The sequence below is a fragment of the Aedes aegypti genome, chromosome 3, assembly GCF_002204515.2.
Source record: "Aedes aegypti strain LVP_AGWG chromosome 3, AaegL5.0 Primary Assembly, whole genome shotgun sequence".
In the NCBI taxonomy this organism is placed as follows: Eukaryota; Metazoa; Arthropoda; class Insecta; order Diptera; family Culicidae; genus Aedes; species Aedes aegypti.
Window position 1 is genome coordinate 106,628,353 of NC_035109.1, and position 114,546 is coordinate 106,742,898.

The 114,546-nt window shown below is 37.4% G+C and overlaps 1 protein-coding gene across 3 annotated transcripts; it reads right to left on the reverse strand.

Moving 5' to 3' along the window:
- Positions 1-3,654: 3,654 nt before the first annotated feature.
- LOC5575011 (choline-phosphate cytidylyltransferase B) lies at positions 3,655-109,666 on the reverse strand. Of its 3 annotated transcripts, none has more exons than XM_021852569.1 (6): positions 109,251-109,666; positions 65,804-66,330; positions 65,555-65,658; positions 12,960-13,145; positions 12,751-12,888; positions 3,655-5,888 (listed from the first exon to the last, which is right to left on the reverse strand). In XM_021852569.1, exons 2-6 carry the CDS (start codon positions 66,132-66,134, stop codon positions 5,154-5,156), a joined length of 1,494 nt encoding a protein of 497 aa, XP_021708261.1. In that variant the 5' UTR covers positions 66,135-66,330; positions 109,251-109,666; the 3' UTR covers positions 3,655-5,153. The 3 variants fall into 3 exon arrangements, with proteins under 3 accessions (XP_021708261.1, XP_021708260.1, XP_011493173.2); XM_021852568.1 differs by lacking the exon at positions 109,251-109,666 and adding an exon at positions 75,003-75,281; XM_011494871.2 differs by lacking the exons at positions 65,555-65,658; positions 65,804-66,330; positions 109,251-109,666 and adding an exon at positions 31,500-32,115.
- Positions 109,667-114,546: the final 4,880 nt, after the last annotated feature.

A 114,546-nucleotide genomic window follows, 5' to 3' on the forward strand; every position in this document is an offset into this window, starting at 1 on the left:
CTTTTCAAAAAGTTTACTGATGGAGGAAAGCAAACTGATTGGACGATAGCTAGAAGCTTCTGCAGGATTTTTGTCTGGTTTTAAAATTGGAACAACCTTAGCATTTTTCCATTTGTCAGGAAAATATGCTAATTGAAAACATTTGTAAAATATATCAACTAAAAATGGTAAGCTACTTTCTGGAAGTTTCTTGATGAGGATGTAGAAAATCCCGTCATCGCCAGGAGCTTTCATGTTTTTGAATTTTTTAATAATAGTTCTCACTTCTTCCAAATCAGTCTCCCAGGCAATTTCGAAAACGTTCTCTTGATTGAGAATATTTTCGAACTCCTGAGTAACTTGATTTTCAATTGGACTAGTAAGTCCTAAATTAAAATTGTGCGCACTTTCAAACTGCATAGCAAGTTTTTGAGCTTTTTCGCAATTAGTTAGTAATAATTTGTTTTCCTCTTTCAATGCCGGTATTGGCTTCTGAGGTTTTTTCAAGATTTTAGATAATTTCCAAAAGGGCTTAGAGCCAGAGTCTAATTGAGAAATTTTATTTTCAAAATTTTTGTTTCTTAATTGAGCAAAACGTTTCTTGATTTATTTCTGAGAATCCCGCCATATAATTTCCATAGCAGGATCGCGGGTGCGTTGAAATTGCCTTCTGCTCACGTTTTTAAGACGGATCAAGAGTTTAAGATCATCGTCTATAATCACGGATTCAAATTTTACTTCACATTTTGGAATTGCAATGCTCTTGGCTTCAACAATGGAATTTGTTAAAGTTTCAAGAGCATTGTCAATATCAAGTTTTGTTGGTAAACAAATGCTAACATCAAGATTAGAGTCAATAAATGTTTCATATATATTCAGGTCGGCTCAAAAATAATTGAAAGCTCCATAGGATTGAGAATCGCTTCTTGGGATATTTGAAATGTAACAGGGACATGATCAGAATCAAAATCAGCATGAGTAATCAGTTGGCTACAAAGATGACTAGAGTCGGTTAAGACCAAATCAATCGTAGATGGATTACTAGAAGAGGAAAAACATGTAGAGCTATCAGAGTATTGAATTGAGAAATATCCTGAAGAGCACTCATCAAATACCGGTAGAGGGATTAATTTGCACATTCTTTCGTTGATCGACCACCACTCGATTACGCGCCTTTGCATATCGCGCACCACTATAAAAGCTTTTCCCAGGTCACGTGTGCTGCCGCAGGCTTGGTAGATGGTATGGTTACCTCTGAACGTTCGCACCATTGCTCCTGTTCAACACACCTCCTGCAGCGCTACGATTCCGGAACCGCGGGCCTCCAGTACATATGAGTATGCGTATACTTACGATGAAGTTCAGACATTTGCAGTTCCACGTATCGAGTTTCCAATAGCTAGTCCAATTTCATCGCTGTGGTCTTTGCCGATTGTACTGGTCCACAGGCAAACATTCCAATAACGATACTTCTCTTAATTTCTCTGCTAGTATCGTAATCAGCGGTCATCAGTGAGTCCAAGTACTCGAATTTTTCGATCACATCAACTATATCACCGTCGATATGATTTAGAGGTGTGTGGCGTATCATGTCCTCTCTTGAGACGCGATCTACTTGCCTATTGCAGATATTTCCGGAAGCATTCATGGCCTGACAAAAACTGGGTCAGGAAGAAGCTAATTTTTCCATTTTTCCTGGTTGACAATACCGATACGTCAGGAATGAGTCTGTAGTTATTCCACTCCTGCTGCCACTTGGCCATTGTATCCAATCTTATGGTATTCCTCACATTCCTTGTGTCCCTTTGCTGGTAGCAAGGTATGTCTTCAACCAGAGGGATGCAGATGGGGATCATTCCGGCGATAACATAAACTGCGGTAGGCACTCACCAACCGTACAGCCATGAGCCGTACCTGCCAGGTTCTCTCGATTGCGTTTGGTTTTCAACGCGGCAGCTCAAGCCAAAACTCCGTATCTCAATATGGACGATTATACGTTCGCCAGAAGACGCCTCGTACTGCTTCTTGGTCCTCCAATGTTGGACATAATCCTAGCTACAGTGTTTGCTGCTTTCACTGCCTTTTCGCAGGCATAGTCTACGTAACTGATGAAGTATAGCCAGTCATCGACCATTACCCCAAAGTGCTTCAGAGAACGCTTCGAACAGATTGCGTGTCCTCCGAAGTTAATCTCGAAATTCTGAACCGCCTTGCAGTTTATGACTAGCATCACCTTCGATGTTGGCTCATCAACAGCAACTTGACTCCAGTCATTCACGATTCAATGATGTTTAGAGATTCTGCCATCAGCATCTCCACCTCTTCCAGTTATAACAACAACGACATCATCTGCGAACCCGACGATCTCGACTCGATTCGGCAATGTCCATGTTAGCACTCCATCGTACATCATATTCCACAGTGTTGGACCACGTATGGATTCCTGTGGAACTCCAGCCGAAGTAAACATCTGCCCTGGTTTGTTTCGTAATCCAGTACCCGGTTCTGAAAGTAGCTTTGCACAACTTTACACAGATATTCAAGGATCTCCCAACGGATAGCTTCTCAACTGGTACTGTTGAACGCGTTCTTAACATCTATCGTTACCACTGCACAGTATCGATTCATTCTCGCCCATGTAACCTTCATCTCTTATTTCAACTGCTCTCTCATTCGCCGAGATCAATTGCGTCTTTGATTTGAAGCTGCTGAACCTAGCACTGCTGCTACGATGTTACCTATGGTACCGTTTTGATTCATATTACGAACAGCCTCAAATTCCGGACACTCTTCTTTGTATGGGAAACATTTCAATCGAAATGTTTCAATTTATGCTCTACAAAAGTTCTCATTCTCGAGGCTTAATTTAGTAAGCATTTTCTGTACATATGTATGAAAGTTTATCATGCCTAACTGCCTTAGACGTCTCTTTAGTGGGTTGACCATTTCAATTGATGAGTTGAGTTTTCTATTTATGATTTCCATGAGCTGTCCGGAATTTGAATCAAAGTGTCCGGAATATGAGGCACAAGTGAGGAAGCGTCCGGAAAAAGAATCATAAAATGTCCACACATTTTTATTTATTTAAAATTATTCGTGTTATGGAATCAAAATCTTCACCTACCATTCGAAAATTAAGTGTTTTGAAGACTTGATAGCGTGGAGGAATCATACAGAATGATTTATTTTATATGCTTTTTGATGAGTTATACTTCGTTGAGGCCTTAAGTGTCCGTAATATGAATCAAAACGGTAGATCGGTTGCCCCTCTTTTTACAGGGAGGAAATCTGCCAACAGACCCCCTGAGAAGGTAACTCAGGGAGTGTCTGGATGCCGCACCAACGACGACCCACTAAAACCAGCTCATGCACTGTTAATACATCTGCTTATCTGCTTATCCTACGAGTCGTGTGAGTCGAGACAAGTCGCTGTTACCTCAAGAGAAATGAGATGACTAATGATCATTGGGTTGGGCTCTTGATACATAAATTGCTCTCTAATGAATATCAGCTCCTGAATAATTTATGAGTGAATCGTCCTCATCGAGTATTGTAAGACATAAGCCAATACGAAGATGATCTACCACCAACAAGCGCATTCTTACGCCACAACGTGCTCCAATCAACGTAGGAATTCTTCAAAACCACAATCCCAGTTCAAAAATCTCCGCCAGCTGTGTATAACATGATTATTTTACTTTCAATGTATTTATTCCAAGATTTTCTTTGCATTTTTCGTTTTGTTGTAATTTGGTGAATAAGTTATTAAATGTTTCCAATGTAAACAACCTACTACTGCCTACTGGTAGCTTCTAAAAACTGGCAAATCATTTTGCGCCAATACAATATATAGGTAGTTTGCATTTCGGTAATCTGTCTCTCGTCGGTCGGTACATTCAACAAACATGACGCTTACATACTATCTAGATAATATGGTTGTATATTACGAATCATATCCTCAGCTAGCCGACAAGCTTCCACCAACTACCAAAAAGTATTGACCATTCCAATAAATAGCACTAAGTGCGCGTTAACTATAGTGGGTATGCGATGTATTGCGTTCTCTGTGCTCAAACTACGCGTCCCTTTCGTGAGAATCTACTTCATTCTTTCTTTGGAAATCCGGTTGGTTGCTAGAAGCGGCATAGACCACGTGCTGTATACTAGATCTTAGGTAAATGGTACTGTTTCTCAATAGTCAAAGGCAACTCTCACAAGAATCTATCAACCGGAAAAAACGGGGAAGTGTAATGGACAACAGTTTACGTAAAAGACGTCTTCGCGAAGCCTTAGAAGGGAAAAGCGCTAATTGTTAAACATTATTTTTTTTAGATTTCTTATTAACATTAGATTGCTTATGAGAAGGAAGTTGAATTTGAATGTCATTTTGATTTAGGATAATAGATTCATGTTAGAAATTTCACTGGAATGTACTGCTCAAAATCGTCGTGGAAAATATTCCGTTGCCATCAGATCGCGCCATCAGCCGCCATTCCGAAAAACTTTGGTTCAAATTCCTGCTAAAAACCTCGCTTCAAAAAAGTCTGCCGATCAGCACCTGGATACCTCGCAAATACCATTCCTTAATTCAGCAAACAATGTCTTGTTCTTTAAAATTATAAAATGAAACAGCCTTTTCAACGAATCCAATTCGGTAAAAGTAACATCCCTGAGCTACCTAACGTAGAAAAGGAGTTATTTAGACCATTCTTTTAGCTTTTTGTTGGAAATAAAATCAAATAATTTTGAATGAGAAAACCAATATGATGTACTTTAAGGTAACGCTAAACACTAAAGCCTAGATATTTTTTGAGTGAAATGAAGAGCTAATCATAACGATAAATGTTTGCAACACAAAAGAAATCTACACATTGCTATCGAAAGGAAGAAACAAAACCTTCTCTAGATTTGCGATTATAATTAAATAAATATGTAATAATATGCAGGAAAATTTAGCTACGCATCCTTACTCAAAACTCAAGCATTCTCAGTCTCAGTCGTTCCTGCTTTCGCTTTTAAATCTACATTCTTTGCCATGTCGGTTAAAGATCCAGTCTGTTCCTTCTTGCAAAAAAGCGGGGCGCAATCAACTCGATTTGCGCGGAGACCAAAAACGAACGCCCAAACAACACAAAATCTCATCTCAATCTCATACACACGTGCAATTGTGCACCTTAGTGCTGACCGTTGGCTATCGCTGCCAGACTGTAGTTGGAAGCAGGTCGCGAACGTGAATCGACAAATTCTTCCTCCTCTTCCTCTTCCTCGTCGTCTTCGGTTTCCGAGAGGTGATTCCTCCCAGAGATGAGTCCAGATCTGATCAGATTCGAGCGCTTCATCGGTGGCGAATCTAGCACCGAATCGGGACTGTCCGCATCGTCCTCATCGCCGTATTCGTGCAAACTGCTGTTGCTGCCCCCGTTGGGACTTCCGGGCGGGCTCAAGGCCGATGTGATCCTTTTCTTCGAATCGGACCAGAAGTTTGAGATTCGACTGTCCTTGCCGAACATGAGCAGGAACGTCCGGATGAAGTCGCTGGACTTCTCCTCCCACTTGCTGATGATGTCTCCCTTGCCCTTTTTTACCTTGTCCTTCAGTTCGTCCATTTTGTTCTGGAAGCGGAACTTCTTCTCCGACAGGAACGACACGTTCAGCTCTTTGGCCGTGTAGCCGCGGGCCAGATTTCGCCGCACGTAAATGTCGTAGTCCTTGACGATCCGGGCCACGATGTCCGATGTGCTGACGCCCTCGGTTCGCTCGGTCGCCACGAACATGCCGCGCGCCTTGATGTTGGCGTAAATGTCGTTGCAGTCGTCCGAGCTGTACGGGATCTCGTCGTGGGCCACGAAGTCGATCTTGTGCTTCTCGAGGAACTCGTCGTCCAGCTCCCAGGGCGCATCGCGAACGATCTGCAGAAGAAATAGGGAGAGGTTTGATTATTTGTGTTCAATACATTCGATGATTCATTCAATTCAAATCGGTTAATGGATTGGGTGACGTTAGTTGGTTGAACTTTGGAGACTATAATTTGCTTACGGAACATAAAACCAAATATTTTAGCCTGAAAAACAGTGCAATTCTACCAAATGAATAAAAGCGTCGCAGTCTGCTCACGAGAATTTACGCTAGCCCCCGTAACCTATAATGCTGTTCTGAAGAATAGCAGCATATGTCGATTTTCGTACGAAGTGTTCTACTTTGGCATGCTCTAGTGTGGTTCCCTGTCAAGCAAAATACATACTTTTTCTAGATTTCCCATGAAGGAAATTGCATGGAAAATTGGTAATAAACCCCCTCTTGGGGCATCCGCCCGTACTCTTGTCGCAATGTCGGAAAGAGATGTCGATTTACGAGCAATCGATGAACCTAATTAGCAATCATTGTGTGTAATCCATGATTTCGTCTAGCTCCCAATATGGGCGTCGGAAGACGCGTTCTGATTCCACCTGGAATTCCTTCAGGGTTTTTTTTTTTGCCGAAATGTCTTATAAGGATTTCACCACCGGAATCACTCGAGAGATTCCTTCCGAAATTTTTCAAGGGGTTCTTCGCGAAATTCATCCTCCCGAAATTGCTTAAGGAATTAATCCTGGAATTCCTCAAGGAACTCCTCCCGGAATTTCTCGCGGAATATCTCCAAGAAGTCTTGGGAGTTAGCAGGAATTCCTTCAGGGATTTAGGATTTTCTCTAAGAATTCCAACTAAAAATCTTCTTCATGATTTCACCAGAGGTTCCTCCATGGATTTCATCCGGAACTCTCCCAGGTAATTCTCTAAGATTTCCATCGGGAAAGCTTCCAATAATTTCAGCTGAAATTCCCATAAGGATTCCATTAGGAATTCTTCCAAAAACTCCACCAATATTTTACCGGTGATTTAACCGGGACCTTAAAAAATCCTCCAGATATTTCCAAAACATTCTGAAAAGCTCTCCAAGGATTCCGCTGGAGATGTTCTCCAAGGATCCCATAACGATTTTTTTAAGGGATTCGACCACAATTCCACCAGATTCCATCAGTAATTCCTTCAGGGACACACCAGTTTCTCTAATTATTCCACCAGTATTTTTTTAAGAAAGGAGTTCTTCAAGGAATTTCCTTAGGAGTTCTTCCAGGAATTCCATCGGAAAGTTTCTACAAAATTCCAAAAGATGATTCATTCAGTGATCCAACTGATATTTACTCAGAGGATTAAACAAAGCATTTCTCTGAATGCCTCCAGGTTGATTCCCCGAAGGAACCAGGAAGAATTTTCCAGAAAATTGCTTGAAAAATCTATGGAGCACTTTCCTGATAAATCCTTGAAGAGATCACTAAAGAAATTCCCAAAGAATTCCCCGGAGAAGTTTCTCATTTTCATTTTCATTTTGCAGCGTTTGGTGGGGCAATGAGAGCGCAAGTCAGTCCAAAGCCGGGGTAAGGGATAGGTAATGGCCGTAATAGTCTATGCGGACCACTTGAACACCATCGGAAAGGATAAGAAGGGTTGGGGTAGGGTATAGGGAATGGAGAAGACTTGACACAATAATGCTATTAATGCTGCAAAATGTAAATGTGCTGAAAGCAATTTAATTTGAGTTTTGAAGTTTGATTTGACTTATTAAAATTCCAAATAGATCGGCCATTGTACAAGTAAGAAAGAATATGCTGATCGCTTTCTAGAAATTTTATAAACAACAAAATAATAACAATATGAGAGTGATGCTAAGGGCTGCTGATGGCACAATGCGACGCTTTAGGAGATTTTGATACTGAATGAACATTACTATACAAAGCGCAATTTAATCGATGGTGATAACTTTACAAACTTTATCTGTTTTTACACTGATTGACGATGCTGATTTATATAAAAATATTTAAAAAATATTTGATATTAGTTCATTTGTTTGTGTGATCTAGGTGTTAATAATGGAAAAATTTTACATACCCTTGATGAAATACTTCCCTGACCAGAAATATTATATTTTGAGCGCCCTTTTCGAAGCTATTCTATCCAGGTATCCATGTACTGCTTTCAATCCTGAAATTATTCTTATTGTGCATGCTCATGCATTATATTAGTGATGCTCATAATCATGCAACAGATAAGAAGGAGAGAAAAAGAGAATATAGGAACAGTGATTAGTAATGAGTTAATTATGTAGTTTTGTTAGAATTATAAACAATTAAACAGCAGTAATGAAAATAAAAAATAACTTATAAAATTACTTTGCAGCATAGCTGAGCCTTTCGGAACGTAAGACCGATGTATAAAAATAATTTGTTTCGAAATTGTCCGCGTGGTCTTCTAGTGCCCCTATTAGATCAGAATCAGTCATAGACATACATATCGAATGCTCGCCATGACCCTATGACCAACATTTGTATATGTATAGACTTAGCTGATGTGGCTTTTCTAATAGGTAGTTCTTTCACTCATTGATTGTCTTCAAAACCTTGTCAAGTATAGAAAATTGATTTTATTTCATTTATTACTACATTAAAGCTACATTGTACTTATTAAGTATTAGGTATTATTTTATGTTTTTATCACTATTGATATTATCAAGGCCAGAATTCCCAGTGAGTGAAGAATTTTATAGTACTAGAACACCATAGAAGATCGCTTAACATTACCTAATCATGGAACGGCTTTTTGCTCTATTATTTTAGGTAGATGCTGTTGATCTCCCTTTGCTCCTATCCGCAACCCGGTGCACGCGCCCTGTTGGTTTTCGAAAACCTCGTAGAAGATTACAAACCGTCAATGGCATTCCCAATTACTACCCCACATTGCACATTCAAGGGTCTGATTGTGCTCCTAACCCACCCTCAGTCTGTAATCTTCTCGCCAGTTTGAAATTATATTTTCCCGAAGTGAAAGTAATTTTGATGAGTGATAGCGTAGCAGCCCAACTGCATAGTACAGTAGTTTAACCAGAATCTTTAGGTCAGAAGATAAAATCTAAATTTTGTAATAAAAAGGTTGCCATTGCTTTGAAATTTACCCAACATCTAATCAAAACTACTAACAACAGCGATCAATTATCAAAATTCATCGCTCCCTGGAAAATATAATCCCAAGCCCAGGGAAGAATTCCCCGGAGAAGTTTCTAAATATATTTCAGGAAGAACTTCAAAAGTAATCCATGAAGGAGTTTCTAATGGATTCTCTAAGGTAATTCTTGATGGGTTCCTTAGAAAAATTCCTGCATGAAATACTGGAAGGAATTCATTAGAGATGTACCGAATAGCACTATTCGGCCTTTGGCCGAATAGCGAATAGTTGTAATATTATTATTCGGCCAAACGAATATTCGGCCGAACATTCGGCCGAATAATGACTTAATATTCGGTCAAATAAAACCTAAATATTCGGCCGAATAACACCCGTATGTGCAGTTTTTTAAGTAGGGAAAGCTGAACAATTAAACGAAGTATAAATGGAAATGAATGATCGTCTTCTTGAGGTTTTGAAATCGTTTGCAGAAATCATAAGTTCTGAAGATTTGTGTATTTCTGAAGCTAGGAAGCTGTATCCTATTGTTGATTTTAGTTTAAGAAATTTGATTTACTATTCAACCGACTTTTGGAAGTGTTTCATAAAAATTGAGGCAAATTGACGGCAGACCCCTGACTATCATAATAATAGAAGAACGTAATCAGTAGGTTTTGCAAAGAATATAGAACGTAGAGAAAGTCCTGATAATTGACGGACTTTAAGGTGAAGATGCATCGAAGCCAAACCTGCATCGAAGAGCATAAATCTAGAGAATCTGACAGCCGTTCGCGCTGAATATTGGAATGATTGGTCAACACCAGCGATTGACCAGAAAGTTAAATTTTCAGCACAAACGGTTGTCTGGTTCTCTAGATTTGTGCTCTTGAAAATGCCGGGTTTAGCTTCGATGCATCTATACCTTGAAAACAATTTTTCAAACGCTTCTAACTAGCCAAGCGGTACGTTACAGCTCCTGCAAGATGAGATACAATTTGTTTTGCACAAAATGGTAACGCCATAGAACAGAGAAATTCTCACTCTCACTTTTTCAATATTTGACATCGAAGTCTATTCAAGGTATCCATAAAAAGAAAAATACGGTCATCATTTGAATAAATTATCGATTTTTAAATTTTCCTTACATAAACATAATATTTTTTTTTACAGTTTAGTTTATTTTGTTATTATTCGGCCACTATTCGGCCTATTCGGCCGAATAACGGATTTTATTATTCGGCAGAACGAATATTCGGCAAAATTAAAAAAATCGAGATATTCGGCCCGAATATTCGGCCGGCCGAATATTCGGTACATCTCTAGAATTCATTGATAAATTTGGTAGATTATTGAATTAATTCCTGAAAAATCCCAGCCCGAATGCCTCGTAGGGACCAGAAAGAATCTTCGAAGGATGGTACTGGAATTCCGTGGACACTGGAATTTGTGGTGATTTTTTTTTTTTTTTGCAGTAATTCTTGTGGAATCCTTGGAGAAATTCTGGGTAGAATCACTGCAAGAATTCCTGGAATAAATCTCTGCATGTATTTCTGTTGGATTTTCTAGAACAAATCGTGTAGGAATCCTTGAAGCAATTCCTGGAAAAATGTTTGGATTAATCGCCGAAAAATTTTCTTAAGAAATCAGCAGGAACTCCTAATTCCTAGAAGAATCACTGGAAGTTTTTGTTAGGACGAATTCCTGGTAGAATTTTCAATGGAATCCCTGTAGTAATTTCTTGGGAGGGATTCCTTGAGCAATCTCTTCAAGAATTTCTAGAGGAATTCCTGGTGGAATTGCAGGAAAACAATGCTGAAAGCATCTGATTAGGAATTTCTGTTTCGTTAGAGGAATTCTTGAATATATCTTTGGAGGATTTTATGATGGAATTCTTGAAAGAAGCACTAGAAGAATCTCTGAAAAAAATCCTTTGAGAAGTTTTTGGATAAATCCCCGGAGGAATCTGTAGAAAAATTACTAGAAAGAATCGCTGAAGAAATTCCTGGTGGAACTGCTGATGAAACTTCTGGTGGATTTTAAGGAGGAATCCTAGGAGGAAGCCCTGACAAAAGTCCTGGTGAAATCCTTGGACAAGTTTTCGAAGAATTCCTTATGTGATTTCTGGGTAATGCGTGATGGAATCCTAGTAACTAACTTCTATAGGATTTCCTGAAGGAATCTCTAAACAAGTTGCATTAGCAATCTCTGGAGGAATTCTTGGAGTAAGTCCTGAAGAATTAGTGAAAAAATCACTTGAGGTTTTTTTTTTTGGATTGATCGTTAGAAGGAATCAGTAGAGGAAATCCAGAATAATTTGTAGAAGATCTTTGAAATAATCTCTGGAAGAATGCCAGGATGAATTCCTGAAGGTATGCCTGAAGGATTTTTCCCGGATGAATTTCTGGTTGAATCTGTGGATAAATTTCTAGAGAAATTATTGATTAAATCCCAGGTAGAATCTCAGGAAGATATTTTGGTAGAATCCCAAGTACAACCCATGGATTAGCGGAAAACTCCAAAGTAGAATAACTAGAGGAAACCACTAAAATTTCTGAAGTTCTGCTTTGAGGAATCTGTGAAAAAAAATCCAACAGAACGGATAGAAGAACAACGTATGAATCTTTGAACCCTTTTTGATTTACACCAGTAGTCTTGTGGCAGACATTCCATTTTGATTATTTGAGCTATTTTTTCCATCATTTTTCATTTTTTTTTTTTCTTTGAGGAATTTCTTTAGGAGGTCTTAAATATTTATTTGCCGCAAAACTCGAATTGTTCGAAAAACTCAAGCAGGAATGTTTAGGCCCTGGAGAAAATTTGAAAATTCCTGATAATTTATATTTTAGGTGTTATCTATCGATTCGGCAGCCTTATTTCAATCGAGAGATTTCTTGTTCAAATCAACAACTAAGTGTCCAAAATATAGTAACTTTAGAGGACTCCTGCTTATAAAAAGGATTCTTAAAAGAATCAAACCACGTATCTCTTAGCTTAGAGGGTATTTTTAAGATTTGTTTCGGGATTTCTACGTAATATTACGCAAAGTATTTGACGATTTTATCCAGAAAAAAACTAATTAAGATATTTGCTCAAAGATGTCCAGGGAAATTTTTCGAGGTCAAGGATCTGGTCAGGGTTTTTTTTTTTTTTTTTTTTTGAAGGAAAAACACTGATGAAGCTCCTGGAGAAATATATACTAAAATCCCGCAACGTTCTTCGAAAGAACTCGGAATCATTCGAGCAATCTTCGGTAGGAAGTGCAGGAGTAATACATAGCATAATGAAATGCTGGAGAAATTCCTAGAGAAATCTGTGGAGGATGTTCTCGGTCAAACTTCATGAATAATCCCTGGACGATTTTTAAAGGAATTCATGGACTAAATTCCTAAGAGAGTCATTAGAGGAATTGTTGAATGAATCTGTATGAAATTGGTTTTGAGCGTTTCGAATCTTTCTCGATTAGAACACCTGGACTCGTTCCACGTTGTATTGTTCACTGTACAAGAAAGAGCACAGTGGATGTCCAAAATAAGGATGATCAAGGACGCAAATCCTGGCTACGCCTTTGCTACCAGATGATTCATAAAATGTCATTCGATGAACCCGGTTGAGTGACTACGGCGAATGAAACTGAAAGCTTTTCAAATTAATCCATGACCTTGTTCTACTAATCCTCACGTTCAACCAACTATTTCCCAACTAGCCCTAATGACTGCGACCTGTTCGAAATAACCGAACAACAGAATTAAACCAACTGTGCATCGACTACCACCAACCCACGATGCGGAAACTCACCTCGTCCACGTAGCGACAGTGCCGGACCGCCTCGTAGCGTTCGTCGTCGTTCATGACGGTGCGGCCCTTCCTGCTGTGCGTTAGCTCATCGCTGCACACGCCAACAATCAGATACACATTACGAAACACATTCTTGGCCTGAAACGGAAAAAAAATAGAGAATCAATAAGCAGTCGGTCATTAGTATACGGTTTGTTCGGAGGTCAGACCTGCATCAGCTGCCGGGCGTGGCCCTGGTGGAACAGATCGTAGATTCCGTCGGCGTAGACGCGAATCCTTCGCGGGGCCGTACCGGATCTGGCCATTTGGTAGGTGATTTTCTCTGTGTAGTCGCATCGGTCCCGCTCGGCAACGGCATCCAGCTCGTCGGAGAACGGTGCAGGTTTGCAGATTGTCTGAAATGGGAGAGGGGAGGGGGAAACGGGAACAAGCTGTTAGAAATGATGTGTACAACAAGTGCGGAGAAATCTGTCACACAGTAATTTATCTCAATTAAGGCGAATGTTTGTAGGTGCGCTACTGCAATCGCAGCTCTAGGCCAAGTTGCCGGTTGATTTATGGCGGAACGTTCCAGATGATGATTGTTGCACTGACAAAGGATGAACATGTGTTCAAACAATCTGTTTGCAACCTGATAAATGAAGTTGAAGATCATTTATTGCTACTAAGTAACGTTTGAAAGAATATTTCGAACATTTCTATTTAGTTTGCTCATTATTTTCAGCGCCAGGAATAAGCTAATCTTTTCTGAGACTTGCATTACGAAGCATGAGTTCAACAACGTGAGTTATAAAATAAACATAGATAAGAAGACGAGCAATGAATCCAATTATAAATCCACCATTTCAAACCAAACACAGAATGATTCAGAAAGAATGGTGTAAATCTCAACAGATATAAAACTTGTTTAGTAACAGTGATGACTGTGTGCTCGGTATTACTCACAAACTTGTCTTACCATAGTGCCCATTTCGACTTCAACAATTAGTCCTAAATGATCACTTTCACTAAATCAGATGTTTAATTTCTACAAACCATCGCCCATTAACGCCTAGCAAGTACGCCCTCTAGTTTCGTATTAACCGATCGGAAGGTGTGGGAATCCCAGTTATCATTACCGATCTTCAAGCAAGCGTCAAGCGCAACCGTCGAAATATCTGGTGATCAGAGAGAGAGACAGATAGAGAACGCGATCGAATCTATCACGTCCGATGCGATCTGCTGATTTTAGGTATCTGCTGAGACAATCGTAATTGGTGACGGGTAAAAATATCACTCGGGTTGCCATTTGAAATCTACCCTAGCAAACAGAAAGATCAACTGTGACTAACCTTTTCCAATTTGCGACGAGCATTTGTTATTCGTTAAATTCAATCGGTTGAACATCCTAGTTCTGTTGTTATTAGAATGCGTGTCTAATTGCATTTCATATGTCTAACCATGCAAAACATGAGTAATGCAATTAAAAATAAAGAAGCAATCGACAAACCTGATGCGAGTGGTCATGGACGTAGCCCGAATTTCCATCAGGGGGAAACGTCCATAAAGATCCATAACTATATGTATAATCATATGGCAAATAAAACTTCACTGTGTACATTTGTGCTCTAGCTAATCCTCTTTCAAATAAACATAGATAGTTTCAGCTTAGTGAAGATAACAGCACAAAGCGTCGTCTGAATGTATTAATTTGAGTGTATTGATAGAAAGATACTGTGAATTTACCGCTTCAATTTTGGTTGCCAATAATAATCGAATGATGCCAAAGCCATAATAAGTTTTATCCACTTTTTTGACTTTATTAGCGGGAATTTAACCCTCTAATACCCAAATTTTTATTTTCGATCTAAATATCATTTTTAGTTATCTAAAATCGTTCTAAACAAGTTTTGGGCAATAATTTCTTTTATTCGCAAATCTATGAATTTTGGTTTTTGATTTTTATAAATTTTATTTTTGAACATCCCTATCCTTTTTTATTTATTATTGAAGCCTCTTTTAGTTACTAATTTTTGACAATAATGAAAATTCAAGTGTTGACAATACTTTTAAAAATATTAAATTTTGATTTTTTTTCTGGATTTTCTTTATTTTCCGTGTAACTAACGGAAAAACAGGTTTGAAATTATTTTAATACCACCAAGCTTTTCTTCTGTTCTAGGTTCATCGTAGAAAAATATAAAAGATACGATTTTTTATATTACACGTTAAATGAACCTCAGGCATTTGTAGGTTATATGAGAATACAATTTTTCAAACAATTTTTAAAAATACAAACAAGTTTCAAAAATAATAAAAAACTTTTCTTATATGCGTGATATGAGTCAAGGGTTAAGCCAAAAATAAAATCATTTTGATTTCCTAGCTACGAAAAAATACACAAAATTTCGAAGTGTGCCCCGTCTAAAGGCGGGGTTGGGTATTAGAGGGTTAAGCACATTCGATTAATACTTCACTCAAATGTTATCCACGATATCTGTAAGGAATTGGTTCAGTTTTTCTTCCTGCAACTTGTCTAGAAAATAAAACTACCTTGGATACCGACATTAACTCTTAAATTACCAGAACGATAACCCTAGTACCTATATAAAAAGGACGATGCTAGGATTCGGTTCGGCAGAACTTATTTCGTAACGCACCTCTCAATGGTGATCTACTTGCGTTACGGGGCAAGATGCGTTACGAAGCAAGATTTGCCGGATCAATGCCGATATCCAAGGTACAGGCGAGAATCCTTTTCACTGAACGAAGTGTCTGGAACTTTGCAGTAAGAATCACTTCAATGCTATGTATATCGTGGACACATATTAGCCCAGTTAATAAAAAAAAAACCTTGCCCAAGTGAAACAACAACGCCTAGATTAGGATCCTACTCCCTGCATAGCGTAGGACTATTTTGATAATTTATCTCTAAGGTACTATAGGTTTTTTTTTTCTTTTCCAAAGCACTGAAAAACATGTCAGTAATTTACCGGGAATTCCATAGAATATTCATTAACAATTCCGAGGAATTTTTCAGGAGTTTAACAAAGATTGTACCTAGATATTCTTCAAGAAAATCTCATGTTATTTCGTATTCAATTCATTCTGAGGTGACACCCAGAATTCTTTTAGAGATTCTTCTCTTTCATAGATTTTTTTTCTAGAAATCATTAAAACAACTATTGTTTCCCAGAATTTATCGAGTTTTGTTACATAGAACATTTCTTCATAAATAACTCCTAAATTCTGTTATGAACTCATTTGAAAACTTTTATTTTGCGTTGAGTATTATAGTAATCGATTTCTCTTTATCAAATTTATTTTTAAATTGTTACACAAAATGCAATCGATTTTCGACTAATTTCAAAATGCAGTTCAAAAAAGGTCGACCGGAACTTCCTTCTGAAACAATGATAACAAACGAAAGCATTGGGCCAATTATTAGTCATAAAGAGAAATAGATAGCTGCAGACACGCCGTTATGAGATGGTTTTTGGGAAACTCCAGATCATCACTAAGAAATCTATCAGTGAATTTCTGGAGAAATTCCCGTGGATGTTGTAATTGAGAAAAGATCCTTGAAGTTATTTTGAAGAAACAGAGTAAACCAAAAAAAAATGAATGAACTAATAATATTAAGAGATTTTTCGATTTACTGATAAAAAACCTGGTTCAAATTTTGAAGTAATCCGCAGAAATATCAAAGCAGGAAATAACGTAGGCCTTTAGTAAGAGTTTCTTAATAAATGTTTGAAAAAAAAAACATATACAGTGACCCCACGCAGTTGAATCACCCACAATTTATGAATCAGCTGACTTCAAAAGACAAAATTATTATCAAACTTGTCACAAAACATCACAGAATTATTTTCACTGATAAGAAACTATGTGTAAAAATAATTCTGTTATGTTTTGTGACAAGTTTGATAATAATTTTGTCTTTTGAAGTCAGCTGATTCATAAATTGTGGGTGATTCAACTGCGTGGGATCACTGTACAGTCAGTGACATAAGTTAGTAACCAAATGCTGTTTTTCCATACAAAATGCCCAAGTTTGGAGAGCTGTATATCTGCTTCTGGTAGTCCGAATTGGCTGAAATTTGGATGACGAACTACAAATAACTTGAAATTTTGCCTGTAAGAGAATTATTACATTGCAGTCATTGTGCATAGAGTTTCAGAGGGTTGTTCAAAGACAAAAGTAAGTAACCGAGAGACTTTTTAATTTAATTCTAAAACGGTAAGTCGTGGAAGGATGGTGTGTTCTGCAAACTTGTGTGACTTCTGAAATTGAACAACTTTGTGGAACAGACCATCTTTCCACGACTTACCGTTTTCGAATTAAATTAAAAAGTCTCTCGGTCACTTACTTTTGTCTTTGAACAACCCTCTGAAACTCTATGTAATAAGACTGCAATGTCATAATTCCCTTACAGGCAAAATTTCAAGTTATTTGTAGTTCGTCATTCAAATTTCAGCCAATTCGGACTACTGGAAGCTAAGATACAGCTCCCCAAACTTGGGCATTTTGTATGGAAAAACAGCATTTGGTTACTAACTTATGTCAGTGACTGTATAGGAATTCTAAGGGTAATAAAGTTCTAGTTTCCTAGCATAAAAGTATCTGAAAATAATCCGTGCAGAAATCACTTGGAAATGCCCTCAGAATAATTACTGCGTGAAAACTGAGAGCAATCCTTACTCAATTTTTTTATCGATTCTGGAAAATCAAATACATGCAATATTTTTTTTAAGAACTCTTAATCGAGCCCTTCTATTGATTCCTGGGGTGAGTTCTGCTGGAATCTGATAAGATTATCTGGAGGAATTGGTTTATGAGTTTCCATATGATTTGTTTTTACGCATACTTGGAGGAATTGTTGGAAAAAATTCATGTAAATACTCCTATAACTGGAATAGGATTTCCAAACCCGGGAAATGATTTTTTGTTTACCGGGATTCCCGAGAAGTTTTGTTTTCCTGAATAGTCAACCATATATATTCAAACAAAAGCCATCGTAAAAATTACTTATAACAGTTGTTCACAACCTACTAGAAGCATTTGAAGTTCCTTTAACTGCCCACAGACCCCAATAAATAAATGTTCTTGAAATAAAAGTTTAGGATAATCTAACAAAGAGTTAAGAATGAAACAACAGATAAAACAGATAATTTTAGTAGGCACTTTTATACTACCACATATAATTCAAGAATTATGCTATGGCCTTCTCTGAGAGGGAGAGCTAGCTTAGATTGCGAGCTCCCAAAAGTCAAGGGAACCTGTCACCAACTGTCACTTTAAAACCCGCACATTCGAAGGGCAGAGCGTGCAAAACCGTCAAAATTCAAGTAAAAGTAATTAAAATTTCTAGGTATTTTTCGATAATTTCACATTTTAAAAAGTTGAAAACCTAAATATAGTTGTGTGTTGCCAAACTGCAATTAATTTTATTTTTATATTCTCATGCTTTTCCATAGTGAACAACAAGAATTGAATAATTTTGACCAAAACAAGTTTATTTGACCATTGTGCACAATCACACAAGTCAAATAAGGCACGAAAGCATGCCAACTGTCAGTGATCTGTCTCCTCTCTGTCAGGATCTTTTATACTTCACTAAGACTCCCAACGATCTACTCTGAAGTATACCAAACATCATTAAAATATTCCTACAAGGAACTTCTTGCCAAAATCGAACAAAATGCCTTGCTGGTCATGAAGGTGAGAGATGAAAAAAAAAAACTAATAATTCGTCAAAGATATTCAAAGCAGTTTGACGAAGATTTCTACGGAAATTATTCTGAGATTTAATTTCTTCGTGAATCGCCAAGGATTTTACCAGGAATTTCTTAAAATTTCTTAAAGAAAGGATAGGATCACCTTTGGAAGCTGCTTTGAATGTTTTTAAAGCTTGCTTATAGGCTTATTAGGAGCCAACCAATGGACGTTAGAAAAATTCAGAAACTATACTAAAATCCATCAAAAATCTTCTCCGAAATCTATCAAAGGCTACAGATATCAAACAAGTCAAAAATCTTTTCAAAAATCCTGCTGACAGATTCGAGAAAAATCCACCAATTGTTTGAGTGGCGAAACCTGTCAAGCGGGGCCAGGTTTAGCTGGTTCGTAGGTACCAATTTCCAAAATATTAAGTAAAAAACGGAAATATGCCAAAAAATCCCTATGGATACCCTCAGGCACAATGTTATAGAGCTCCTATTTGATCATTAGTTTATATTTTTGATATGAGGCTTGTTTAAAGTAGCAGGCACAATTTTAGCGTAAATCAATCATCGACACCAGAATAAAGGTGCTTTTCGATGTCGACAATCGAACTCTATACAATTTGTCAAGTATGAACAAATTCCTGCAACACCTTGGAAATAGTTTTCAGTTCAATTCCAGGAGGCATTTGAAATAGAATGCATAGATGATTATCTTGGGTTACTGCTTGTTAAGTCTGTAGAAGTAGAATTCCTGTAATTGTTTTGAAAAGATTTTTTGAAATCATTTCTGGTGGAATTGCAAAGACATTGCTGAAGAATTTCCTGCATGTATTGGTAGTATATTCCCTTGCTGTAATGCACAGAGTAAGCTCTAAAACAGTTCGTGTAAAATTTTTGGAACTGAAGCTATCATGCAAATCTGAGAAAGTATTTCTGGAAAAATGTTTAGGGGTAATTCGTCAAATGGAGAAATCCCAGAATTTCCTTACGGAATCCTTGGAGAAAAATGTTGGAAGGTGTTCTTAACAAACTTTGTGGCCGTATCCCTGAAAAAATCTTACAGAAATTCTTGACAAAAATTCGGAGTAAATCATTGGTGGTATTTTTTTTTATATGTAAAATCTTAGGGAATCTCAGCAGCTTGGTTTGTTTTAATCCTTTCGACAAATCACAAAGTTTATCATAGTCACAAATCGATATTTCTTCTTTTTCTTGGCATTACAACCTCATTGGTACAGAGCCTGCTTCTCAGCTTAGTGTTCAATGAAATTAGAGCATTCTTTGTCAAAGTTGACATTTCCACATTTGTATATCGTGAGACAGGAAATTTCCATTACAAAAAGATCCTGGACTGACCGGGAATCACACCCAGACACCTTCTGCATGTCTTTGCTGTGTAGACACGGAATCTAACCACTCGGCTAAGGAATTTCCCAAACTATGGAAGGCACGGTATTTGACCTCTACCACTACCTATCATAAAAGTATGTCACCTGAACTCTATCCATTCCAATCGGAATCCAATCAGTATGTAGTTTCGGGCTAAATTCACAAACCCAATACCTAATGATTCATCACTGTTCGCATCGATGGCGACAGTCGTCTATCCGTCTGTCGTCAAAACACAATTATTCTGGTGAAACCCCCTGCCTGCATTAATCGTGTCCAACGATCAGTTTTAGGTCATTCGAAACTCCGCCAAAGAGCCGAAGAGGTGTAAGACAATAAACTACGATACCTAGCTAGCATGTGATCGCCGGCTGCGCTTCGTGGTATTTTGTCTATCTCTAAGCCGTTGTTTAGTGGAATTCCATTCACACATTGCGCTTTTAGCGGCTTTTATCGGTTGGTACCGTCAGGTTGCGAAAAAATCGCGTTCGCTCCAGTTTGATGAAACGTACCGCTAGAGCTGATGAATCCATCAGTATAGGCAATCTTCAGCCAGAGTAGTGGACAATACATTCGCTACTTTTTTGGTCGTTTTTAAATTTAAACTCATGGATGGAAAAATTACACAAAAATATATGATGAAATTTAAGTTAAATCTGATCTTCTGCAAAATCAGTCCATGAACAACTGAGATCGAGCTCACAAAAGATGATTATTTTGTATGAAAAATCGAAAAAGTTGCAAATGTTCTGTCCAATGCTGTATATCTATCAATCTGTTTAGAAATAAGAGCCAAGCGTTTTCCTGTGTATGGGTATCGACACCAAAGTGGCGTGACTCTTGAATGCGAACTTTGACGTCGTATCCGTTTTGGTTGTGAAATTCCTGATGGCAACGATACGATGGCTGAAGGGAAAATCGATTTCCATCTCAGATGTTTTCTCCGGGAAACCGGAGAGAATGACACATCTGTTTTTGTTGTCCGCTTGGAATGTAGGTCGTCGCTCTCGCTCGGAAAAGTCTCCTTGCTCTTAGCTCTGCTTTTGTTTTGACTGGTGTGCGGATATTAACCCTTACCATCCAGCTGGCGCAGCAAGGTGTTGAGATTCGTTAGAGCTAATCCCGGTATTTTGATCCTATGTGTGACCAGAATATACAACGACAACTTTCAAACGGTGCGGTACATCCTTGCTAGGGAAGGTTACAAGTCGTACAAAGCCAGTAGACATGTGAAACGGCACATGGAGCAGAATCTCAAAGCAGCTTTCCGATCAAAAGTTTTACATCGCGACTGGACGTGGGAATGTGCCGGGAAGATTCGGGTTCGTGTTTGTCGATAACTTGGCAAAGAAAGCCTAATTTGCAAGCGATTTACAGTTGTGGTCTGAAAACGGAACCATTCTTTGGGGTTTTTTTTTATGAGAGCTATTGTCATGTAACGCCTTTCTGATCGGTAGAGTAGTTTCTATTTTTAAGACACTCAGTCGCTACCAGCCCTGCTACCAGAACCAAACCTATTTGCACACGGAAACGAAATCAGCAAAACTCGTTTAGATTCCATCATGCGATTTCTACGATAGAACAAACTTCAATTGTTCTCCAACACAATGTAAAGTCGGTCTTCCTTACGATCATGATTCGGCGTTACGATCCGTTACACTGTCGATTCGCTCGATAACAGTCATTAACCCAGCCCATCGACCGCATCCTCGTGCATCCGCTCGAAGATGATGATCTACCGCACTCCACACAACAGCTAAGGTTTATTGACTTCATGCTACGATAACATTTCGGTTCTTGGGATGCTAATGACTCCGTTGTCGGCGCACTACTTCCCAGAACTTTACATAATGCTTCGTGAGGCGTTCGATTCGCGAAAATAAAGAAACCTATGAGTCAGCAATCTTGGCATTAGGAGGAACTAACCGCCAAAGTCTCTGTGGTAGAAACAAGGTTGAACAAACAGAACGCGATCATCGCTCGGAGTCCGCGTGTGGATACATACGTCATGCTTACGATGGAGGACGCACGAGATCGCTCCTTTGCGTCAGATGGTTAGATGTTTGGTCAGTCGGTGTTGCTGCTGCTACTCTGATGCATCACCGAAAACTATCGATCTCGCATTCCGGAGAATGATTTTTCGAGGCTTTGAGACTCTGTTGCTCATGTCGGCGGCTAGCTGTTGCGTCATCCTTGCACTCTTCGGAGATTTTTCTGGGGGCTAGCAGTCGTTGATGGTCAAGGTATCTCGTCAAATAAAATGAAGTCGCATGAATGTCAATGACAGTCCTTGTAGATTCGTTAGATATATGAACTTTCACTGTTGGATCTGGTGAAGAGGTGACAATGCCACGTGAATGGCCATTGCCGATGTGGACAGGAAGCCCACTGAATACCTAATGAAATATTTACGTCAACAGAAATATCTTTGATAGCACTTGAAGTCCAAGCTTCTGTCAAAGATTTTGTTTTGGGAACCCATCACAAATCTTGAAGAAAATCCTCAGGTTTTTGTAACGGATCCAGCCATCATCTTATCCTAAAAAAAATCCTCTAAGAATTTCACTTATGTGTTTCCCTGGTATTTTGACTGAGAAATTGTTTAAGAAGTATTATAATGAAGCCTCGATGATGTTCAGCATCATACCCTTAAATTTTCTCTGCAAACACTCCGAGAATTCTCTTAGTGGTTCATCAAGAGATTTCTACACTGCCCATAAAGGCATAACTGTCCCATATGGAAAAAGTAGACATTGAGAAAATAACGCTCAAAGTTTGAAGTTTGCCATCTCATACAAACATTCATAATTTTCTAGTACATTTTCGCATATAGATTACTCATTTTACTATTATTGACCAACAAAAATATAAACTTGACCACACCCCAAGAAGTACAGTTTCTGTTGGGGTACAAAGTTCATATAGAGACTGTTATGTCTTTATGTTTCTATATGGGACTACACCAACATTATATTTTTCCACAATATTTTCAAATAAAGTGTGTTAAATTTTATAGGCGTTGTAAAGTATAAATTGAAACATGAATGTTGCAGTGAAAAGAGGAGTTAATTCGAAAATCCACATGGGACAGGTATGCTTTTATGGGCAGTACAGGTATTTCGTCTTTCATTTTTTCATAACTATTAGTCTGAATTCCTTAAGGGTTTCCTACAGGAATACTGCCTAGCGTTATTCATGAGTTAGATTAAATAAACGAATAATAAATTCCCATTCGTCCCATTTTTTCTTAGGTGGCCTTCAATTATGTTTTCTTAATTACTGGTACTCCTAATAAATCTCAAAATTCCTCTATGAAAAACTCTTAAACATAATAAGGGGGTTTGCTAAGATCATCTTTTGGCATTATTCCTCAGAAAATTCCGTAAGGAAATCCTTTAGTGATTTCTGCAAGTATTACTTCACGAATCACCCCTAGATACTTTTCCAAGAGTAAACTCTGAGATTCTTCCTAGAAATTTGCAAGAATTCATTATTGCTAACAATTTTCCAGACTTCCCTTCACAATTTTTTTTTAGAACTTGCAATACCACCAAAAATTGTTTTATTTTAAAAATCAATCACAACTTTTACATGAGTTTTTCTCCTACAGTCTTTACAAGGAGTTACTCAAGATAATCATCTATTCGTTCTTTCTTGATTGCCTCCTGGAATCACATCAGAATATACTGCCAAGATTTTGTTTGGACATGGACTCAATTGAGATTTGTTAATGAAATGTCTCAACATGTATTCCATGTATGTTGTTTTCAAAACTCCTCAAGGATTCCTCCCTGATTTCAGGCAGTAATTATTACGAGGGCATCTCTTAGTGATTTCTGCATAAATTCTTCCAGATACATCTACGCCTGGTATTACTTTGGCCACTCAGAATTGTTTCCTCCCTTATGTATCGCTTAGAAATTATCCCAAATATTTTATTATTATTCGGGGACGGGCCTGGTGTAGTGATTGGAAACTCATGCCTCTCACGCCGAGGACCTGGGATCGAATCAACCCCCCCACTTCTCTACAATTCGCTTGAATTCCCTGAAATGTTTAACTAATTTCTTAGAGATACTCTGTGGCATGAACAGATGATTTTTGTAGGATTTTCTGAATCCATCTTATAGAGAACCTTTTTTTTTTGAAGAAATCTATATAAATAAAAATGGAACGTTGTTTGTATGTCACGAAATGGCTTCCGAACGGGTCAACGGATTTGAATGATTATTTTACCGTTTTGTTCGTCAAGTGTCCCGACGTGTTTGTGTGTATAAAAATCCCAGGATTTTCATCGGGAAAGTCCGAAAAACGAGCGTGATCGGAACTGTCATTCGGTATGGGACAATCCATAGCGTTTTTTCAACAGCCTACTTGATGGCAAGACGAAGTTTGCCGGGACCACTAGTATCAAAATAAAATAGGCATCCCAATAAAACAATATTTGATATAGCGACTTTTACACCCATTTAGACTCACTCAAAATTTCTTGTAATCACAGTTGAATCTCGCATACGATTTCGCATTGCAAATGTATGCAAGCAAGGTCTGTCATAAAATAGGTTGTTTCAGATTGTTGACAGTTGGCCAGTTATCCTACCTAGTTATACGGACCTTGCTGTGCGAAATTGTATGATTTGTGCGCAACAAATCGGACTGTGATAATCTTTGAGTTTAATCGGGGGAAAATGTTGCAGCGAAATTATGATTGAAAGGATGTCAAAATTATCGCAGAAATCTTAAACATTTGCGAAAGATCCGTTACAGTGATTATATTCCCAGTGCTGAAAACTGTAATTTTTCAAAACTCGATAAGGGGCGGTCCATTAATTACGTAAGACAAATTTCGGGGTTTTCAACCCCCCCTCCCCCCATGGTAAGATTTTTTGTATGAAAATCAAAAATAAATTGTATGGCGCGTAAGAAATCTCAGACCCCCCCCCTCCCCCCATAAACCAATACGTAATTAATGGACAGCCCCTAAGCTGCGAAAAGTTGATAGTCCCTTGAACATCGATTTAGGGTAAGTGTACCAGTTATGAACATAGTGGTTCCCTATTTTGCCATATGTAATTACAATAATGTCTTCAAATTTTGAAAATTTTTGTATGTTGTAATAGTTAGATTTAAGATATACCTTGATGTTGAAGCATTCAAAAAGACTTAAAAAGTGAAAGTTATCAAAATGTCACACATGGGAACCACTATGGCCATAACTGGTACACTTTTCCTTTATGACGAGTTGGCTGTACTTTGCTTGAAAAGGTAACTCTCGAAAACTTATTCAAACAGACTCAAGTCAAAAAAGTATACAAACTTACTTTATCGATTCTACGTGTTTCGCAAACGAAATTCTACGCATTTTCCTCTAAACCAACTCGATTTTTCACTTTTAGAACGTTTACTTTCCGGATTTACAAAACGACGATAGTAAGATTTTCAACTTTCGCTACCTAACCACTACTTTCGCCGCTCCGCTGTATGGAGAGACAAAGTGACTTAACCACGAATGAAAACAAAACATTACTTGAGTCGATTTTACACTGGTACAAAAACGTCGAAAGTAACTGAATAAATCGGCTTATCATTTTGTAATGATTTTTTTGTGGGAAATAACAAGAACTCCATAGTTTTTAAACGCGAGCTCATTGTATGCAATATTTAAGAAATGTACACGTCGAAAAAATGTTAAAAAGGTGATTTATTTTAAAACAGTTTTAGAAGACAGGTTGTGATTCTATCGAATTAATTTTCTCAAAACCGTATGGAAGTTACTTACGTCGATTTGAAAAAGTAATCGAGAACTTTTGGTTAAAAATGTAGTCTCTGAAAAGAGACCTACTACCTGCCTACAAATATGTTAAAATATTTCTCCAGCTCCACCGTCAGGAATACATTACCACTCGGGTAAAGTTGATCATTTTTCACAGTTTTTAGTTAGTTTAATGTTCAACCTTCTTAACACGGAAAAATAAGTATTGCTGTTTGCGTTTGACGTGCAAATCTAGTTCAACTGGGCTTCAAATGCGATAACACAAAGTAACCAAAGAATACTTAGCAACCATGATCGATATCACCACCAACCTAGCAAAGAAAGTCAATATTTGACTTCGCCTTCCTCGTTAAAAACCTTAGAGTGTTTGGTGTTCCCGCATTTGATATTTGCATTTCAAACGCACACAGTAATACATACTTCCAAGAAAACTGCGATGTAAAATCCATCTCAATCTGAACACTAAAAGCCGAGATCCAAGCATTGAGCACTTATATGGAAAAATTACTAACGCGTACCGTCAAACAGGGCCGAATAGGGTCCTAAAGCCCTGTCCTAACTTTAGTGTCAAACGCTTAAGTTTAGGCCAAAAACACATGTTTACTCAATTTTTTAATGTTTTCCGTTGGTTTAAGACCAAAAAACATTTTTTCATGTTTCTTTAGATTTTGTCACACCCCTTGGCTTAAACTCATATTTTGGGTATATTTTGTTTTCCGTGTCCCTTCCGAAATGTCAGATAGGAACAACCCCAGTGTTAAAACTAAAACCCCTGTGGTGTTTTTATCTACTAAGCGAACGTCAAGCATGATCAAAAGTGTCAAGGTTCATTTATGGACTCAATTTTTAAATTAAAGTTTAAACTGATATAGTCGTTATTTGAGCGGGAAAAATTGCTAAATAAGTTGCAGTAACATGCTCTTTCGTGTTATTGAATAAAAACAAGATTTCATTTAAAATTTTAGGACTCAATTGTTGTTTTGTTCAGTTATTATAATTTACTCCGCCATTTATTGACCTTAGGTATACAACAGACGATTTTGGCGAGAGATTGGGTATTGTTTCTTTTTTGCTTGGTTTGCTGGAGGTGAAAATCATATTAAATGTTGGATTGTATGAAATTAAGGCTGAAAAACGTACCTCGTACCACACAAACGGTAGAAATATGTCATTCGAGGCATTTGCTATCAGTTACAGTACTTAGTAGTGTACAAGTTGGCAATATAAAAGTTTTGATAATTTAATGCTTAAGCACTATAAAAATTCAAAAACGTTCAAGACTATTCTTGTGGGGTAACTTGTAACAACAATTTTGATCTCAATTGTTTGATATTTAATGCCGTTTATAATCGAAAACACATGAAAAGGCAAAATTGAACATTAATATGTTCAATAACATTAAAATTTTTGTACTGCAATTAGTTCAGTTCACGTTTGGTACAAAATATTGAACAATTTACATGAACCGCATTATTATACGTTTAGGTTCATTTCCTTCATGAAAATAATGAAAAAAAACTGTATTAATATTAACTTGCAGATCTGCCATTGAGAACATTCATGCAGAATGACATATGATGACAAAAGTTGTGTAAGAACATCAACAGAGATCATTTAAAAACATACATATCAATATGTAATACTTCGCTTTGATTTGAATTTGTATAAAAAAAACAGTTAACCTAAAGTACAATTGTATTTGTAGAAAAGTTGCGTTAAAATGTTTTAATGGCTTTCTAATAACTGTCAAGACTTATGATATGCTAGAATTTCCCCGTGTGGACACCCTATGCAATACCAATGAAGTTTTCAATCAAATAGGTTTGATACTCATAATTCAATCAAAAATAATTAGTTTTTCTAGAGTACAGTAGCTGTATCTGATCATTGTCATACTTTTACTGTAGAAAATTATTATATGATAATAATAACACATATCATGTTAAGTTTTTAATAGTGTACTTCAGGTAACACAGTGTGTTGCCTGTTCAGTTCAAGTTCTAATTCTTCGATTAGAATTTATAACGAAATTGGTGGAATTATGGTGGACCACAGTTCATTCTAAGCTTAATCCTTTTGTAGAAATTTCTCTACGTATGTTCCATAATTTCCTCTAACAAATTCAACAGAATGTAAATTCAGATACTAAGCACTCCGAAGATATTTTCACGAGTTGATGCAATGATTCTTTCACGGATTTACTAAGGAATTCATCCAAGATTTTCCATCAACATACCTTCAAGAATTCAACAAGGTTTTTTTTCAAATATATTTCCAGAAAATACAACAGAGACTCGTTCTAGTTAAGATAGATAAGTTCTTTGGCTCCTTTTTTGGGGTTCGTTCAAACATCTATCTAAAGATTATTTCAGATATGTCTAAAGGGAATTTTCAATTCTTCCGGTGTTCATATTAAGTTTTCCTCCAAGAGTTTCATTTGAGTCTTAAAAAACGGCTAATTTCATTAATAAATTACTCCTGAGACTCCTCCTGGGATTTGATATAGTTTCCTTAAAAAATTTCATTAATTTTTTTAACGTTTCAGTTTAAAATTTCTTTCAGGATACCACTAGGAATCTATCCCAAGATAGTCCTCATGAAATTTGTTCAGAAAATCTATTAGGAACTTCTTCACAGAACTGTCAATAATTTTTTTTCAGAAATTATTAGAGAATCCGGGTTTGTAAAAGCAACCCTAAAGTAATCGCCGATGAAACTACTGGTGAAATACATGATTAACTATTGCAGGAGAAAACTCCTACAAGGATTTTTGAAGAAGCTTCTAAACTTTTGAGGATTGGATGATTCACCAGAAAGCTACAAAATACTACTGCATGATACTGGGATATCTGAAAAACATCTGATGGAATTTTTGGAGAAATTAATGTACAGGAAAAATTGCGGTAATAATTCTGGTGAGAAACCCTAGATAGATTTTACACGATCTATGGTCAATTTACTTCTGATTCTGATGAAATGCTGGAGAACCCCCAAAGAAATCTTTGGAGAAAATTCCTGAATACCGAAAAAACCTCTTAGGAACTTTTCTAGAAACTCTTGTATGCTTTCCTGGAATAATTCATAAACTTATTTATTCAACGCTACAATAAACCTTCGTGGATTTAGCAGGAAAAATTCCTGTAAGAATATTCGGAAGATATCCTAGAGTAACAACAGAAATTGGTAGAAGAATTTCTGCTGGAATTTCTGAATGAAATTCGGGAAGAATACCTGAGCAAACTTTTGGAGTGATCCCAGTGGAAATTACTGGAAGCGTTGCAATACCGAAAGATTTTCTGTAACAAGTTCCTGGAAGAACTGCTGGACGATTCCTTTCCTTAGTGGAATTTCTGAAGGGATCCCTAAAGCAGGGTTGGCCACCAAATTTCAATTTTGAAATTCCCGCTTTTTTCCGGTTTCCCGGTATTATTTTTAAAAATTTCCCCGGTTTTCAATTGTGGTAATACGACTGATCCTATGTTTGGAATTTTTGATTTACTTCAACAGGCGTTTGTTTTGAATGTTAAGCACCCATATTTTTTCAACAATATACCTCTTAGCGCATCTTTCAGACAATATGTCCGAAAAAAAAATCCCAGATGCCAAAAAATCATCGAGGTAACTAAATATTTCTCTATCCTAATTACAAATAAAACCCCAAATCCTTAGATTTTATTCATAACCATAACAAAAGTTTTCTAAAACAACTAAATTTACGATATAGATGAAACAAAGCCATACATATAGAAGGGCTCTACCCCATTTGACATGATGCCATTTGGCATAATGTCGTTTGGCATAATGCTGTTTGGCATAATGGTCATTTGGCATAACGACCATTGGGCATAATTTGAAGAAAACATTTCCTCTAATCATTGTTCTCATCTTTTGGCCTGATAATGATCTGCCAATATGAAATGTATGACATCTTCGAATCTAGACAATACAGTCAACTCTCTCTTACTCGATATTGAAGGGACCTTCGAGTTAGGGAGGTGTCGAATTACAGAACACGAAAACAATGCAACTGCGATCCAAGGGACATTCGAGTTAGCCATGAAAACCAACTTTTACTATGGTTCTCTAACTCGATATCGAGATACGGAGTATCGGGTAAGAGAAAGTTGTATAATAGTAGCTCCAAGTAGCTGTGAGAAGTTATTCGCGTAATTCTATAAAGGAGCAATATGAGGAGTATAAGATTTGGCGCCTTGGAGTGAGCTCATTTTTATCAATCTTATAATGCTTTTTGAACGCCTGTCTTTACTTATTTGTAAAGCATTAGTTCAATTTTTGACCGTGGGTTGGGTGGCACGATTTTGTCGTAACTGCAACTGCAGCCATCTAGCCTAGGCTTAAAAGTAAATTGAAATTATTTGTTTTATTTATGAGGACACAGAAGATAAGTATGAAGAACATCCAATGTTCCAAAGAAGGAAGATCTCAAGAGAGACGCTTTGCATTAGTTGTAGCACTAACAATCAGTTGATACACGATTAATAATTCGCCTATTGTTGAATAATATGTGTGTTGCTAATGTAGTGTTCAACAATTAGCGAGCATTTAATGCATTCAATAATTGGTGAATTACCACCCTATTAGAAATTTTACCTTCTTTCAAACAATAGCTGTTCTTTTAGATGGCAGCATGGCGAATCAAAGGCGATGATCGAAACATGATCGAAATGATCGATGTTTATTTACATTGGATTGCCCTGGTACTAGTTTGATTCCAAATCTAGGTCAATTTGGAGATGGGAGGGAAATGATGAAGTGTTTCTTGCTTTAGGGAAACCGGAAAACTTCCACAAGAAAACATTGGGACACTGCCCTTAATTCACACAAAAGTAATTTTTCTTCTACTTCATGCATGGAAAATATTAAGACATTGTAATTATGGACTTTAGACGAAAACAGTCGGAACTAAGTCCAAACATATCGTGAAAAAGGCCATTGTCTGGCTTTTAAGGCATCCAACAATTCGAAACAGCACGGTATGAAAGTAATGATTCGCTAAACTGCAAACTAAAAAGAACAGCTCATGTTTTTCGTTCTACATCCTGTGCTTTCTATATACAGTAACACGTAGGAACACTTTAGATACATAACTCTCAAAGAATTGTCATAATACGAGAGCCTGATCCCAAGCCATTTCGCGACATACAAACACCATTTTATTTATATTTTATTTACCAGTCAAACATACTAAAAAAAGAAATCATGATTACTATGATGGTCCCCTCAAAAAACTTTTTAAAGCATTTCTGTTCCATTACTCGATACTTCTATGAGTCGACAGTCCCTTAAAATATCTACTGATGTAGGTTTGACTATATATAGAGCGATAGATAGATAGAAGATAGAACAAGCATTCACTTGTAAGCATTTTTTAATGTGTAGCCAAAATCTGGAAGAATTCGTTACCGGGTGTTGTTGAAATCTGTGGTAGCCGAAAAAAGGTGTTACCAAATTGGAGAAGACACTGCAGCGAATACCCTTGATACAATTCGGCGTGAAAACTCACACGCGTACTCACATCGTATGATGCAATGCGAGGAAATTAAAAATTCGCTCACTAGACAGTTTGCCACAAATTTCGAAGGAAACACTGATTTCACTGTTCCCGCCTTAGAATGACCTTTGCTAGCCGGCGGCAAAGGACAAATCCATGCTGTGGATCGCTAAGAGGATGCATAATAATTGAATTGCCAATTGCGACGTGGCGCCTCAAGGCGAAAATATCGATCCAAATAGCGTCTAGTGAGTGCGGAAGGGAACTGTCCCGAGAGCCGACGACCCAATTATAGAAAGCTTGCGAAAAAAAACTGTGCCATTTAATAGATATTACACATTAAATATTAAACCATGTCTCACTTACATCCATATCGCTGAGGGAAGTCTTTACCAGAGCACTCGGCTCAACAATGTTCGGTGCCATGTCTTCCTGTGTCGTCGTGGTTTCGCTTATTCCCAGTTTCTGCACACACTTTTTTTCGTCGCTACTCTGCACTCACGTCACTAGAGCGCAGCCAAAATCCGTTATAAAAATATATAGAAACTTCACCCGAAAAAAATAAGTATGCGATCTTGTTCCGTTCAAGTGATTCTTCTGCTCGTGTTGCACTTATTAATTCAACATTCACGACTAAACACCGGAGTCGCGCCTCAAGGTTTCGATTTACACCGCGAGGATAAATGTCACTCGCAGCACACTTGGATCATGAGTTATTCAGGATTTCGATTCCTCGAAACAGTTCCTCAATCCGTACCGCCACGTGTCCTGCCCGTTGTGGGATTGCCACCTGTTAATGTAAGTTCACTCACTCACTACCGGCTACTAACTTCCAACGGAAGAAACGGAACGAGCAATGACTTAACTGTTGGTAGCACACAAAAAACCCCAGACCACCATCAACTGGGTTCTTCAACTTTTCCCTAATATTAGTTTCCGTACAACCGTACCGGACCAGTGCGAAGCAAGAACTGAATAGAGCATAGCCGATGCGAGAGAACCGGAGCAACTAGCCTCTGATTTCGCCCCGTTGAGGAAAATTCAAACACCGCACACTCGGCGGGCCAACATCATATGAGCTGAACAGGACGTTAGTCACGCGACACGCGTGATGATTCGGCGCTCTTTTTCGCTCGCTCACATATTTTTCAAGTTCACGGGAGAGTTTCGTCGGTGAGCAAGAGGCGAAAAGTTCGGCGGTTCGATTCGAATGCAACTCCTCGTCGCCGCCGGTGTGTTTTTTGGCGCTCGTTAATCATCATCGGTTGCATTGCACAGTGATACCGCCACACAGTGGGACGAAACTGAAAATTGACGGTCAAAACCTCTTAGAGGCGTTTTAGCCCATAGGTGTCTTCGGGACATTGTTTTGAATTAGCAATCCGAGTAATAATAAAAAATAATTTTTAAATTAGACTAAATAGGGCACCCGAGCAAAAATATTTTTTTGAAAATTTTTTTTTGGGTGATCATTACTTCAGCAAAGTTTTAGTTCTTTTCATTTTCAACAGCTTTGCTGAACATACTTGATATTTTTGACTTCGTTTTCACGGTTAAATTTTTAAATTTAACCTTTTTTACCATAAATATTAGTTTTTTGACCATTTCTATGCTCAATGTGCAATTTACGAGCATGACATGTTCTACAACATTTTATATATTACAAAAATACACAAATTTGCCGAATATACCAAAGCTGTGAAATCATCACATTCCAAGATATAATGAAATTATGTTAAAATTTATATAATTTTCGACCATTTTTCTAAGCAACTTTCTTCTGAATCGGCACTTTTCGGCAGCCATATTTAGTATACTTTGATGCCTTATTATATCAGTTAAAGCCCCATGGCAACAGAATGATCGGGTCTCAAGGGCTTATTGATTTCAACCATTTTTTTGACAGGCATGGAATTTTATTTTGACATCAAAAAGTTTTTTGACCTTTTGTATGCTCATAGTGCAATCAATAAACTTGGGATTTTTTTATATCACAAATCCTAACAACTATTTCGAAGTCATCTGAATAAACTGACAAGCTATCAAAAAACAATGTTTTATTGAAATAAATACTATTTTTGAGAATTTACTAGGTAGGTTTCTCATGTACCAGCAATTTCGGACACAAGTTCACTTCGGCCGGCACAAAAAATTGGTTGAAAAATGAGAGGAATTGTGTTCAACAGGCTAAATTATGTTTCACTTTCAATTATTATTTGCTTTTTATCATAAAATACATATGATCGGTGTTCAGACAGACTGGACCAGATGAAATTTTGTTGTCATAGAGATATGTTGGTAACACGATCATTTTTGATTTTTCTGATGGTATTTTGATACAGACGTATCATCAAAAAGATAAGTTCCATCATCACAACAAATAATGCAAATATTTTGATATTTTGAATGCCTGGGGTACGTTTTCCTAAAGTCATTAAAAAACACTTGATTCAGTCTGTTTGAACACCGACTATATTAATATTTGTTTCTTAAATTTTTCACGCATTGTGACCGAAGCCAAATTATCGTCGACAACTACGAGTTGATGCTAAAATTGAGCAATTTTAGTGTGATAAAGATGTTTTATAATATGTTGTTTTATGATATAACTAATACAGAGTATTGCACTGTGAGTATACAAAAGGTCAAAAAACTATTTAAGATCAAAATTCCAAGCTCGTCAAAAAATGGTTGAAATCAATAAGCTCTGTGAGACCCGATCATTCTGTTGCCATGGGGCTTTAACTGATATAATAAGGCATCAAAGTATACTAAATATGGCTGGCGAAAAGTGCCGATTCAGAAGAAATTTGCTTAGAAAAATGGTCGTAAATTATATAAATTTTAACATAATTTCATTATATTTTGGAATGTGATGATTTCACAGCTTTGGTATATTCGGAAAATTTGTGTATTTTTGTAATATATAAAATGTTGTAGAACATGTCATGCTCGTAAATTGCACATTGAGCATAGAAATGGTCAAAAAACTGATATTTATGGTAAAATAGGTTTGATTAAAAATTTTAAAAATTTAACCGTGAAAACGAAGTCAAAAATATCAAGTATGTTCAGCAAAGCTGTTGAAAATGAAAAGAACTAAAACTTTGCTGAAGTAATGAACGCCCAAAAAAAAAAAAAAATCAAAAAAAATATTTTTGCTCGGGGCCCTATTTAGTCTAATTTAAACATTATTTTTTATTATTACTCGGAATGCTAATTCAAAACAATGTCCTGAAGACACCTATGGGCTAAAACACCTCTAAGAGGATTTGACCGTCAATTTTCAGTTTCGTCCCACTGTGCGCCATCGGGCCATAAATCGGAAAATAATTTGTCTTGCTGTTCATGTATCGATTGAGTTTCATTAACCCGTATAGGCCTGATTGAAGGCAAAAATACTGAAACCCTCATCGCTCAGAGAATTCTTCACGGATTTGAATGATGTTTTGTCAGTTCACTGGCCCACAGTTCTAGTTTCTAGAAGTGGTCAGAGGAACTCAGAAATATTCCTGTGGCCAGAGTTATTCCGGTGTGTCACTGGGTCAAGTCGGGTAAAAAAGGGCTATTTTTTGGGCATACCAAGTTACCTTTATTAATTTGAAATGATAATCATTTTTATTTGCATAAATCATTAAGATATAATATTCAACATTATAAATGAAGAGTTTTGCGTCGTTTAAAATATACCGGATGTAGCCATTCGGACGTAATGATCGAAAGAACCGGTTATAGAATTGTTGGATACTGAACCGTTTCAATTCTCGAAAAGTAGAAATCAAACATAATTGTGCACCAAAATGCGTTCCCATTAGCTTGGCACAGCTGTTCAGATACAAATTGACCACTTTATCATAAGTTTGAATCGTCCCGGGATCCGAAAATGGTCATTTGTAGGATTAATCAAATGCTAAACTCATAGTTATCCAGTTCAATCGTTTCTCAAAAAGTTTAAACTGATACAATTCTTTTAAAATTCCGTCATGTTGTGGCCACATTATAACCGATTCAGAAAATTATCTGTGACTTAAAATTTTCCTACCTTCAGGGGCACAAACGCACAGTACCCTTTTCACCCGACCTGAGCCAATGATCCACCGGAATTACTCCGACCACAGAAATATTTCCGCGTTCCTCTGTCCACTTCTAGAAAATAGATATGTGTGCCAGTATACGGACAAAAAATCATTTGAATCTATTTAGAATTCGCTGAGCGGTGAGAGTTTTAGAACTTTTGCTTTAATTTAGGCCTATTCGGGTTAATTTTCCAATTATTGGAATCATATTGCATTCCTAAAGAATTTTATTAAGAACAACACTAGACAGTTACAGTATTGCCATTTATAATGAGCTAAATTAAAAAAAAAACACACACACACACACACATAGAAGTCGCATAGTAATTAACCCACTATATACAGTGGTCTACTAACGTTTTGAAATCGGAATATCTCAGAATCCAGATAATTTCAAAACTTGGCGTCTTCAGTAAAGTTGTCCTGAAGGTGGAGTGTTATCTGATGGTATCTCAGTTAATTCGGTATTTGACTGCTAGGTGGCACTAGTTGCGGAAATCTAAGGACTCTGTCCATTTAGAAAGCTGGCGTATTCGGAAAACTTGTGCAGTAGTTCAAGGGATGTCATTATTTAAGCCAAGGAATTCGAGATTCTGCCATCAGGCCGCGCTACCCTTTAGAAAAATGGCATCTTCGGCAAAGATGTTCAGTAGCTCAAAGGCTATCATTATTTTGACCGATCGCAAATTTCATGGATTAAATAAAGATAGCCTTAACACTGAACAACTTTGCTGAAGATGTCATCTTTCTAAGTGTTTGGGCTCCTGAGATATCTGCAAAACAAAAGTCTTATGCACACCAGCGCCCCCTGGTGACAAAATATCGAATTTGCTGGCTAAAATAATGATAAGCCTTGAGCTTCTGAACAACTTTTCCGAAGACGCCATGTTTCTACAAGGTGTACGCCAATTATCCGTACAAACTTTGAAGACATGGCTCTATACAATCAAGCATAATAAATTCAATATTCTTCCTTGGAATTGGATTAAATGGACAAATTGATGCGAAGATTTGCGAAAAAGTTACACGTCTTCTCAGTGAGAATCGAACTCACGACTCCCTGATCTCTAGTTAGGGCGCGTTACCCCTACGCCATGAGAGGACTCATGAACGCAGAAGTTAACCTGAATTCGATTTCAGCTCAATAATCACGTGGTCCTTTTTCGCAAAGTGCACCTCTTTCGGAAGAATTAGATGCCCATCCAAACACAATGCTTTCTATTCATATCCAATGCCTAGCCCGAGAGCGCATTATTTTTTTTTTAGGTATTGAAATAGCACACTTTTTTCGACCTACTGCACGGTTTCAATTTTATTATCACTCATTTACTACTTGCACCAACGGATTAAAACAAATGTTTAAAAGCTTGATATATACATATTGATTGATTATTTATTTACGACACTTTACCCCGACATGGTGCATTAGACTGATGCAAATTTTGACATGTTTGCTCCCCTATGCTTAAACGGTGTCAATTATGATAAAGATTATTCTCCCAAAGTTTGAAGTGATTTGAAAGAAATTTGGTTGTGCACAAGCCATTTGAAGTTTATATGGAGATTACTATGGAAAAGGCAAAGCTTTTGTATTCAGTCCTCTAACTGCTTGAAATAATAATCTACGGAAAAGTTAACAAACTGTTCTCATGTGAAATCTTCCGAGCTACAACTTTGCCGAAGACCACATTTTGATGGGACGTAAGAATAATTTGTTATTCTTGATAACAAAGTCTAAGCCATGCTGAGATGATCATTCACTTACTTTCAGAGCAACACTGCATTTTTGCTGTAGAACATAGTAGCCTGGATTACATTGATCTATTCTACCCACTGTTGCCTGCCGAGCAGTTGGTTCAGCATGCAAAATGCATACCCAGTTTATGATTATGAATAGCAATTTATCCTGACGTCCAATCAAAATGTGGTCTTCAGCAAACTTGTAAGTGAAAGGATTTCACATGAGAGGATTGTGTTCACTTTTCCATAAAACATTATGACGAAGAAATATAGGGCTGAACACAAGAGGATGGCGTTTTCCATACTAATCTCCATATAAACTTCAAATGGCCTGTGCACAGTCAAATTTCTTCCGATTCGTTTCAAACTTTGGGAGGATGCTATTTACCATAATATAAGTCGTTTAAGCATAGGGGAGCCAAAATTTCAAAATTTGCATCACTCTAATGGTGCATATACAAAATGTATGCTTAGGGTAAAGTGGGGCAAAAGTTCGAGTGGGGTAAGAGTTTCTTTTTAAGATTTCTAACTCAATTCAAAACAAATCTTATAATGGTCATGGTGGTTCGAATGCTATTCAAGTAAGAGACTTTCACTCCAAATATCATAAAAATCGATTGTGATTTGGAAATGTTATGGCTATTTGTTGTTTTTCGACGTGAATATTGTAGTTTTTGGTCAAACTTTCGTTGCATGGAACCAATTGAAGATAAAATATTTTTTAATATTTTATGTAAGGGCGTTGCTAGGCCTATCATAAGGTTGCTTTGAGGTGTATTAGTTTTTGCATAAATGCTTGAAAACAATTTTTGGCCCATAGTGGGGCAAAAGTTCGAATCAGCGGGGCAAAAGTTCGACCCATGTATAAAATCACGGAAAAATTTGCAAATTGGCTAAAATCCACATAGGGAGCCGGACCCAATTCTTGGCACTTTTGATTCACTTCGGCAGTGGGGTTTTTTGAAAGCTACAAGGCTCATATTTGGTCACAATATGCGTCGTAGTGAAGTGCTCCTTATTGCAAAGTTTCAGACAATTCGGCCGAGAAAATACCCCCATGCCAAAGTGAATCATGGAAGTGCCCAAGTGGTTCTGCCCCCTATTATCTTCAAATTTAGTTTAATTTGTCTGATCGTGTGAAAATTGCCACCAAAATTTTACATTTCCACTTAGTTTTGCGAAAAACTGCTAATTTTGAGTATATTACAATTAACTCGGTTTTGGGCATTTTTTTGATGAAAATTTAGTGTGCATTTTTCGTTAAACTTAAGTTTACGGCTGGTGTAAGGCATGCCTGTCATAAAAGTATCGATATTTTGTGTTTTAGCCAGCGAACTTTTGCCCCACACTAGATTCGAACTCTTGCCCCACCGGTGGGGCAAAAGTTCGAATAAGACAATCAATTTTGAAACAGTTATAACTAAAAATGAGTAAATATTTTGACACAAGTTTGTTCAGCAAAATTATAGCCAATATGTTGAAGGTTCACTGTATGGTATTTGTTTTGTTTTAACTGCTATTGTTTTCCTGGAAACTTTGATTATACCACTAAGGTCGAACTTTTGCCCCACCTTACTCTACCAGTATGTGAAACAATCATATTAAATTGAGCAATAATAATCCGGATATGTTGTTTTTGATAGTCAAAACATAATAGGCTTATGAACTATGACCGCATTGGAGACCAAATGTAACCACTGTGCATTGCTTCAATGCAGAGTCCGCGTCAGCAAAGGCGAAAAGAAGTATTCATTCGATGTCGGCATGGCATTCCCAATGACAAAAAAGCAAAAATGCTGAGAGCATTCCTTTTTGGTAGGTAAGGGCAATGTACAGTACACTCCCCGGAAAGCGTGTAAAGGACCCGAAAAGGAGCACTCCTGGATGCGATCAGCGTCGCCACGTCGCGTCTGGAAAAAAGGAAAGCGGATGTGTTGTTGGGTAAGAAGATTCCTAGGGAATTTCGAACCAAAATAGAAAAGAAAAAAACTTTGACACGGCACTGATAAGGAGGGTCAACACGCGAGAGAGGCAATGTTTTGATTGATAACGAACGAAAGGAAGCGTGTACGGTTGTTACCGGCAACGTGGAATCCATTTTTGAATGGATGGAATTTTCGATTTTGATAAGCCACAATTTACTACATAGCAAAGCATAGACTGGCAATGCATATATATCAATGGTTTCTACTCCGTAGTTGATCGGAGCTGGTAAGAATTGCATTTAGATCCAAATGAATAAGCGATTACGCTTACTCTCGAAGTGCACATTTTAGCAGTTCTCATATTATTGATTAAAAACGGCGCCGGCCAAGTCGGGTTCTGTTAAATAAAATTAGAACACAAAGAAGCGCATTCCAGATTTACTTTTGCAATGGTCCTGTGTGAGTTGCGCGAGCACAATTTGTTGATTCACCGTATTTTTAACAATTTTTAGGCAACCAACGTTTCCATTGGGAGAAATTATCAGTCAACTAGGTCGTCGTTGATATTGAAAATCGGTTTCTGGCGTAACTAATCAGTCTGACATTTGGAACGCTTGAGGGCGTTTTTTTTTCTTGACTACCAAAACAAAGTACATGATTGCAGGTATAGACAGTGGCAGGCCTAACAATATTCAGTATGAAATCCGGAAACCGTCAACATGTCTACATTCAATTGAGAAAAACAGAAATTACATCTTTCATCAAATCTTCACTATTATGATCTTAAAATAGTGTTTCACTTGAATGGGTGTGAAACGCTTGAAGGTGCCTTTTGTCTTGACTACCAAAACGAAGTACTTGGTTACAAGTATAGACAGTGGTAGGATTGATAATATTCAGTAAAAGTCGCGGAAACAGTCAACAAGTATACATCAACATAGACCAACAGACGTATCGTCCTTCTTCAAATCCTAACAGATGATATCTTAAAAGAGCGTGTCACAGAATACAATTTGATGTAGCAAGTTTTACAGTAGTCTCTGTTAGTAAAATTCACTAGTATCATGTCTACTTTTCTGTGCTTCGTACACATCATTCGATGATTTTCAAGGATCACCACGCTCCATTACCACTGGTTCATAATTGGAGTTCAAAAGGAAGAGCCATCAGTCAAATCAATGTGAGCATTCCAATCAATCCACGACATTTGATTCTGATGATGAAATTCGCACATTAGGTTGCCTTTTCCCCCACAATTGGACGTTCACTATTAGAGCGGCACCGCGAAACGGGGCCGCAGCGATAGCTTTCAGCGCAGAATTGCATGTCTGTGTCTGTGTCAGTCGTAAAACTGAAATCCACGTTGTCGTTTTTCCAGTTTGGCAACTGGTTCACTGCACTGACTGACTGGCACTGGTTCCCGCGCAGACAGGTTGGTAAGGTATCGCTGGGAAAAAAGTGCAAAACTCCAAAGAATGGGGAAGTGGTAACTGAACTCCCTGAAGAGAGCAGACCGAGACCTTGTCAAGCTATTTTCGTACGCATTCATTATGCTTTGATGGCCCCCCTTCAATCGGACTGGTCCGTTTCCACAAATGGGGTGTGTGCATTTTTATCGATCGTAATTGGAAAGTCGGCGGAGCATAATTATGAGTAGGAAGGTTCGCGGTTTTTCAACCTGAGAAGTTTGTTTGCGCGACAAACTTCATTTGTACCACAAGATCAATTATCGGTCGTTATCCTTGAGGCGTATGGTGCGTTCTGCACAGCTGTCACTCAGTAATTAGAAGTTGCTGGAACGCAACGAATCGCCTCTCCGGCGGCCGGTCAGGCCAAGTGACCGGCGAATGTAATTTTTATGCAATTCTGAAGGGTACCTACTGAATACAGTTTTGCTTCCATTCTTGCCATTTCTGCCGACCCCCAGAGCAGACAATTTTGTGTGTATGCGCCGAAAAGTGGCGTGATCAAACACAACGGAATCATGTCGACCGGGTTGCACATGATGCGAGGAAAGTCTTGAAATGGTTCTCGCGTATAGGTGAGCATTTGGGATTATTTCTTCTTTATAACTGAAAACATGGAAAAATAAGGCATTGAGAAAATAGCGCTCAAAGTTGTCAAAGGAATGTCTTCTCATACAAATGTTTGTATTACATTTCTACATGACAAATTTATTCAACACACCATTCAGATAACTCATTTTGCTTCTATTGGTCAGCAGAAAATAATAACTTGAATACAATTACTTGTTTTTAATTAAGAATCGTGGTTTACGGCTAACCAGCCGAGTGGAAGTTTAACATTACATATAATTTGCAATTGGATTAGATGGACAAATTGATGTGAAGATTTGCGAAAAAGTTACACATCTTCTCAGTGAGAATCGAACTCACGACTCCCCGATCTCTAGTTGGGGCGCGTTACCACTACGCCATGAGAGGACTCATGAGCGCAGAAGTTAACCTGAATTCGATTTCAGCTCAATAATCACGAGGTCCTCTTTCGCAAAGTGCACTGACAACTGTAGAAAAACTCGATTGACAGAGCCGTGTCAAGCGAATTGTTCGATCGACAGTGACTCCAGTCGAGTCATTTTCGTTCAACTTGACTTAAAAAATGGACCCCTCAATATCTCAAATTCATAGCAAGATGTGAAAAAATAATCTTCAGCAAAGTAAGAGTAAATCTCCAGCAGGATACACAATTATTCGATAGTTGGCAACACTGCTCAAGTAAAATCGAAGGACACAGAAAATTACTGATACCCAGCTTGAAGTAAGCGTTAGCTGTCATCCGATGTTCCACATAACGATCAAAATTCGTCATGTAGTTTCAACAGCTGGCAACACCGTTGAAAGACAACGAAGAATTGCTAAATATCTGCCATGTATAGTTATAAAGCAACTTTGATTGCTGAGAAATGTTGTAATAGGTGTCGATAACCATTTATTTGTATGGTAAAATACAATATTATTCACTGGCAACACTGATAATTTACAGAGTGTCAAAATCAGTTTTCCAATTACCGGATTTTCCTCGATACCGCAGAAATCAAAAAACGGATGACAAAATGATTCTGCGACTTGATATTTTTGTTTTATTATTCATACAATATGGACAAATTTGGAGGACTGGATATATCGTATTTATGAATTATTTTTAACCCGTATAGGTCTGAGTGAAAGCAAACATTCTAAAACCCTCACCGCTCAGCGAATTCCTAATGGATTGAAATGATTTTTTGTCAGTATACTGGCACACATATCTAGTTTCTAGAAGTGGACAGAGGAACGCGGAAATATTCCTGTGGTCAGAGTTATTCCGGTGGATCATTGGGTCAGGTCGGGTGAGAAGGGTACTGTGCTTTTGTGCCCCTGGAGGTAGGCAAATTTCAAGTCACAGATAATTTCCGGAATCGGTTATAATGTGGCCACTACATGACGAAATTTTAAGAAAATTGCATCAGTGTAAACCTTTTGAGAAACGATTTAATTGGATAGCTATGAGTTTTGCATTTGATGAATTTTACAAATGACCATTTTCGGGTCCAGGGACGCTTCGAACTCACGATAAAGTGGCCAATTTGTATCTGAACATCTGTGTCAAGCTTATAGGAACGTATTTTAGTGCACAATTATGTTTGATTTCTACTTTTCAAGAATCGAAAAGGATTAGTATCCAACAAATCTATAGCCGGTTCTGCCTGGCATTACGTCTGAATGGCCACATCCGGTACATTTTGAACGGTGCAAAACTCTTCATTTATTATGTTGAATATCAGATCTTAATTATTTATGCAAATTAAAATGATTGTCGTAGCAAATAAATAAAGGTAACTTGGCATGTCCCAAAATATAGCCCTTTTTTACCCGACTTGACCCAGTGACCCACCGGAATAACTCCGGCCACAGGAATATTTCCGAGTTCCTCTAGCCACTTTTAGAAACTAGATATGTGGGCCAGTGAACTGACAAAAAAATCATTTGAATCCGTTAAGAATTCTCTGAGCGGCGAGGGTTTCAGTCTTTTTGCTTTCACTCAGGCCTATACGGGTTAATTAAAATAATAAAATACTGTGAGCTCAAAACGGTTTGATTTTCGAATGAAATTTGGACAAAAGATATAAAATATTTGTTGAAATATCTTAAAAAACGCCCGCCCTCTAAAATTTATAGGAAGTTCAGAGATATTTTGGAATTATATAAACAAATTTCTGCTCTGTGTATCTAAACATCCACAAAAGGCAAAGTTCAAAATCCAACCCATTTCAAAAGGTAATGCCTTCGGAATTTTGTGTTAGACATGGCCCATGGCTAGTTCCTAGAAAAAATCTTGATCTGGTAAAACTAATGCTGGACACAGAGAAAGATCTGTTTAACTGAAACGATATCTCAAACACATTTGATTGCTCTTCTATGAAGCAGCCTAAAACTTTTTAAATAAATCCAAGATTGCATCTTCCAAGCAACCTTCAAAAGATTTGGTCAAGAATCTCGTCAAAAACTTAACAAAAATCTAGTCAGAAAAACCTTAATCAAGGACTAGTTAAACTAGTAATCCAGACAAAGCTTCATCATGAATCAGTATCACCAACAATCCCAGAAATCTGCCAAACGAAACTCTAAATGAGTCTGTCTAGGATTTCAGTAGATCTACCATGAAATATGCCGAATACAGTACTGACCCGATTTTGTCTGCCCCCGATTTTGTCTACCCCCTGATTTTGTCAGCTTTTTGACCCGATTTTGTCAGCCTATATCAAATGTGTCAAAAAATTGTTTTCGTCATGTTTTACCACTTTTACATTAAAATTGATGATGATGGATGATGACACGCATGGGCGTAGCCAGAGGGTGCAATGGCAATGTCTTTTAATACGGGAATTAATCTTATGATTATTTTATGTTTAACACTTCAGTCGTCGCGCTGTTGTATTTTGTACAACACTGGTGAAAAAACCTCGCTTTTCGATCACAACAGCAGCGTGGTGGTTCTGACGGTGGTCAACCACGCGAAGACTGGAAGGTTAAGGAATGAGTTCAAGTATTATCTTCTTTTACTCCTTGTTAAATTCTTCTATTTTTTTCTTCTGTGTAGCTTGAGATATTTCTTCAAAAATTGCTTGTTAATATTTTATTGAGATTGTGCCTACAATAACTTCATAAACTCTTTAAAAGTCCCTTCAAAAATACGTTTTGTTGAAGCTTTCTCAGGATACTCTTGTTGAAGTTCGTCAGGATTCATGAAAATCTATTTTTCGATAATTCCGATACACCTCTAAAAACTGGTTCAATGAATCCTTCATAAATTTATTCAATTTCCCTATTGAGTTTTTTTCTTGTTGGAAAACTTCTTTGTTCTATCAACGGACGGATTTCTACAGGAATCATCCGACGAGATTTTCAGCAATTTGACCAGGAATTTTGAAGCAATTAATCATCCCATAGGAATAAAAAAAAATCTGAGATTCATTAACACCTTCAGGTAATGTAATTTATAAATACTTCTGCGCTAAAATAACTAAAGAAAATTTCTTAGTTTTCATACTGATAGAAATTTTTAGAAACATTTCAGGTCAAATCCTTGAAAAATGTTCGAAACGCTTCTGAACGAGTTTCAAAATAATGTTTAGGAAAATTTATGTGGAAATCTCCGGATGAAACATATATTGAATTATACTTAAAAGAATTTTAAGAAGAGCTTCGAGGCAATTATTTATACTATTTTGAAGGAGTTTCTGAAAAAAAAAAGAAATTTAAAACAAAAATCAGGAAATTTGGTGTTTTGGGAGAAATTTATAGATAATTTAACGATTATGTATAATTAGCAACTCAGGTTGATTCCGTTTGTCCTGGGGCTGTCCATTAGCCGCGTGATCAATTTTTAAATTTTCAGCCCCCCCCCTCCCCCTTGTGGATATTTGTCCATACAAAAAAAAAAATAATGGAACGTGGTCATTGGCCACAGACCCCCTCCCCCCATAAATGTCCACGTGGTTTATAGACGACTCCTTACTGGTCAGAGCAAAATTGCCAATCAAAGGGGCCACAACGAATGGAATCTTCAGAATGCTTCCTATAGGTAAAGCTCCAAGATTTTTAATAGACCCGTCATTCAACATTGAAGCAAGACGCGTTTTGGACTTCACTTTGCTTATTATGAAAAAAAAAAATAGGGCGGATATCTTGCATAGTTTTATGTTTCATACAAAAAAAGTGCAGAGGCAGTGTATAATGATCGTTTTAGTGTGAAAATCGTGAATGATGTGTTAAGAATCGATATTGCCAATATAAAGGGGGGAAGCCCCTGATAAAAAAAAACCTGGTTACGCCCATGTCCGCGCCCCCTTAGAAGTCCATCTAACCTTGTAACACGTCAAAATTTGAAAAACAGGAACAAAATAAAATGACCCGATTTTGGTAGGTTCCCTATTTGGTCAGCTTAAAATTCATCGAGGGGCTGACAAAATCTGATCCTCACTGTATATATATTTTTTCGGCTTACCTATTTTTTTTCTAGAATGTACTAAAAACCTTACTAGCAATCTACTAATAATCATTTTAGTGATCGCTCAGAAAGAACGTCTAACAAACTCTAATTATTGGTCCGATCCCGTTAGAATAGAGTCCTAAAGCCCAATCACAATTTTAGTACCAAACACTTCAGTTTAGGCCAGAAAAACATTTTTATTCAAGTTTAAGATGCTTTTCATTAACTTACGTCCAAAAAACATTGTTTTCTGATTTTAGAGATTTTGTCACACCCTTTGATTTAAGCTCAAATAATGAGTGTATTTTGTTTTCCGTGCTCCTTCCGAAATATCATATAGGAACAACCCCAATGTTACAAAGTTGAGCCCCAGTGGCATTGCTGTCGACTAAGTGAAAAATTAAAATTTAAATATGATATAGTCGTTATTTAAGCGGGAAAATTTGCCATGCTCTGTCGTGTTATTTAATAAAAACAAGCCTTTAGCAAAAATTTTAAGACCCTTTTTCAGAAAAGATCTCATTAAAAATTGACGTGAATCCAAGTAGCATCTCTCCAAGAATCTTTTCGAGATTCTCTAAATTCCAGTGCTCAATTACTCAGGTCCAGGATTCTTTAGTAATTCCTCCGAAATTTCTTTCATTGATATCTCCACACCAGTGCTTCAGAAACAAGATTTTGAACATTTTTTTTCAACGATGCTTCCAATGATTTTAAAAGGAGTTGAGATTCAGAGTTTGTTCTAACATTCTGTCATATATTGTTATCTTCAGTTAAAAAAATCCAAAATGAAATGATCCATATATTCTATATAAAGTTCCTCTTGGATTTTTTTTTTTTTTGCTTATCACAAGTATCAGAAGATCCTCCTCCGAAGCTTTTGAGAAATCAAGCCCCCAGTTGTTAGACCCCTGGATAATCGAGTCCGACCTGTGTTGGACTTTTTGTGATTTTTCCGGGCAGTGTCACCGACTACTAAAATAGTTTTTCATCAATTATCCTGTATTGCAGAGCTTCCCAATTCATGGTCCGCGGACTCCTAGGGTAGCGAAACCATTTTAAATGTATTGAAACTCTACAAATACTGTTTACTGTAAATTATAGCCAGGTATATTTTTTCGCCACACAGTCAATAAGTGCAAATACCTAGATATTTTATAACAATTTATTTATTTTTTGTGGTCCTGGCGAGATCCTTGAAAATCGTTAGGGAATTCCGAGAAACTGGCAGGATTGAAGAAATGCGAAATATTTCACCTACTCTACTCGATTGGTTTGAGTGGAGAGTTTCAACGGAATCCTCTCAAAGTTATCAGTAAAATTTCGGAATTTCTGAAGAGATTGTTGGTACACGACTATGTAGTAGTGTTCCTTCATAGTTTTCTGTGAAGATGTTGACGGATGACAAGGTCTTTGGATAGTTCCTAGCAATTTTTTTCAATAGTTTCTTCTCATGATTCATAGAGGGGTCCTATGAAGCCTACTAGCAAAGTTAACAAAAAAAAAACAATAATGCAGCCTGCATGTGGAATTTTTTTTAAATGCTTTGAAATGACGTCTAATCTTTGATCGTTGATGATTGTTTGATGAATGGTGATGAATTAAGGAATGTTCTGGTTGGGGTTGACGCGTATCGCCACATCAACTGAATTAATAAGGAAACCTGTCATATAAATTTATAAGATTAACAAGCTTTAGGTGTGCATAAGCAAGTGTTGATGATCTTCAAGTTCCAGTCAACAATGACGTCCACCATATCGGAATGCAGGTCAATCACGGGTAGGGATGAGTCAACGACGTCACATTTGCTTACCCTTCGCAGCTGCGAGAGTTCGTATGAATTACATTAGGTGTCGGAGGTGAAACCCCAATCTAGTCGATCGTAGATCTTTCAAAGTTATGTACCACACGATATACAAATTCAAAAATGGTCATTTGGTAGAGAAATGTCTCAGTTATAAATGTGTAGGTTATGACGTAATGCCAAGAAGAAGCAATCCACTTTTCCCTGCAACCACTAAAATGATAACTTTCCTTTTGTAAAAATTGTCGTACTGCCAAATTACGAAGTTCGGCGAAAAGTAAAGCAACACTTTGAAGTCATACAATCATATACGATCATAATCCAAAAAAATCAGAACACCTTGCTGTACAACTGCAAAAAACAACAAATTACTCAACAAACAGTCGTCGTCGTCGTACGTGATGACATCCACTGTCGCATTTCACTGTAAACTTCCCCGAATGAGTTTGCGCGTTTTTTGTTTGACTTAAACGCAATCCACCATAAGTAAGTAGTACCGTCCGTCATCGTCGTCAGTTACCTCCGACGACGAAGCAAAAACCAAATCAAAACTTCCACGCTGTTCACAATGCGTCAGCACAGCGCCGCGCACTTTTAATGGTGCCGTTCTCCGCAACGCGGCAGCAGCGTCGTAAAGTTATCGCATTTTTTCGCTTTCGCTGCCAGCTCACTCGTATCGAAGCCATACGCGAAGCGCAATGACGACTAATGGACGAGTTCGCTGTGTTTTGGGGTTTGATTGCTTGACCCTTCCTGTAGCCACCCCTCTTCACTTATTCGTTGCTAGTCTCGAAGAGGCACAAAAATGCTTACTCAACACGTAGTTGCACCTAATTCAGGGGTGGTAGCGGAAAGTATGGGGCCCAGATAGCCGTAGCGGTAAACGCGCAGCTATTCAGCAAGACCAAGCTGAGGGTCGTGGGTTCGAATCCCACCAGTCGAAGATCTTTTCGGGTTGGAAATTTTCTCGACTTCCCAGGGCATAGTGTATCTTCGTACCTGCCACACGATATACGCATGCAAAAATGGTCATTGGCATAGTAAGCTCTCAGTTAATAACTGTGGAAGTGCTCATAAGAACACTTAGCTGAGAAGCAGGCTTTGTCCCAGTGGGGACGTAACGCCAGAAAGAAGAAGAAGAAGAAGCGGAAAGTATGGCACTACTTTATTTTTTAATTAATAGTACTGTTGAAATATAATTCATATTATTTTTTCAATCTGAGTGATCATTTTCATTTATAACTAGTGGTCCCGGCAAACTTCGTCTTGCCATCAAGTAGGCTGTTGTAGAACGTCATGTAATCCCCCACACAAAATGACACGTTAGTCTTCTCCTGTTTCACCAATTATTCCGGAGCCTTTCTCGAATTTTTTCCTCGCACGATCATATCGCATCCCTTGTGGAGTGCAACAGTGAAAAACTTACGTCAATCCGTTCATCATTTGTCAAGCCATTTCGTGACATACAAACACCACTCCATTTTTATTTAGATAGATTAAGTATTTTTTAATCATACATTGATCCACAGTGCAAAATCTCTGGAGAAAATACTGGGATAGTACCTGGAAAAATTTTTAGACTAATACCTGCGGAAATTTTTGGAAGTTGTAACGTTAGAATGCTGAAGGATTTCTTGAAGCAAATTCTGGAGAAATTCCTCTAAGCATCCCAGGAAACATTGCTGGAGGAATTCCTAGACTAATTCCTGGCATGATTGGTAAAGGAATGTCTAGAGGATCATCTTGAGAGGTTTCTGAAGCCTTTCCTGAAAGAAAGTATTTTAGTAAATAAGCTTTGAAGAAACCATTAGGAGAATTTTTGAAATTTTTCCTTAGAAAATCTGAGAATAATTTTCTGATTGGCCGCCCGTGGTTGCTACTCCAGTATTGCCATATCAGCTGCACTTACACAAGAAACCAACCAGATGCCGCTTGGGACTAACAGACACCCTCCGTGTATAAGTGCTGGTGATCTTCTATTTTTAAGCAACAAAGGCGCCTGCCACGTCAGGATGTAGACCATTGTGGGGAAGGAGAAAAAATTGATGTTGCATTTAAAAATGTCCTGCAGTAGACCGGATATACCTCTGTATCTACGCCAGTTCATGCGGGACGGTATATGGGTAAGGTATTTTTTTGGCAGAGAGACTTGCTTTTGTTAGCAGACTGTTTATGTATCAGACGTAAGGGAAGGCGTGCTATAATGATGCAAGAATGGAAGCACAAGGAAACGGTTTCTTGTCCGTCTCTGGTTCTAGCGATTGCTAAGATAGAACAACTACTACAAAGTACTATGAAAGGGACAGCCTGGGATTAAACCCATGACCTTCTGCTTATGAAGAAGAAGTGATATTTATTAGATCACCAACCCCGTCCTAAGAAAAATTTTCTGAAGAATCTGTAAAATAGTCGCGTAAACCTCTGAAAGTTTCTCTGGAGTCTCTAGAACCGAGATTAACTGTAAAAGTATTGATTTAGAGACCATTTTGGATAAAAAAATAATATTGAAAATAGATACAGTTAACTCTCCCTTACTCGATATTCCGTATCTCGATATCGAGTTAGAGAACCATAGTAAAAGTTAGTTTTCATGGCTAACTCGATGGTCCCTTGGAACGCAGTTGCACTGCTTTTGTGTTCTGTAACTCGATACCTCCCTAACTCGATGGTCCCTTCAATATCGAGTAAGGGAGAGATGACTGTACTTTTATAAAAATAGTGAACAAGACTCTAGAAAAAGACCTGTTACCAGCTCTTCTTTAGTAGAAATGCATAAGTAACAGAATTTAAATTGATTTGATTGCTTCAAAAAAGTGACTCGCTCCCAGCCCTGCTAACTTGAACCCGGTATCCGGGGCGCGTCCGCCAAGAGGACAACATCGTACGATTTTGTTGAAACTAACACACTACCACCCATAATCACACTGCACAACCGCGCATCGAAAGTGCATCGCGCATGCGAAATTTCATAATCGCGAGATGATCTCGAACCAGAGCAGCACCGATGACGTCATCAATGAATCGAGAGAGAAGCACGAGTTAATCGATGACCATCACCTTCAAGAGCGATCACACACCCACCCACTCATCATGCGCAGCTGAGCTGAGCTAGGGTAGCCTCGAAGACACATGACCTGTGCGTCTCGTCTGTGTGTTTTGCGGACGTAGGGAATTACCGCAGAATGTTGTCCGACCGGTTGCGGCGGCAAGCAGCGCACATGGCAATCAATGACGTCACTCACGCTGCTTTCGTGGAATCCCGCCACCGCGACGTACGTGGAAGGCTTCGCTGTAGCACCAATACATCATTTGTAGCGGTATGGGTTCGCCTCTGGTATGCTATATTGGTGTGTAGTAACGTAGAGTGGTCGACTTTCAAATGTAAACTTAGTCTTGAATGAACTGATAATGGCTTCTGAAGGAAACGGTGAAATCCGACACCCTATGGGGAGTGGTTCTCAAATTTATTTCGATGGCGAATCAGCAGGAGTTAAAATTTAAAAAAATAAGATTATCTCCCATTTTTCATCATCGCTCTCTCTTTGGAGCTCTCTTTCGCAGCTGCAATTTATCAAGCTTGTTACAAACTTGCAAATCATTGCCGAGCATGTAAGGTAAAAAGGTGTAATACGCCCCCCTTAAGGTGAAACAGTTTTGAATCAACTTCTAAAATTGCACTAAAACTTCAAAGGCACAAATCTCGCGAAGAAAGCACTTCACAACAGTGAACTTTCTGTTTTGGCTCTGTGCACTAGCAGACAGCTTAAAATAAGAAGATCAGGAACGTTTGCCAACTATTTCTTCAGTTTTGTGCCTTTGAAAACGTTAGTAGGGGAAGAAGTCAGCCATTGTGCCGGCCATCTTTGGATTCCAAGATGTTTCACCTTAAGGTGATTATAGAACGAAGCCACACCTCAAATTTTCAAGAACACAAGACTTGAGAACCAAACAGCGCTCCGCAGTTGAAAATCTATCCCATTGGTCACCACCAGCAAGCAAGCATTTTGATTGATTTTCAAAGCGAACTGTTGTCAGATTTTCTCGTCTTGTGCACTTGAAAATTCGAAGTTTGGCTTCGTTTTATAATCACCTTAAACTACTCTATCGCAGTAACAATGGTATTACATCTATAGTTGTTTATATGAAAATGTTGTTTATAACGTTGGTCATGCTTTGCATGCAACTTTCTCTTGCCAGGTGCTTCTAAAAAGGGTACAAGATGTTTTTGTAAACGGTTCATATGTTTCAAAACAACCCGGGCAATATGCCCCTCCCGTAGAAAAGTGTTCCACAGTGTTATAGAAATGTTTCCAACGAGAATTCCACCACCCGCTAGCAGTTTTTTTTTTTTTTTTTTTTTGAAATAAGTACAATAGTAAAGCATGGACTTCATTTGCAATGAGGCTTACTTTTCAAAATCCAAATTTTAATCCAAAACCTATTTTCGATTTTTTGGAATTTTTATTGATTGTGAATATTTCTCAAAGAACATATATGCGCAACATAATATTTTCACGGGTATTTAAGATATGTAGTTATATTTACGTGTAAAAGAATCCTCAATTTCGTGATCAGACACTAATAGAGACAACGAAACGCAGCCTCTAAATCTTTAAAGAAGGCGAAATATACAACGTCAGAAAGTTGAAGCAAAACTCGTTTTAGCTGCTCAAAGACTGGTAGAGCCGATAAAACCCAGAGAGAAATAACCCAGACAACCAGAATGTACGTATAACGAAATCACCTGGAGGCTTTATATGTGCAAAATTTCACTTATAAGGTATATTATGTGATATATTATGTGATAAATAATAACATACACTTAACTTTAGGGGGGTCTGTAGCCTTGAGGTTACGCTTTCGCTTCATAAGCGGAAGGTCATGGGTTCGATTCCCAGCCCCTCCACAAAAAACCCGTCCAGCCACCAGAAGACGTCTCACGGAGGACCGTGCTTTGGGGAGCACATCCATCCTCCGTCAGTATCAGATGGTGACTGAGACAAACTGACCCTCTTCGCAGGCAGCTAGCCTCACTAACAACAGAGCTCTCTCCTACCTGCTCGGTGTAAGAGTAAAAGAGTAGGAGAGAATGAAAGATGATGTAAATATAAATAAGTTAAAAAATAGATCTGTATCGGTAAAGAAGATACAGATCACCTGATTCCGGCACAGTAGTGGCCACTAGCACGGAGTGCCTTAAATAAAAAAAAAAAAAAAGAAAAAAAAAAAAAACATACACTTAACTTATGATAACAAATGTTGATTTGACAGCTGCTACGGATTGATGCGACTTACTTTGTACGAGTGTACGAGACGAAACAAAATGTATAAATGAACTCAGAAAAGAAGTGTTTTATGCGACGAAACTCATCAAACTGACGAGTTTATCCACGGTGTTTTGCGGGTTTGATGTAATTAGTATGAATAAACGAGTTGTAACGTGAACTTTCATGCGACTTCTGGTTGTCTGGGAAGCCATCACAGTCGATAACAACCACGAAATTTCCGGAAGAAACTCTTACAGGAATGTCCGAATAACTTTTGCAGGAACTGCTTGAGGAAATATCAGTGAAACTCCCTCAAGTACTTCCGGAGAAACTCATACGAGTACATCCAGAGGAACGCCTTTGGAGGAACTACTGTTTCTGTATTAGTAGGAACTCCTACATAAATTTCTGGCAGAATATCTACGGGAACTACCAAAGAAACTCCTACAGGAATTTCCAGAGGAACTCCAATATGAACCCCTGAGGAATTCCAACAGGAACTTCTGGAGGAACTCATACAGGACTTTCCGGTACAACTTATGGATGAACTCCGGAGGATCTTCTGAAATTTCTGAAAACTCCTTCGGGTACTTCCAAAGGAATTCCTACAGGAACTTAAAAAAAAACTTCTACAGGAACTCTTACAGGAACTTCCAGATGAACGCATACAGAAACTTTCGGAGGAACTGCTACAGGAACTTCCGGCGCAAATTCTGCAGTAATTTCTTGAGGAACTGCTTCAGAAACTTTCGAATGAACTTCTACAGGAATTTCCGATAGCACTTATAGAGGCACTCTGGAGAATCTTCTGAAACATCCGATACTTCCAGAGGAACTAATACAGGGACTTCCAGAGGAACTGCTACAGGAATTTCCAGAAAAACTTTCAGGAACTAGAACTAGAAAAACTTCAGGCAACTACAGGAACTTTCAGAGGAACATCCGGATTAAATCTTATAGGAATTTCCGGAAAAACTCCTACGGGAACCACTAAAGGAACTCCTTCGGGTACCTACATCAAGAAAAACTCCTACAGGAGCTTCCAAAGGAACTTTTACAGGAACTTGCAGAGGAGCTTATACAGAAACTTTCAGAAGAACTACTACAGAAATTTCCGATAACTTCTTGAGGAACTTTCGAATGAACTCTTACAGAAATTTCCGGTAGAACTTATGGATGAACTCAGGAGGATCTTCAGAAACTTCCGAAAGAACTCCTTCGGGTATTTCCAGAGGAACTCCTACAGGAACTACCAGAGGTACTCCTACAGGAACTTCCTGAGGAATTCCTACAGGAACTTCCAGAGGAACCTCTACAGGAACTTTCGGAAGAACACCTACATGAACTTCCGGAGGAACTCTTACAGGAGTTTCCGGAAAAACACCTACGGGGACTACTAAAGGAACTCCTACGGGAACTTCCGGATGAACTCTTACAGGAACTTCCGGAGAATGTCTTACAGGAACTCCAGTAGGAACCCCTGAGAGATATGCATACTTACAAGCATGGGCATAGCCAGGATTTCTGTCAGGGGTGCACAAGCGACCTTAAAAGTTTAATGACAAATGTTAGCGTTAGCGTTAGCGTTAGCGTAGTTACGGTATACTTCGTAGATTGGATACTAGCAACATTCATGTTTCTTTTTAATAATCTCATCCTGACTTCCTTTAAGAACAAGGCAGGGGAGTATACCTTGTTCAAATCATAAACAAGAATACTAAAAGCATGAATATCGCTATTCCCGGCCACGCCCATCTTTACCGTAACTTGGGATAGGGGAAGGAAATGTTGATGTAGCACTTACTTAATGAGAGGCCACCGACTCAGCGACACCCTCATAAGTGCTACGGAGTTGGAGGTTGGGGAAGGTATATTGTCAGGATTCACCTAGAAAGCTGGCGATAGACCATAAATATTTGTTGTTTAAGCGTTTTCAAATTAATCTTTTGAATGCCGGCAATCAAAAGAGAAAACAATAGCTTATTTATAGTATAAATAGTATTTCGCGAAATGCTTGTTGATTGTGCAGTAATATTTTTGCTCAATAACCAGTAAAAAGCAAAACCGATCCCTCCAGGGTCATCGGATTGTATAAAATAATGATACGCGTAAAAAAAAATCACGCCTATTGAAAAACTGTGCTGTGCCCATTGAAAAACTGTACTGGGTGGTACTGTATTTTTAGATAATCGAAAAACGAAAGGAAGCGCGTTCGAACTAAACACCCTGGGATAACACAGTCGGTTTTTCTGCTCAAAATTATACGAAAAGAAGAATCGATCCCTCCAGGGTCATCGAACGGTTAAAAAGCATCCACAACCGATTGTTAGTTGCGTAACACCCGCCCGGACGCAATCTGAACATAATTATCAAACTCCGAAAATAACATTTTCCGTTCAAGAAACGATCAGAAGTTCCACGACGCGGACAAAAACGATCCGGAAGGCTCACAAAAGAAAAAGTATCATACTGGAACAAACTCACCGGATTGATTCTCTAAATGTATGTGCCGCCTGTCACTTCCGGATGGTTCGGTGAACTTAGGGCAGCCAAAAACCAACAGTACTGAGGACACAAATCAAACAAATCACTTTTTCATTTTTCACTTTTCACTATTCCATTTCTGAATGTAAAAACTGTCCTGCTTGGGCTTTACGAAGCACTACCCAGCAAGACGCTCCAAAACAGGAAAAAAAAACCTCCGGCGACGAAAACATGCGCGAAACCGTGAGCTAAATCTATCGGACTCTTAAAAGTTTAATGACAAATGTTACGCAAAAACGATCATTATACCCAACCTCTGCATTCTTTTTGCTTGAAACGTTAAACTATGAAGAACATATATTCACTTTTTTCATTCACAGTTAGAAAAGTGAAGTAAAAAAATGTTACTTTAAGAACATCTAGGATAGAATACACTTTTTTTTTAAATTAAAAAAACAGTTTTTCGAACTATTTCTTTAAGGAATCCGTCAGAAATTTCCCAAGAAAATGTCTCTGGATTCCAGTAGATTGTTTTCAGGATTTAATCTCAGTTTTACTTTGATTATGTATTCTATCAAACGTATAACTTTTAGACAAACAAAAGGCATGAATATTAAACTAACATTTATTGCAAAGATCCCTGTTTACACTTCTTCAAAGATTTATCGATAAATTTGCCCGGATTCCCTTAATTATTTATATAAGAAATCCACTAATGATACATTGAATTTCTTAAAAGATTTCTCGAACGTTTTTTTTTCTTCGAACGAAAGCGTAACCTCGAGGCTAAGGGACCCCCCTCATATAAGAGCTTCTCTGTGGATTTCTTAAGAAACATTTAACAGTTATTATCTGAGGAGCTCTTCTTAGCATTACTTTGAGCATAATTTAAAAGATTCTTTGAGAGTAATCCAGAGATTTCTACAAACTTTTCAACAAGTACTCCTGAAAAATCCATCCAGAAGTTTCTCCAGGAATTTCTCTTACTATTACTGCACATACTCTTTCAGGGAGTTCTACAAGAATTTACTCAGGATTTTTTTTCTAAAAATACCCCATATAGAAATTTATGGAATCCAAGAAGCTGTGTCTTGAGAAAATCCCTTTGGATCCGAATAATTTTCGGATGTATTCTGAGCAATACTTATAGATGAAATATATTTATAAAAATCAAACCCAAAAGAAGCATTTAATTAAATCTTGAGGAATCTTTTAACTTTTTTATAATTTATCTTTTGAAGAATTTCTGTTTTAATAATTGCAGAAATTCTGAGAAAAATTGTTCCAGGTAAGTACAAAATAATGACAAAATTATTTTGATTCGATAGTGTTTCAAACTTCCAGATTTTTTTAAATGCATGTTGAAGCCATGTCAATGTTGAACAATATCAAAGCTTAAGTTTTATTAAAACTGAATTGTATTTGAAAAGAAATCTCTATCATTTTAATCGTTTGTAAGAGCTTTTATCATCATTGGGAACTGAACGGAACTTTCAAGTGCATCAATATGCATCATACTTAAAGAGTATTGAATACTGCGTACTCGTGCGAGAATAGATCATGCACTTTTCATTTTTGGCGCGTGTTCAGTGATGAAACCTAATTTTTTAGATATTTTTCAAGACAGGCCTCCAGGATTTTATCCGGCGATTCTTCCATCGATTTTCCTAAGACATCCTCCAAGACTTCCGTTTGGAATTTCTTCAAAAAATCAGCAAGAAGTTCTTCCAAAGATGTCTTTAGGGATTCCTTAAAAATTGTCCTTTAGGATTTCTTTAAGGTTTAAACTAAGAATTTCTCTAAGGATATCTCCAGGAATTACTCAGAGATTTTGTCTTAGGAATTCCTACAGTACTTCTTCATAATTTCTCGAGGAAGTCTTTACAGTCTTTACATACATGTTCGAGTATTCTTTCAGGATTTTTTCCAGACATTTCTCCATGGAAATGTGAATTGAATTTTCACAAATTTGAGAAAATGCTTGAAATTGTTTGTGATCTTTTTCTGAAGCAAATTTTCAATGCAATGCAATTTGTGTAAGTTCTTAAGTCATCCTTGATAAATGAGGTTACTACAAGAACTCATAGGCCATTGAGGAAATTTTAGAGAAGAGTTTCTAGTTAAAATTTTAGTTAAACCAAAAGTCTGGATGACATCCTGCAGCATTTTCTGATGGAACTCCTTGAAAAACTTCGGACGAAATCCCTTAAAAAATAAATAGGAAAATTTTCTGGAAGAATGCTGCAGTGTAAATTCTATGGGATTTGTGAGAAATCCATTGAGAAATATTCGAAAGCACTGCAGATTGTAATTCTTGAATGAAATTCTGAAGCAATTTCTAGAAAAAAATCTAGAGCGTCTCAACGATGCAACACAGGGTCAAACTCAAGGAATTTTTTGAATAAATCCTAATTGATTTTCTCAAATGAAAAAAATCTTCGGAATTTACCGTTGATGAAGTGACGTAGAAATTCTTGTTGGGTTCCTTGGAAAAAATCCCTGAACATGTTTTTTTTTAATTATGAAATAAACCTTTGCGGGTTTTCTTGGAATAAAAACTGTAAAAATCTTTGGAAGCTCTCCTAGAGTAACAACTGGAAAATTCGGTTGGTAGATTAGGATATTAGTCTATATTTGGAGGAAATGTTTGAAAAGAAGCAATCTCTGAGCAAATTACTGGGGATAGTAACGTTGAAGTGATTGAGAATCTCTTGGACCAAATTCTGGGAAAATTTCTCAAGATATTTTTTGAGAAAGCGTTGGTAGAATATATCAGGGAGAATCGGTAAGGGAATATATAGAGGAATTTCTGGAGGGATCCTTGTAGTACACCCTGAAAGTATTTCAGATGAAATCTCTGGAGAAACCACTACACTCTGGCAAATGGACTATCGAAATACATAGGAACAACCTATGAAAATTCGCCACAAAAAATCGGGTTGAAATTAATAGCTTTGCCTTATGAAACCAAACTTTGAAAACAAAAAATGTTTTCGCGGTAACCTGGAATCGAACCAAGGACCTTGCGATCGTTGGGCCCGTGCGTACACCACGCGCCTATTGACGCCTTGATGTGAGTTGATGCTAAAACGATGCATAAAGCGTTCGCATTGCTATAACCGTTCCACCTTTCATAAGGCAAAATGTATCCATTTCGCTAGTCTAGTTCACAGCGTGTAGGATAATTCCTTAAGTTTTTCTCAAGAATTCTGAGAGATAAATTTCTTAAAGAATAAATTACTGAAGAGATATGAAGAGAAAAAAAAAAGATTGGTGATTCTTAAAATATATCATTCCTAGAGCGTAATTGGTCGGTGTTCAAACATAGTGGACTAAGCGATATTTTAGCCTTGAAAAGACAAGTCAAGTACTCCGTCAATATTGATCTTTACATACACACTTAAATTATTTTACGGATTCCTGTGTAATCTCAACAGCTGATCAGTTCGGTAAAATAAATTACCGGAGTGCGGTAAATTTTTACAATTCACCGTAATCTGTAAAATTTCGACGGAGTTACGGTGTTTTATTTTACCGAACTCTTCAGCTGTTGAGATTACGGTGAAATTCACGGATTTCCGGTAAAATGAGCTGAGTGTGTAAATGGAATTATCTCCAATCGGACTGCTTGTCAAATTCTTCAAAGAAATCCTGGATGAATTCATTTCCTAATAACTCAACAGATGCTTAGCAAAAATCTCGAGAGATACACTGCGGACTGTTGCGCAAACCTTCAAAATTTAATGTAGAATAACCAAAATCTAGAGAAAGAAGACCTCGACCACCTGTTTGAGAAACACTGCTCCCACAACTTAACGAAACGATAGCCCAACGGATGCATGCTCATGCCTGCATTTCTAGCAAAGTAAACAAAACGTCTGCCAGCAGTCAGATGATGTCTCCCGTTTTCTCGTAGATAATAGACAAACATGTTTATTCAGATTAAGGTGCCAGCAGCATAGGTATACCACCAAGTAAATAGGTAAGCGCAGTCAACCATTTTCTATCAACATTAGTAAATACGCGCAGTTGGCACCGATTCGGAGAGCGGGTTCAAAGTACACTTCGCACACTATACTCACTCGGTAACAACAGTATAACAGTGTAGAGAGATGGTCTGACCTAAACCGAGTAGATCCGGTTGAATCGCTGAGGCCAAACTACGTCACGAAGATCGCTGGAAAGCATGTCGCTACGCGGAAGTGTGTGCGTAAAAAGTTCTAGAGAAATTCGCTCTCCCCTTTTCGGAGCTTATTTGGCAGTCACGTGTTTTCAGGGGTGCAACAGGCGACAAATTAGAGGGTCATGCTTCTACCCAGAGGTATCGTATATCCGACGCCGACAAATGACTTTTAGGCCAAATGCGAGTGGGTTTGCGTAATCCAGTTTTTTCGGCATTTAGCTAACTTGTCTTTCTTTTTTTACATATTTTTGTCTTCGTTCATGACGGCACAGCAGCAGCAGGCCGCTGCTGTTCGTGGTTCGGTTAAATTTAGGTTCGTCCTTGGGCAAGACCATCTAAAACAGTCGAGGCGTATCGACCAATATGAGTGTATATGGGGGGATACCTATTTGCTGCAAGGTGGAGTATAACCACATCGAGAGTAAATTTTTCACGAGTGGTGGAAAATAGAAATGTACGTTCTTATTGGTTTGGGTTTGGTTTGAAAGAGTGAATGTTTTAACGGGTGAATGGAACGGGAAATTACGTCAGCTTATGGTTCGTTTTGTTCTTAGCTGAATCATAGCGATTGAGGAAAGAATAATTCTCAATTATTGTTACAGTCATGTTATGCATCGGATAATGGAGCTCTCGGAATTCTATCTGCTATGAAAGGTACGACAGTCTAGAGATCTATTAAGATTTTTTTGTACAGATTAACGAACTCAATAGTATGTCTCAACTGTCATTCATTCTTCTTTCTCTCGTTGAGTCCTTCTTGAGTAGATGGATTCTCAAATTAGTGTACTAATGAGTACAGTGGAACTTTTAACTGAGAGCTTTCTTTATCAATTGATTATTTTACATGTGTAGTATACACTGGGGGAAATAATAATAGGGGCACTATATTTTTCACTGACTTCTCAATTTAAACGAATGTAATTCAGATCAAATACGTATTGGTGCATGCACTACAGTTAACTAAATCATGTTCACAAGTTGATGGGATTTAAATACGGGTGTTTTTATATTTATCAAGATTTATCAGTTTTTGAGGTGGAAATAATTATAAGGACTGCAACGATTTTATTGGAAAAATGCTTTCTAGAGTAAAATGTATTGAAATCATCCGAGTTAATGATGCGTTTCAGCACCCTTTTTAGCAATTTCTTGATGGAGACGCTAGGGTCTAAACGTCTTCCTCAGCTGGTCAATAGTGTTGTAGGTAAGTCTTCCCATGTTTGAAGACACTATCTCCACTAGTCGTAGAAATCCTTCATGATGTCCAACAAAATTCCTCTAAGGAGTCATGTAGGGAATCCTTTATTGTGAGCATCAAAAATATCTCTAAAGATTCTATTTTCTAAAAACCCTCCAATTTTTTCCGAAAATTGCTTAAATATAAATTATCAAATAATTTCCTTACCAATCTCTCCTAAGATTTCTTCAGGATTTTTTTTTAAGATTGCTTCCAAGAATTCCTACATCTATTTTTCCTTTAGCACCTCCAATAATTGCGTCAAGAATCCCTACAGGAAACTCTCCAAGAATTCCATCAGGAGCTCTCCACGGATTCCACTTCCAGATTTTTCTAGGAACTGCTCCAGTCATTTAAAAAGTGATTACCGTGACATGCTCTATTACCGTGAGGTTAAAAAAATTCAAGTTTCAATCGATCAGATAAAAATATCGTATGATTATTTTCAAGTCTTTTATGTTTTATATAGTAGACCGTTTTATATACTTTGCATAAAAAATGTGATTTGAACCATTTTGAAAATTTTAACCATAGTTACAGTTGATGTTGTTAAACATACCAGTGTTCCAAATACCGTGCATCTGACCCCGACTGCTGAGTCACATTTTGAAACATCTCTCAATTGAAGAAACGAAGCGCATCAAAAATAAAACTTTTGTATCGAAGAACGTATTGAGGTTTGCATGATTGATTCGGGAAATAAAATATATATTTTACTTCGCCATTTTGGAATTATAACTGAAACACGGTATTTGGAATACATAAGCAACCGTGCCCTAATACCGTGTATTGGCACCAGGCGATTACATTCTAACATTATTTTTGCTTGTTTGTGTGTGCAACTTTAGTTCAAGTTTGTCATGGCTTTCTAAATACTACTTAATGTGCTAACGTTTGTTACAATTATTTAGAAAAATAAATAATATAATATGCTAGAAATCCACATAATTCCCAAATACACGGTATTAGGCAACACACGGAATTAGAGCAGGTCACGGTACTTCAAAATTTCCTTCAGAACATCTTCCGGGTTTTCTGCAGGATATCTCTATAAATGCATGTAGGGCCATATGAACAACACAATCGAATGGTCCTCTGTTAGTTTTCAACGTCTATTCATTTCTCTCGTCGCTCGCTTGCGATTCTATCCATCATATTCTTCCATTACTTTCTTTGCTCCCTTCCACTTTGAGTAGTATCGCTTTCACCGATAAAAGCCTATAAAAGCTCATCATGATTATCTAAGTATACTAAAAAAACAAAAATTTAACCAATGATTCCCCCAGAATACATATTCAGGAATTTTTACGAGTTCGTCTAACATTATGTCAGAAATTCCAGGAAAAATCGATGGAACCCTAGAGAGATTTAACTCTTGAATTTGTTCTGAGATCTCTCCAAAACTCATTATGGTATTTCTGCTTTTTTTTCAACAAGAAGTCTATTATCAACACCATGAAGGGATTTTAGGAGAAAATACTGAACCGGGGTAAGAAACTTTATAGGAACCATAACGAAATATCTGCATGGATTCTTAAAAAACAATTTTGCAAGAAAGCCTGGAGAAATCTGTAAGGGGATTTCTTCATAAGGAATGGTCTATATGAAAAGACTCAGAGATATTAATGGAGGAATTGCAGAATGCTTGCCTAGAATTATTCCTGGAACGCTGTGAAAATTTGTGGAAGATTCTTTGAAATGGTGGAGTAATTAGAACACACGCCTAGCACGCCGAGTTGCAGAAGTTGCTCAAAACATGCCTGAAAAAATTCTTGCAGGATTCTCAGAGAAAAAAATCAGTAAAATCCTTAAAGGAATCTTTAGTGGAATCCTATGGAGAATCTCTAAACGAATCACTTGAGGAATCTTGGAGCATTACCAGGAAGAATATCTGTAGGAATCCCTGGACAAATCTCTGGAGAAATTTCTGAATAAATCTCTGTAGGAACTTCCGAATGAGCCCATGGAAAAATTCCTGGAGCAATACCTGAAAAATCCTTGTAGGAACTACTGGGAAAATCCTTTGAGAAACTGCTGGTATAAATCATAAATACTTTTCATTTTCTCCGGAATTCACCCCTGCACAGAACCGGTTTCGATCCGACCAAATCAAATTAATTTTATAATACATTACATAGGTATCATTCGAGGGATCAAATGTAACGATTTTTACACAGAAGTATAGAATTAGAGATAAAATTTTGGATCGTTACTTGATTCGCGTGAATGAATCCAATAAGGTGGAATCTTCGGAGGAATATCCACAGGAATTTCATCAAATTTTCCAAGTATTCCTTCATTCCTTGTAGCTTGGAAGTCCAACTATCATTCTGAAATATTATAAAAAAAAATATCGAAGGAACGCTCAAGATTTCATCTACATATGAGACCATTTGAGGCTTCATTATGGAATTTTTACATGACTCCTTTTCAAAAAGAATTACATCGGAAACTTCATGAAAGAATTCTAAGATTGAGCTTATTCCTTAAGAAATTCTTCAAAGAAATTTCTGGGGAAGTATATGAAAGAAGCCATGAAGAGAATTCTGAAGGAATCTTCAGAGATATTAAAGGAGGGATTGCAAAAGATTTCCCTTGAGTTATTCCTGAAACACTGTGAAAATGTCTGAAAAATTCTTTGAAATTACTTTTGAAGAAATCTGTGGAAAAATTCTGATGGAATACTTTAAGGAAATATTGAAAGGTCTTCCGGACAAAAAAAAAACTTGGCATCTGCGGAGAAATTATTGCAGGAACCTCAGGAAATTCACAGGAGTCCTTACAGGTAGACATTTTACCTATAGGAAAGCCAAGAGGAATTTCTGTCGGAATCCCCGAAGGAATTCCCACAAAAATCCCTGGGAAATATCTAAAGGAATCTCTGGAGGAAACTCTGTAGGAACTACGGAACGAGTTCTAGAATAATTCCTAAATATCCGGAAGAATCCTTGTTGGAACTGCTGGATAAATCAATGGAGGAACTTCTAGTATAATTCATGGAAGAATCCTGGATTAATCCCTGGGAAGGCTTCCGTGGAGGCACATCTTAAAACGCCCTGATCCGAATTTCTAAAACATTACAATTTTATTTCCCATTCCCCGGGAAGTCCATACCCGGGAGAATTGGAAACCTGATAGTTCAAATCTATTGTAAACCCAAAGAGCCCATCCACAGTACTTATCTTCACCGAAGCGATATGAGACGATACCTAAGTGAGATTTCACAATACTAAGTGCAAACGGACATAAACCCAACCACCCAACAAAACTTTTTTGAGCGCTGTGCAACGACAACGTTGTCATTGCTTTTGCCCGACCATTTACCAACCACTAATTATTCACAATTATCATGTAATACTCTGTAAGTAACCCACACAGACTTGGCCATCGGACTCGAATGGTGCTCTGATAATACACACTGCGCTAATTATTCGGTCCGTCGAAACACCGACTTACGTTCGGTAGAACTGCAACAACAATATTGCACCGGCCATCCGCGGAGAGTAATAATAGACGCGGTCGGTTATTTTAAAATTGAAACGTTTTAAACATTCACTACATCTATTACTGAATCGATGGTAGTTACGGTAGGAACCAAACCGGATATGGATCTTCAAAGCCACAGTTTTTGGCGAATTGTGCTGGCAATTCGATTTCTTTTTGTTAAATATGCGAATGGTCCAACTATCCAAACTCGAAATCGCTACCAAACAGTGTTTCACAACGGTCCCAGCTTAGCAAGTAGCTTTACCATTAATCCGTATCGTGTGTCAAAATCGTATATTTCCTTTCGTCGTAGAAGCAAAAGCACGTGAATCATCCATCAAAATACGATTATTCCCAGAACCTCAAGCGCCCTACGCCCCACACAACGTAAGGGAGAGAAACGCGATAATCTTATCGCACGGTTCGAAAAATAGAAACTCATGAATTATGAAAAGCGTAAATATGTGCTGCTGTAAACCAACCCCATCTTGGGTTACGTCACATCAAGGCCGGGGTGGCGTGATGTGACGGACGGAAGTTCCAATTTGGAAAGAATTTCTTGAGTCATGAGAGAGAGAACGAAATATTTTGGACGGACGGAGGCAGCCCAAGGTCAAAAATTTCGGGCGTTATCAAAGCTCCCCGTAAACATTTTGCGCTCTGAATGATTCGATAAGCAGACACTCATCGGTTCCAGGGAAAACATCATCCGTTTGTGTTTGCCTATTACTAGTATACAGAGCAATGACACGTGGCTTCATCGTACGAGAAAGATGGCCAGACATACTCAAATTAATTCTAATCATTGTTGAGTGACAACCTATTAGTGGAGCTCTTGCGAAGCTATGGCTTACGAATGTGAAACTGGAAACACGTGAACAGCCACGAGTATGTGTTGGAAAAGGAATGCAATCGAAATTGTCCTTCTAGGCAAGTTGAGGACAAACTCAAGATATATAATTGCGGAAATCTTCCGCATTATTCCAGAAGTTGAGTCATTCACTTAAAGACTGTATCGAGAAGTAATTAGGATCATCCAAGATAACCGTTCTCCAATCTATAAATTTAATAAAGCATATTGTTCGGCATTTGATGCAAAATGTTGTTCGATACTTTGGGCTTAAAATAATAGTAAAGGCATAAAACATTGTTTCTATTACCACAATCAATAATTCACAATTCGATCTTGCAGAGAGATACAAATGTCGGCTGATTCATGCGCATTATATGCGATCAAATTCACTGCGAGCTTTTAGTGTTCGGAATATTAATCAAAACGGTATAATGAACACATTCTCATTTGAACTTTGTTGATTTAAAACGAAAAAAATGCTTTTGAAAACTCTATAAATTATGGAGGATCCTGCATAGTTTTTGTTATTTTTTACATTTTGAGATGTTTATTTTGTTAAAGGTACATTGTAATTATTTTGAAAGGCTTTCAAAGATAATGATAAATAATGGAAAAATAACACCGTGCTATTGTTAATAAGGTATAAACACAGCACTGAAACACATAAAACGATGATAACTACTAATCTCCCTTTTATGGGACAGTTGAATATTTTGCTAATCACTTTTCAATACAATCCTTATTGCACCACTCAAGCAAGGAAATTCAATTTTGCAACGCAGTAATTCACTTAGATACATTCTCCTAATGGAAATTTCTAGCTTTGTTGGTTGCTAGTGAGCAATAGAGGAGAAAAAGGGAAGGAAGTACTTACAACTGGTGGGCTGTGTTCAACTCCACTTCCCAACTGTTTGGAATAGTTGGAAAGTGACACTGTGGGCCCTGTCATCGGTTTCGATGACGAAGACGATGGAGTGTCTGGGGGAGAAGGACATAAACAAAAACCGAAATTAACAAATAGAACAAATCCATTGAAACTAAATAAGAGGCACACAATCGAGTGATGCCTAATGGGTCAAACATTGCACGCCTAGCCAAATCCCAATAAATCCGTAACACTTACCGAAGCTCACGTGTCCGTTCCGGAAGCTTTCCTGATTGGGCGGCCAAAAGTTATCACCGCTGCCCGTCTCCATTCCATCGTCGTCGATGCGGATGCTGCTGAAACGTTTCTGTGTCGCGCTGTTGCTTGGAGTAGTGCCATTATTATTGGTGCCATTTGTTGTGGGTTGTTGTTGTTGCTCTGATTGTGGTTCATCCGACGGAATTTCAATCGAGATGGATTCTTCTGATCGTCCCAGCAGGGGGACTGTCGCGTCGCGTGGTCGCTTTCGAGACATTCTACCGCCGTTTGTTACAGCCGGTTGTTGCTCCTGCTGCTGCTCCTCTTGCATCGATACTGCTGCCGTGGACGCCAGTTTTGCTGATGTGGAGTCTACTTGGTCAGGAGGCTGGTCTCCCCGCTCTGGATAATATGATAACACGAGGGAGAATGTGTGATAACGAACGCAAAACTACGACGCAATATTTTGGTTGCACCACAATTTTGCTTGTTCGTTTACTGGCTCACGTTGTGGCTTCAGCGGTGACCTGCGGGATGGTAGATGGAGAAAAAAGGGAGGATTAGATCAATTTCGTAGAGGACAAATAAGACAGATTTATTAAGAATAAAACGTAATTTCCACAAAAGGGTTACATGTTTGTTGAAGGGGTTGATCATTTATCATAAGGTCGTTTGTACTACGGTCATTTGACATACCGTAATTCGGAATAACATTGATCATTTTTTTTTAATATTTCTTCAATATTTCGTTTGAATATGCAAATGTTACCAACATTATATTTTTAAAACAAGTACTGCCGCCTATAGCTCGTGATATATACCAGTGGTCACCAAACTGCGGCCCGCGGGCCGCATGCGGCCCTTGAGAAGGTTTTGTGCGGCCCGCGAATGGATTTTGAATATTAATGTGATGCGGCCCGCATGTTATAATTTTTATTCCTGCTGATGTTTAATACTTTGCTCTTGCAACTTTGTTCTAGGAAAGTCAATCATTGAAATCATGTAAAATGTTTCTGCGTTTATCCATTTCCATGGCATAAGGAGTATAATAAAATTGACTTTGACTCATTCAAAGGTTCAAAGTTTATGAAAAACCTGATTTTTTTTAGAATATTAAAAGGAAAACAAAAAGTTTTTAAATCTCTAAAAATCTCTCTGTTGAACATATTTAAGTTTAAAAAATTGAACCAGGATCTTCGTCTTCCAGAGGTGTCCGCAGCGCGCTGATATTTTTACAATGATTTTTTTTTTAATTTTGACTTCAAAAAAGTCTCCTATTTCTGTAAAACTTTCAAAATTATGTTATTTGAAATATTTTAATGTGGATTGATTTTTGAATGGTTAAGGAGTCTACACTTTTTATATTAAACTTTGGGAGGGATTATTAGAGTATGTTTAAAACTACAAATGAACTTTAACACTTCACTTTTTGCAAAAAATAAAATACTAAAATCACTAAGGTGAGCAAATACCTTTAAACTCTAATATGTGTTGCTTATCTTGACAGATAGGCCTATTTCGTCTGCGACTTACAGACTTCTTCAGCCTAATGAAGCTAATGAAAGTGAAGATTTTTGCAAAAATTGTGTTCACCTTATGCGTAAATTTGTCAACTTTTCGAAACAATGATTTCAATGGTTTAGGATGACACTACCGAAGATTCATGTCTCACATAAATTCTGCAAACGATATGAGAAAGGGAAATGCGGTTCCCACTAAAAATGGCATCGCCGAAAACGATTCCGTTGTCAAAACTTTGATAAGTATGCTCAATTAGGCAACATTAACGAATTACTGTTAGGAATGTAGAATTCCCTTAGGCAATTGCCTACCTTTAGGCGTATTCCGTGTTTTGAGGAGTTTTTAATTTTAAAATAACTCAAAAAGGAAATGACTTGTAAGCGTTTGGCTTTCATATTCGGCTTCAGGAGCCATGATTTTAGTAAGTAACGTCATTTTCAACATTACCGAACGTTGTTTACATAGGTGATCAATGTTACCCCATATCAGCTAAATCAAAAAGACACTCAAAACATTTTTTTAAACATGCTCAAATCTTTTAAAAAACAAAATACAGTAGCTAAATGGCTTTATGTAAAATGATCCAGACTTGTTTGTTGGACTACAATTTGAATTCTTTTGCCAGCCTTTAGAAAATTTAGAATGCATTTCACAAATACGAAATTTAGACTGCTTTTGCAACTTTCGATATGTCCATGCAAAATTGTAATAACTCAGAAAATTGAAAGAATGGCTCCATGGAAATGCAGCAAAGTTATAGATTTAGACAAGATGTGTGTCGACATCGGAGTTTCAAAATTCTGTAACTTCGCAATCGTTCGATCGATTTTGATGAAATTGACAAGAAAAATCACAAACAAGTTATAATTTTGTATCATGCATTGAACATTTCGAATTCGGTGATGGTTCTGGACTAAGGTCCACATTTGTACCTAGGGTGTTTCGAAATGGAAATGATATGGAAATTCAAGAACGCTTCCTTCTCCAGGAATAACAGCTACCCCATCGTTTCTTATCGGAGCCATGCAGCAAGATCGTATGCCGAAGTCAGATCATTTGCTGAGGCTGCAGTTGAAGTCACTAAATCGAATGAAAGAGAAGCCTTTTTGCACGACCCCGTTACACTCGAGAAGCTGTTGTCACTTTACCGCCAGAGAGATCATTCTTTCGAAAGACGACCATGTGATTATTGAGCTGAAATCGAATTCAGGTTAACTTCTTCGTCCATGAGTCCTCTAGGAAACGTCAAATTTGTAAACATTCTAATTATGGACCCCGGGAGGGTCCATAATAGGCATTTGGACAACAGTTTTCCAAATGTACTATGAAGTAAAGGTATTGAACTTGTTGATAAACTTCACAAAACGTATATCCGTCTGAAAAAAGCGTCGAGAATGAATTTCAGCTATTAAGGGGTCCATTACTAGCATTGAAACCCTAGCCAGCGTGTGGAATTTATTAGTTTTAGTTTTCGACGGAAATTGTACCTTACTCCTGGAATCTTTCGGAGACAAGATTTCAAAAGTTAGGTTCAATTTCCACAAAATTAAGATCTCGACAATCTAACAACTGAAATTCAATCCATCAGGCAATTAACTCAGATACCGAAAGTAAATGATTGGATTTCACTGTTTGGTTTGAAGATTGACCATCAGTGTTATAGTTTCAATATGATGATTGACTGCATAATTTTTGCATATAAGAAATAAGATAATAATTCGTTAATCATGTAAGTCAAATCTACGGAATTAATGCCCCGTTGATTTTAATCGATGGTAACTCTAAAAAAGTTAAAGAGTTTTTTCACTAAAGACATCTTGGATTGCTTCACTTACTGCAATCCATGCCTCAGTATCCCTTTACACTCAGATCTGCATCAAATGAACCTGCATATTCTCTCAGATCTGCATCAAAATCAACCTCGAATATGAGGTGCCATAGGAATTCACATTCTTTTCGTTATTTTGATGGGCTCATTATCTATGGCAATTGCAACAGTCTATCGTAATTACCATCAAAGAACCTTAGCTAACTGGAATTCTGTAGCCTTAATACAAACAAAACTTCGGGGAGTCGTGAGTTCGATTCTCACTGAGAAGACGTGTAACTTTTTCGCAAATCTTCACATCAATTTGTCCATCTAATCCAATTGCAAATTATATGTAATGTTTAGCTTTTCGGTAGTTGTTAAACTTCCACTCGGCTGGTTAGCCGTAAACCACGATTCATAATTAAAAACATGTAAACAAAACTTGCTAAACTTTGTATAACAGATGTTTTCGAAAAACTCCTGTAAGAATCCCCTCTCGGAATTTGTTTTTAAAGTTCTTTAGTTTTTAGGAAATCTAGATCTTTAGATTTTTAGTTATAAGCCACCGACATGTTCTTCCAGTGGACGTTTTGTCATTTAAAGGAAGTAACACACTACTACACAACAGATGGATGCCCAAAGGCATAGTCGTAATACGTTCGTTACAAGAAGATTTCCGCGTTGAAGCGGGAATCGAATCCACACTCCTTGGATCGATACAGCTAAATTATTTGTATCACTAACTGCACTTGTTTCGAAAGAAAAACTACTTACTCCAACACTAAGTTTACCGTCAAATCAAATTGACACAATTCATTGCTTCAGCTATCCAATTGTACTTAGTTCAACTATAATCTAAAAAATTATCAATGTCCGAAAACATTTACATCTTTTGACTTCAATTAATGCACAAAAATTTACTCATTCTAACTTGAGACGAATAGTGTAGGGGAAATCAGGGTAAAACCGACACTGTGGGTAAGCTCGACACCCTTTGATTTTTCATGTTTTGAGCAGATTTTCATGCAGTTTTCACTACGCTATATTTTAACTTGTGAAATGTTGTGTTTCAAATGACATTACAACTAACGCTACCAATAAACTACCAAAATAAACAACAAATCATATTGGATAACATAGAAGCAACAGCAGTTGCAATATTTCGCTATTTTTCTTTAACAATTTCGCATGTGAAATTTTTAAAATATCATTATTTGTTCTGCGTCTACATCATCATTTACTATTATTACGTTGATACAACATGAAGGAGAAATTAATTTTTGGTTTTTCAACAGCTGAAAACGCTATTGAAAAATGAATGTTTACTCGGGGTAAGATCGACACTTTCATTTGGGGTAAAATCGACACCTTTCTTTGCTTCATAATCTAACTTTAGAGTATCTTTCTAATCCAAAGACTATCTCTGCAGTTTATGTGAGTCTTAATTTTCGAATCCCAGTGAAGTTCACGAATGGCGAACTTGTTAACATGTGAAATATGACACTATATAACTTGCCACAAGCTATCATTAAGTATTTAAAAAACATATTTCTATGTTATCACGTTTGAACTTATTTGATAAAGCTTGAAGAAATTTTTCTCATTTAAAATGAAGAATTTGAATTATTTTCACATAGAATTTGAAATATTTTCACATAAATTAATCTTATTGTTTATTTACAACCCATGGAGTTCGACAGTTTTTATAATCTGAAAATAATTACACTTTTCTGTTTTGTTTAAATAAAACAGTGTTTATTTTCACAATCATTCGCTACATCTTCATCTTCATAAGCAATCCATGAACACAAATTAAAAATATCCATGTGTATTCACCCCAACTTTATAATCTTAGCATGGGACATTTGCATTTTTCACATATATTTAGTGGAACTTTGGCCTCTCCTCAATAATTTACGTAATATGTTAATAATCCTTTAAAAGAAGGGTTCATAAATATCGAAAGTCATGTTTAAAGCATTCTTTTAAATATGCAATGTGATGGTGATGTTCACAACGTATAAATTCTACTCAAAGTGGATGTGTCGGTTTTACCCCAACAGGGTGTCGATCTTACCCGCACTCTCAATTGGCTCACCTAAAAATAATGAAATTTCAATTTGATTTAAATCACTATATAACCTTAATATATCATCCAGCGATCGCAAAGATTGATAGATTAATAACCAATTTGTGATTCTACAACAATTTTAGGTTCGTTTAACAAACGAAAGTACACAAATTTTATCAATAAGCTTAGGGTGTCGGTTTTACCCCGAATTCCCCTAGGTAATAAGATGACCGGCACTCACGCAGGAGACCACGTTTTCATTCATTTATTTAGTTAACATCTACACAGATAACACTGAATCAACAATTTCACGCCACAATACTCGGTTCGTGGCCGCATCTCTCCATCCTTGGTTATGCCCCACGCTCGCCAAATCGATTCGCACTTGATCCGCCCACCTAGCTCGCTGCGCTCGACGCCTTCTTGTACCAACCGGATCCGAAGCGAATACCATCTTTGCAGGGTTGCTGTCCGGCATTCTTGCAACATGCCCTGCCCATCGTATCCTTCCAGCTTTGGCCACCTTCTGGATACTGGGTTCGCCGTAGAGTTGGGCGAGCTCGTGGTTCACCCTTCGCCGCCACACACCGTTCTCCTGCACACCGCCGAAGATCGTCCTAAGCACCCGACGTTCGAAGACTCCAAGTGCTTGCAGGTCCTCCTCGAGCATCGTCCACGTTTCATGCCCGTAGAGGACTACCGGCCTTATGAGCGTTTTGTACATGGTACATTTGGTGCGGGGGTGAATCTTTTTTGACCGCAGCTTCTTCTGGAGGCCATAGTAGGCCCGACTTCCACTGATGATGCGCCTCCGTATTTCGCGGCTAACCTTATTGTCAGCCGTCAGCAAGGATCCAAGGTAGACGAACTCGTCGACCACCTCGAAAGTATCCCCGTCTATCGTAACACTGCTACCTAGGCGAGACCTGTCGCGCTCGGCCCCACCAGCTAGCATGTACTTTGTCTTGGCCGCATTCACCACCAGTCTAACTTTTGCTGCCTCGCGTTTCAGGCGGGTGTACAGGTCTGCCACCTTTTCAAATGTTCCAGACCACGTATAATCTGAGACGAGACTCGCGAAGACGGTCCTCTTTTTCTGTGATTGCTGAGTTTTTTTCTTATTCCACTTTGTGTTTATACCAATTATGCGCATGCTGTTCAAATCCTCACATGAACCTCTCAGCAAAAAATGATTGAGTTTGCATCACATCGAATCATAAATAGCAGTTTGAGTGAAATTTCATGCCAGCAAACGTAGCAGACATTAGAAATAATTAATCTTCTGCTTAGATTTATCAGCAACTTTTGAAAAAACTACTCCGCCGACTGAGATTTTTAATAACAGTTTACTTTGAACACAATACTTTTCACTTTTTCAGCCATAAAAACGGTGGGCTGCATTTGACGTTTCGTGAGAGGGAAATCTGGGCTGCATATGACGTTGATATTTTTCCTCTTCGCGAGTCTCTCTCAGCGTATAATGTCTAGGTTTGCCGACGCACACTTTGTTTTGATTTTTCCAATTGTTTTTTTTTTCAAGCTACGAATCTTTTTGGATATGTTGATAAAACTAAATTTACTTTGAGTCAACTAAAATATAGTTAAATTTTGACGTTTGATGTTTGTAAATTCAATAAAAAATAAAATCGTTACCAACTATACGGTATAGTTATTTTGAACAATATATTGTGAAATCAACATTATTTATAGTTAGCTCAAAAACAACCTAAAAATATAGTTAATTCGACCGGACAAATGATTACGAACACTATATTTTGTTCTCTATGCTCCTTGTGCTTCTTCACAGATTTCTCACAAAGTTTATTTACGAGCTTACCCACGAATCCTTCAAAAAAACTTGTCTGCATCTCGTTTAGGTGCTCCTGCATCGTTTCTATCAGCAATAAGCGTTCTTTCTGGAGTTCATTGAAGAATCCCTGCCGAGATTTTGTTCCAATTTTTAGCAAGAAACTTTTGGATGGATTTTTCTAGATAATCTAGTAATTTTATCAAAGTTATCTTCAAAAGCTTTATCAAGGACTCTGATATCAGTGCTCTCAATGTCTACCTAGAAAATTATCTATAAAATACTTCTGTTTTAAAATAAGTTTTGAGCAATTCGCACAAATTCGTAGGAGATAGTTCTAGGATTGTCTCGTTCATGTCCGTTACATGAGACTGAAATTTGAGTCCAACCTCTAGCTCTTAGACAAGATTGACACTTCCTACAACAGTTGAGATCACACTCCACCTTACAGAGTTTACAGGACAACTTGGGCAGTGAAACAACTGCAATTCTTGCCTTGGTGCATTAGAGGAACAGAGGAAGCCTTCGACATGAAGTTCAACAGACATTCACGAACTTTCAGTAATTTTGATGGGCCCATAATTGTAATCGTAATCAACCATTAACTGACCCTAAACAAATGGATAAATAAGAAAAACCTTTAAATAGAATCAGACACGAATTCAAAAATGATAGTGTCTCTAATAAAGTATAATAATAATAATAATTGATTTGAATGAAACTGTCAAATGTGTAAGTCGTTTACTGAAACAAACTAATGAATAAATGAAGCTTTGCATTATTAAAAAGATATCAGATTGGATCAGATTGGTTTTCAGCTCAAAAGAAGTAAGTACTAAATAATCATTTGTGTTCAGTATCATTAATAAATCGAATGTTTTTTATATAAATCGTCCTGCGAACTTCGACAATTACTAGAAAACAAGCCGCCTTGTTTTCTACATAGTAGCTTTCAATATTCCCGCAATCCCCCTTATAACCATTCGACGATCCACTCAGCTGATAAGCCCTGATCCCGAATGTCATAACAGCAATAATCATCGAGCAAGTTGAAATACTACCAAGCCAAGGTGCAAATTTTATCTTATCACTTTTACAAATTCGCAAATTTCCCCTCCCCTGGATGACGTTGGGACATTGCAATCCCACAAAACAACCATCGTCGCATCGCATCGTGTCTATATCACACCGAGCCGCGTGCTCTGTTTCCATGCACCACCATTCATCAGCGAATAACGCGTCATAACGTCAAAGGAATGTTACAATTAGAGCTGATTTAGAACCTAGGCGCGTTTGATTGTTCACTTCTGGGATTGAGGAAATCACGCGCCAGCACAGCATCACTTGTTCGTTAGCAGCGAGCGGCGGCCTTCCAAGTTTTCCTGTTCTACAGTCACCCCTAATCAACCCGCGCTTCTAGTAGTAACCTAGAGGAATGACTTCCAGGCACACAAACTGTGTGGACTAGGGTGGCCCATAATGATCAAACTATGAAATCTTGAAAGTTACATCCCTCAAATTTGTTTGTTTGGACCCCCAAAAGCTACTGTGAAAGTTTGAGGTAGAATCCTTCAACTTTTGAAGTTTGTATGGAGGAGAAGTTGGAGAAGAGTTGACGGATTCCGCTCGAACTTTCACAGTAGCTTCTGGAGGTCCAATTAAACAATTTTGTGGAATGTAACATACGATTTTTACAGTTGGATTTTTCCCATATAAAAACGGGCCACCTTACTGGGCACTGATCAGCGACACTTGATTGGGTAATAGAACACTGCGCTGTTAGGGTGTTTATTTGCGCAAGCAGTTTCCTTTTGTCACATGATTCCGGACGAAAGCTCCACGTGCTAGCTCTTCTAGCGCTAGTTATTGTAGTTTCACAATGATTGAGAAAATTTAGCCCCCGTCTAAATGGGGGTTGATTGGGTTCAAGCTTCTCGTTGAAGGTCCACTTTCTAAGATCTCTAGAGGCACGGAGTTTCGTTCCACTTACAGGAAAATTTTTGCCTGCGCTCGTGCAACTGTAATTGACGTGTCTGTGTCACTCGACAACCACCGGGGGCATCGCTTTTCTAGAGCGGCAACGATATGGAACACTGCACCGCACCGTGACTGACTGCGTGAATCAATAGGTCTTCGGGCCACGTCTATGGCTTTGGCTTATTATTCTCTTCAGAGTTCAGATTACTTATTCTCGCGCGCGCACTTCGCGACTGTATGCGAAATTACGTCCGTTCGAAGCTACATGTGAAATAACGACTGACTGACTGACTGACTGGGCACTGCCGTTCGACAGATTACAGACGAAAGCCCCGCGGGATTCCAGCGATTCTGCTATCGGCTTCGCTCAGACAGCGCACAGTGGGAAAGTATGGACCCGAAACGACTCGTAATTAGTGCGCATCGTACCCTCGTGCTGTGCGTACACAAATTTTCTCTGCTCTCGGAAGATTTTAAAATTACCTAGAGCAATAAAACAGAACTGCTCAGTGTTACAAAAACCAGGACTTTTCAGTACTATTTTTTCTACTATTGATCCCTTTACGATCCTTGTGTGGATCCGTGCCTTCGATATTTCGCTGTACCCGTTGGCGAAAGCTAGCGGTGGTAATCCTTCTTGGACACCGTCTTGGGAAAAAACCTCTTAGGAGGTCACATCTTCTTTCGTGTATTCACTAAACATGGTTGCAACTTCAAACAAAAGGAAGGGTGAATCTCTGAATTCACAACTACCTTCCAAAAAAGTGGGATTTAAAACTGTCACTAAACGTGTCAAGAATGGAAGAAAGGACGTTTCTCCGCAATGCGAACTTTCTTCCAAGGGTGAAATGGATAATGTTGATGATTGCATCGAAATGAGCAATCAGTTCGATGCTCTAGACAAATTTTCCGAACACCAAATCGAAGCAATCTCTAGCCCAGGCTCTTTGATTTAAGTGAGGAAGCAAAGAGTGCCGCCTATCATGGCCAGTTGTTCCGAATTTGGGGGATTTAGGCAGGAGATCTTGAACTCCATTGGGGGAATCAAGGTCTCCTTCCAAATCGCAAAGAAAGGAGACTGTCGCGTTTTGCCGGAAACTTCTTACAGATTGCGAACTTCTTCTCAAACATCTTGAAGTGAAGAAGCACAATGTTCTTCCTTGTGACGACAAAACTGAACTTTTGTTCAAACTCATCTTGAAAGGTCTCTCAAGTGACTATAAGTCACCTGAAGCAATCAAAAATGGAATAAATGATTTATTTGAATTTCCCTAGTCCAAGTAAATCTGGCATTCTTATGAAAGGGCTTTCTCAAGAATATTATTTAGTTCACTTTATAATATAAAAGCTTTAGAAAAAGCGAGACTTATGTTCGATGTCCGTGTAACATGGTAACATTTCCAGAAACCTGGAGGAAATTTCCAGAACCCCACTCAGTGCCGCAGGTGCCAAAAGCAGGGTCGTCGTACCAAACATTGCCGCATGGATGATTAAAACATGATACATCTTCTCACGCTAGGAACGTCTTGTCATGTGAAGGAAGATACCAAAAAGTTTGAATGCGCAAATTGCGGGGCATAAGTCTAACTCTTGGGTTTGGCTTTCGCGTAGAAGTACTAGGCAGATGAACGGTAACGTTTTTCGTTTCTGGAATTCTCCAAGGAAGAATCTCCAGCAATGCTCATTTTTCAGTTAACCATCGCTTGCTTAAGAATCATACCCATCATCATGCTCATTCACAAGCTAATTTGCTTCCGCCGGGTAGCCGTTTGAATCTTTTAATTTCGAATGGATTTACCCGTGGAAACTCCTATGCCGATATCGTAGCAGGTAATTTAAACTCGTCCCCTTTTCATACTACGAGTAACCGTTCTAATTGTTTCAAATCAAATGAAAAAAAAAAAACATTATATTTTCTGATTTCAAAAAATCATTCGGCATTCGTCATGTCATAAATACTTCCAGCAATTCCTTTTCATTACTTAAATATTTTCAATAGTTTCACGAGATTCCCCAAAGATTTTCTTTGGCACATGTGATATGAGTTTCCCAGAGATTCCATCAAGAGTTTATCTAAGAATTATTGTAATTTATAGCCCTTGCATTTGCCTTTAGTAAATTTGTAATTATTTGCTCTAGAAAATTTTAAGTTTGATTTTTTCAAGAATGTTAAAACATGTTATTCAGAAAATTTAACAGGTCAGGTGTTCTTAAAAATGTATTACTGCTCAAAAAGGTATAACTGTCCCATATGGATTTTTGAACCAACACCATTTTATGTTACAACACTCATGTTTGAATATATACTTCAACCCTCTGATACTCAACCCCGCCTTTAGACAAGGCGTAGCTCGGAATCAAAATGATTTTATTTTTGGCTCAAACCTTGACTCATAACACGCATATAAGAAAAGATTTTCATGACTTTTGAAACTTTTTTAATATTTTTGAAAATGGTTTGAAAAATTGTATTCTCATCAGGCGTTGCAGAATTCGCTCTCATTTGAGAATGAAGCACGATCAAAGCAAGCAAAGAAAAACATCCCATCTGTTGCGGTCCACGATCGTCATTGTATCGCAAGGTGTAACAAGTCTGATAAATGGAAGCAGCGAGCGAGAGCCCCAACGAGAGAGCGATGATAAAATCCATTTTTCTCGCGTGTTTACCGTTGGGGATAGGTATTTTTCTTTACTGGCACGATAAACAATCCACGAACTTCCAATAACAACAGTGTCCCCCAGGCTTGGAGCATGTTTAGAGGGGTTTTATCATGCACTACTATCCCCCCAATCTGATCAAACTTGTAGCAGTATACGATAAACAGTCTCTCATAATGTGCAGCATGTTATGATAGTTACAGAGAGCGATACGTGAGCGATTCTCTCAATTTTCTCAGGATTCAATCCCTGATTCTCATATAACCTACAAATGCCCGGGGTTCATTTAGCGTGTAATATAAAAAACCGTACCTTTAATATTTTTCTACGATCAACCTATATCAAAAGAAGAGCTAGGTGGTATAAAAATAATTTCAAACCTGTTTTCCGTTAATTACACGGAAACGAAAAATATCAGAAAAAAATATATTTTTTAAAGTACCGTAATAACTTGAATTTTTATTATGGCTAAAAATCAGTAACTAGAAGAGGCTTCAAGATAAAATAAAAAGGGCAGGGACGTTCAACAATGAAAATAAAAAAATCGAAAACCAAAATTTGTAGATTTGCGAATAAAAATAAATCATTGCCCTAAGAGCAATTCTCGCTGAAACCAGGCCGCCATCGGCACCCATCGTTAGAATTCCAATTTTATGTCTCTGATCGCTAGCTTTCGATAAAACTTAAGGGTGGTCCTTTTTGTTTTCTCAAATTGGTGGACCCCTCGTACGCCAGCTAGCTAAACAGTTTGCAAAAAAGCCCATTTTTTGATAAATCTTGGGTATTTCTTCACGTGATATGTCTCATATTTCCCTTGGAACACAAACCAAACTTATTGGCATCGTATAGAGAAAGGATATAGCTTTCATTTGAAGTTAAAAAAAATCCGGCGGCCATTTTGAATTTGGCCACCATCTTGAATTTTGTTACAAAAATCGCTTTTTCACCATTAGCGCACCGCTCGTTTTGAATTCTGAGATCACCATCAGAAAGCTGAGGAAAAATTGCGTAAGATAGGCTACAGAAACTAGGTGTGCAATGGTATTTACCCTATGAAATGAACGATTTTCTAAAACATGTTCCACGATTTTGACGTATATGGCGAGTGCAATCAATGCAAACATCATTTTTGGTACAACAAAAATACAAGTTTTCAATAGTTGGTGTATTTTTCGAGTCAGATGAAGAATAGGAGTATTATTTAGAGTGAAAAAATCTGGCGGCCATCTTGGATTTTGACGCCATCTTGGTTTTAAGTAGTAGAATGAGTTTTCACCTTGATAACACTCAATATGTTGAATTTTAATGCCACCGTTACACTTACTATTCTTCTTGTTCTTCTTTTTCCTGACGTTACGTCCCTACTGGAATAGAGCCAGCCCCTAAGCTTCAAAAATAAATTAACAAGTAGAATTTTTTGACGCTTATTTGCCACCTGAATGATTGTTCTGCATATCTGCGAGTTGAAAAATAGCATTAATTCTTTCATTTATTTGGTCTAAAACCATTGATAGAAATGAACAATCTGTTGAACAGCTAAAATAAGATAAGAAATAAAGAATCTGTTTGTTTTTTAACGGAGATCTTTAATTAATTAAACATGAAGAGCGCTGAGATGGTAAAAAATCATTCTACTGCTAAAAACTAAGATGGCGTCGAAATCCAAGATGGCCACCAGATTTTCCAAACTCAAAATGATTCACCTGAGTTTCGGCATTACGGCCACATTAGAACAAAGCCTGCTTCTCACCTTTCAATTTCGCTATTTTTCACATGCATGTTGGGTGTTAGTAAAAACAATACTTTATGATTCAGAAAATCAAGGATTTTTTTTGCTTAAAAAATTAAGATTTCCATTCTAAATTAATGCACTTTTGGAAATGTTTTACGTTAAAACTACAGATATTACCACAAAACTTACTAATGTCCCAACGCACAATTTATAAACTTCATTCGATGACAAAAAAAGCATATGGTAAAAAAAATTGTTTATTTCAATCAATGTTTTTGGACGGTTTTTTTTTCATTAAATTTATTTATTCATAATAACTGAATTCAAAGATATGTCGAAGAAATATTCTGTTATTAAAAATCGTATTATAAAAGAAAATTCCTATTTAATATCCTGTATTTATAACTAATAAAGCTGAGTATCAGGCTCGGTTCCACTAGGGACGTAACGTCAGGAAAATGAAGAATAATAAGAAGAAGAGTATACGAAACCTTGTTTTTATTGGTAACCTCTAAATTCGACATGCTGAGTGCTATCAAGGTGAAAAATTCATTCTACTAGTCAAAATCAAGATGGCGTCAAAATCCAAGATGGCCGCCAGATTTTATCACTCTAAATAATACTCCTATTCTTCATCTGACTCGAAAAATACACCAACTATTGAAAACTTGTATCTTTGTTGTACAAAAAATGATGTTTGCATTGATTGTACTCGCCATATACGTCAAAATCGTGGAACATGTTTTAGAAAATCGTTCATTTCATAGGGTAAATACCATTGCACACCTAGTTTCTGTAGCCTATCTTACGCAATTTTTCCTCAGCTTTCTGATGGTGATCTCAGAATTCAAAACGAGCGGTGCGCTAATGGTGAAAAAACGATTTTTCTAACAAAATTCAAGATGGCGGCCAAATTCAAAATGGCCGCCGGATTATTTTTAACTTCAAATGAAAGCTATATCCTTTCTCTATACGATGCCAATAAGTTTGGTATGTGTTCCAAGGGAAATATGAGACATATCACGTGAAGAAATACCCAAGATTTATCAAAAAATGGGCTTTTTTGCAAACTGTTTAGCTAGCTGGCGTACGAGGGGTCCACCAATTTGAGAAAACAAAAAGGACCACCCTTAAGTTTTATCGAAAGCTAGCGATCAGTGACATAAAATTGGAATTCTAACGATGGGTGCCGATGGCGGCCTGGTTTCAGCGAGAATTGCTCCTAAACGTGTTTAGAACGATTTAATATGATTGGATATGATATTTAGATCGAAAATAAAAAATTGGGTATTAAAAGATTAATATTTAACACACTTTGCTTGAAAATGTTGGGGAAAAGTATGAAATTGGTGCAGTCCCATATAGAAAAATAAAGGCATAACAGCTTATATAAACTTCCAACCCAAACAAAACGTTAAATGTGTTCAAGTTAATATCTATGCTGACTAGTAGTGTGCGGTTTTGTTAAATGAATATGACACAAAGTTATGTTCTAGAAGATTATGAACATTTGTATGAGAAGACAAACTTCAGACTTTGAGCGCAATTTACTCAATGCCTACTTTTTTTTATATTGGGTCGTTATACCCTTATAAGCAGATTTGCTCTAGGTGAAATGTTTACCGATCTATTCTACGAATTGAAGCTATGAAGCGGGCTTCGCCTCAACTGGAACGTGATTTGCAAACGAAATCGCGGGTGAAGGGGGTTCTCTCTAGAATAATTCTTGAAAGGAATTTCTGGAGGTATTCTAGTAGACATTTGGTGAGGAAAACCGGGGAGACATTCTGGTAGAATTCCTGAAACAATCCAGATGATGAATAACCAAAAAACAAGAAAAATCCCTGGTATGTTTCATAGTGAAACTCCTAAAACATGGGAAATTTGAAGCAACCTTCCAGATTTTGTTTTTAATTTTCAGTTAATTACTGGCGGAATCCAAGAGAGAATTTCTAAACGAGATCTTGAAGGAACACCTGAAAAAAAATCTTGGAGGATTTCTTGAAAGAAAATTGAAAATAAAAATACTTCAAACAAGGACAAATTTAAGAAAGAACATGTTAAAGTATTTTTTAAAGAATTCTGTAAAAATTTCCAGAATAATTAAAGCTTCAATTTTTACGTGACAAATAATAGAGGCAACATGTAGTATAGCTTATCAGAATCAAGCAAAAAATATCAAATTATTATAAATTTTAAAAATTGTTTTTTGATTAAAAATTTTAGATAAATTTTCTCCAGAAATTTATTGAGAACTTTCACAAAAAAAAACCTTCCGGGATATCATTTTCGACTATTTGACCCAAGTAACGTTGTGGGGTCCAGATAGCCGTAGCGGTAAACGCGCAGCTTTTCAGCATGACCATGCTGAGGGTCTTGGGTTCGAATCCCGCTGGTCGAGGATCTTTTCGGGTTGGAAAATTTCTCGATTCCCAGGGCATAGAGTACCTTCGTACCTGCCACACGATATACGCATGCAAAAATGGTCAATCGGCAAAGAAAGCTCTCAGTTAATAACTGTGGAAGTGCTCATAAGAACACTAATCTGAGAAGCAGGCTTTGTCCCAGTTGGGACGTACTTAACGCCAGAAAGAAGAAGAAGAACGTTGTACTGCCACCCAGAAGGTCGTTTTATTATTCATAATCTTCTCCAAATCTCTACAGCATCTATTTCTCCAGGGATTCTTCAAATAATTTTGCAAGGTGTTTCCCCAAAATATCTCTTTCAATTACAACTGTATTTTTTAGACCAGAGCTCCATTCCATTTCCATTCCAAATCGTTCAATGATTATTCTAGGGATTTTTGCAGAAAAATATGGAAAGAGTTTTTTGTTATGAATTTGTTAAAAGATACTCCAGGAATTCTCTTCAGGACTTTCTCCAAAGCTGAACTTACAGAAGTCTCCAAAGATTCCTTCAGCATCAGAGATTTTCTAGCAATTTCTTCACGAATTCCTCTAGAGATTATTCCAGAAAACCCCCTTTATGGTTCCTCCAAAAGTTGTTCTAGGGATTGTTTGCAGTAATTCCTCTAGAGATTTTTCCGGGTATTCCTCCAAAACCTCCGAAAAAAATTCTCCATGGATTTCTCCAGAGATTCCTTTATGAATTCTCCCAGAAGTTCCACTAGGGAATCATCCATAAAATCCTTAATGGATTTCTTAATATTTTTTCTATGGGTTCATCTTGGAATTGCTCCCGCAATCCTTCCAAGTATTTCTCCAGGAATCATCTACGGATTTCTCCAAAAATTTCTTCATGAAGGAGTTTCTGGAAAAGGAGTCCCTGAAAGAATTCTTGGGATTATTTCTGATGAAATTCCTGGAGGAATTCATGTGAAATCTCCGAAAGAATTTCTAGAGGAATTCTTGGAAATATCCTCGAAGATATTTTTGAGGCCCAGAACAAATCTCTAGATAAACTGCTGGGTAAATCCCTGAAGGATTTGTAACAATAGTTGTGTAGTTGTAAAAATCCTTAAAGTACTTTCTGTAGCGCTATTTCTAGGAGAATTGCTGGAGAAAACTCTTGAGGAATTTCTTTAGGAATCCGTGAAGTAATTACGTGTAGAATCCCAGGAGAAATTCTTGGTGGAGTCCCTACATGAATTCCTGCTAGAATCGCTGGAGCAATCCGTGGAAAATCCCTGAAAAAAATCTCCGGAATTATTCCTGGAAGAATATCTAGAGGGCTACCTGGGGAATACACACGAACCTTCCTCGAAGGAATATCTGGAGTAATCCCAAAAGAAGTTGTCCTAGTGTTACCCCTGGAGGAATCCCTGGAGAAATCATTGGAGACTTTTCTGCAAGAATCCCTGTATATATTTTTCTGGAGGAATGCTTAGAAAAGTCTCTGCAAAAAAATGCTGGAAGGATCCCTGACGAAACATCATGAGAAATCGTTTGAAAAATACCTCTAGAGGAGTCCCTAGACCAGAGGCGACTCGTAACCTCACTTTTTACCTGTTCTACGCCAATGAGCAACACGTTATTAAACAACACTGTTGTGAAAGAATGCTCAGAAACAATAAGGTACATAGTTGTCATTTGCTTGATTTTATAACTTGCTTGCGTTTGATCAGCGTTCGTAGTGTTCTCAGCATTAACAATCTCACCGCTTTCTCTAACATGAGTAGAATTGAGCCCATCATGACTGACGAGATCTGTCTAACCTGAATCGTTCATGCTATCAACATCTGAACTTCGTGGTGGTAAATCCCTAGCTCAATCGCCTCTAACAAAACATCCATGTTTGAATCGGAATCACGATGTTCTGTTCCTTTTGGAGCGGTGCAACATCGCAAGAAGATCCATTTTCAACTATTGGCGCCTTGTGCGAACTGACTGAGGTTTGACTCTCTTCAACGTTTTTCAAAAAAGGTTTTGCAAAAGGTTAGCCACAAGTTCCTTCCGTTCATTCCATTGATAACGTTGGAAACGACCACTTCTCTCAACGCATGACGATTCCGGAGTACGAATGGTGGGAAAAGCTGAAATTGGCATTACATTTCATAGTACTGGAAAAAAAATCTTACCACCTCGGACCAGTCTATTTCGACTTGTAGTTGTCATCGATTTTCGGATCAAAGCATTGAACACAAAATCGTTATATGTAAAATGCTGGGAGCATACATAAAGCGATGCACCCGGATCATTGATGAGCCCACAAAATTTCACCCATTTCGATCGCTTGCTGGAAAATTATGCAAATATCACTTTTTTTCGCTGCCTGTGTCGTTATCTTGCACATATTAACTGCACACTGTGGTATTCTATCAAAATTTACCAGAAATTGTTAAAACTGTACGAAATAAAGTGGAAAAACTTCCGAACTCGCGCACGTTTTGCTTTCGCGTCAAGGGATTTTAAATTGTAAACACAAATAGTGACGTACGCAAGATCAGCGATGTATTGGTGTTAGGTGTCATTTTCAACTTTATACAGTTGTCACACACACTATCATACGGAACTGCGCCACCTGTTCTGTAGCTTATTGCTTCTACGCATCTAAAAATGCCTTTCTCGACAAATTGAGATCATAAAGCAAATAGTAAACGATTGGAATCTTCCTTTCTAGCAAATTTTCACTTCCTAGATGCAATTTGGTTGCATAAAATCAAGAATTTCTATTCGTAGAACAGGTAGATTTAAGGTTAGGTAATTACCACTGCCCTAGACCAATACCGAAACAGTTCATATAGACATTCTTGGAGATATTCCTAGAGGAATTTTATTTAAAATATTACCGAAGGATTCTATGGAGAAATTAATGGAGGTATTCCTGTTGCAACTCTTTAAGAAATTCGTTGCGAAATCTTTAGAGGACTCCCTGTAGAAATTTTTCTGGAGGAATCCCTGGAAGTATCTTTAGAGGAAATGCAGGCAGAATTTCTGGTGGAATTGCTAATGATACTCATGGAGTCTTTAAAAAACTGATTGCGTATGTTCCTACAATATGTTAGCTAGTAGTTCGTGGACATATTACACAGTTCGCGCAAACATTCGTGCAACTTGCACTTGCAAGCTCTGCAGAGGGTTCAAAATAAAATTTTGAAAATTATTCTGAAGCTCCCTCCCTGGTAACATGAGTTATATAAAATATCCAGTGTTGAATCATCGGAACAAATGAGGGATAAAATAATTAAGAATTGTAGACAAAAAACGTTGCCGATAAATGCGGTCAAGTTTAAGTTAGGTTAAGTTAGTTGGAAGTGTTTCTTATAAGCAGGTGAAACCAACTCACATAAAAAAAATCTGAATTGCTACGGCAAATGAACTGTAATATGTTGTTAACAAAACGTTAATAAAGGCTTAATTTAGTTTTACCAAATTAGGACGTTTTCTAACACAGAACAGAACAGAACACAGAAGATATATGAAATTAATGTAATATTTGGAATGATACTAATAAAAAATATATAGATGATTAAATGCGATTTATCGGACAGTGGTTCCGATATCGATATGCATGATTTATGGACGACCCCACATAAGAAAAATTATATTCATGTATCCAGAAACAGTTACAACTCTTTTTGTTCCAGAAAAATAGCATTTTTAGGTTAAAATGGGACAAAACGGACACTTCCACACGATTGCGGTGAATGAACCTGTCCCCATTCGATTCACTGAGGTTTTAAAGAACCGCAATCGGTCGCCTGAATTAGATGCCGTTTTGGGTCCACTTTTTCCCACTGTGCAGCGCCGGATGGCGATGATATTGTCCGCTCTGAGTGTGGTAGTCGTGATTGTGTGGAGATTTAAGTGAGCTGGCAAGTGTTCGCTTTCGATGCCAGTGCGACTGTACTGGCTGGAGGATTCGGGTCGAATCGTTTCGCTGGATTATCAGCAACCACAATTTCTTGGACAAAGCTTCTTTTGGATGACTTCACAAATGAATCTGGAAAAAATGTCCAGATGAATAACGATCACAGTAGTTGCCCACGATGCCCCGCTGCCCCGTACCGGCGTCTCACAGGTACTGCTTTTACACTTGTACTTATTAATTGCATAAAGAGATATCCGAACGAACGGGTTTGCCAACGTGGTCGCAGAGTCAATGTCACTCGACCCGTAATAGGCATACGAGAACGGGATTATTACGGCAACGTGTGTCAATTGGAACCAGTTCTTCCACGAGGTACTTACGCGTATATAAAGCCTCCTAGACATCTATACCGGCAAAGGGTTTTCATACCTCTTTGGGAGGTGACGCATTTGTCACCGTTACGCGTTAAGTCGACAGTTGTGCAGTATGTGCAGTGGAAATGCATAATTGTTTGTTGCACAAGCAGAATAGGGAAGCTGGTGACGATTCTGCTGATAAAGAATTGAAACATTGTTAGACTTTAGAGACTTGCATTAAAATAGTGACTAAATCTCAAAAAAGAGACTCGCTACCAGCTTTGTATAACTGCCGAAGTGCTCATACAATAGGGTGCCGGTTCCAATGGCTGTAATGTACCAGTAGATTGGACTATGGAATAAAACGTACATTTTTCGATAAAAACGATTATGTGCTATTTTTGGTGGATAGATCGCCTCTAGTTTAGTCGGTTTGCCAAATTTCTGCTTTTTATTTTATCAAAAAGTCATATAAATAATTAAGTTTACGCAAAAAAATGCTCCCTTGCACCAATAGTTGCCGTCGTGTTCCAGTAGTGGATCAACGGATGGAAGCAGTTTTTAAAATGGATGTATAAAAATGAAGAAAAGCCCTAAAGATGACCTTTATGCTTCATTCGAAAGATATTAATTGCTGCTCCGAGGGAAAAATGTAAAACCTATGTAAAAATTCACCATTTTGTTTAAAAATCCTTGTATCATTCCCGAACGTCTACTACTGGAGCACTAGCGCAACTACTGGAACACGTGTACCAATAGTGGCTCAGGCGATTTTATGTTAAAAAATTAGTTTAATCACTCTTTTTAAAATTTTCCCATATAGTAGAGGTTGAAATCTTCCTGTTGACGCCAAAAGATCTCTATTAAGGCTTTTCGTTATTTTGTTATGATTTTTTATAGCTTAGGTAGTCCACTAATGGCACCGGCACCCTACCAAGCTGAGAAAAGTAGTCTTTGCACCAGTTGTAACGTAATGCCAATATACACCAATAACCATGAATGAAACTTGTACGGTTCCACCGCCCTGTCGAAATCAGACGTCGGGCAGGAGCCGACAATATCAATATTGAAACGTGTACCCAGTCAGTATTTGCAGATAAGCGCTGCTAAGCTGCAAAATGACGTCATAGATTTACCAAAAAAAATGCCACTCCGTTTCTTTTTTATCTCCAGCGCCGGTGCCGATAATAATTGGCTGCGTGTGTGGCGCTCAAATGGCCCCAGCAGCAATGACTCACGTTTGGCAATGACTTTCCAGTGCGCGTGTGCATCCGCTCACCTGGCGCAGCTTTGGAGGAGAAAAAAGTGAATTGCATTTCATTTATTTATTTAGGCAAAAACTAATCAGACAACACGAAATCAACAATTTTAAGCCACAATGCTCGAATCGTGGCCGAATCTTGATTTATGCTCGCTAAATCATTCTCCACATAGCTCGCTGTGCTTTACGCCTTCTTGTAGCAACCGGATACGAAGCGAACGCCTTCTTTGTGGGGATGATATTCGGCATTCTTGCTACATGCCCAACCAATCGTATCCTTCCAGCTTACGCCACCTTCAGGATACTGAGTTCGCGGTAAAGATGGGTGAACTCGTAATTCATTCTTCGCTTTTTACAGGTCCTATGATGGCGCTGTCCATGTTTCATGCTCGTAGAGGCCTACCGGTTTTATTGGTGTAAACTTAGTGCGACGAACTTTTAGCACTCGGCTATGCCTAATAACGATTCTACCCCATTACCCCGAATGCCATCACCCCGGATTCCATTACCCCGAATGTACCATTAACCCTAATTCCATCACCCCGAATGCTGTTTCCCCGAATTTATAATTATCTTGACATGATGATATTGATGACATTTCCCCATGATATTGGGATTCGGGGTAATGTCATTCGGGGTGATGGGTCGTTCGGGGTTTTGGAATTCGGGGTAATGGCCTTCGGGTTAGTGGCATTCGGGGTAATGGGGTAGAATCCTAATAACATGCATGTTATCCCTAAGGCAAGACTTCTCAACGTACGGCCTGCGAAGAAGTTTGAAGACTTTTCTCTTATCCAGATCGGTGAAAGTTCTACCAACAAGAAGTTAAAACATGCCAAGGCTATTCCAATATGATTTCAAATTAAACATAATTTAAAACTTTGGCAATGAACAAATGTTCAGTAGCTGGATCAAAAACAACTTTCTTGAAATTACAATCACTATTACAACAGTTTTATCATGATAATCTAGCTTAAAAAGACCATGTTCTTCTTCTTCTTCTTCTTCTTCTTCTTCTTCTTCTTCTTCTTCTTCTTCTTCTTCTTCTTCTTCTTCTTCTTCTTCTTCTTCTTCTTCTTCTTCTTCTTCTTCTTCTTCTTCTTGGCATTAACATCCTCACTGGGACAGAGCCTGCTTCTCAGCATAGTGTTCTTATGAGCACTTCCACAGTTATTAACTGAGAGCTTTTTTTTGCCAAAGTTGCCATTTTGCATTCGTATATCGTGTGGCAGATACGATTATACTCTATGCCTAGGGAAGTCAAGGAAATTTCCATTACGAAAAGATCCTGGATAGACCAGGAATCGAACCCAGACACCTTCAGCATGGCTTTGCTTTGTAGCCGCGGACTCTAACCACTCGGCTAAGGAAGGCCATGTTGAACAGTTTAATTAGGTCAATTTTATTAGGATTGTAAGAATAATTTATAAGTACTAACTTTACTAATTGATAGACAAAACTGACTCTACTGTCCCAGCTCAACTGAGCATGCTTCTCAGCTTAGTGTTCTTGTGAGCACTTCCAAATGTATGTACTGTGAGCTTTTCATGACATTTTGAATCGCTTTCATATTTATATACGGTGTGTCTTGGAAAATCGAGCAAAATTTCCAGCCCGAAAGGTGTTCGAACAGATGATATCAAACTTAATACTACCAGCATGAATAGATTGCTGAATAACATAATTTTCATAAAATCCTGGCCTTAAAATCCTCAGCCTTTAAAAAATATTTCCAGCAGTGTATGGATTTTGATCCGAATAAGCCGATTGAACCATACTCGGAGAGTGTAACAGAACAGTTCGTGAACCATAACAGATCATGGCACATCGCGATCGGAAAGCCCTATGAATGTTGCTATTCACTCTCTCGTTTGGTATGTGGCAATAGAGCGTTCAAGAGCAACAACTCTCACAGACTACAACGGTATCAGGCCATTCGAGTGATTTTTGTTTTGCATAAAATTGGTAATAGCTTTCATATTTTGAACAACTTGATTCTAGTACATCTATTGGATCATCAAACACCCCTTTTATTGCAAACATTGCACAGAAAATGGAAAATATTCGCCTCTGTTTCGTGATCAGAATCAGACTACAGTGATCCCTCCATGAGTCGATGTTCCATGACTCGATATCGACTCATGGAACCATACTGGAAACAAAATTTCATGGTTACTATGATGGTCCCTTCAAACCGCTTTCCAAAGGATTGCTGTTCCATGACTCGATATTTCAATGAGTCGATGGTCCCTTCAATATCGACTCATGGAGGTTTCACTGTATATAGTAGAAGCATTAACCTAAGAATGCTAATGTCGCTGCTGTTCGTGTGACCAACATCTAGTTTGCTGCGATGTGCCAAATGCCAAAACAAAGCATCCTCTATGGCGTGGTATTGATCAATTAATGCAAAATAATAATTAAAGGTAATAATTAGTCAAATCAGTTTTGTGACAACAGCGCCACTAGCGTTCTACTACTAATATTTCTATTGGCTATATCAGCGAATATTACAAGTCAAATGTGTGCTAGAATAAGGGCGTAAGTCACATGATCGATTTCTCTTTATCGATTCTCTCTTTTGTGAATAAAAGTGACAAGATGAAAATTTGTCAGCATTTTTTCACACTAGGACGCAAGATAGCATCACTATCAAGCGGTCTGAAGTGAAAAAAATCTGAGAAATTTGCATCTTGTTACTTTTTTTCACAGAAGAGAGGATCGATAAAGAGAAATCGATCATGCGACTTACGCCCTTATTCTAGCACACGCTTGAAGTGTTGACGCACAGTGAACATCGTGGCTCGTCACCTTCTACGAAAGATCAATGTATGCGTGTTGTGTGAATGCAGGCGGATAAATGGGATAAAATTATGGCTCTTATGTCAATGATTGTTAAATTTTCCAATGCCTGATTTCCAGGTTCAAGAATCTCTTCAAATTATATATATGATTGATGATTTTTTCATTTTATATGATTAAAAAATTATTTTCAACTTCGATTTCGTCTTCGAAACACTTTCACAAAAAAATCTAACAATGAATTTCGAAGTATTTTTCACTTCAACACAAAAAAAATATCCGTTTATTCTGAAACAATTTAAGATTTTTTTTGGGTTTTTGTTTAAATTTCCACTAAAACCAAGAATGCTTATCAAATGATCTGAACGTGTCTTTAATCAGCCTTTCCCTTGAAATGGGAAACAGATTTATAGACATCAGCGACATACAAAGTGTCCGCAAATTATCCGAACAGCAAAATATTGGAAATATGATCTCGTATTGAAAACAATGAAAAATCAATGTCCATGTACCTTTTATAATACATCTATATGTTAACACAAAATACAACTTTAAAAATTTTCGAAATAATTGATTGTTACTGAGATAGGCAAATTTAAATTTTTCGAAGTCGTTTTTCCAGAGGGCCGCTAGTCATACTGGAGATGTGTTATTCCTAAAACCTAAAAGAGATGAATCCAAATGTCCTATTATTATTTGAAGTAATCTACAGGTTAGTGGCTTTAGGTTAGAAATGGAAATAGAAAATTGTACGGTTCAAATTCAGTGAGTTCTATGGACATTTCTCTTCCGTCATAAAGCTCAGAAAACAGCTCTCTTTAAGACACCTCAATACATTTGGGTTGGTTTTGAAATTATTTGAAATCGAAACTGTGTCAAACTTACTTCTTAAAAATATAATAAGTCAATGTTTAAAACCATGCAAGAAAATTGAATTTATTATAATTTATTGTATAGAGCCATGTCTTCAAAGTTTGTACGGATAATTTGCGGACACCATGTACTCAGAAGATTTCTCTATAAATCGTTTTGTATATTTTCATATATGATATCTTGAGGAAATCAGGGCTGGTAATGGCTAACCATTAGCCTGGGACACGGTTATATTAAAAATTTAGATTCTCGTTCCAGTCCACTTTTTGGATTGCATTTAGGTCCCATAACAACTGTGCAAAATTGCAGCTCGATCGATGAAACTATATTTTAGCGCCAGCCGTTCAAAGTTTGTATGGGATTTACTATGAGAAAACTTACTTTTGCAAAGAAAAATCGCCAGAGGTCGCCCATTGACCTCTATAAAAATTCAGAACAAAAATCTCGATAGGCATTTCCACGATGAACAACATGCCGAAGACCGCAAAGCAATCCGATACTTGTGAAAAAAGTTATTAAGCACAGAATATTTGAAAATTTTGCCGGATTTTGTTATTATTGTTATTCTTTTACGTGCTAATCAACGTCGCCTTGTCAATATGTTTTCATTGAATAACTTTTATCACAAGTGTCGGATTGTTTCGCGCTCTTCGGCAATATTCTTATAAAATATACCTATATCGTAGATATACCTATCGAGGTCTGTGTTCAGATTTTTTTTTATAGAGGTCAATGGGCGACTTCTGGCGATTTTTCTTTGCAAAAGTATGTTTTCCCATAGTAAATCCCATACAAACTTTGAATGGCTAGCGCTAAAATATAGTTTCACCGATCGAGCTGAAATTTTGCACAGTTGTTATGGGACCTAAATGCAATCCAAAAATGAAGCGAGAATCTAAATTTTGTCCCACACTACTAACCATCTTGGAAATAACAACTTTAGAGACATCTCACATGAAGAAAAAGAAAGCTAACAGGAACCAAGATATGGGAGTTTGATTCCTCATCTGAACTGACATTTCTAATTCATTCGAATAGTTCTAAGACTTTTTTGGAACATTGCGACAAGCATAACTGCTCGTTTTGCTGTAATTTTTTTTAACATATTACTCCGAAGAACTCCTCAGGAGTTTGATTTGTTTGATTTTTCACAAACTGTTTAAGATATTCTTCCAAGAATTTCGTCCTAGACCCCTCCATGAATTCAATCTGTTTTTGTTTTTTTTTTTTGAGGATGAGAAATCCTTCTAAAGATTGTTTCCTATTAGAAGGATGTTATCCAATAATCCTTCCATTGATTGTTTTATGCAGGGTAGACAATCGTCACCGTCAAATGGAAAAAGTCGTCGACGAAATTAAAAAAAAAAAAGAATCCTCATCGTCACTCAACCAGCGTTCGATGACGATTTGCTGCAGTGGTTCGCCACAAAGCCTCCTTTGTTATGGTCAAATCCTCGTTCGGGAGCTCTGAGCCTTCTAAAAATATGAATCGTGGCGTCGATAGATTGAGCCTTTTTTTGAAAAAAATAAAACAAAAAAAAACAAAACGTGACCGGAATTGAACAACGTCACGCGCTTACCAACAGAACTATTGTTGAAACTTGATGAGTATGGGTTAAATCGCCAATACAAGCAATTCTGGGATGACATTCGCCGTTTTGTGCATAGCAAGCGAATATACAATAAACGCCTTCTTCGTTTGAGAAAGGGGAGCGAACGGAATGAAGACAAAGTTGTTCGTTGACGATTTTGGATTGACGTTCGTCGTGCATTCTTTCGTCGATGACGAGACGACGACCTCCAAGAGTTATTATACTGGATGACGATATCTTTTTTTATTTCGTCATCGCACTGTGACGAATCTGACGATTGCTTGCCCTGGTCTCATGACTTTCTGCTACATTTCCAAGAAATTCTTGGAAAATTTTATAATAGATTTCATCGAATAATGCCTGAAGGAATTTTCAGAGCAATCCCGTAATCGTAAATGAATTTTCAAAATAGCTCGTCCTTATGAAAACGCTTGGCTAGATGAATAAATCGGCGCATGTATTATTTTAGAGTTTCTTGGAAAAACGTGGAAAAACATTTGAAGGAGATCCTGGGATAATCGCTAGGATTTCTTCAGAGTAATCTTTGGGAAAATTACTGGAGGTAGTAGCGTTGGAGTGCTCTAGGATTTTCTTGATCAAATTCCAGGGTGGCCACCAAATGTCGATTTTGAAATTCCCGCTTTTTCTCGGTATATTTTGCATAATTTTCTCGGTTTTCAACCCATTCATTAATTGACTTTTTCTATATCAAAAGCCGTTTCCATGAAAAAAGCACCGCAACATTTTTTTTAATGGGTTAAAAAAATGTTAGTTGTTTTTCTATAGTATTTTGATTAATTATCAATAATTTCACTTTGGAATAATAAGTTGATTATTGGATTGTCCCAATCTACATAGGGTAGGTGTACCAGTTTCGGCCACCCTAAGGAAAAATATTGTTTATACTTAAATCAAAGGACCTGTCAATACGTTAAACGAAAGCTTTCAATCTATGCTCAGCAGGGAATATATAAAAACTAATAAGAAACTTTGTTTTTGTGTTAAAAATTGGGGTGGCTAATACTGGACCACTTGGCGAATCAGGAACACCATGGCGAAACAAGGTGCAAAGGAACAAAAATTTTAAGGAAAATGATTATTTTTTTCTGTTATTTGCTGAGCAAATTTTGAGGTTTCTAAGAATGTTTCCCTATCATCTTAGAACAATTTAGCGAATACTTACCAATTGACAACCATATATGTCGTAAAAGGGTATATACTCCGGGGTGGCGAATAACTGGTACAAGGCGAATATCGGTACATCTTCCCTAGAATCTTATTCTGAAAAATAGTATCTATCTGAATCGATTTCTGGAGATATCTATCATGGGAAAGAGATGGTCAATTGCGCTAATGAAACAGATCCTACTCTTGACACGACAGGGGTTTAATTTGAACGCTATTCAGCAATCACAGAAGAGTGCTAAACCAATCTGCAATAAGTAATTAAACTTTGATTCGAAACGACGTGTAAAGAAAGTCAGAGAAAATTTAAAAAAAAAATTTGCCCTGACAGTGCGAGAACAAAAATTCAAAAAAATATTTCGGAACATTTTGAAGAAATATGGTTTAGCCTAGTAGAAATTAAATCATTAATGTTTGAAAGATATTTATTCAAAATCACGAATGCCTCGTGGGAATATCATTGAACATAACTACTTTTTATAACTTATTTTGGGGGTTGGTTTGTAGATCACAGCTTGAAGATGTTCATTCAAAACGATTTTCCCGGTGATCTTCTCAAATTCCCGGTTTTTCCCGGTGGATTCAAATTCCCGTCTTTTTCCCGCTTTTCCCGTTTTTCACGGTTCGGCGGCCACTCTGAAATTCTTAAAAAAAATTGTCTAAGCACTCCTTGGGAAACCGTGGGTAGCATCCCTGAAGGAGCATCTGAAAGTATTCCAAAAGTAATCTCTAGAGAAATCACTAGAAAGCATTCCTCGAGAGCTGAGAAAAATGTCATTAAAAAGTTGTAGAATAGTCGCGTAATAGAGATTTAAGAGAGCTTACATCAAAAATAGACTTTTTAGAGACTTGCAATAAAATAGTGACCAACACCCTTAAATAATCTGCTTATTTGAAAAATGGACTATTTCTCATACCTGTTTTACTCTTTGCTTTTTGCTCTTTCTCTACAATATTAATTATTTTTGTTAAATAGACGAAAGCACATTTTTGCAAAAAAAAACTCCTCTCAACCATGTTTCATATCGTCCCCTTAATGCTACAACTAGATAACTCGAAAATCAAAATTTTGGGATGTGCAACTTTGAAAATAAGACCGTTTTACAAGGTGACGGTTAATCGCAGAGGATATGGTTCAAAAATAAACTTTAATTTGTGTATTTTGAATCACACGCTTATGAGCTGTAGGTATTTTACAGATCTAATTAAGAAAAATGTTTTGGCATATTGAAGTCAAAAATTTCAAATTTTGAGTTATCTAGTTGTAGCATCGATGGGACGATATGCTCATGAACGACACCCTACTGAAACTAACTTTACTCACTAGATCCTCAATAAGAACCACAGCAGCAAGTATCGCTTTTCAATTTCTTCAAAACAAGCATTTTTTTAATTGGTTGACTTTTGTTACGAAAATGTTGGCCCGCAACTAACTACTGTTTCTTAGTTTAGACCGTGGTTAAAATGAATTAGTTTCAAAGCTACATTTGCCCATGTTTCAGACTAGTGTACAGATCTACCACCACCTTTTTGTTCGGTCGACAATGTCCATATCATCAGCGAAGCAAACAAGTTGACTGAATCTGTTGAAAATATTTCCTAGGCTGTTACACCGGGCTTTTCGCATAACTTCTTCTAGTACAATGTTGAACAATAGGCACAAAGTTCATCACATCACACTGTCGTAGTATCCGTTGTGATTAAATCGAATAGGAGTGTACGCCTGAAATCATCAAATGTGATGCGTTGGAACCTGGTATTTATGGCATAATTGGAGGGTTTGCCGTACAGTAAAGATCTGGTCCGCTGTAGATCGACCGTCAACGAAGCTCGCTTCCCATTACCTCGTTTACAACAAGCAATAGATGACGAAAGATGATCCGATCATTTTTTAGGCCGCATTCAGAATAGTTTTCGCTCGGACTACAACTTGTCGCCTTTCTTGTAAATAGGATCCTTCATTCCACTACTCTATTAGCTGTTCTGCTTTACAGGTTGTTCTTATCACCCGGAGCAAACAAATGGTCTCCGGACCCATCTCGATGAGTTCCGTTTCGATGCCATCCTTACTAGCTCCTTTATTGTGATTGAGCTGACAGATATCCTTAACTTCCCTCGAAGTGGAAGTATCGCCCGCTGAGCTGAAGTAAAGGGTAAAGAAGTTGTATTTACCCTCATTGCAATTCAGATGTTCGTCGAAGTGCTGCATCCATCTTTCACCTCACACCCGTCGGACAAAATGATTCCATCTTTATCCCTATACATTTCGGCTCGTGAAAGAAGTCTGCAGGATTCGTTAAGTTTTTGATAGATCTTCCGCGTTTTTTGGCTGCGGTCAGAAGCTCATTTTCTTCATACTTCACTGCAGACGACGTTTTTTTTTGTTCTGAAACAAGCGAGTCCGCTACTTCCACTTCCATCTATATCGTTCCATGATCTTGTCGAAACATTTATTGTACTACAACAGTCATCGAGAGGGGCTTCGGCAAGCTAAACGGCAACTTTTGCTTGAGATATTAAGAGTAAGCTGTGTCGACTCCCGATTGTTTTAATCGTCATTGCATATCGTTATACCAAGGCCTGTATGTGAAATACAGTACTGAGCCCGTTGGATCTTCAGCAAATGTGTTTTCGAAAAAACAAGTTACCGTAATGCAAATCCGACAGCATGGTTATTTGGTATAAGCTCCCCGCCATTTTTCGAATATTGTGCTCATGAAGTTGACTAAAATGTGTGAGTTAGATAAACAATGTGATTCTCTCAGATGCATTTGGAGTCGAACCAGATCCTGAGATATTCATAAGACATGCTATGTGTAATTATTTCAATTATTGGCTAAAGCGAATAATTGATAGATTTTAGTTTCTTGCTGTTTTGCTGAATTTTCTCCGAAAAGAATTCCGTACGTAGATTTAAGTCCCAAGTAGACAAATTGTCCAGAGTATCCTGTAAAAGTCCTTATAATTCGGTTGCTGTTGGTCCTGTAACAGAAACAACGCAATCATCTGAAGCAGTTTTAACGTATAGCTTTCCTCACATAATCATCGATGTCTCTTCACGTGAAAATGGTTAAGAATAATACTTATACTCGAGCCCTGGGAGAAACCCATGTAGCTACCATAAAGTTTTTACCTAATTAAAATTTACAGCTTCACATTCTCCAGATGACTTCAATGATCTAAAACATGCACTTGGTATGACAGTACTTCTTAGAATATTACGTTCAATCTAGTCGTTAAGTACTCCAAGTGATACTTCTAAATCTGCTTATTTCACAACATGGTGATTCAGTAAAATATATATTTACTGTTCTGCAACCCTTCTATGACAGCGCCCACATCTCAGGGGAGTTGGTAGCTGTTGCCATTTCAAATACTAAACAACTAAATTCAAACATCGTATGATTCTTCTCTATCGCTACAGTTGTGCGACTAACTCTCCACTGTCTGAGAAGCAAGGTCAGTATATAAAGAGTATACTCTATAGACATATCAGAGGAAACCGGAGGGAGCGAAGAGCTCCATTCTGTATTGCTTCATCGACTCACGTGCGCGTGATATATCAACGCCGTCGACGACACAACAAGATTGTAGGCGTATGATGATACCAACACCAACGGAACCAACGATTGCAGATTAACCGAACTTCAATGTTTACATCAGACCACCATCAAACGTGACGCAATTAATTTACGAGGAAAGCCAAAAACCAATTGATACCGAATTTTCTCCGTATCGTGGAGGCCACTTTTACGCATTAAATTTTTCAACAATTTTTCCATCCATATCGCACATACCAAAATGTGGGGAGCGTGGAAGTAGGGGGACATATCGATTTCTGACCCACGAGCGCAGAAGCGAAAGAGGAAAACATAAAAACAGGCCACTATCTGGCATGGGCGTAGCCAATGGGGAAAGTGCCCTAACTGAAGGAAAATAAACTGGTATTACAAAAAATAATATTTTGTTCGAGTTTTCAAAGATTGTTTTCTGTGTCCATTTTTTGTTTTAAGAATTGTGCCATAGGGGAAAAGCACCAATTTTCGACCCATGGCAGACCCATGGCAGGCACTGCAGTGCTTATTTTCGACCCATCCACACAATTTTGGCCTACTTTGTATGAAAATCCGAAAATTGGCATTGAATTCTTGTAGGTCGAAAATAAGTGCTTTTCCCCTATCCTTTTCTTGGAGTCCTTCTTACCATTAGAACTATTAGTTTCAAAAACAACAATAAATACATTCATAATTGAGTCTCTTAGTTTTTGGATTTTCATCAAAAAGCCTATTCTTAAGATTTTTCAGGAATTCCTCCATGTTTTCTTGAAATTTTCCGTAGATATTTAGATGTTTTTTTAAAAGAGTCCTCAGCTATTGCTCTAGGCTTTGTGAGAAATTGGTGACTAATGCAGTTAATGAAGCCCTTTCCCCCAATGAAAATCCCGCCTACGCCCATGCTATCACACAACATCACACACTTGATGGCGAGGAACTCCCCTGGCAGCATGGCATTGCAGAGTGCGGCGCAAAACAGCGTAAATAATTGGCAGCCAGTGCAATTCTATGTGGTGTTGTTCCATCAATAAAATATTTTCAACACAATTGCATCATCGTTGCAACTGCTCGTAATTGGGTGGCGTGATTTTCTCTCTCAACCAACAAACGGCTGATAGTTCGGGGCGGCCTCGAGATTGTGGGCCTCAAATGATTCATCCGCCAATCTACTGGGAAAACAGTATTGGAACGCATCGTCGTCGTCAAACATCACGATGGATTGGATGACGGGGTCTCCCTTTCGCCGCCTGGTGGATGAATGGAAGAGCGGATGACCTTATTTCCTTTCCATCCACTGAGTGTACCAGGGTTACCATCTGGTTAATTTTCCAAATCGAAGTATTTAATCAAAATTTGAAGAACTGATTTTTTCTTAATGCTAGAGAAACACAATTATACATCAATTTCACTGTATTTAGTTCTCAAAAGATAAATTTTAAACCAAATTTCAAAAAGTAGCTCAGTTTATAGTTCTTGACTAACGTTGAACAAGCAGAATAACATTTGCAAGCCCATTTATTTTTAAAAGGCAATTTACACCGTCTTCAGCACATAGGCTGCACAGACTGAACGATCACTAACATTAGGCAACGGACAACACGAAACACCCAGTATCCCAGGGATGAATTTTTCGTTTTGACGAAAAGTTTCCACCGACTGGAGCGGGGATCGAACCCACACTCCGTGACCCAATACGCCTAGATGACTGATGCCGCTAACCGCAAGGCCACGAAGCCCACGCTTCAGGCAAATCGATAATACATCAATGGTGAAAGTTTCCGTGAATCATTCGAATTGTGCCTGAGGTGAGCTTTGAAAGCTACAGTTCAAACATTTGATGAAATTTATTTTGAAATGTTAAAAAAAAGTTTGAAGAAGCATTGAACAAGTTTCATGATTGAGAGCCATATTTTATAGGTCCACAGCATAAAAATTAACAAGGCAGGCTCTTTACTGATGTAAACATCGAATTTAATTGCAAACATGTGACGTTACTTCTATCGTGCCATATACCATCCAGACCACTATATCTTTTTTTCACAAATTTGTTCGGGATGGATAGGAATGACGTCGTCAAGTAGCTGTCAGTTTTCAGCTTAAATGGATGTTCGGTTCTCCCGATTCGTGCTCTTGAAATTTTGAAATTTGGCTTCGATTCATCTTCACTTTAATAGCCTTCACCTTCACCTTAGTAGCAACATCGTGGTGACGCTGTCATCGCTAAGTTCCCATGACGATGTCGGAGGTGAATATGAAATATTTCAAGATACTGATATTCACCACTGATTGACGCAATTCGCTGTGTGGCGGCTCTAGTGATTGCAAAGAGTTTCAATTTGAATATTTACACAGGATTTCAGAAAAAAATTGTTCTAGCATAAACATTTGTTATCTGTAATTAAGGTGATTATGCAACGAAGACAAACTTTGAATTTTCAAGTGCACAAGTCTGGAGAATCTGACAACTGTTCGCGCAGAAAACCGATCAAATTACTTGCTTGCTGCTTGACGGATAAATTTTCCACGCGAAACGCTGTTCGGTTCTCAAGACTTGTGCTCTTGAAAATTCGAGGTGTGGCTTTGTTCTATAATCATCTTAAAAAGGACCGTCTAATAATCAGAGTGAGCCAAATGTGACGATCCATATACTACAGAATGTTTAAGGCACCATATAAGAAGTGTGACATGAGGAGAGAAGAGGAGTTAAAAATAGACACTTTTTGCATTACGTACTTAATGGACGAGAAGGATCTTTTAAAAATTTTATAGAAGAATTTTAAATTGTGTGAAGCATTATTTTATAATGTGGTTTTATCATTTTATAATTTAAAATTTGTTGTCCGTTCTTTTCCTGTATAATAACTTTTTTTTTTTTTTTTTGTCGGTAGCGATAGGGGTAGTACTGGCACTCTTAATCTGCCCTAAGCTCCTTCCCAGCATTTGTTTTATAAGCCTCTATTGCGTTCATCACACAGACGTTCCTAAGCAATGTTGCTCAAATGGTCACTGTGTACGCTAGCAGCAATCAGCCCTTGCCGTAGTTTTGCAGTCTACTAGTTCAGACTACTATCAAACTATGATAAGGCCTGAAATGCTACTAGAGTGGTTAAAGTGAAGAACGAAATAGTTTTATTAAAAGGTCCTCATTCCCCATTTCATTTCATCACTCACTATCGTCACTTTTATTTTCGACACTATCACATATATCACCGATTATCACTCATCAACTTTCGTAATACACTTCTGATATACTTTCCATTATATCACTTTTCACATCACACCATTTTCATATAAATTCATTGTTATTACCATTTACCATCTGTTACCATTACTAAGTAATTAAAAGATATTCAATTTAAATGTATCATTATATTGTTGCTGTAGAATCATTACTATTCAAACTACGATTTAGCACTATGATCAAGAAATTTACCGTAAAAAAATCACTTCGATCCATTCTTCTGCACTCGCTGTCATTATTAACACTTTTATCATGCACGTTTGAAGAGCTAGGCAATAAAGTTTATATTCAGAGAAATGATTGCACAAATGCACAATGTATTATGGCCATTGTTAAATTAGTAGAGTTCACATCATTATTATTATATTGTTAACAAACCTATCAGAATCACTTCCACTTTCATTTTCAAATTTTCATCACCATAGATTGTATTATAAAATCACTATTAGCACCTTCACAATCACTAAATTTAATAACGACGAGTGTAACGCACAGTTCCACCAAACACCCATTCTTATGTTGCATTATAAAACGATTGATCACACGTTGGCTTCGAAACTTAACCACCATTGCTGATTAGTACAAAGGATGCTACAGCTCGTATAAACGAACTGAAACATCAACAACCAGCACTGGTTTATAAGTAACTAATGAGCCCTGGCGGTCCCTCCGTTCGAAGAGGACCTGATAATATGCCGAAACTTATTAACAGATCCTCTGCCTGAATGCAGCCGTTCCATGATAAATCATGAACCGTTGGAGGTGTGCCAAAGTATTGGGAAGGTGATATGTTTCACAGACGGGTATTATTATGGTGCACCTTCTACTTTGGCACCGTCAAACCCTGTGATCGTGGCCAGGGAATTTAAAATTTGGTGTCCGTTCTTTTCCTGTATAATAACATACTTTAACTGGTAAATATACAACAAAGTAGATCCACGGCTTTATTTTGTGCGGACTTTGAAGACTGTTGACTGCTCTTGGAGTTTTAATGAACTATAGAATGGTTAACCTCAAAGGATGGTGGTTAGAATTCACACAAGAAATATGCTCAGAAAATAACCGGGATAATCACAAAATTCCGGAAGTGATTTTCATGAAAAACTTGAATGACATTCTCACAGAGTTTTCGTATGTATTCTCTGAAACAGGATAAATCTTGGGCTAGAATCTGACGGAACCTTCGAGACATTTCTTGCAAAATCCAATGGGAGCTTCTAACTTATCCCTCTCTTTCAATGGTGAAAGTTTTGATAAATAATCAATTTACTATAGAAAAACAATTAAAAAAATTAACCGAATGCTAAAAATTTAGCACATTTTCAACATTTTTTTGTTCAAGCACTATTTCAGGGTGTCTACTCGTTCACCGAAATGAAATTCCCTGATATTTACAGGTTTTTCCAGGTTTTATAAAAATAATTCCAGGTTCAAGAAATACTCTAATTTTACATGTCTAAAACTATATACCTAATGACAAATTTTAAAGTGTTTTCGATTTGATAGGTATTTATACACTTCTAAGCATTATGTAAAGCATGATGAAACTATTCCAATATCCAATATTACAATATGAAGATGGTAATAATCGAAGCTAAGTTTTATTCAAATGAATTGTATTGGCCAATGATGATGCTTTTTATTGCGTTTGTAAGAGCTCTGTGAACTGAACGGAACTTTCAAGTACATCAGTATGTGTCTTCTTGAAAGTGTTTTAGTACAAATTTTGTATCATTTATTTCCATCGGTCGTTTGGATAACTAAGACAGCTTAATGGGCGCAAAATTAAACTTCATTTGGATATGTGGCGATATTTTACAATAAACACTAAGTTTTTCCGATGTATTAGCAAGTTATCACACAGCAAAAGAGACAAATTCTTTAAAATATCCCAAATTGAATGGATCGTGTTAATCATCTGCTACATATTTAAATTAACACAAATAATTCGTATAACTTTTGGATTTCGGATTCATTTTGTTTATAATACAAACACGGATTATCAAGCCCCTGGGTAATCACGTTCGACCGTATAACATTCAACTCTCGCATAGTCTGGGATAACGCCCTAGAAGCCGCATTGGTAACCACGTGTGTAGCTCGTTGTTTCTGAGCAAACGAATTATTAAGCATCCAAACCAACACTACTGGCAAGTATGGAATGATCCTTTTTTCACCATATCGTTAAATAACTTGAAACTCCATTCAAATGCTTAGAAACAACGAGCTAAACACATGGTTACCAATACCAGGACAAAATAGTTTGATCAGATCAGACATTTCTTTAAAATATTTTTGAAATCATTTTGTTGTGGCATTACGACGATATACAAGCACATCTGATATATGCCAGTAAAGGACAGACATCCATTGATGTATTGCGACGACATTATGAGAGGGATGGATTGATATCTATATTTGACATTTTCACTCTCCAAAAATTTTCCTAAGGAATTCCTCCAAAAAATTTGTTTTGGATATCTCAAAATAGAATCAGGATTTTTTCATTAAATAGGGAAAGTGTACCAGTTTTGGCCATAGTGGTTCCCTATTTGGACATATGTGAAATTTTGATAACTTTCACAATTTAAATCTTTTTGAATGTTTTAACATCAAGATATATCTTAAATCTAACAACTACAACACATAAACATATTCAAAATTAGAAGACATTAAAATAATCATGTATGGTGAAATAGGGAACCACTATGTCCATAACTGGTACACCTACCCTATCACAAAAAAATATCTCAAGGCTTTCATCAGAAATTCCTTTACATATTATTTCAGATATTTTTGGAAAAAGCCCTTAGTCCTCGAGAATTTTATCCGGTGATTCTCCAATCAGTTTTTCTAGAACATCCTCTAAGACTCCCGTTCAAAACATGTTGTAATATTCAACCAGAATCTTCTTCAGATGTCTCCAAGGATTTCTCAGGATTTTCTACAAAATTGTTCTTTAGAATTTTCATAAGACTTCGAGTACAAATTTCTCTAAGTATACCTTCAAGAATTACTTCAGAGATTGCTCCTACGATTTCTTCGGAAATTCCTCTATTAATTCTAAGAGATTTTTCAAAGAAGTTTTCAAAACTGTTTTCTCAAGCATTCTTTCAGGAGTTTTATCCAAAGAAATTCGAATGAAATATCCCAGAAAGCTAAAAAAATGTTGAGAAAATTCGAGAAGCATTCCTAAAGTAAATTTACGGGTATCTTTTGTTACAGTTACTTATGTAAAATGAAAAATGTTTGGATGAACTCCAGTAATTGTTGGATGAAATGCTGGAGAAATTCCTAGAAAAAAATCAAAATAATAACCGTAGATGACATGGCGTTGAAATTCTTGTCGGGTTTTCTTGGGAGAAATTCTGCGGGAAACTTTAGATATCTCTTAAATAAACGACTGTAGAACTAGGTTGAATAGTTAGTGCAAAATATCTGGAGGAAGTCTCAGGAAAGTCTTTGTTCAAAGTACTCCCTGAGAAAATTACTAGAGGTAGTAACGTTGAAATGTTCAAGGATTTCCTGAAGCAAATTATGGAGGAACTCGTGTAAGCATCCTATGAAAAATATGCTAAAGGATTCACATTCTTGAAGAATTCCTGATAAAATCTCTGGAGAACCCACAGGGATACTTCTTGAAGCTGTTCTCGAGAAATACGAGAAGAAATTGCATCTCAGTTATCTGCAAGCAAGTTATGGAAAAAAAAGAGACTTTGGAGACTATTTTGGTCAAAATAGAGACTTCAGACACTTTTTATCAAAAATAGAGACTTTTTAGAGACTTGCATAGAAATGGTATCTAAAAAGAAACCTGTTACCAGCCCTAGATAAGGTACCCCGGGGCAAGTGGGACATAAAAAAACGATAGTTCAAACAAATTGTTCAGAATAATTTTCGAATGTCAATATTTTGCAAATCCAACAACACGGTCACACTTTGGCAACATATTAGCTGGTGTGAGCATGAATTTGATCGAAGAATTTCGAAATTGTGAAAACCTTAGAAGAAAGATGTACAATGAATTATTAGACGCAGTTGCCTCGCTAAACGGGGCAAGTGGGACACATTCGGTTTCGTGCGTAAAACCACATGAGTAAGTCAACCGTTGCAATAATAGGATTGATGAATCATAGATATTTTATTTTGAGTGCATATGTGATGTACATAAGGGATCAACCATTAAATACGTAACGTTTTTGAAGACACCCAACATTTAATAATATGTCTCATCGCATTTAATTTTAACTGAAAATTTCTCGTAGAGAGGTACAAAACATGTTCAAAATATATTATTTATAAGTTATCAATCAAAATGCAGCAAGTTAACTTTCAATAATTGACGAATTTTTGAATATGTTCTGTTATTATTGTTATGCATGGCGGAAAACCACTTTATGTGATGGATTCGTTTTCCGCAACTACTGAATTTGGTATAAATAGCACATAAAGTTCAATAGAAATAGAAAAGTAATGGTTCTCATGATGAATTTTGAATTTTATTTCTATCTTCGCTCAATTTTAGATTCGTATTTCAGAAATAAAAATAAAAAAATATATTTGGAAAAAAAACTACATTTTTTCTCCTTTTTTAGCAATTTTGTAATATAAGATTGATTTTTTTTTGATAAAAATCATCCATTTGAATGTTTTAATGCTACTCTTTAAGAAAATGTTTGAAACGTGTAGGAAAAGTTTTAATTCTGGTGCTTGTTTTGATAGGTCCCACTTACCCCAGATATTAAGATATTTTGGGGTTAGTTAGGCCACAGAAATTTTCATATGAAATGAAAACAAAATACCTGTTTATCGTAAGCAGCCTGTTATAATACTTAATGTTGTAACTTACCGATGGTATTTCGATTTATAACACAATTATTTTTTGCGAGCCAATGCAGAACATGAAACGTGTCACAATTTATCATGCAAGTTGAAAATGCCGCTGAGCTGACAACTGTTACAAGGAGCACTTGGTAATAAAAATAACAATATTTTTTGTACTAAATACATTCCTTATCATTGTATCTTCAACTTTCTAGAAGAATATCCCTTTGAAAAAATTTTCCTTAACGAGCTATGACGGAAGGTCCCACTTACACCGTATTCTCACTTGCCCCGGGGTACCTTATGTTAATCCTTTACCGAATAATTTTAGATCATGTTTTGATAAGCTGATGAAATTTCATACTCGAATGGATCCTCACTGAATAGCTCATATAGTATGTTGTTTTTTTTTTTTGAATGAAGAGAGTTTTCTGGCAATTAATGATAGCTCTGTTATGATAGCTGATAGCTTTAGTTATGACGCAAAAATACTTTGGTGTGAAAATATTCTATCATGAATTACTGCCTCATCATAATTTCCCTGATTGTGGTCGAAATTCCCTGAGAATTGCAGGTATTTTCCAGGTTGAATAAAATTCCCTGATAATTCCAGGTTTTCCAGGTTTTTCCAGGTAGTAGACACCCTGTATTTATAAAAACAAGTTTTTACAAAAAGAAACAGCCGACCAGATTTGTAGGAAAGAAAGGGGTAATCTTGGGCACGATTCATATATTTTTTACGGTATTTTGGGCCGAATTCTTATAAAATCCTGGCCATGGATTCCAAGGCTACATATTTCACACTCACCGTAAGTTAGATTATCATAGATTTTTGGAAATATTTCCCACAGAAGCTCAGTAGTAATCATCTCCCTGTTTTCAATGAAAAAAATCCGTAATATTCGCTTAATTAATACAAGTAATAGAATTTGTTAGTTTGGCAACTCATACAATATTGTTTTTAGATTTGGATCACAGCACAGTAAAGTTGGACAGGCCTAATATACAACGGTTATATGATTTCAAAAGATATTTAATCATATTTATTATGCAATGTCGGAATCTAAACATTGCTGTCCCAATGGACGGCTTGTGCCCCTACTTACAATTTCAAAGGCACTAACTAAAGAAATGATAAACGTACGAAGTCGATCTCCTCAATTTCAAATTTTTGCTAGTGCATAAAGCTAAAACATAAAATTCACTATTATTTGATTTTCGTTTTCAGGAGCTTGATCGGTGATAAAAACGTAAACAAACCAACTTCAACAGCAAATTGTAGCTCAGTCGTACTTGAAACGGGTTGGGGTTGAGTATGTGACTCAAAATGGGTTTCGTCAGTTCCAACCTAAATTTATAAACGAGTTCGACACACTCTCTTAAAAAATTACACAAAATCGGACTTCTCTGGATCAACAAATCTGTGCATAATTTTCGCACTTGCTGAAATAGTTATTTATGCAACAAGATTTTTTCAGCACGAGTTGTACATTTATCCAACGAGGTCAATTCGGTTCGTCAAATGGATGTACAATCAGTACCTAGTTGACTAAGTCATTGAGAATTTCAGATCAATTGAATCAATAACGTATGGATGCAATCCGACGTCATTTTGATAACTCCCAAAACAGTACTGAAAAGTGCTACTTTTCGATACTGATATTAGTGCTGAAAACTAGCACTTTTCAGCACTGTTTCTTTCGGTAGTAAAAGTAGGCCGTTATGTTGTCTATTTTCCCGATAAAAAGTAGGCTGATTTGCAACGGAATTGCAAAAAATTGATTCTGTACTGATTTATGCTTCACTATTATATCAATTTCATGTCACATTCAGATGCTTCATATTGCGAAGCATCTGAGCTAGATTTTTTTTCGAATCGTATGTACTCAAATTCGTGTAACTGTATGCAACCGTATGTGTTCAAGCGTGTGTGAAAATAAATTAGAAGAATGTGCGCCAAATATTCGCGAGTTTTTTTTAATTAAAAAAGACATGAACACCGTCTTCAGCCATTTAGCAGCACAGACTGTAATTTAACAGTAGACAACGGACAAGCATGCTCCAGTGGCACAGTCGTGAAACATTTCTGACGAATAGTTTCAATGGCTGAAGCGGGAATCAACCCATACCCATGACAGGATGCGGCTACTGACTGAAGACACTAACCGCTCGGCCACGAAGCCCACAAACCTGCACAAGCCTGTGAAACCTTAATGAGACGATTTTCCATGACACAATATCGACTCATGGAAGCATACTAAAACAAAATTTCATGACTTCAAAATTCCATGGTTGCTACATTGGTCGCCTAAAACAGCTTTCCAAAACATTTCTGTTCCATGACTCGGTATTTCCATAAGTCGATGGTTCTCTAATTGCAACTTTGATTTCGAAAGACGTCAATGCATTTTAGAGCACTGCAACAGCTGTTCTGCAGACTATTCGAGATTTTTAGGTGAAATTCTCATTCATTAGGGCCTATTCACAAATTTCAAGATGGATAGAAGGAGTGAAACTGTCAGTTTTCTACCGCTAACATTTCGTGAAAAGGGGCTTCTCATCTATTCGATCTTTCAGTTGCGCAAGCGTTTGATTGTACGACTGTTTGTGTGAACTTACTTATGGAAGGAGATTCTTCCTCCTTTGCGGCTTTTGCGTAAGTGTCTCTGCTTACGGATCCAACATTAGTTTTTGGCCCTGAAACAGGAGTATGACTCAACATAAAGATTCATACAGTCTTAAACAAGTTGCTTTGTTTGAAGAGACTATTGCTATTGGTAGATTACTTGCTACATTAGATGGCAGCTCAAATCATTATTGAATATGGATTCCAATCTGGTTCACCTCACTACTATTATGAAAAAAAAAAAATGGAAAATATATCATTAAATTAGATACATTAATCATAGCTTTGCACCATAATTTCATCTAATTCATCAACTAATTCGTCAAAGAAAGAGGATAATAATATCTGAACATCAGAAAAAACAGGACGCCAATGTTTTTTCAAAGTGATAAAAATGTTTTCTTTTTCGGAGATAATATCTGAAGATAATTTGTGGAGTTTTTTTTTTACTTTTATTCGATTTACTTGCGTTTTGCTCGAGAGTGTTTTGTGATGGCTCTAGCAATTGAATTCGAATAGAATTATTTTCGACTTATTTTGGACTATACATGACCTTTTGAGCTTTCCGAGAAGATAGAATACATTTGAAAGGGTCATCAGTGTGGGACAAAGTTCAGATTCTCGCACCAGTCCACTTTTTGGATTGCATTTGGGTCACATAACTGTGTAAAATTTCAGCACGATCGGTGAAACTACATTTTTGCGCCAGCCGATCAAATTGTGTATGGAAGTTACTATGGGAAATCTTTACTTGCAAAAAATATCGCCAGGATCGAAATAGTTAATAAAAAAAAATGCAAAATAAATAATTATTTTGCTAAGAATATCGCCAGAATATCAAAAAATCGCCAGAGGTCGCTTATTGACCGCTATAAAAATTCGGTAGGTATTTTTGGACTAGAGTTAGAATTTGTATTTTTTATAAACCGTGTCCCACATTTATGTTCATTGGTTACGCTGTGTAATTAATAAATTAAGACAAAATCCCAAAATCATCTCCAGGGTCTAAAATACGTCTCATACCCTATTCACATCAATGATGAAAAATAAATCAGAACGTTTCAAGTCGAACTCAAAATCAGGACGGTTGGTAACCCTAAGATTGACTGGCTACTTTCGCCTCGTACAGCGCATTCCACGATGGAGACACAATACCCTAATAATAATTATTCTTTCACATTTTTTTTTATCGTCAGCACTTTTCGTGTAACAATTACGTCATATTCTTGCATACATGAACCTTACGAATGGCTATTTCTAACAAGATTACATTGTATGACACTTACCTTTATGGCGCCTACGATGATAACAAGCCGAGATTCGCCAGTTGTCCACACAGCTGTAGTTTCAAAAACCTTCCGAAGGGAACTCCCGACTATTTTCACTCCGTCACTGCTCTGTATCAATTTTCTTCACTCTTCTTCTAGCTCAAAAGCCACGCACAAATTCCACAACCAGTGTTCCGAATATTCGACCGCCTTCCGTGTGTCACTCAACAAAAATGCACTTGCCTATACGAACAAAGTTCGGTTTCGATTATTTACCGTGGTGTCACGATTTATCTCGGAATTTCTTCCGGAAGAAAGTCGTCTTTTCTTCTGTTGATGATCAATGCGCCTCTCGTCGACAAACCAGCTGCTAAAGACAAACGAAAAACACTCGCGCCGAGGATGACGAATTTTGACAACTGCGACGTTTTGTTTGTTCGCTTTCGGACGGTTCGGAGCGTCGGGGCGGTACCCAGTGATGCCACATACACTGATTTAACAGTAACTGCACAGATTTCCTCCTGTTCTTGATTATTTATTATTATTTATTCAAATCTCGATTACTTTTTCAAATCGACGTAAGTAACTTTTATACGGTTTTGAGAAAATTAATTAGGAAAAATCACAATCTATCTTCTAAAACTGTTTTAAAATGAATCACTTTTTTAGCATTTTTTTGCCGTGATCTTCGCTTAAATTTTGCATACACTCAGCTCACGTTCAAAAACTAGGTAGATTCTATTATTTCCCACAAAAATAATTATAAGAAAATGATAAGCCGTTTCATTCAGTTACTTTCGACGTTTTTCTACCAGTGTAAAATCGGCTCAAGTAGTGTTTTGTTTTGATTCGTGGTTAAGTCACTTTGTCTCTCCATACAGTGGGGCGGCGAAAGTAGTGGTTAGGTTGCGAAAGTTGAAAATCTTACTTTCGTCGTTTTGTAAATCCGGAAATTAAACGTTCTAAAAGTGAAAAGTTGAGTTGGTACAGAGCGGTACGTGTAGAATTCCGCCTGCTTAACACGTAGGATCGATAAAGTAAGTTTGTATACTTTTTTGACTTGAGTCTGTATGAATAAGTTTTCGAGAAATATTGTAGGACTTATTGATATAACAATAGTTTTGAGCAGGGTTTTGGAAAATATAAAAACAGAAATGCCATTAGTTTGTTCAGTTTTTTCCAAAATTCAGAATTTAAAGCAACAAATTTTATTCATCATTAATTTAATATTACTAATTTTTTAATTTGTAATTTGAACTTTATTTAAATGATAATCCGTTAGTTGAACGTTACATCGGGTCAAGGAAACGAATAGGCTTAAATTTTAAATTGTTGACAAGCTGAGAAACACCGAAGGAGGAGTATGTTGGCAAAGGTCCTTGTTGCTATAAATAGTTAAAACTTTGAAAATTTCCAAGTCTTGGTTACCAATGGCGTTTAGGGCGGGATCATAAATTATTAAATTAACACTGATGTTTACCTAGAATTTTGGAAAAAAAAACTTTGCCGAAAACACAGATGAGGAGAGTCAAATAATATGTGGCAACACTGGCGGAACGAGAGGCATGATGAAGAGCGCGAACGTGGTGGCGTCGTGACGACGTCTTGATGCGGTACTTCCAATTGAATGGTGTTGGTGTGATATTGATCTTGTTACATGGTGGAATTGGAGGAAAACAGAAGGGATCCCTGTTGGACCGAGTGCTCGTCGTCATTGTGTGTGTGAGTGATATAATGAAATGCCTTGTACACAGTTCGGTACAGGCGGAGCGCGTTGCTAAACCAACCGTTTCGATCGGCGCCGACGCGGTGGATACGCGTCGGGCGTCTCGCGTACGCATCCAGCGATAGACTGGTCCATGTCCATGGCACGTGTACAAAATTGTACATTTAGGTCAAAGGATTTCAGACTCTTTTGGCTCACGAAGCACTTTTTAAAATTACATTGTTGCTCCTGTCCATCATCACGTGAAAGCTATGCACCTGAAATCGCTTAGCTAATGCGACAATAATCGTCTATCTCAATGCGTGGGAAATTTCTTACCAGAGATGCTCAAGAAAATCATTTTTCTTTAATCGCAAATGAAGCTCGCTATAGACAATTGGCTTATACCGTGGTGAATCAAAATCCGGACGGTACCAATATCCGGACACTCTCGTAATTTTCATCGATTAATGGTGAAATTTAAAGAATGTATGTTCATTTTAGTTAATATTTTCTACTATGAACATAACTGATCATTGTACATTCATTTGTAATCTAGTTACCATTGCAAAATAGGGAATAATAACGAAAACAGAAAATTGCTTCAGGCAAACGTCTTTTCTCTGCTGTGCAAGTGATTTTGAAGGTAGCGTCGACGAACGAACCACAACATGTAGTGAACGATAATATTAGAGAATTTTACTAATAATGTTAGTGTTTCTAATATGTTTTGTTCACGAAGTGATAGATAAACAGTTCCGTGGTATATATTCCTGAAATATGCAGTATACAGTCGACTCTCCACAACTCGATATTCTATAACTCGATATACTCTATAACTCGATGGATTTTTCGGTCCCTTCAAATTCCCATACATCGTGCTCTCCATAAGTCGATATTTCTATAACTCGATATCTCCATTAGTCGATGTCACGTGAGAGGAAAATTTCCCTCCATAACTCGATATCCATTTTAAAATCCTTCTTGTACGGGGAAACTCGGACTAAATCTTGTTTGGAAGTGAATTAATTCTTGGAAGTTGTAATAAATGTTAAAAAACATTAAAATAAAAAAAATATTGTAGGTAAAATAATGGGATTTTTCGAACATTTTGAAAAAAGTTTTCAAATAATTGATAGTAAAATAATATCAACAATATATGATTGCTTTCTTACAGTAGTAATCATATATGCATTGGAAATAAAGGAATTTGTTTCTTCGATTTTGGGATTTTTTGCGTTGGTATATTCTATAACTCGATAATTCTATAACTCGATGGTCCCTTGAATATCGAGTTATGGAGAGTCGACTGTATATTCCTGAAATATGCAGTACATATCTGCTAAAAGTGGAGAAAAGTGTATATCCGGTTTTGGAGCCAAGTGGATTTAAATCCGGACATTGAATATAAACCGTATATTTTAATGGTGTAAGAATATTATCTACGTTAAAAAAGAGAAGAAAACATTAAAAACCTATCAATATTTATGGAATGAGTGTTCAGACTAATGCGATGTACCGTTTTGTGAAAAAAAATTGTAGAAATCAGTGATGGTTGCAACTCGAATCACAGGCGTTTCAGTTCAGGTAACCAAATCATAAATTATTCCTACATTTCAATAGCTTTAACTAGTACAGGATAAATGCATTTCATAAACTTTAATACACAATTAAACTTCAAGAGAATAACGTGATTAATTTTAATAATTCGATGTTAATATGCAGCTGACCGGATTCTGATTTAAAAGTGTTCGGATTTATAGACATTATTTGCTACAGGTGTCCGGATTTAAGGACAAGATAACCCTAATTGTTTTAGCTGTTTTCATGATAAAATCTCCACTTTTATCGGAAATGTTATCAATAATACTTAGATCTGGCACACGGTTCGCTGGATACAAAGATTTTAATTTAATATGAAAAACACTTAGCAAAAACGGAGGTTGAGGATTTGTGCCTTCTTAAGCGTCCGTATATTGATGCACCACGGTAGACAGAATGGGGCTTTGCACTGTTTTGATTTTGCATGAGATTTTGACGTTTACTGGCCTTGTTTTTTACTAATTTCATGAAGGAGGGAAAGAGAGAGACAGATTTTTGTGCAGAGCCCCATACTCCTATTTCATATATATTTTGATTTTACTTACAAAACTGAGCCAGAATCCAAAGTTTCATCATTTTCCGTACCCTGGAACTATGTTAAAAACACGTATTAATTTAGTATGGAAATCGCGTTTGATTCACCCCTCGGCAAATTTTACTTCGGGACGAACTGTCATTATGTAAATTGAAATGTCATTGAGTCGATGGATTGAAATCTGTTTCAGTCATTTACTATATCAAAATTAAGATATTGAAGCGCAATAAAATCGTGTTACACTTATGGTGGTAAGCTCCATCGAAGTTAATACGCGATCGGCGTATTAACTTCGATGGAGCATACCACCATTAGAAAAATGTGTTCTTTCGATAAAGCCACGAAAAAACTGTAAATTTTTCATCACTAAACAACCCTATTGCTGAGAAATTCGGCCAAATAAAGGGGTCTATTTTATAAGTCGAGTCGATCAAAATGACTCGACTGGAGTCACTGTCGACCGAAAAATTTGCTCGACTCAACTCTGTCACTCGAGTTTTTCGACAGTTGTCACTCTATGTGACTGGATTACTATGGGAGTCGACGGGTGACATCTGAAATATGCATGCTTGCTTTGATCGACAATGAATGAACGAGTCACATGAATCTGCTCGATTTACAAAATAGGCCCCTTTTAATTTTAATTTTAATTTTTTTGGGGTGAAACAACGTGCTTAGCTTTAAGGGATGCCTGGTTCTCCAGAATTGCGCTCTTGAATTTTTGAGGTTTGCCTTCCATTTACATCTCCACATTAACACCTTCCCACGACTTCTTTCCATGTTTTGAATGGGGAAAATGCTCTCTGCAAAATTTGATAGCGCAAATCTGCCATGAATCGCAAGTTAGTCCCATCTGCATTATCGACAAAATAGAGTTGAGTTCAGTTTTCAATATATACTTCGCGTTGGAAAAAAGGGTCGATTCTCAATAGTGCGCATGGCGCACATGGCTTGCGGTATAGTGAAGCGACGCAGCGTAGTTGGTCAAACATCGAGCTTCGCACGTTGGTTAACCCATTTTTCGGCGCGAATCAGTATATCTTCCTATGGGTTTTTAACTGTACTAATTAGACAACAAGATCTATTCAGAAAAAAGAAGGAAAAACATCAAGTCGAATTTGTACCGTAATAAAAAGTAACCGCTTATCAGTCCCACCACAGATTTCCGCACCGTGTAACACAAAAATGAACCATGTTTTGATCATCATCTTTTTTTTATGGCAAGATATCAAAGTGAAAAGTAATTTCTGAATGTTTTATTTTTTTATTGTTTTCGTAAAAAAACTAGTTTGGGAACTTCACAGCCCATTTTCTCAATGCTACTTTTACAGGTGGGATTGACTTGCGAGTCACGGCAGAAAAGTTGTCGGAAGTTGTTTAACTTTATCGAAATAGTGAACAAGTTTTCAATTTCAATAGTTTATGACTTTTGTGGAATGTCTCCTGGAATTATTGTTTCATTTAATTTCAAC

What these genes read in the sequence shown, in the direction of transcription:
- LOC5575011 (XM_021852569.1), bottom strand. Translation starts at nt 66,134, where the DNA reads ATGCAAGAGGAGCAGCAGCAGGAGCAACAACCGGCTGTAACAAACGGC. An exon ending in ACGCCCGGCAGCTGATGCAG is followed by an intron (nt 12,889 to 12,959) that starts GTCTGACCTCCG and finishes TTTCCGTTTCAG; the next exon opens with GCCAAGAATGTGTTTCGTAA. An exon ending in ACTGTCGCTACGTGGACGAG is followed by an intron (nt 5,889 to 12,750) that starts GTGAGTTTCCGC and finishes TTTCTTCTGCAG; the next exon opens with ATCGTTCGCGATGCGCCCTG.